Consider the following 119,697-nt stretch of genomic DNA (forward strand, 5'->3'; position numbering starts at 1 on the left):
TGAATTGAGACAGAAAAACCAACATTTTGGTTTACACTAGAAGGGTGCCTTTCCTTACTTGGACCATATCTCAGGCTCTGCACCTGGAAAATGGGGGCAGAAACACATCCTTGGGGTTGTTGGAAAGGGCTGTGGTTTACTGGAGGACTGCACCTCGATCCTTCTCATAGCTCCCACTTCACTCAGAATAAAACCCACATCCTCACCCATCTTCCTCACTGGCCAGCCACACTGCCTTTCTCATCCTCCACCTGCCAGGCTTGGTCACACCTCTGAGACTTTTCACTGGCTGTTCCCACTCCCAGCAATACTTTCCCCCTTTTCATTCAAGACTTGGCCTAGAAGTTCACCTCCTTGTCATTCCATTCTTTTTCCTCTTTGCCAGTCATAGGTTCAATCCCATTGCCTGGGGTGTGGCACATGCCTTTTTCTGTCCTCACTGATGAATCTGCATGAGCAATGGGCCAAGGTACTCTTCCACCCCATGGCCATAGAGCCAGCTTAGTTTAGAAGGGACAAAATCTCAGGGAACCCGGTGGGTGTACCATTTGTTAGCTGGAGAAACAGACTCACCCCTGGGTCCGCTGAGGAACCTGTGGCTGATCAGCAGAATCACTTGAGGGCTGAGTGCAGAGCCCCTAAGAAAGCACTTCATAAGTGCATTTCCCGCAGCCAGTACTAGAGCGTGGGGCATCAGTAAGGACGTCACAGGTAGACTGTCTGGGTTTGGGTTTAATTTCTGTTACCAGTCATGCCTGCTCAGGTGAAACTGAGCTGGCTGTTGGGGAGGGCAATTAGCACCCACCACCAGAGGCAGGGATGCTTCAACAACAAAAACAAGAACCAGAAAGAAAAAGAAAAAAAAAAAAAAAAAGGCAGCACCCAGGAAAACACTGGTAACAGACTACCCAAGTGATCAAGTGATCACAGGTCTCAGATAGTATGAAAAACCTGAAACAGTGTCAACCTCTATAAACAAATTTTCACAAGCAACTGTTCATTTCAGGGCCTGGCTGGGGGGCTCCATCTGTACTTAAAACCTGAATCTGTAACGCTGTGTCCTGCAGCAAAGACTAAGGGGAGCCAAGCCTGAAATCACTCTGGAAAAACCACGCAGGGTGGAAACTGGAAGGGGCTAAGAGCCAGCCCAAAGGGAAAACCCATTGGCGTCTCAGCCACTCCCCAGGCCACAAAGCTCCTGGTTTTGGTGGAGATGGAGGCTCAGAGGTGAGAGCACAGTGACCAGTTGGGGAGGACTCCCCCCACATGGTTAGTGAAGTCCGAAGGAAACCCAAGAAGCAGATTTCTTACCCTTTGCTTCCACCTTAACAAAGGGTCGGTCACTGCTGCACTTACCCAGTTTCTAACCTGCCCCATACATGGACTGAACAAAGCAGGAAAACCAGAGCCGAGGGACAAAAGAAAAATATAGCCAACACATCATTTCTTTATTGTGCTTCAGATCTAAAACTTCCTTGTGACATCATGTATAGCCATTTATTCCAGCCTCTGTTTATGGAACTTCTATTCCCGTTTGGTGGTCAACTTTTTGTTTTTACATTATCATCAAAGATTTAGTCAAAGTAAATAGAAGTGACCCACCTCCCCAAATCTACCTCCCTGCACTAGTGTAACTGTTTATTATACTTTGCTAAAGATTATAAAACTTTAGCTGTCATTTAAAAAATATCTATTTTTCATTATTTCAGAGAGGAAGGGAGAGGGAGAGATAGAAACATCAATAATGAGAGAGAATAATAGATAAGCTATCTCTTGCACACACCCCACTGGGGATTGAGCCTGCAACCCAATCATGTGCCCTTGACTAGAATTGAACCCAGGACCCTTCAGTCCGCAGGCTGATGCTCTATCCACTGAGCCAAACCAGCTAGGGCATAGCTGTCATTTTAGTAAAAGCTCGGTTGGAGATCTTTAGGCAAATGTCATGTGCAGCATATAACCTGGCATAGGACAGACACACACACACACACACACACACACAAAACCCTATGGTGCAACAGCAAAGACCATTCCCATTACTTACAACCCTGCGATGAGAATGCTTATATTACTTATACAGAAAACTCCTCCCTTGTCTCTGCCCATAGGAGAGAGGTGTGGGACACAGAGCAGGGCAGGGCTGTACTCAATAGCCTTTCATTTTCTCTGCACCTTTTGCTTCAAGATCTTGGGAGGAGAGTGAATCAGAGGCCCCTGGAGAAGGGCCATTCTCTGCCTTGTCAAAGGTGTGGTCCTGACTTCACAGTTGGGACAATGAGGACCAGAGTCCCCATGACATGGTCAGAATGGCCAAAGCCATGAGCAGCTCCAAGGGGGCATGCATGTCTGTGAACATACGCATATGCACTTGGCCATTTCAAACCTGCTTCTCCACCAAAATGGGGAATAAGCTTTGTGAACCCCACACCCCAGTCCACAGAATGACTGACATTTCTAAGTTTCTAGTTGCTGTCAGAGGTCTGTGTCCCAGATAACTAGGGACCATTAAAATTGTCATTTGAGCCTAGGGGCTCCTACATTCTCACTGCTTCTGGAAACCAGGTCTTCTCAGCCCCAACACTTCTGGGGGAAACCAGGACCCCAGCCCCGTGGCAGATTTTTCAGGGGGTGAACTTTGCTGCTGAGAGAACACACTGTTAACATCCTTTCCTAGTATATTCAAACCCCACACCCAGAGAGGTATTTAACAATGCTTGTCTGAAACATCTTAAAGTCCATCACATAAATACCCATTTAGGGCTTACCACAGATGTTACAATGCAAAGTGGGAAACTGAAGAAAAAGGGGGGAGGGTGTGGAATTTTAAAATGGTAGAAATGAACGAAAGACTAAAGCAAGCATGTCAAAGGCCGCAAGTTTGACATGCTTGGACTAAAGCCTCTCACGTTCTTGCCCTTTTAAAAAAAACTTTTAAAGCAGTTCCCTGTCCTTTATTACCATCCTGTAGATGGCCCCAAAAAATTTTAAAACATATTTTTATTGATTTCTTTTTAAAAAAACATTTTTATTGATTTCAGGGAGGGAGAAAGAAACATCAGTGATGAGAATCACCAATCGGCTGCCTCCTGTACATCCCCAACTGGGGATCAAGCCCGCATCCCGGGCATGTGCCCCTGACCGCAATAGAACCTGGGACCCCCTTCAGTCCGCAGGCTGACGTTCCATCCACTGAGCCAAATTGGCTAGGGCTATTGATTTCAGAGAGGAAGGGAGAGGGAGAGATAGAAACATCAATGATGAGAGAATAATTGATAGGCTGCTACCTGCACCCCGCCCCCCATTAGAGATGAGCCCACAACCTGGGCATGTGCACTGACCAGGAATTGAACTGTGATCTCCTGATTCATAGGTTTGACACTCAACCACTGAGCCACACCAGCTGGGCTTGCCCCCTTTTTAAAAAGTTACATTTCCATCATAGTAAGTTGTCCTTGATGGGAATGTGCCTGGGGATGCTGGGCTGGATGGAGAAGGCAAAGCCAGGGCCTGGCTGCCCTGTCCTCCGCCTGAGGTGGTCTGGCCCAGCAAGGTGAGTTAAGAGGTGGTTCCTGAGTGCGGCTGAGCCAAGTTCTGATGGGGCTGGGGATCAACATATGCCTCAAGTCACAGACCCAGTCAACCTGGATGGGAAGGTGGTGGACACTTTAGCTGGCATTTTAATAAAATGACAGTGCATGAATGACTTGGCCCAGACACCTGATTCAGTTACTGCATAGAACTGAGGTCTGTTTGCTGGGAGTGGCCAGCCCAGTCTCCTTGTTGGACGATTTGGAGTTTGGCCCATGTAACTGAACAGAGAGGGCTAACAGCTCAGGGTAGCATATAAGACGGGTATTTATTTACCAGGCGCGCGCGCACACACACACACACGCAAGAAATAGAAATGCTTGCACACTCTTTGAGTTTTTGGTGTATAAGCACATCCTTTCCCCACATTCCTGAATGTTAATTTCCCTTTCTCCCCCAATCCCTGCATCTTGTTATGAAAGCCACATTTCCCTGCCCTCCCCTCCCCTCCTTCAGCCCATGTACTCAAAACAAAAATCAATGAGAAATTTAGCGTTCTATAGAAAAAACTAGAACATTTTGCAAAACTAGGTCTTCGACCACATGTTAAAAATGTTTTCTAAACACTGATATTCACACATGAGAGGGGGTTAAATGAGCCTTTATTAGAATGTTGAAGCAATGTGTTCAAAGGCAGCCCTATAAAATAAGGATTTTAAGTTAAGTCCCTAACTGCATGGACAGGAAAACCAGGGCAGGAGCTGAAGTGGGGAGCGACGTACCCCGTCTCCACATCAACACATGCATGTGCACACACATGGGACACCCTCACATGTGCTTGGAGCTGGTGCTGTGTGCAGCTCACACATGACATCTGCCTTTCCTCATGGAACTGATTTTTAAGGAGCGGGGAAAACTGAAATGAAACATGTCTAAGAGCAGACCTGATCCTTTGTAAGACATTTCTGTAGACTCCAAAGAAGGTTAAAAAAAAAAGTCTGGAGGCGAACACTGGCAGCACGGCCTCCTTTACGGGAAGGTTCTAAACTAGACCCAAACGGAAACCCTAAAGTCTGTGAGGGGCAGGGGCATCTCCCCACCTGACACACCTGATGGGAGCACAAGCCAGGGCAGCTTGGGATGTTGTCTATCAAAATAAGTAGGAAAAGAAAAGGAAAAATTTAATAAAATAAACCACAACAACAACAAAAAAAACACAACAGCCCGCCCCTCCAACTTCCTGCTCAGGCTCTGTATGTTGCTGCCATTTCTCTACTCCCTTCTCCAAGGGCAGCAGTGTGGCTTTCAGGATCCCAGGCACTCTGGCTGGGTCTGGGTTGCAGTTTGTTCTTCTGCTAAGTGTGGGAGGTTTGGGGTCTCCAGAACGAGCAGCAGTACAGGCCTTCTGCTGGAGCAAACGAGGGCTGGTCAGTCAGCGGCCCATCCTCTGGGGCATGGGGGCCATGCTCGGCAGGAACCCCTGGGTCTGCATGGTTTACTTTAAACTCCATCATCATGAGGTGATTAAAAAAACTTGTCAACCTAGAGATTGCCGTGAAGGAAGGCAGTCAAAGATTGGGAGGCTAAGGTGGGGAAAAAGCAAAAACAAAACAACGGTCCACTCAACTTCAGAAGCCCCGAGCTCCGGTCTTGCCCGAGTGTGTCACAGTGTCCAGGCTGCCCATGTGCCCTGAGGGGGCTGAAGAGGAGGGCGGGAGCAGAAACAGCCCCCGAGGTCCAATTTTCTGCTGGTGTTGGGCAAACTAAAGGCAAAGAAAGGAGGAAAGCCCATGGGAAAGGTCCCCCAGTAATAATAATCCTCATCCACCTGTGAAGCGGCCCTCCAGCCACAAGACTTTGCAGCCAAGAATGAAGGGAGCTCTTGCTTCCGCAGTGTGGCAGACACTCGCTTGCTCGCTCTCTTGGGGAGCAGGATGTCTTCCCCAGCGAGCAGAGGGTGGCAGGCCAGGTGGGAAGGAAGAGGGAGCCTGTTCTCCACAAGGCCGGCTCACACTATTTCCACGTGGCCGACTGGGGGATGGAGCGTGGCGGGATCATGTCCAGGAGGTACTCCCGCTGGCGGTCCACAGCCGAGGAGGTCTTGTGCACTGTCAAGCTGGGGCTGACAAACGCAAGCGCCCCACCTGCAACAGAACAGAGCAACAGGCTGAGATGGTCCCAGTCAGGGGCAGGCTCCCAGGAGGACACCTGAGTGGGCCAACCGAGCCTGGGCAGTCAAAATCCCACCTCAGAACTGAAGAGAATTTAAGAAATAACTTGCCCCAGCTAGTCTGGCTCAGTGGATAGAGTGTTGGCCTGCGGACCAAAGGGTTCCGGGTTTGATTCTGGTCAGAGGTCGTGAAGAAGGCAACCAATTGATTTGTTTCTTTCACATCAATGTTTCTCTCTGTCTCTCCCTCTCTCCCTCAAAAAAAAAAAAAATCAATGGAAAAATATCCTCAGTGAGGATTAACAAAAAAAAAGAAACAAAAAAAAGAAAAAGAAAAAACTCAATCTCCTTTACAATGTCCCCAGCCTCTGCCACAGTAACAGATATTCCACAGGCTATTTGAGAGCTCTGTTAACTGAGGTGGTTACCACAGTGCTATTTAGAACTGAAAAATAACAAATGACTGAATGAGGCATCTGGGAAATTAGTATGACGGAATACCATGCAGCCATCAAGAAGGATAGGGTAACATTCTCTAAACCATTCAGAGGTGCACGTAATGGCAAACAAAGCATAATCCCTTTGTAGGACACTCACGTGTAGGACACGTGAATGAAGAGGCAACTGAGGAAGGCCTCTAAGTGCTGCATTTGTTCTCCTGGAGTAGAAAATACCAGCCATTGCCATCATCTTCCTTTTTCATATTCTCTAAATATTCCCAAAGTATCATTTTTACAATTGGAAAATGAAGAAATGATACACATACACACCAGCACACAGGTTTTTGGCTGGCCTGGCCTAAGGACTGCCCTGGATCCCCAGCTACAGCAGCAGGGCTCTCCCAAGAGTATTTTTGGTGGAGGTTAAGAGACTTTGTGGAACAAGGAAGGATTCTGAAGTCAAATGCACTAGAGTCCTTTCTGCATATTCAAGGCAGCACCACCAACTAGATCCCACCCAGTCTCTCTCAAACCACCATCTAGAAACCCAGGGTAACCTGGAGCTCTGGCAGAACTCTCCTGGGAAATGTGGCTTCTAAGCCTTGACACTTTTATCTCTCATCTGACTGTTGAACAGAGCAACTATTTATTCCTTCATATTCCCTTTCAAACATCACCCTTCAGTGCACACACGGGTTCACATGATTGCTATCACAGTGTATACATCAGTGATGGCGAACCTATGACACGCGTATCAGAGGTGACACGCGAACTCATTTTTTGGTTGATTTTTCTTTGTTAAATGGCATTTAAATATATAAAATAAATATCAAAAATATCTTTGTTTTACTATGATTTCAAATATCAAAAAATTTCTATATGTGACACGGCACCAGAGTTAAGTTAGGGTTTTTCAAAATGCTGACACGCCGAGCTCAAAAGGTTCGCCATCACTGGTATACATGCATACACTCATACTTGACTTTTCCCATTTCATATAATTCCAAATTTCCCACAAAAAGAATTTCTAACTAGCCTGTGAGTTCTTAGCTGTATGTATCTTATACATGCTGAGTAAAAGTATCTTTGCCTAGTATTTACAAATGCTCTTTGCTTTCCAGGAGGTCCAAATTCTTCTACGGTCAGATGAATGTCTTTCTTCTTCTAAACTTCTTTCCTATGAGAGACTCTGGCCAGCTGCATGTACAGTGGGCTCCTGTGTTTCCATTGCACAAACAGCCCTACTTTCCCAGGTCTAACTAGGGTTCCTCTATGATGGTGTTTCTTCTTCCTACAGGGGTGTGGCATGTGCTCACTCCCACAAATGAGCGCTCTCACACATCTCCTTCACTCAGCCTTTTGTGTCTACTGTTCACTTACCCGTTTTGCTGTGTGTTTTTAATATTTTTTTTATAAATATTTTTTTATTGACTTCAGAGAGGGAGAGGGGGAGGAGAGAGAGAAACATCAATTACGAGAGAGAATCATTGATTGGATGCCTCCTACACGCTCCCTACTGGGGATTGAGCCGGCAACCTGGGCATGTACCCTGATCTGGAACAGAATCATGACCTGCTAGTTCATAAGTCGACTCTCAACCACTGAACCATACCCAGCCTTGACTTTAATGTTTTTATTATTGATTTTAAAGAGAGGAAGGGAGAGAGAGAAACATCAATGTGAAAGGGTAACATTGATCGGCTACCTCCTGCACATCCACTGGGGGTCAAGCCCGCAACCCAGGCACATGCTGTCACTGGACATTGAACTGGCCACCCTCTCTGTGTATGGGACAATGCTCAACCAACTGAGCCACACCGACTGGCCTCACTTTTTCATTTTTTTTTTTTTAACATATCAAGATTTTATTGTCATATAATAAAACAAAATATGAAGCTTAGAACTGGATCACTTGACCCTTTCTCTTCTTATCTCCTCCCAGTTCAAAATGCTTGCATCTCTTAATAGCCAGCATTCTCTTAGATCTGCAGTTAGGCTCAACGCATCCAAGCCTCAGCACAATCTTCTTTGTAGTTTTAGCCTTTTTTTGGAAAATCGGCTTATTCTGCCCACCATAGCCACTCTGCTTCCTGTCATAACGCTGCTTTCCCTGCACACACAGAGAATCCTTGCCCTTCTTGTACTATGTTACTCTGTGGGGTTGATGCTGACCACACTTCTTACAGAAAGTTCGGCAGGTTTTAGGAACGTTCGCCATGTCTGCGAGCGCTATCAGCAGGGAAAGTCACTTTTTCATTTTTGATCAACAGAAATATTTAACATTCATCTTAATGCTAGCAAATAAATAAGACATTTTAAAAATAGGATGACCCAGGATGGCAGGACTGAGGGAGATTAAAAAATATCTGCCTGAGCGCCTCCTCATCCCCTGGTTGTTCTTAAAATGTTGTCTCCTCAGGAGTTTGGGCGACTGGCTGAACATGCAAGGTGCCTCCCACCTCAGTTAAACTCCCAGCCCTCACCCCAGAGTCCCCCTCCTCGCCCCTACATTCTTGTTCTATTTTGTACTTTGCCCCACCTGATCTGTCCAAGCCAGACTGAAGGTGGGAAGAGTGGCCCACAGATCAGGAAATAAGACACTATCTGGGTGAGCAAAAAATAGTACAGCAGAAAAGGCACAAGTTAACAGTAAAAACAGGTGTTCCCTTTGCCAGAGGCCAGGAGCCAAGGGGGTAGATAAGCATCCGCGCTGCCAGAGTCTACTGGATGGTGGGGCTGACGCCTGAACTGGGCCTGTCCTACATTTTGAGTGAAGGGCTAAGAGTGTGGGTACAGAGTGTGGAGACATCGAGGGCTACTTAGTATCTACTCAGGGCTGCCACTTGTTGAGGTCATCCTATTTAGTGAACAAGAGATTCAGCCAAAGAATTGGGAGGCAGCTGTTCTCAGGGAGCAGGTCTGGGGTTCAGGGCCCTTTGTGCCATTTCCCTTCACCATGTGCAAGTCTTTGCTAAAATAAGAAAGCGATGGACCCAACCACAGCAAGGTCCCTACTTTGAGCTCCTTGGGGGCTTGCCCACCTACCTGTACTCAGGGGTGCCTTCTTCCAGTTGGAGGTGGCATTGCCCTTGCCAGAACTAACGGCTCTCTCGGAATGTTTGCCGGTCCTGCTGACAAGAGCTGTGGCTGAGGCTGCATTCTGCAGTTTGGGCGACTGGCTGAACGTGTGCAGGACGCCTCGGGGTGTTGTGGCTGAGCCCCGGGACAGCTGGCTGGAGGCCTGCAGTGGAAAGAGGGTGCAATGGCTCATGTGGGAAAGGAAAAGGTAGAGGGTGAGGTGGTCAGTGCAGCCTTTCCTTGCTGTGGCCGACCTCTTCCCACCCACACGGGGTCCCTAAAGTCCAAAATCAGGAGACCAGGTAAGTTACACCAAGGGGACAGGGGAAGGAAAGAGGGAGAGAGAGAAACAGAGAGACAGACGCAGGCAGCTGACGTGGTCACGGTCTGGGGCGTGAGGGCTGGTTGGTGGCGCAATGCAGGGGGCTCCCAGCACTGCAGTTCTGACCTGTAGCACAGCCCCGTTACTCCAGTCGCGGGCCTCTCCTGAGCGGAACGCCAACTTACGCCGGGGCTTTATGACCTACACAAATGGGGGTTGAAATCAAGATCAGCACCATCCACAGGCCGGCCCCGGGTGACCTAGAGTGACCAAAGGGCAGCAGCTGTGGCCACATGAGGCCTAGTGCCCATATGACAGGCCATTTCCCGAGGACAGTGTGGCCTCCCACTATTATAGGGACCTTGAGAAGATGTGGTCATTAGTGAATTACAAATGACTTCCAAGGATACAAAAAACTGCCAACACAAAGCTTTGGATCTATACGGGGTAGAAAGCAGAGCATTAAAAAAAGCAGCCAAGAAAACTTCTTTCTCTCCTTAATTTAGCTAGAACATTTCTTCAGAACGCCTCTTTTGTATCTGAATGTGGCTTTCAGAAAAGTCCTTATAGACAAGAAGTACTTGTCGACGGCACAATGAATGTGAAAGCTACAAAATCTAAAAAAAACTGCAAATTAGTATTTTCACCACCAAACACCACCATTAAACACAATTTAGATGCAGTTGACAATCAGGCAGATGCTTGCCGAGTGTGGACAGAACACCAGGACATTTTGCGTGCTAGCGACAACTTCCCTGCCAGGGAACAGCATCTCTCCTGGAGGATGAGGCCCCAGTCAAGTTCCCAGACCTCCAGGTCACAACTCTGGCTCCTAGACAAGAACTCACCTGCTTCAGAGTGGGATGTGGGGCGGTGGTGGGCTCAGCTTTGGCCTGCACAGGAGCTGCACCCTGCTGCAGAAGACGCTGCTCGATCTCCTGCTCCTGCTGCAGTGCCTTCACAAAGGCAGCCTTCAGCCTGCTTGTGTGCTCCACCTTGAGCGCCTTCTTCTGGTTGGATGCCATGCAGTTCTCACACATGATGGCACCGCCCTTCTCCTCCCGCCAGCGGCATGTGAAGTCCGTCTTGCACTGTGCACACATGTAGGGCTCCCGGGACAGTACAACGGCAGCTGACACCCTGCCTGCTGTAGGACAGACGGGTGGGCTCACATCAAAGGAACAAGATGCCAGCCAGAACCCCAACTACCCAGCATGCAGGATAGAAGAGGGCAGCATCCCAAGCCAGGTGGCTCAATGGCTATCAGAAAACCAAAGCCTCAGTAGATGCCGACTGTGTACAGATACTGGGCCAGCCTCAGGGAAGCCTTTCAGGCTGAAGCTTTGGAAATGCTGTAGGTCAGGCATTCTTGGTACCAACTCTCAAAAACATTATGTGGTGCCATCAGCTTGTCTTCTCCCAATGGCCTTGCCCAGTCACAGCGTAGGACAGGGAGGCATCTCATCCTGACATGGCCTTCTGCCTGTCGTTCCTATACTAGACTAGCCTTGCAGCAGCAGGTTTTTAAAAAATCCTCACCCAAGGGTATTTTTTCCATTGATTTCTAAAGAGAGTGAAAGGGAGGGATGGAGAGAGGAGGGGAGGGGAGGGAAGAGGGGAGAGGAGAGGAGAAGGTGGGGGGGGAGGGGGGGAGAGAGAGAGAGAGAGAGAGAGAGAGAGAGAGGAAGGAAGGATTGGTTGTCTCTCACACCAGCCAACTGGGGCCCAGGGAAACCAACTCAGCTATGTGGCCTTGACCAGGAATTGAACCAGCAACACTTCGCTGCGTGAGCCGACCGAAGCTCTATCACTGAGCCACACCAGCCAGGGCTCGCAGCAGCTTTTGCTAATATTACCATTATTCATTATTCATTATAAAGAAGACATCAAAGGGAGCCAGACATATATCCAGGCCATGTCAGAGCCTGCACCCCTCTCTGTGGTCCCTCAAGGTAACCTGACAGGTGGAGCCAGCCTGTCAGCCTCTCCTCTGTTCCCCTGGACAAGTTATGACTATGCCTTCTCCTCATTATAAGCATCTGAAAAGATCACACAGAGAAGGGTTCATTTCAGGCTGGCTGCCCAATTCATGTCACTATTAGCTCCATCTCAGGCCACAAGTGCCCCCAGTACAATGGCTGGTGGAGACCCCTTAAGGGTTAACATGGCCTCCATTTTCAATATTGTTTTTGCTCACTATTCTGTTTATGCTCTTTTATTCCTAAAATCTCCTACCACACAGGTGCATTTTCCAAATTGTTTACAAGGAGGGTGATTTAGTGAATCTGGCTTAAGTGTAGGTACCCTCTCCCATCTTGAGTGCTCTGAAAACTCAAAGCTCCGGAAAGTTTCACCTCTGTGTTGACTTCCTGTTTGGAAGCAAAGCCTGTCATGTCAGTCTTCGGCAGGCATTCCTCCTCACTGCCCACACCAACATCACAGTGCGCTGCTTGGCACCCTGACCACCCTTAGCACCCTTGAGCTTCACCAGGGCCTGGCTCTCAGGAGGCCCTAACAGGAAAGGTGCCTGCAATGTGTTTATGAAGCTGTTGAACCTCTGCCCTGGCCGGGTGGAGCATTGTCCAGTATACTAAAAGGTTGCAAGTTTTATTCCTGGTCAGGGCACAAACCTAGGTTCCAGGCTCGATCCCCAGTTGGGGAGCACATGGGAGTCAACCAATTGATGTTTCTCTCTCTCTTTCTCCCTTCCTCTCTCGCTAAAATCTAAACATGTCCTTGGTGAGGATTTTAAAAAAAAAAAGCTATTAAACCTCACAAACTGATGATGCAATGTTACTCATAGCATCCAAAATACCCAATCTTTAAGACAGCTCTGGGTATACCACAGGTGCATAGACAGGTGCTGTACGTTGAAAAAAACCTATGTTATAGAAACTTCAGTGGGAAGAGATGAAAACAACCCTAGCTCAGGGCCCACTCACCTTGCGTCTCCAGCAGGTTCTGTACCACCTCCTCCAGGCCAACCAGGTAGATAAATTCATTATTGGCAGCGCTGGGCAGGAAGTTCATCTCTGGGGCAGGGGGCTTGGGTGGGGGGATTTCAAGCAGCGTCTTCTCCAGCTGTTTGCGCAGTGCGAGCTTGGCGGCCGCCTGCCGGCTGGCTGGAGAATCACCAGATGTGACCACAGAAGTCACGCTGGTGGGGGTGGAGTTGCCCTGAGCAGAGGTGACTGTCGTTCCTTTCAGTGAGGCTGGGGATGGCTTTTGGGAAACAACAACCTGGTCAGAGTGCTAGGGGCAACCTGCACCGAGGCAGGCCCTATCACTGCACCCACAGCCCAGGTCAGCACCATTAGTTGCACTAATTCCGAGCTGCTTGATACCTGTGAGCAGCAGACAGAGTAGCATTAAACCATTCACCCTATGAGATGACCAATCTTGTACACCCACTTTTGAGGCTTACCTGATATCAAATAAACCACACACATTAAAAAAACCTGTAATTTGCTGTATTTTGCCAGGAGGATATCCATAAAGCAACCCGTCACTATAACCAAGAGAGTGGGCACCCCCTTTGCAATGTCCACACAGCACCAACCCAGGACAGCATGGCCACTGTCCCAGCTCTATGGCCTGACCCTCCTCTCAGCACAGGTCTGGGCAGCCTCCTTCCTCACAGGGGTGCAATGGTGGCTCAAGTGGCATCTGTGGCATTTCCCCTGAGGGCATCTTTGTGTGGGCTTATCTGGAGATACTAATGTCTTTATCAGGGTTGCAGTAGAGAGTAGTTCCTGCACCAATCCCTCGCCCTGAGGTCACACCACACCACCCCACTGTGCCTCAACCCTTGCTATTCCTGCACTACTTTATCGTCTTTGTCTAAACCCCAGTGACCAATGCTCCATCGTCTCCTTGCTCCAGTTCACTCACCCCCAACACTGTCAAGTGTTCTCCCCAAAACGTGGAACTGATCACGATAGTGCCCTTAGTTAGCTTCATAAGGTAGAGGACCCTTTTGGAAAGCTCAAAGAAAGCTGCATACACCACCCCCAGGAAAATGCACAACCTGATAACTTGCCTGTAATACATCACAGGTTTTAGGAAGCACAGATGGTTTCCCAGGATCTTTACCCCCACAGAAGGTCTCAGAATCAAAGAGACTCCTCAATACAGAGGACGCCAACACAGCATCTTGACCTAGCCCATGCCCCACTGACCAACCAGCCAGTTCTCCCCAACCCCTCCTTGGGTTCCCCACCCCACTGGGAACAGAACCTCTTGGCACCACTGATGCTGGCCTGCTTTCTTCCATTCTCCCTGCACACTGAGCTGAGAACAGGGTCTGGCACCTGGGAGGGATCCGGATCAAGGTTTATGGGATAAACTGCTTGTATAGGTCAAGCTTTTGTTTTGCCAGGACATCCCTATGTGGTAGCAGGAATGCACTTGATCCTGACCTAGAGAAGGCAGGCAAGAATATATTAGGCCAATGGAGGCAGAGAAGGTGACGTGCCCATCAGCAAAAGCTCCTGCATACCCAATAATTTTATCTGTCAATGAGGCTTTGCTTCTAGCCTATCGGCCCCCCCATCCCATCTTCCTGGCTCTGTTGGGTGGGGACAAACCCACCCCATCTCAGAGGCTTTGTCCAGAGTTGAAGGGACTTGTGAATAAGAATAGGTACACTGGTGCCATGAGGACATTTGCAGACACATGCTCCTCATGTGCTTGTGCCTACAGGGGGAAAGGGTAGGAAAGGCTCTAGTGCCCCCAGCCATCTCCAGGCCCACCAAACACCTTAGCTGGCCCTTTCTATCCCCCAAACTTGCCTTTCCCAAGACCTCAGACTCCTGTCTCAGCTCAGGTCTGCACCCCTCATCCTCTCAGCAACTCTCCACCTCTGTCATGTGGCAGATCAGAATATCTGCCTGTGACCTTCATGCCTGACAGGCCCAGAAGAGCTCAAGTACAAACCACAAGGGGTGTCCGAAGCCTCACTTGGCTCTGAGGTCACACTGCACCACCCCACTGTGCCTCAGGACTGTGGGCCCTTTTGGGGGCAGCTGCACGGCACACTCCCTATGTCAGCACAGCATGGCCCTCACCTGTGGGATATTGACGAGCAGACTGGTGTTGGGGACATTGGCAACACGGATAAGGCCTTGCTGGATGATCCTCTGTCCCTGGATTTGCACATTGGGCACAGACGCCCGGGGGGCCAGGAGGAGTGGAGGCGGCCCCGTGCTGGAATGTTGTCTGATGTTGTGAATTTGCTGTGGGGTGGGGTGGGAACAAGACAATGAGGAACAATGGAGGGAGGTAGAGGGAAAGGCTGGGCTCCATAGCCCCAGCCTGAGAACTGGAAACGGTTATTTATGTGAGGTAAACCATTGCTTGGAGCTGCCTGGCCATATTCCTGTCCCCTGCTCACCTGAGCCCCCCTGACAAGCGGGGGCATGACGACCTGCGAGCTTGCCTGCGGCCCCAGCTTTGAGGACATCTGCTGCCCACCACGGACCAGGGGTGGAGGGATGACACTACCAGGCATTCGAGTCGAAGAGGTCTGTCAAAAGATACCAATCCCCATATCTTAACATGTGTGTTTTTTTTTTTTAAAACAAACAGGTTTATTACTATTTTTGTAAAAGCACATACCTATTAACCAAAAAAGGAGGTAATAGAAAACACATAAAAGCAACAAGGAACATAGACTCCAACAAGAGACTTGTAAATGTGGGCTCAGTCAAGACACAGGCCCCACCAGAGCAAGAGTCCAGCCAACCAGGACAGCCACCTGCCACCTGCTGGTGAGAGCTGGGGGTTCAGGCTTGTTTGAGGGGAGCTGGGCCCCTGTCCAGACCTCAGTCCTATGGCTGGGAGGGAGAATCCTTTGAGCAGAGGAGGCCAGGAGCCTTGCTGGGTCAAGGCCACCCTGCCATTGGGAGACTCCGAATGAAGGGAGCCCAATATGTTTAGGTAGGATCTTAGTTCTCTCTCCAACCTCAAAAGGGGTGGTCATGGGAGGGGCCTCCCATCTGCTGGTGTGATTTGTTTATGATGTCAATGGTGGCTTAGTTTGGGAATTTAAGCATGATTTATTTTGGGGCTGCCAGCAGGAAAACCTCACCCAGTCTAGTCAGAAGGAACAGGCAGCCTTTTACAGGGTTCCTCAAGAGCCTAATGAGGAAGGAACTGACCTGAAGTGATGGCTTCCCGGAAGGAATGTTCTGGGTGCCCCGCACGAGCGGGGGAGGGGTGGTCACGGTGCTCCCAGTGGAGCCTGTGGGCTGCAAGAAAGCAGGATACTCGGTAGATGAGACAGCCATCAATCCTGCCCACCCCATAATCCTGATGGAGGAGGACTGATTTTCTTCCTCTTCCAAAGGGACAGGAAGCACCCAGAAGCACAGGCCCCACTGTCACTAAGTTTGCAAAGGTTATGCTTCCAGCCTGGTAAGTGACCCCTGCCTATCTGCGACAGGAATTGACATATACAAAAATGGGTGCTTTTCCAGCACCACTCCACCCCCTGGGACTCCTGCTATCACTCTGTGGCTCTGCCTGTCAGGGGGCAGGAAAGGCAGGCAATGAGAAAGGACCCAGGTCCTGGACAGGTTAATACCAACCTTAGGATTCTTTTAACATTTTTTAAAATACGTTATTTATTTATTTCAGAGTAAGGGAGGGAGAGGGAGAGTTGGAAACATCAATGAGGAGAGAGAATCATCGATCAGCAGCCTCCTGCATTCCCGTTGCTGGGGATAGAGCCTGCAACCCGGGCGAGAGCCCTGACCTCCTGGTTCATGGGTCGATACTCAACGACTGACCCATACCAGCTGGGCCCAACCTTGGGATTCTTAAGTAACATTCCACTAGGGAAGGGACAGTGACAGACTTGGGTCACTTTACCTTATCTTCAACAACTGACAAGGAAACAATAGACAGGTTCTGTCCACCAGGAGATTAACTGACGTCAGTCAGGCCACATCCACTTGCTGACGGAGTGGGGTGGGAACTCAAATAAGCCCCCAAATCAGACCAATGCGTGTCTTTCTTTTGTGCCTCTCGCTTAGGAAATATGAGTTTTACACATTCTGTCAGCCATGTAATCACTTTACTGGTTTAGTAGTAATGGTTAATTTTTTTAAAAAAAATATTTTTATTGATTTCAGGGAGGAAGAGAGAGACAGTAACAACAATGATGAGAGGGAATCATTGACTGGCTACCTCCTGCATGCCCTCTACTGGGGACCGAGCCCGCAACCTGGCAATGTGCCCTGGACCAGAATCGAACCTGGAATCCTTGAGTCCACAGGCCAATGCTCTATCCACTGAGCCAAACCAGCTAGAGTGAGATGACTGTTATGGTTATGATAAGGGCAGCTGCATAACCAATCATAAACCTTCCCAGAAATCCAACAAAACATGAACTTGCCCCACATGGTGAGCTCATAGCAGAACCACAAAGAACCTCCGGCACTGGGACAGCAGCCTCTCCAGGCCAGCACAGACACTGGCAGGGCAGGAGGCCTTTCTAAAAACAAACTCAGGACAGAGCTCTGAACCTTGAAGTGTGCTTCCAGCAGCTTCATACATCTATTATCTGTTTTCTATTCCTTTGATGCTTTTACAGGAAGTGAGTTTTATGTATTCAGATCTGAAACATTCTAGACCAGTGGTTCTCAACCTTCCTAACGCCGCAACCCTTTAATACAGTTCCTCATGTTGTGGTGACCCCCAACCATAAAATTATTTTCGTTGCTACTTCATAACTGTAATTTTGCTACTGTTATGAATCGTAATGTAAATATCTGATATGCAGGATGTATTTTCATTGTTACAAATTGAACATAATTAAAGCATAGTGATTTAATCACAAAAACAATATGTAATTATATATGTGTTTTCTGATGGTCTTAGGTGACCCCTGTGAAAGGGTCATTCAACCCCCAAAGGGGTCACAACCCACAGGTTGAGAACCGCTGTTCTAGACCAAGCAGGACTCTAATATCCTCTCACTGACATCCTTTTAGCTAAATACAAAATGGGACCTTTTGTATTTAGTTAAAGTTTCTATTCAGACCCCTGAGGAAACCCGTCCCCCATGACCAGCCTTTCTGACCCCAGCTCTGAATGGCTTCCACTGGTCCTTGAGGAAGATACAGACGTGCACAAACCTTCTGGGTGGTGGTTTCCTTTTGTATTTGACTCTGCCGCAACTTTTTCAATAAAACGAGCTTTGCTTCTTCTAACCGTAACTCTTCTTTCAGCTGCTTAATCATCCTTTCTCGTTCTTCAGGACTGCTTTTCTGTAAGCACAAGAGAACAGGGTTGAGAGGGAGGCCCAGCACCCAGAAGCACAGGCCCCACTGTCACCAGCTATATTCAGGGATGCTGTTCAGTGGAGTAGTCCCTAGCAGGGGGACAAGACTCACCATAAGGTCCTCAGTGCTGGTCTCCTGCAAAGCCTCTTTCGGAAGCCCATTCACCCTCGGGCTCATGGGCTGCTCATTGTCGGAGAGCACAATCACATCAGGCGAAGGGGCTCTCTTTTCGGACTTCATGTCACTGTGGAGCAGGGACAGCGGGTTGTTACCAGAGCACACTGACTGTGCTGGACTTTGTTCCCCAGAACCCCACGTGAACACCCTCCAGATGCCCAGATTAAAACAGACAAAGCAAGGAGATGGCAAGCACATTGCCCCACTGGTGGCAACATCTCTCCTTGTGTCCTCCCTGATAGTCTCTCTGCCACCCATCTAGGCTGCCTTCTCTCATTGTACTCACCATGCAGTACCCAAACCCACATGTTTATGGCTGGACCCCTCCCAGTTCCAGTTGGGACTGTTCTTGGTGCCTGCCTTTGTGTCCCCAGGGATGAGGACATCTATATGTCTGAGGGTGACACAGACATTTTGGAAAACACCACCCACCACCACTCCTTTCTCTACCATGTGGCTAGGTGTTGAATTAAAAACGTCAGTGGTGAACCACTGAGCAGCTCCGGCCAGGGCTAGCATGTTGGCCCGCACACCGAAAGGTCACAGGTTCAGTTCCTAGTCAAGGGCACATATCTGGGTTGTGGGCATGCTCCCCACCTCTGGTTGGGACACATGCGGGAGCAACCAGTTGATGTATCTCTCACATCACATCCATGTTTCTCTCCCCCACTCCCTCCTTTCCACTCTCTCTGAAAAGCAATGGAAAAAAATATCCTCAGGTTAACAAAAAAGAAAACAAGCAAACAAACATAAATGTCAGTGGTTAGAGCCTCGGCCAGTGCACTGAAGAGTCATGGGTTCGATTCCTGGTCAAGGACACATACCTGGGTTGCAGGTTCAAACCCCAGACCCGGTCAGAGGGTGTGCAGGAGGCAACCATTCAATGTGTCTCTCACATCAATGTCCCCCCCCCCCCGCCCCCGCCTTTCTCCCTTCCCCTCTCTCTAAAGATATCAATGGGAAAAATATCCTTGGGTGAGGATTAATATAAAACAAACAAACAAACAAACACATGGCCCTGGATACTGGCTGAGGTCCTTCCTGGACCACAAGTGGCCCCTTCAACCTCCCAGTGGCAACGTGGCTACATGTTTTGAAATAGACTAGAATACAGAACACATTTTATCTTGCAAATCTGGGTGCTCCTCCCCTACCTAATCTGCTCACAAACTGGTTTCCAGCAACCTCTATCCACCATGCTCTAACAGTGGGTGAACTGGTCTGGTGCCAAGGCTACCCACCCCTGCCATTACTCTCGCCCTCTTACGCAAACCCTGTCCATACCCAAGTCTCCTAAGACATACATGCACATCTGAGCCTCTGCTATGGTGTCACTGACCTTATACACAGGATCAAAGGGTCCCAGAGATGGCACTTTGCCCCCAACTAAGCAGCTCCATTTGCTGAGGGCACAATGTAAACATTCCCTTCAGATCTGGCTTCAAGTCTTGTTGAAAGAATCAAATCTTTCCCTCAGCAGCAAAATCAACCAAGCACCAAACTCGTCCGCTAGGTGGCACTGTTGCCCAGAGAACAAACTTGATAAAGTTAACTGAGTAACAGCTGGAAGTTGTCCCACTCCTTCCACTACACCCCAGCAAAGCAGGGGCAGAGTTATAGAGAACTGCTGCTTAATAGCCCATTAAACCACCTTTGCTGTCCCTGGTGTGAGCTGCACATTCACAGAGGACTCGACGCTGAGGATTCACTGACTCTCCTGGATCCTGGACCCTAGGTGGCTGCAGGCAGGCGGGGCAGCAGCCCAGGCAGAACCACATCTAGAGTTACAGACTGCAGGCACTTTCTAAGGAAGTGTGTGCTGAGATGAGGGTGATCTACAGGGATTTATCTCTTTTTATCATCTCAGTGAGGGTGTGCACTTCTTCGGAGGGTGAAATGTAAAAAAAAAAAAAGAAAGAAAGAAATTGGCCTGAGGGAAGAGGGCAGGGTGAGGGAACCAGACCATCTGGAAGCTGCAGCTCCGAGATGGCCACTCTGACCACAGCACTCCTAGGTCCCATCTTAGACTGACATTAATCAATAACTCATCCAAGAGATGACATCACCTCCCATCAAAGATCACTTAGCATCCCAGCAGGAAGTGAACTTCCTGTATGCTAATCAGGCCACCAAAAAGTCACGTGACAAAGGCATTTCCCTCCTTGGTCATGTGACCCTTTAACTGTGCCGTCCTTGTGAAAACCATGGCAACAGCCAGTTCTAACCAGTTTGTGACAAGCAGCCTTCATTTTGAGAAGTGAGGTAGGGTTCAGGTGTTTTTCAGAAAATGGAGGCACCCAGTTCACCCTGGAGCTGCCAGGCTGGCGGGCAATTCCTGTGTGGTGTCCACCCCCAGAGACTATGGTATGTTACAGAGACTGGGTCACTTCCAAACAGAGGGCCACCAGCCCCTCTAGTTTCCAACATGAAAAACCTTCCTAAGCTCCATCTTTAAAACAAGGGTGCTTCACGCCTCTCAGTTCCTTCCCAAAGAGTTCTTTTAATTCAGAGAAAAGAATGCCTCTTTGATACAGAATCAAGTTTAACATGGACATTCTTTTTTTTTTTTTTAATTGTTTTAAATTATAGAACCATTTAGACCAGGGGAACAAAAGCAGAGTCTAGCTAGCCCAACATGCTAGAGCAGTGGTTCTCAACCTTCCTAATGCCGTGACCCTTTAATACAGTTCCTCATGTTGTGGTGACCCCCAATTTCATTGTTATAAATTGAACATAATTAAAGCATAGTCATTAATCACAAAAACAATATGTAATTATATATGTGTTTTCCGATGGTCTTAGGCGACCCCTGTGAAAGGGTCGTTCGACCCCCAAAGGGGTCGCGACCCACAGGTTGAGAACCGCTGTGCTAGAGGGACAGTGGCATGGCCAGGTATACTGCTTCAGTCCAAGGCAGTCACCTGGGCACCGAGTTTATTTGGAAGCTACAAGACTTCAGGGCAAATCCAATAAGCCCATCCTGCCCATCTTGGGAACCCCTTTGTAAAATATTGTGATCAAGAGATTTTATATGACCTATGAAAAATCACTGGACGCAGGCCAGGCTGTAATCAGAGAAAATGGTCTCACTACCGCATCCTCCTTGGGCAGTCTCTGGCAAAACACATAACCCCCTCAAGTTTTCTGGAGGTAAGAACGGGATTGTAAACTTAACTTATAACAGGATCCTGCGTCCACAACGCCAGGCTACTGTCGCAGGTGTTCACCAGCCAGAGGTCAGTGTGAGGTTAGTATTTAGTGTACTCTGCCCCTCCACCTCCACCCCCACCCTACTTGTGCCAGGGGAAGCAGTCTCATAGAGGGAATGCAGAAACAGTCCTCACAAACTCTGACCTTTGTTCTCTGAATGAAGCTGCCTGATGTTGGGGAAAGAGTGCTTCATCTACACTCGTGCATTTATCCATTCAGTCACTCAACTCTTTTTTGCTGAACGCTCACCTAAGAAGTAGGTGTAGTGCCAAGCAGTGAGGATAAACCCCTGGATAAAAAGGTGGTTCTGTCCTTAGGATCTACCAAGAGGGACAGGACCACTACGCACCTCAGCTCAGGAGCAGCTAGCTGGGCAGCTTCTCCAGGGCTTATAGAAATGTAGCATCTTGCTGCCCTACAGCTTGCTCAATCTAAGCCTGCATTTTAACAAAACCCCTGAGATCCCCGCACACACTAGGGGAGCTGGGAATGACTGGGCCCAATAAGGCCTCAGGACAACAAATTCCTCCTTAGGGCCAGCGGCAACCAGCTATTCCCTGCCAGAACCTTCTTCTCTGCAACTCTCTGGCCCAGCAGCAGGGTCCAGAAGCAGGTGGCTGCTAGTTGTGGTTAAAGGTGGGGTGAGGAGTTGCTAGGTCAGCACCAGCCTTACCTGCTCCTTCTGCAAAACCCCAACCTGGGCCCCAGGGCATTCCTCCCATTGGAACCCATTCACACCTCCCAGGCCAAGCCAAATCTTATCCACCCCAACCAGTCCCACCAGTCTCTATACCATGGGATCATTCTGTCTTGGGCTCTGACCTTCACCACCATTCCTTTCACCCCCCCCCCCACCCCATGTCCTCCTTCACAAGATGCACTTCAAACCTTTTGTGCCCCCAAAGGTCCCTGGGTTGTCCCACCCCAAGCTAGGGCTACAGGTAGTCACAGAACAGTGGCCAGGGCCCTATGGCTCTACTTATAGCCTGTCTCTAGAAGGCCCGGGTACTGGATGTTCCCAGGATGACCCAACAAGCAAAAGACAAAACAAGAGTCCAGTCCTGACGTGATTCTATGGACTCAGAAGAGGGGGTGAGGCTCCCCTCCTCCCTAGAACCAGAAGAGCAGGAATCTTCTCCTAGTGCCACACTGGCTAGGAGTGGCAGAGGGACCACAGGCCCTCCTCCCAGAGCCCATGGCCATGCTCACAAAGGCCTACCATGAGTGGGCACTGTGCACCAAGCTTGCACATTGGGGAAGGGGGCGAGTGTTGCTGTCATTCTCCCATAAACCACCCGTGGTCTCACTTGATCCTGCCTCTTGCAAGTGGAGGAGCCTAGGGCAAGATACTTCCCTCCCCTCTGTGCCTCCTACAAGGACAGGAACAGGGGTTTCAGCTCAGCTGCCCCTCAGAGTTGCTCAGATAACTTAGGAAGCTGTCAGGAAATCGGAGTCCAGACCTTTCCTGAAGCATTAAGAGGCTGCTCACTGTGAATGCAAGCTTGGCACACAATAGGCTACTGAGGTGACTAGCATTTAAATATTCTCAAACCTGCGAGGGCAGGAATTGTGTCTGTTCTGTGAGCAACTGTCCCAGCAGCTACAGTATGGTCTGACATAGTGGGTTTTCAGGTAACAGGATTGGCACACGCCCATTTCCTCCTCTTCCCTGGCACCTGGTTCCAGGATGGGGTCTGTAAGTCCACAAGAAACTCAGCAATACCTGTAGAGTGACTAATGATCTTGCACATGTGGGTGACTATGTCCACAGGCACAATCGATGCTGTGTTGCTAAAGGATGTGTAAATTCACTTAAAAGGATTTCTGAATTCTGGGTTATGTGTCTGTTCAGGACACAGGCCCTGGAAGTCCAACCTCTAGCCTGTGAGTCCAGGATTCTGGTGGATGTTAAGAGGAAGCCCCAATTACTCGTGGTTGACAAAACCCTGTAGAGAACCAGCACTCCACCCTGATGAAGTCATCAGCCCAGCCTTGAAAGCCCTGTAAAGGCGCTCATTCCAGCTGACCCTTGACTGTGCTCACACTCCATCTAGTCCTGTTCCCATGACCTGGGCTGGTTTTGTGACTTGCTCTCTCTGCAGGAACGTGGAGGAAGCAACACTGCAAGCTTCTGAGGCAAGGCCACAGGAACCTTGCAGCTCCTACTTGGGCCCCTAGAGTGAGCCCACGAAGGCCCAGGTACTGCAGTTCCCGAGACCACCCTGGTGTAGGATGCCAAGCTAGCTTCATGGAAAGAGGGTCTCTGAGGGTCAGAGACAGCCATGGAGATGAGCCTAGCCATCCCATGTGAGTGACAAAGCCACCAGTCATCCAGCTCAGCTAACGTGAACTGCAAGAACAAGAGCCCAAGAAGCAGTGCCCTGCTGGGACCAGACAACCAGGAGACCCAACAGACCATTACAAACCAATACATCATTACTTTAAACCACTAAGATAATGGGGTCAACAGGGAGTTAGCCCACACCACGTTAACTCCTTGTCCTCCCTCAGACTGTCCCCAACAGAGGCCATCTATCCTAGACATTACCCTGGGATAGAGTAGGGAGAGACAAGGGGGGTTCCTAGTAGCCACCCCTGCTGACTCTCAAAGCCCCCCAAAGGGACCAGTGCAGTTCTCCACACATGTATCTCCTGTGGCAGATACAGAACTTGGAATAAGATAGACATGGAGTTCCAGGAAGACCGAGCAAGAGATCAGAGCTGCCCAGCAAAGAGGGTGAGGAGAAAGTCCCACAGAAAAGGAGGGGCCATCCTCAAGCCTATGAGCCACCACCTTCAGATACAACCTGGAGTGATATGAGTCACAGCCAAAAGCAATTCCATGCTTAATCCAATGAGCACCCCTCCACCCCCACAATTCCAGAAACAGTTCTAGAAAAGACCTACGAGAAAATAAGAGGTATCACCAGTTCCTGGGTAGTCCTACCATCTGGCACCATCTTACTGGCAGGCCCCTGAGAACTGGGTGTCTTGACAGACACACATTTCTGGGGCCTTTCATGGCCACCTGGACATGGAGGCTGCTCACTGGAACCCCACCCTCCTTTTCCAAGGGATACCATTCACTCAGAAACATTTGATGTGACTAAACAGGAAGCTCTGCTGCCCAGACACAGATTGTGCCCCACAGTCCACGTCCTGCCTGCCCCATAGGGGGAGGGGTGCCTGGTCCCCTCCCCAAACCCTTACAGCCCTTGGAGCCCACCAGCCTACTTCTCACCCCTCTGCTTGAATCCCTTCTTGGCATCCACTGCTACTTCTCCCAGCACTGTAACTTGAAACCCTGTTGGCTGGGATGTCAAGAGAAAAGCCTGCTTTGTGGGGGCCTGGAAGTCAGAACACATTTTGCTTCTTGGCCACAAAGGCCATGGAGGTGAGCAGCTGCAATGGGATTTTTGAAACCTAGCCATCATTCTTCCTGGAGACTTCAGGTCTGACTATCACTCTGGGATGCCATTACAGTGCACCTGCCCTGCCACAGCTACAGCTGAACATTATCAGGAGAAGAGGAGGGAGCATGTGTGGCCAGGCTCTGGCCTGTGCGCCCAATCCCCCCTTTAAGATCTCCAGTACAGAGATGGGCAATCCCAGGGCACATGGCAAGAGCAGAGGAGCACTATGCCATCAGCAAGGTCAGGAGACATCCAGCCTATCTTTCGGGGGCTCCTTTTAGGAACAAAGGAACCCCTGAAAGTTACAAATCCTGGCCAGGAAGGCCAAGAGCACCTCACTGTGACTGGAAGCAGTGATAGGGGCCAGTTTCCGGGTGTGAAGAGTCGCCGAGAGATGTACAGACAAGCCAAAGAGAGGACCCCCTGAGCCAACAGCTGGCAGTGGCCCCATGGAAAGACCCCAACACCAAACAGTAACAAGGTAGCCTGCAGGGCCAGGTCCCACCCAAGGAGTCACTTCAGCACGATCCTGACCGGTCCAGCCAGGATTCAACACCACCAGGGAGATTAAATCCAGTGCAGCACACTCTGTTCAAAAATTCAGGAAGAGACACTTATTGGAAATGACCAGTCATAGAACTGAAAAGCTGATATATGTAAGGTTTGGAAAAATCGCCCAGGACATATACTGATTCTTTATAATGGCCAGCCCTGTGCCAACCATCAAGATGCACTCGTCCATGTAATCCTCGCAGCTGTTCGACTGTTACACCCATCCACAAGTGAATAGTAGTCTGAATGGAATGATTTTCCCAGGTCACATGCCTGTGGCCTGCAGAGAGTACTAGTATAAGGTGGGAGAGGATGGGTCCCATGTGACTTTCAACTCTGACGTCTCTACCTTGAGTTACCAAACACAATTTTTATACTAGATTAAAGGGAGAAGTGTTTTTATTCATACTTGAAGGATCCTAGACAGCCAGCAGCATCTGCATATAAAGTCCCTGAAGTAGCATAGAAATGACTGTGAGGACATAGACGGGGTCTCAAACTTGACTGAGAAACAACTCTCATTACACATGGATGACCATCTGCCTGATGAAACTAGGTAGGATTTTGGCACTTGGGAATCCAGGCTCCCAAAGGGCCAGGACCTTGGAAGAGTAAAAGAAAAACAAACATCAAACCCAGACTGTTGGCCACAGCATCAATGCTAGTGTCCACTCTTTCCTCTGTTCCCTAACCACATGTTAGGCCAATCTTCCACCAAGGAGGACATAAAGAGAACCCAGGAGCACTCTCCAGCTCAGAGGGACTCCAGACATCAGATGAACCCAAACCCACATTTTGGGATGCCGGCTTCCTCACCAACATATAGCAAGAGAAGGGTCACCTATGTGCAGGTGAAAACCACACATGAGCAACAAGCACGGCTTCCTAGTTTGTACTAACCACAAACTTTTGTGATAAATGGAAAGCACACACTTTGCCTCCCTTTAAATACCTAATTCAAACTGCTGAATCCTTGCCCACCTTCCACAGGCAAATCCTTTCAGGCTCACCTGTTCCCCAACCCTCACATGCTTAGACCTGCTCCAGCTACTCTGAGCCCAGCAGCCAAGGGACTCCACACAGGTCAGCCACCCAGGTCATACAGGAGGACCGGGGGGGGGGGGGGGGGGGGCAGGTGTACCTCTCTGGCTGTGGGAACCTGGCCCCAAACCTCAATGAATCTTGGTTTCTTCATCTTCAGAATGAATGCTGCTGACTTCAAGGGGGTGTCATGAAATGTAAAAGATACAAAAAAAAAAAAGCATCTAGTCAAAAGACAGTGACCCTGCCTTTCTTCCAGATCCTTGCAGAATGCAATGTGCACAGGTGAGGCAACCCCATCACTTTCTCTGCTCTGAACTGACTCATCTGATCACCCGCCCTGCAACTCGAGGTCCCTAGGGCCAAGGTCTCAGGCTGAGGGTTTCTCTTCCTTCCACTGTCTGACCCCAGCAGGCCATCAACCATTGTGCTGCTGGAGACATAAGCACAGACCCTGCTGGGCATCCTGACTCTGCCCACGCTGGACAGCCAGAAACGATTTGCCTGTGCTCCTCTGCATAACACTGGGCTACTAGCAGTTCCCCAAATTGGTCCTTGGGACCCCTCCAGGGGCTCTGCCAGGTTGTAACACGGAGACAACATCTGCTTTTTTCGCCAAGGTGGGACAGCAGTGCCAAACTATGCCAGGAGTCAGTGTTGTCACGCTATGGGCAATGCCCTTATAAAGAACCACTGATTGGCTGCCTTCTGCATGCCTCCCCACTGGGGATCAAGTCCAAAGCATGGACATGTGCCCTGACAGGGAACAGAACCGTGACCTCCTGGTTCACAGATCAATGTTCAACCACCCCAGCCCTCGAGTTAGAGTCTTTTTAATATTCTGTGACAAGATAGAATTTTGAAAAACTAGTGTTTGCCTCTATGAGCCCAACAGCTTCCCAACATATCAGAGATGAACTAATCTGATTCTACAATACTGAAAATTAAATGTGTCAGTAGAGTTGACCCTTGAACAACTCAGGGGTTAGGAGCACTGCCCCCTGAACAATAAAAAATCCACATGTAACTTTTGACTTCCTAAAACTTTAACTACTAATAAATAACCTACTGTTGACTGGATGTCATACAGATAACATACCGACAGTCAATACAGATGTCAAACAGATAGTCAATTAACACATATTTTGTATGCCATATGTATCATATACTATATTCTTACAATAAAGTAAGCTAGAGTAAAAATCAAGATGATCATATAAAAAGACATTTACAGTACTATATGTTAATGAAAAACATCTATGTATAAGTGGACTCACACAGTGCAAACCCATGTTGTTCAAGGGTCAACTGTATCTGAAAGATCTCAACAAGCAAGTAAACCAGTATTTTCTAATGTTCAATGATACCACAAAAATCAAACAATAAAAAAATCATTCAGGAGGAGAAGAGACATATTTCCCAGGCAGAAGAATATCAAGTAATCTATGCAGATGCTACAACCTTGAAGAGGGGGAATGGTCACTATGGGCTGTAAATAGTGACTTCCTTCCAAAGTGGGTAGCACACAAAAAGGCAAGAGAGAAGCTTTACATGGGAGACATCTGACAGACACCACCTCCACCAGGGGATCAAGGTCAACATCAGTGAAAAGTCACATTCGCTTAGCTGGCATGGCTCAGTGGTTGAGCGTCAACCTATGAACCTGGAGATCACAGTTCAATTCCCAGTCAGGGCACATGCCCAGGTTTCAGGCTTGATCCCTAGTTGGGGGCATGCAGGAGGCAGCTAATCAATGATTCTCTCTCATCATTGATGTTTCTATCTCTCTCTCCCTCTCCAAAATCAATTTTTTAAAAAAAGTCATATTGATGGTATGTGCCCCAGACACAATGTACAGAGAAGGGTGCCTCACCTCTGGTCTTCCTCACCCTCCACATACCCATCACCCCAGTCCAAACATAAGAAAACACAAATCCCTATTGAGGGCATCCTACAAAATACCTCAATGGTACTCAAAACTGTCCAGGTCATCAAATCAGGAAAGGCTGAGCCCGACTGGCGTGCATTGACCTATGAACCAGGAAGTCACAGTTCAATTCCAAGTCAGGGCACATGCCCTGTTGTGATCCCCAGTGGGGCCATGCAGGAGGCAGCCTATGGATGATTCTGTCTCATCATTGATATTTCTATCTCCTCTCTGAAATCAATAAAAAAATATGTATTTAAAAGGGGTGGGGGGGGGAGTCTGAGAAACTATCTCAGCCCAGAGGAGCCTAAGGAAACTAAATGTAACAAGGATCCTGGGACAGAAAAGGTAAAAAAAAAAGGAAATCTGAATAGATTATAGACTTTAGTTAATAGCAACATGTGGGTGTTCAGTTCCACAGTAACCTATTAACAATGGGGAGACTGGGATAGGGTGAGCAGAATCTTTGCAACCTTTCTGTAAATCTAAAATGATCCTAAAATTAGGATGTACTTTTTTTAAAAAAAAGATTATTCTGTTCAAAATGCAAAAAAGACTGGTGGCCGAAACCGGTTTGGCTCAGTAGATAGAGCGTCGGCCTGCGGACTGAAGGGTCCCAGGTTCAATTCTGGTCGGGGGCATGTACCTGGGTTGCGGGCATATCCCCAGTGGGAGATGTGCAGGAGGCAGCTGATCAATGTTTCTAACTCTCTCTCTCCCTTTCTCTCTGTAAAAAAAAAATCAATAAAATATTAAAAAAAAAAAAAAAAAAAAGACTGGTGGACTTTAATGTAACCAAGTACAGGAAGTTCACTAAAAAGGTTTAAGAGTCTATAGTGCAACTAACTGTTAGGGCAGTGATTCTCAACCTTTCTAATGCCGCAACTCTTTAATACAGTTCCTCATGTTGTGGTGACCCCCAACCATAAAATTATTTTCGTTGCTACTTAACTGTAATTTTGCTACTGTTATGAATCCTAATGTAAATATCTGATATGCAGGATGTATTTTCATTGTTACAAATTGAACATAATTAAAGCATAGTGATTAATCACAAAAACAATATATAATTATATATGTGTTTTCTGATGGTCTTAGGCAACCCCTGTGAAAGGGTCTTTTGACCCCCAAAGGGGCCGCGACCCACAGGTTGAGAACCGCTCTGTTAGGGAGCGGCCACTTTGTTTTAGCGTTCCATTAAAGGAAGAAATACACAATTATCTAAAAAGACTAACCAAACACCTCAGTGCCCCAAATGTTCTGTGTGAAGCTGGGTTTTTTTCACAGGCTTTAACCCTAACAACATATCACAAGAAATTGGTTGCTGAAGAGATATGAGAATCCAGCTGTCTACTTACTAAGCAAAGTAATTAAACTTGCAGAATAGTTATTTCTCATAAAAAAATGTTATTTATGCTGCCATGTAATAATGGGTCATCTTTATTAAATGAATAACATTGTCATCTTTATTAGATGAATTAATATTGTCAACACTTTCTTTTAAAAAAAATATTTTTATTGATTTCAAAGAGGAAGGAAGAGAGAGAGAGAGAGAGAGAGAGAGAGAGAGAGAGAGAGAGAGAGAGAGAGACACCAATGATGAAGAGTCATCAAGGCCCCTCCTGGGGGTTGAGCCCACAACCCGGGCATGTGCCCTTGACCGCAATCAAACCCAGGACTGCTCAGTCCACAGGCTGACGCTCTATCCACTAAGCCAAACCAGCTAGGGCATCAACAGATATTTTCAACACCAATGTTCTCTGGGTACTAGAGATGGTAAAGGGGCTGTGCCAGTGCTTGTGGCAAAGGGTTTCCCATCCCTGTGGCAGATGCCAGTCTGAGCAAAGGCTCCTGAGTGAGGGCCTCCTGACACATGGACTTTTTCTTGAAGTTATATTTTGGAGAGAGAGAGATACTAAAAATTTAATAGGACTCACCCCACAGATACACTGTAATTTCCCTATAAAATCTTCTCAATTATAAAGCAACAAAACTTGGTAACCCTGTTCTTGTGGCCTTTAAAGCAGCGACTGTATAGGCCCTGCCGTTACTCAATGCACAGATACTGGCATTTCCCAGGGCAGCTCCGCTCTGACACTGTGCGCCTGCAGATTGGGAGACCAAGCACAAACTCCCATTGCTAGTACACTACCCTGCACCTGATGCCCCACTCTCCACAGACTGCTACTTTCCAGGCAAAGGTATTTTCTCTCTTTCCCAACAGGTCCACCTCCATCCTCAAGTCCAGGTGTTCCTCAGCTCTACCCAGGCCCAGAACACCACCTCTTCCCCCTCCAGAGGGCACTCCAGGGCCTGACCTTCCCAGCCAGACAGCCACCCTGCTCCCACCACCCTGGGCCTTCTCAGGCCCCAACTCTGACCAAACCCAAAGGCTCCAGGGACCTGAAACCCTAAGTACCCCAATTTCTGGCTGTAAGCTCCCCAGACAGTGCCACCAAGACTGCTCTGTTCCACAATGACCATAGGCACTGCCAAGTGTTCCTGAAGGAAGAAAATGCGGTATGCCTGAACTGGTCCTTCTCCTCAGAGTACCATTGTGTTGACGTTTTTTTCCCCAAGAGCTGTCAAGGCTCTGCTTTGAGGAACCCTACAAGCTACCAGGTCTCACTAAGACCTGAAGCTTTGCAATGTGGTTATATCACAACTATTTTTAAGATTAAATACTAAAAATAAGCAGTATTATGGCTTGGGACCCAAGGAAGAGGAAATGCAGCAAGGGCTGGGTTTTTTTCTCTCCTTGATATATTTTTATTGATTTCAGAGAGAGGAAGGGAGAGGGAAAGACAGAAACGTTCATAAGATCAGCTGCCTCCTGCATGCCCTCTACTGGGGATTGTGCCCTGAGAATCTAACCGTGATCTCCTGGTCCATAGGTCAACCACTGAGTCACACTGGCCAAGCAGCAAGGGCTGGTTTATATCTCCCGCCTCTCCACCCCTCGCACACTCCTCACTCATCCTGCCCCTTGTGGGCCCCTGCATGGTGCCAGCATTGAGACTGCCTTGGCCAAAGGGAACTCAACAAGTTCAAAGGCAGCTGATGCCTGGCTGTGCATGTCACCCACCTTACTCCCACAGTTGTCTGTGGCCATCCACCTATACTCCCCTCTCTCACTCTTGGACACCCATGAGTCCCATGGCTCCTTCCCATTAGCACTGCGACAAACCTTACTGAATGACACTGGGAGCTTCTAAGGCTCAGGAATGACCAACCTTGTCCGGCTGGCGTGGCTCAGTGGTTGAGTGACCTATGAACCAGGAGGTCATGGTTGATTCCCAGTCAGGGCAAATGCCCAGTGGGTGGCATACAGGAGGCAGCCAATTGATGATTATCTCTTACCATTGATATTTCTTTCTCCCTTCCTCTCTGAAATCAATAAAATAAAAATAAAATAAATAAATAAATAAAATAATAAAATATCAGCCTCGACTCAGGGATGGTGGGTTCTAAGGATGGGGTAAACTGTCCTGGGCCACATGGGGGTGAGTGGAATCAAGCTGAAAGACACCCTCATTCTCTTTCCACCACCTGCTGGTACCACCCTCAGGCTCACAAATTACAATTCATGTGTTAATCTTCTCACGGGAAAAATCTTGGCAATCTCTTGCAAACAAGCCAGCTCTCCTTTTCCTTCAGGGCACTGAGAAAATGCTCCTCTCCTAGTGTGTCCCCTGTTTGTCCCACCTGGGGTCACACACACCTTTGGGAGGTCCCAGGAATAACTCCTGTTCCCACCTGCTCTACACAGCCCTCCCCTTCATTTTGTTCCTTTACCAGATTAGGTGGCTGTGAAGGACACAGTGGGATCCCTCGGTCCCAGTGCTCTGGCCAGTGCACTTGCCACCCCCGCATCACAGGATGCAAGATAAAAAGCCGTGCATATTAAGAGCAGTTTTAGCCAGCCCAGTAGAGGACTGGCTGGTCAGAGACGTTCCCTCACATATCTCTGCAAGTAGAACGTTTAAATGACCCAACTAACAGGGTGAGGAGCCTGTCAACATGTGACAAAACACGAGCAGGAATATGTGCTATGAGGAGGTATCAGAAACTGCATTGCAGAATTACACCGAAGAATTTCAAAATAATTTGCAAATCTGCTTAATTCACACATGTGTGAAGAGAAGCATTCCTGGCTGCTGAAGGATAAGCACTTAAGAGTGTTTACCTTGATGACCATGAACAAGGGCTACCACACAGGACATCTCCAGAAGGCTTACACTGTTCAGTGAGAAACCATCCCCTCCATGGCCAGAGGAGGGTGCCATAAAGGCAACAGAAAAGTGACAATCCATGGTGCTCCTTACCTACCAGGCCGGCTCACACTATGCCCAGAGTGACACTATGTCACTCTGATATCCCAAAATAATCTAATAACTTTTAGAAGTACAGGTGAACCCCTCAAATGTCAATTATTTCAAACCTGGAATAAGGTATGGTCAGAGAGAGAACTGGGATGAGGAGCCCGAAGGGAAGGGGTGAGGCAGAGAATGAGAAGATGGAAAGGCCACAAAAGTTTGGAGGTGGCAGTTGATGCAGAGAAGAGAGCATGGAATCAGGAACTGATTTCCAAAGAAACATACCTCTCAGTTCTCATGTTCTGAACACAATAAAAAACACAAGCAGGCTCTAACCGGTTTGGCTCAGTGAATAGAGCGTCGGCCTGCGGACTCAAGGGTCCCAGGTTTGATTCTGGTCAAGGGCATGTACCCTGGTTGCAGGCACATACCCAGTAGGTAGTGTGCAGGAGGCAGCTGATCAATGTTTCTCTCTCATCAATGTTTCTAACTCTCTATCCCTCTCCCTTCCTCTATGTAAAAAAGCAATAAAATATATTTTTTAGCCAAAACCAGTTTAGCTCGGTGGATAGAGCGTCGGCCTGCGGACTGAAGGGTCCCAGGTTCGATTCCGGTCAAGGGCATGTACCTTGGTTGCGGGCACATCCCCAGTAGGAGGTGTGCAGGAGGCAGCTGATCGATGTTTCTCTCTCATCGATGTTTCTAACTCTCTATCTCTCTCCCTTCCTCTCTGTAAAAAATCAATAAAAATATAAAAAAATATATACATATATTTTTTTTAAATTAAAAATAAATAATAAAAAATAAAAAACACAGGCAGGCTAAGATTTCCAGTTGGAGCTGATGGAGTAACTCTCTGAGACCTGGGCTCTCCTGGAAGTTGCCCAGAAGCAGAGAGAGAATCAGTAGTGAAAGGGAGAAGCCAAACCACAACAGGTGCTGGGAAGGGAGCTGAGCTTCACAGGGTCTCCCAGAGTGCTGGAGCCCCAACTCAGAGAAGTGATGGTCAGAAGGAACGAACAGGTTTCTGGATGCAGGACTTCCAAAGCTCTCACATAAGACAGGGAGGTCAATCCCTGTGAGGAAGACTGCAGATGAACCAGGGTAAGGGCCACACCTACTTGGCTATGTGAAAACCAGGACCCTTTCCCAAGCCATCACGCCCACAGCTGTGTCACATTCGCCCAACTCACTCAAGGATACACATTCCAGTAGACAGCTGGCCAGCAGGCCAGGCACAGCTGCAGTGCCACATGGTCCTGAGAACACAGTGGGTAGGGGCTCAGGTTTGTACATGGCCAGCGAGCACTCCTACCCATCACCAGACAGGCAGCAAGTGCAGCAACAATCAGCCTTCTGTTATCAAGGGCAAAAGACTGATAGTCATACAAGTAGGCCAGGACCCGGACCCATATCGCTCTGGAAACCCATTGGCTAAAATTGTAAAGACTTCCGTGGCCTGTTTTACTCAGTGATTAGAGTGTCAACCCTTGGACGGTCTCAGGTTTGATTCCCGGTCAAGAGCACATACCTCAGTTGCAGGCTTGGTTGCATGCTGTAGGCAACCAATTGATGTCTCCCCCCACCACTCTACTCTCTCTAAAAATCAATTAAAAAATATCATCAGGTATGGATTTAAAAAGACTGAAGATACCATCATCCTGTACACCAAAAAGGTGGCAAGGTTCAATTCCTGGTCAGGATGCATGAGGGAGGCAACCAATTGATGTTTCTCTAAAAATATAAAAATAAAATAAAAATAAAAAAGACTGAAGACACCAAGTGAAAATGAAGTGGCCAGTCCCCCACACCTACCAGAGTAAAATGGCATAGACATTTTGGGGGAAATGGTAGTTTCTTTAGAACAACACAGACCAAGAGAAATGAGGATCAATGTCCATGTAAAGACTTCTACAGGAATGATCATGGCAGCTGTGCTTACCCAGCCCTGGCAGTCTATGGACAGGTGAGTGGATAACTCTGACATCCACGCAGGAGTTGCTCAGCAAAATGCTGATACACACCATGAATGAATCTCAAAGCACACAGAGAGAAGCCAGAATCCACCAAACACATACTGCATGACGCCATTTGTAGGAAGTCTGAGAAGAACAGAGGTTATGTCTAGCGTGGGAGAGTGCATCCAGTCAGGGAGGCCAGGAAATGCATGGAGGGCTTGAGGGAATTTCATAGGGTGAGGACAAGGTTCTATACCAGCCGTGGGCAAACTACGGCCCGTGGGCCGGATCCAGCCCATTTGAAATGAATAAAACTAAAAAAAAAAAAAAAAAAAAAAAGACCGTACCCTTTTATGTAATGATGTTTACTTTGAATTTATATTAGTTCACACAAACACTCCATCCATGCTTTTGTTCCGGCCCTCCGGTCCAGTTTAAGAACCCATTGTGGCCCTTGAGTCAAAAAGGTTGCCCACCCCTGTTCTATACTCTGCTAAGGCTTTGGACTACACAGGTGGATGCATGCATGCAAACTGTACCAGGAGAGGCTCACATGGTGTGCAACTGTTACCTCTTGCCAGGGCAGGCAGCCCCAGTGTTTACTTTATCCTTCGCCCCCCAAGAGGCCACTTATAAAGAATGTCACCCAAACAACAAACCCTACCTATGACCCATGCATTTAGTCATCTTGGGTGATGTAAACCTTTTCCTTCAGACCCCATTTCTACACAGAACAGAACAGGCTATCACACACACTCACATTACAGACAAATGGCTGCACTACCGTGTTACTTTCAGATTCATTTTTGCGTTGGAAGAAGACCTGGGTGTTAACGTGTGCGTGGATGATGTGCCTGCCTACACACCACCACTGTGGGCCATCAAGCCCTGTCTTAATTACAAATGACCAGTCAATGAGACTCCTGGGCACAAAAGAGGTGACTGGTCTCTACACAGATGTGTCACCCCCCACTACTCCCTTGGTAAATGCCAAGGTCTCAAAAGAAAGATGAGACAGTGATTCTGTTATCAAGGATACCAGCTTCAACAAAAGTGCCCTGCTTTGCAGACCCAGAAAACAGACAGTACTTTTGTACATGCTACATCTGTTATAACTTTTAAATGCCTGACCAGGGAGGTAGAAAGCCAGAAAAACTAAAAGGCAATAATAACACCTCTAAGGACTCTGGATGCTACTGCCAGCTTCCAGTAGGCTCTCGGTGGGTACAGTAGCCCCTCCTACCACATAAGGGGCAAGCCCTTGGTCCAAGTGAAGTCCCATCCCTGGGCTAAAGAGATGCATGACTCAATGGGGGAAGGGGAAAGAAGAGGGAGATACAAGGCTGCCTCAAGGCAGTATAGGCAGTCACCAAGACACCTGTGACACATCCAAGGTCCACGTAGCAGGCTATTGAGGAGAAACGGGGCTCTTGGTGTGCCCCTGCCCTGTCTGTGTTTTCTTCCAAGTAAAATGAGAGTAGAGATGATCTGCTTAGGTACCCAATGACTTTGACCCTCCTCCCCCATGAGCCATACCCTCAAATAGTCCCTAAGGCCTCTGCATGTTGTTTCATAATATGGTACCCCAGAAAGTAGCATGATGAGTTCATTTCTGTCCCCAGGACATGGTTTGGCTCAGTGGACAGAACGTCTGCCTGTGGACTGAAGGGTCTAGGGTTCAATCCCCAGTAGGGGACATGTAGGAGGCAGCTGACCAATGATTCTCTCTCATCACTGATATTTCTCTCTCTCTCTCTCTCTCTCTCTCCCCCCCCCCTTCCTCTCTGAATCAATAAAATATACATACATATAAAGAAAAGAAAAAGGCACACACAAAAATACATTTTCAGTGAAACATGGAGGTGACTATTCATGGAACCCCCACCCCACATAGGCTCAGGGTGACAAGGGACGTAGTCCTTACGTTTCAGGTGCAAAACATCTAAAGAAGTAGTTCATGTTTTTTGTTCTTGTTGTTTTTAATACATTTTTTATTGATTTCAGAGAGGAAGGGAGAGGGAAAGAGAGATAGAAACTGATGTTTCTATAATGAGAGAGAATCGTTAACTGGCTGCCTCCTACACCCCCTGCCCCCGCTTTGGGGATCAAGCCCGCAAGTCAGGCATATGCCCTGACTGAATCGAACTGCAACTGTGGATGCTCAACCACTGAGCCACGCCAGCCAGGCAAGGTTCATGTTTTACTGAGTTTGAATGTTTCTTGACCCAAGGGAAAGGGGGGGTGACGGAGTTGTTCTCACTTGTGTGTGTCCCAGATTATTTCTGAAGATCAACAATTTGTGACAGAAAGACTCTCCTCTAGAAGGAGTAGATTCTACTTATCACAAAAACAAAACAAAGAACCCAATGCTATCCCAGCTTCAGCCTTATCTAATAGTCCTGACTTTAGGTGGGGGGAGGGTAGCCTATGCCCAACCTTTGGGTTGGTCTCGGCAAGACCAACAGGCTCACGACTTCCACCTCTGTGATTTTTGTTTTCCATCACCCCGAAAAGTACCCTTGTGACCATGAGCTGTTAATCATTGCTACCACCCACCCCTGCCATACCCCATGGAGCCACTAATTTCTCTCCTCTCTAGACTGTTTGCTTTTTTTGGACACTCCCCGTAGATTCAATTCTACAATATGTAGAGTCTGGGTTGGGAGTCTCTCCCTTGGCATGACAAGCCTGACATTCATCCATGTTGTAGCATGTATTGATAATTTGTGCTGTTCATTTCTGAATAGTCATCTACTATGCAAACTTAGCATATCTTGTTCACCCAAGAATATGTGGACTGCTTCCATGTTTTAGCTATTACAAATCATGCTGCTTTGGACATCCAAGTACCTGCCTTTGTGTAGACATATGTTTTCATTTCTCCTGGGTACATTCCTTGGACAGATTGCTGAATCATGTGGTAAGTTCATGTCTAACTTTGTAAGAAATTATCAAACTATTTGTCATTTTACATTCCCACCATGTATCAGGGTTCCTTACTCTACACCCTCACCAACATTTGCTATTATCTATCATTTTTTGGGGGGTGGGGGTGGGGGGAGAGAAGATATCAATCTGTTGCCTCCCATATGTGCCCCAACAGGAATAGAACCTGCAACCTAGATATGTGTCCTGACTAGGAATTGAACCCACAACTTTTTGGTGTATGGGACGATGCTCCAACCAAATGAGCCACCCAGCCAGGGCTTATCTGTCTTTTTTTTTATTACAGCCATCCTTGAGACTTATTTTATGGCCTAGCACATGGTCTACCCTGAGAATGTTCCATGTTCTTGTGAGAAGAGGTATTCTGCAGTCACTAAGTGGAGTGTTCTATAGATGCCCTTTAGCCAAATGGGCCAACAGTGCTCAAGTCTTTTAGAGCCATGCTGATTTTGTTTAGTTATTCTACCAGTTATTGAGAGTGGAGTATTGAAATCTTTATAACTGATGAACTGTCTATTTCTACTAACAATACTATCAGCTTATGCCTCAGGTATTTTGGGGTTCTACTGTTATGTGCATATACATTTATGACTATTATTGTATCTTCCTGATATACTGTTATAAAATGCCCCCGTTGGCTTAAAGTCTATTTTATCTAATAAAATCTGGTCACTCTAGCTTTCTTATATTTACTTATGGTATATATTTCCCCATCTTTTACCTAAGGATCTAAGTGTTTCTTGTAGACAACATATAATTAAGCTGGATTGCTTTTTGTTCTACTCTGACAATTTGTGCCTTTTGATTCAGGTGTTTAGACCATTCCCACTTAATGCAATTATTGATTGGATTTACATTTGTTAGTGTGCACTTCCTTGGATTCTGGATCCTAGAACCAATCCCCCCTGGATACTAAGGGACAACTAAGTTTTGAGGGAGTCAAAAGTTATACACGAGTTTTTGACTGCACAAGGGATTGATGCCCCAGACACCCCTCCCTGCAACTGTTCAAGGGTCAAGTGTGTGTGTGTGTGTGTGTGCGTGTGTGTGCGTGCGCGCGCGCGCGTGTGTGTGTGTGTGTGTTCCCAAGGGGATGTCCAAAGCCAGATCCCCTCAACGAGGATCCAAAGACTGCCTGCATCTAACACAAAAACTGTGGCCACTCACTCCAGAATGAATTACAGTTTTAGAATGGCTCTGGGCTGAACTTGATCTTATGATTCTGTCAAAAGCCCCAACTGCATTTCTCTAAGAATTAGATAAAACATTCTGTGTGGGAAGTCGGGGAAATACTGCTCCACATGTGACATCTTGTTTTCAGCGAAGCTTAGGACTGAAGGACAGTTGTTGCCAACACTTTTTCCCTCACCACATGCCGTACACCAGGGCTGATTCTGGGTACATATCTGTCACCCATCAACCTGCAAGGCAGAGACCATTTTACAAATAAAAAAGCACAGGAGAAGATCACCTGCTCAAGGTCAGTCAGGGAGTGTGATCTGACCCCCACTCTTCTTGCTGGCCTCCAAAGCCGGGCTCTTTCCACACTCACAGGTTCACAATGCCCTGGGGTGTCTCTCGTCCTGAAGGAGGACCCTGCCCTGTGTGCCTGGGTTAATCTTTGTCCCCTGCTCCTTTGCATCCGCTATGTGTTATAAAGATACCACAGCCGCCGAAACCGGTTTGGCTCAGTGGATGGAGTGTCGGCCTGCGGACTGGGGGGTCCCAGGTTCAATTACGGTCAAGGGCATGTACCTGGGTTGCGGGCATATCCCCAGTAGGAGATGTGCAGGAGGCAGCTGATCGATGTTTCTAACTCTCTATCTCTCTCCCTTCCTCTCTGTAAAAAATCAATAAAATATATTAAAAAAAAAAAAGATACCACAGCCATCAACTTCAGAAAACGTCACCTCATCTAAACGCCCTTCGGTTGGAAGCCAATGGATAGTGGGGAAAATCTGGGACCAAGAGGCCCAGAGACCAACTGCAGCCCAGGCTTTGGAACAAAAAGACCTGAGTTTGAGTTCCAGCTCATTCCAACTTAACCTCTCCCTCACAACTGACTGGCCTGCCCTGCAGGGGAGCATAGTAATTACAGGAAAAAAATGTACACCAGGAGCTCAGGAATGCAAGGGACCCAACAGATCTCCACAAACAAGCTCCTCCTTATCCTCACAATCTGAGACATTGCTGAGAACCAAGTCAGAGACAGGGAAAGGAGTAACAATTTTATTTCTGAAACTTTAAGAGAGGCCACCGCTTTAGAATAGGAGCTGCAGAAAGCAGAACCAGACAGAAAAGGCCTTTCTGGGTAGCAGAAACACAAAGCACACACTATCCCTCCAGCCTATGATGCTTTCCCAATAAGAGGAGATTGGATTTTCCCACTTATCTATCTCAAGGAGATAAGAATTTTCAATGAGAAGTGCCAGGCCAGACAATCTCCTTAGGATGCCAACAGTCTGGATTCCAAAATGGATTTAACACAAAGACCACAGGCTGAGGCCCCTCTGGAGTATAAGTTGACACTCACTAGAAGGCAAAGAGCCCCAAGCTTCCCCAGCTCTCTACCTCCCTACCCTCCACCGCTACTTGAGCAAAGAGATGTGAAGGGGAGTTTTCAAGGGAAGCAGCCAGGGAGACAAAGGATAGATCACAGAGGGACTGCAGAGCTGGCTGGGACGCCATGGCCACACCCACATGTCCAAGGTGAAACATCATGAGACGTGGGTGTGAACATTCTGGAGAGAACTCCTCTCACCAGAGCTCTCTGGAGAGGGGGTGACAGCGGGAGCAGAGCTAGGCCTAAATTTCTCTTTACAGGGAGAAAAGGTTTCTGAGGGAACATAGAGTGGTACATTGAGTCGTATTTCTTCAAAGCTTTTTCCTTAAGAGCCTTACAAAAGTGGAGGATCAGGAAAGTAACTCTTGAAGTAATCAGTACTGACTAAGGAGAAACCAACAGATCACATCACAGACCACCTCTCCTCAGTGTGTTCCCTCCTCCAAGAGGAGCAATGAGAGGTACCCTGGGCTGGGCTCCTGACTCTGCCAGCAGCCAAATGATCCAGGCAGAGCATAGCATCCCTGGCTTCCTAAGCCTCAGATCTGAAAAGCAGGAAGGCATGACCAAATGAAAAACTCAAGTTTTCCTACAAACCAAAAGTACCAAGTTGAACAAATAGCAGGGGAACAGACAGGGGATACTACTCCCCCTCCTGAGACCCATACCCCATGCTACTGATGTCCAGGTCTCTCCGCCAGGATGGCACAATGATGCCAGGGCTGGGTCTCACAGCCATCTACATGATAACCCACCAAAACCTGCTTTCTGCAGGCTGAGGAACTGCTAGAGCCTTGAGCCCACATCCTCACATCTGGGCCTGATCTGATTCCCGTCCCCTTTCCTCCTACTCACCTGTGTGAGGTGCGCATGTCCACAGGCCCATCACCTGCCTGCTCTTCGCCTCTGCCCATGGCCGTCGCCTCAGCCCCACTCAGCAATCCTGGGGCTGGGCCTCCTGGCTCAGGTGTCACCCTCATGTCTCCATCAGTGTTTAAATCTGAAGCCAACAATCCTCTCTCCATTTTTATTTTCTTGTTCTCCACATCCTCCTCTGTTGGATCCTCTTCAAGCGCTCGTTTCTGACTCCGTGTCCGGCATGCTTCTTCGGTCATTCTGAACTTTGGGTAAGGAGAAAATAAGACATTTAAACTTGGCACAATGGAGTTGCTACCTTCTTAGTAACTTTTCAGTGTCAGCTTGGAGTATTTTTCTGGCCATGTGACAGTGACAGAAGTAGGTACACAAACGCAGGACCCACAAAGTGGTCCCGGGACATTTCTTCACTGCCCTGGGGAAGGCTGGGAAAGGAGTGGTGGGGCATCTGGGGAGCTGAGACCTCAGGGACCTGGACAGAAATAATGGAAGGAGGCTGTTTATCAGAAAGAAGGAGAATTCTTGGTGCTTCAGACTCAAAGCAAATAGAAGAAAACTGAACTCCCTAGAGGTGTCTGGAATCCAGGAAAGGGACCATGCTGTGCCAAGAGCAAGGTACTACCCAGGTCCAGGCCTGCCTGCAAAAAATTGGGCTGACTCTTGACCCTTCTCCCCTTCAGTGAGGGTGGCCCTCACCTCAGGGGGATAAAGAATGGGGGTAACTTTTAATCCTATGACTGCTGGTGAGGTAAACTTTAGAGTGAATTCTGGCCCATCACCATGCCAGCGCCTGTACCTGAAACACACATATCTTGATACAAAGAAAGAGAAGAAGAATAAAACAGCTGAGTCAGTTTCTGATCCCATGACATCACTGGGCTCCACATGACCCTTCCCAGGATTCAGTCTGAGAGACAAAGCACTTTCTAGAAAACTAGTCTGAACCGGTTCCAGACAACAAGCTGAAGTGCTGTTAACCCTCACACAGACAGGAGGGAGGACAGGCAGTGATGTCTGCAGGGAGGCTGCAGGCACTCCATAGCTAAGTCTAGGACACGGGCACCCGCTCTTACAGGGGCCACTCTGAGCCCAGTCTCGATGTTCCAAACAGGGCAGGGCACCAGAAACAAGACTGTGAGAGTTCATCAGGGGTCAGAAAGGAATTTAGCTGCTAGGCTAAAGCAGAATTCCCAAAGTGCTTGTTCTCCTCAGGACAGTCAGAAGCCATGTCCACCAATACCTGGCCAGGGGGAGGAGTACACCTGTGAACCCCTCAGAGCCCCAATTCACACCTGTGGTATGCCTACATGCAAGGCCTCCCAGCGCCTCAGTTTCCTCACCAGTGAACACCCTGGGAGGCCTGTTCTGGATAGGGCTGGGTAGACCCAGTCCTGAAGCCCACCTTCTGGGAGGCTGGGGACAGCACAAAGCAACAAAGGGGCCAAATCATCATATATGGGACATGTTCCAGAGCTGACTCAGTTACAACATCCTTAAAGGAGGCCCGACCCCAACGGGTTCTACTGTGGACTTAGAGTGGAAGGAAGGAAAGGACAGCTGCTTCTTGCTCCTCCCAAAGGAGGCAGAGCAGCCCCTCTGCACATGTATTAGACCACCATGGCACTGACATCTGCTTTTACAGTCATTCCAAAGGGTTGAACAGAGCACGTCTCCCCATCGCCATGTCACCCCCAGGGTGCTCCCCACTCCATCTAGATGGAGGGCAGAGCTACTAGTTATAGCTCAGCATCCATCTGCCCCCAACCCCCCCTTGTCATCCCAGCCTGCTCCTGTAGCAACTGCTCAGCTTCAGCCGCCCCTATACAGCCCCCAACCCTCTGCTCTTGCCCAGATCTCCCCATTCCCTCATCCACCTCCCTGTAATCTCTTCACTGTCCCACAGGGAAGTGAGGAATGTTCCCATTTGCCTTAGTCCAAAGTGCTAGGTTTCTTTTTCCAACATGCCTTGACCCCAAACCCCATCAGCCTGTTCACAGAGTCTGTCCATCCTGTCTCTCTACAAGTCACTGTCTTGAGTATCTTTCATTGTGGGAAGGGTGAATCATTTTTCCTTTGGGCACAGCCTGAAACAGAAGTTCCTCAAACATCTGAAAATTGGGACAAGAGGAGCAATTCTGAGGCCACCTTGGCTGGCAGGTATGTGTGCCCCCAGGAATGGGAGAAGCCTATCTGGATAGAAGATGAGGGGAATACCAGGATCTCAGGCAAGGAGGGACCTCAATGGAGTCTGAGGAAATTCTGCCCGAGGAAGAAGTTCCCATTCTGGCCTGGTGCCCAACTGGGGATGAGGGGTATCCCAGGTAGACAAGGAGAATATATTCCTACTGCATATCGCTGTGTCCCCTAATCCTGCTCTCAGAGCACCCATGCTTCCCCATTCTACCTCTGCTCCAGCCCAGAGGGGCTCCCGATAGCATAAGTCCCAAGATCTTAATCTATGAAGCTCATATAAACCCCAGAACCTGTGTGAAATCGTTCCTCCAATCTGCCCACAGGTAAGGGGGCAGGCAACAACAAGATCGCTGTGTGCCAGGTGACCAGACTGGTGTGGTGGTGCCAAGTAGCCTCACTTCATCATCACTGGTGTAAAACAAACAGATCATGAGGTGCCAGAGCAGAGCCTCACACCCACAGGGCCACTCCTGCCAGCCCCAGTAGGGCCCAGGAACCCATCAGCTTATGCTGTATCAGGGCAACTCATTCTGCAGCCCAGGGGCTGAAATGCTGCCAACACAGGCCAAGAACCAGGGGCCTGGCCTGTGCCTCTGGCAGGCCACTCTGGAGGGACATGCTGAAACCCTCCCCCACCACAGGAAGGACAACCACAGCTGGAGGGAGCAGGGCCTGCAGTGGGGGATGATGCCTCCTACACAGCCAGGAAGTTGCCGTAGGGCCCGATGGGGTTTGCTATGGCCAATCCCTGGCCCCTGGCCTGACTCCTGGGCAGGGCAGGGCAGGTGCTGGTAAGTAGCTGCTGCTCCTCTCAAGGGGAAAAGACAGTGCCCCAGCACGTCAGGGCTGGCGGCCATAGCCCTGCAGGCGCAGACCCAGGGATGGTGACAAAGTTTCAGGAAAAAACCCTCCTTGTGGAATGAAGCGTGACTGCAGATTTCTGCAAAAAGCAGTGAGGAGGTACATTAGAATACTTTCTAAAGAGGAGGTGAAGAGGCTGTATTGCCCAGCTGGCAAATTCTAATCAGCTTCAGAATTCCTGGAGGGTGAGGAAAGGAAAATAAAGGAGCAGCAAGGACCGCAGAAGTTTCACCACAGGCCCATTCATTCAGGAAATGCGGGGCCCACAAAGAACACCCGCCTTGGTGGGATTCTGTGCTGGCTGCTGCCAGAAGGGCAGATCCAGACAGCAGCATGCCCAATATGCAGATGAGGCCGCCAGGGCTCAAGGCTGCCTGAGGCATAGACTGCTTGCTACATAGGGAACGGCTGGAAACTAGGTGGCCTCAACTCCTCCTCTCCTCACACTCCAGACACAACCCTACTCTGGTAAGTCCTGTCCTGGGCCAGCGGGAGGTGGCAGGACACAGCCCAGGTCTGCTGGGCAGGTTTCAGCCACACTAGAGGCTACAAAGGCATAGCACAAACTGAACCCAGGATGATGGGGCCACTAAGTACGGGGCAGAATGCTGACATAGGGATTTGGGTCAAATGCAAATTTCAACAGCCTCTACCAAAAGCTGCTTTATTTTAGTAAAATCCCACCATCCAACTGGTCTGAGAACCTCAGGAGGAAAATCTGTTTTAAAACAACTCCAAAGGGTGGCAGAAACCAGAATTTTTAAACAGGACGTGGGAGACCAACAGAAAATAAATGGCATAGGTCGGGCACACAGGCCAGTAAAAAAACAAAGTAAATAGACATAAGCCATAGAGCTGTAACTCTGAAGCATTATCATTAATACTATCTGGACTATTTATACTACTGTTACTAACATACCAGCAAGATTACTAGAGTCACACTCTTGTTTCACACACCAGGAAAGCAAGGCTTAGTAATATGTGCTTGAGAGAAGTGACAGAGCTAATGAGCTATAAAGTGGACTTGGGGTGATTTTTCCAGAGCCCAGAGAAGGGAGTTTGCATGAGGAGCTGGGGGAAAGAGGGTGCTGAGTGTGGACTGATCTCAGGGGGAGCACAGGGAGATATAATTTGTTCGAAAGGATCATCTGGCTGATTTGGGGACAGACTGGGGGCTTCTGTATCTTGTGGCCCAGGACAGGGCGAGGACGGAGTGGTAGGGAAATGACCAAATGCTGGACTGTACTTTAGAGCAGAGGTTGCCAATGGGTGGTCCGCGAGGTCCGAAAAGTTGGCAACTGCTGCTTTAGAGGATAAGAACATCACAACATGCCAACAGCTGCACATGAGGCAAGAGAGGGTTGCTCTGTTTTGTTGGGTTTTGCCTGAGAAACTGGAAAGAAGAAATTGGTTTTCTCAAATAGGGAAGGAGCAGTTCTGGGAAAAGAAGTTAGGAGTGGAGGTACTTTGGACATGCTGAGCATGAGCTGTCTACCAGACCCACACAAGCTGAGGAGCATCTGCTGACAGGTGAAGGCCTGCACATGGGGCAATTACTGTCCTCAGGGTAGTGTAGGGCACCCTTCCTGTCAGGAAGGGCCTGTGAAGCAATGGACAGTAGGTTTGGATGATGGGATCCAGACGCTAACTTTACCAGCCACTGGCCAAGCTCTACAGTCTCGACACACAGCACAGGTGGGTTTCTGCACCCTAGTGGTCTTGGGATTGGGGCTGTGCCACCTCTCTCTGCATGTCCTCCCTCATCTCCTGCTTAGACACAAGACCCCACTCACCCCTCCAAGTCAACAGCCTGAGGAAGTTTCCAAAGCTGAGTCTTGGTCTGCACACCCTCCACAGGCTCCCCAAGTTCTTGAGAGTCGAACACAGGCACTGGGGAGGGGTCAGGGGAGAATAGCTAAACTGCACTTTGGTCTTCCCTTCCAGAACAGGCCTTACTCTGCTCCAGGTCTGAACCACTTCCTGACACACCTATCTCTGAGTGACATAGCAGAGATGCAGTGGTTGTGTTCTGGAAGGAACTCACACCAAAAAGTCAGCTCTCGAGTTTTAAACTATGTCAAGGCCTGATAAAGCTGAGTGCAGGAATGTAATTTAACTTGGGAATTACAAAGATATCGGCAGCTAGTCTGCTCCACTGGCTACAGCAGAGAAGAGGCAGAATCTCAGGGAGCAACTTGGTGGTGGTGGGTGGGTGGGTGGGGTGGGGGGGCGGGGGCGGAGCTTGTCACTCTGAGCCTTGGTTTCCCCATCCGTACCTCACAGGCATGCTATGTGAAGACACAGTGACTTTAGAAATAACTTGAATGAGAAAATCAAGTTGCACAATAGTACAGTACCATTCACACGGTTTAAAAGTACTTATAATCTGCAGAAAAAAAATATTGAAAATTTATTAAAATTGAAACTGAAAGAAATGAGGCTAAATCCACAGCACTCATTTCTTAAGAGTGAATTAAGAAACTTTCATTTTCTGTATTAAATCATAGTCTCTTAACAGTGTCTATGTATCAGTCTTGTATTAAAAGAAAACAAAGATAAAAAGGAAAGCTAGATCAAATAACACTGTCACCTTCGAGGATGAGAATTGAAAGGACACAAGTGTCAGTGGGTGGAGCAAGGGGAGAAGAGAAGGAAGGCCCTGCAGGGAGGGAGGTGCTGTCCTCCATGGCCCTTGGCCAGGAGGGCGCCTATGATACAGGGAAGACACTTGGCTGGCTCCTGCATTGGGCGGAACCAAGAACACAAGAGGAACACAGAACCTCAGTGGACTGAAAGGGGACGCTGCTGCTATTGACACTTGTTATTGGCAAATGTCTACACAGCTTGAAAGTCCACCTTCTCTGTCATTTATTACAATGACTCCCAAACTCAAAGCAGTAAACCCAATCCTCTCAGCTTATCCACACAGCACACCTTCTACCTGGGCCACCAGCTGTCCCAAGGGGCCACCAGGACACACTGCCATTGTAGGCTCACTCTGACAGAGACCATGTTCCATACGGTTCCTCACCAGGACTGTCTATGGAAACAACCTCCACACAACTCAATGGCTTCATCTATCCTCATGCTAAACTCTTCCATGGCAGAAACTTCTTTTTGCCATTAATCTTCATATTCAGTGTGGAGCAAACAGTATGTGTTTAGTATGTTATTTTAGTTAAACTACATTTCTGTAAATTAGTCTCATAAAGTATATGATTCCTGGGTTGCCCTATGGGGCAAAACAAAGCAAACAAATTGTGCGCTTTCATTAAGAACACCTGCATTCTTTTTTTTTTTTTAATATATTTTGTTGATTTTTTACAGAGAGGAAGGGAAGGGATAGAGAGTTAGAAACAGCGATGAGAGAGAAACATCAATCAGCTGCCTCCTGCACACCCCCTACTGGGGATGTGCCCGCAACCAAGGTACATGCCCTTGACCAGAATCGAACCTGGGACCTTTCAGTCCGCAGGCCAACGCTCTATCCACTGAGCCAAACCGGTAACGGCTAAAACACCTGCATTCTGACTGTAAGGCAAGTATACTGAGATGGAGACCCACAGACTAAGGCTGAGGTAGGAACAGGAATCTGGGGAGATGGTCCAGATAGGGGAACAGCATGGGCCAAGCTGTTGAACAGAGAGGGTGACTCTTACTGAGGCAGCCATAACAAGTCCTATGCTAAAGGCTTGCTCAAAAGGAGAACTAAATCTTACTACTCACTGAATGAAGATGGGATCTTAACCCTTAGTGGTCTGAAAACTTAAGATACTCCATAAATACGGCATTTTCTTTCCTTCACATCACCAGGAAGGTCACAGGCCCAGATACCTGGCTAGGAGCTTCCTGAGCCTTCAAAAACACAGACTGAGAAAATGTTGGGGAGACTCTCCCTGGGGGAGGAGCACACTCACACTCTCTGAAGGTGACAGCTGTTACTTACCCAGAGCCTCTGAGTGTTAACAATGGGATGCACAGGCCACCCCACAAGGTGGGGAAATCCAACTCTAGAAGGGCTAAGGATCTGGGCCTGGAACCCAGTTCTGCACTCCTATTTCTACCTGGCATTCTCACAAGCTGCCCACTGTGACCAGTCCACTATATGGTGTAAAGGCCTTTTGTTAATTATGTTTCAATAGTTTGATTTCATCTGGAGTGACAATCACATGGAGGGACTAAAATAATGCACATGCCAGTGAGGAGGATGAACAGCCATCCTGAAATGCCTGCAAGGGCAGCCATGCCTGAGAGAATTAAGATTTGCCCTCCATGGGAAGGTCTGAGCCCTCCATGCCCATAATCAGATGTTATTACCACCCACCAGGGTAACAGGCAGCAGGATGACAGCATCAATGTTCCTGGTCCCTACTCCTAGAAAAGTACTGGCCACACAGCAGATGCACAACAAACATCTGATGAACAAATGAATGTTTTACAGAGAGAGCTCGGAAAGCAGGGTGCCTGGACCAGACACTTTACATGATCCTCACAACCTTCTGCAAGGTGCTATGATCAGTCACCGTTTTACAGTGGGAAAACTGAGGCAGGTGGAGGTCACACAGCAAATGGGTGGGACAGTGCTGGGTACTAAAGGCCATGCTCCTCCAGGCAGTGTCCATAGAAACATCCCACTGACCACCAGTCAGACTCAATGTTTCCAAAGGACACTGGGACCTCCTTGCAAGGGGAGTGGGCTTCACCTCTCACCATAAATATTATAGAGTGTCATAAGTGAGACCATACCTTTTGCTGTTTGCTTTCAAAGTACAATAAGTTCTGCTGGAGCACAATAGATGCATTTTAAACCGTAACATGTTGCAAAATAATGAAAAAGAAACATAGGCCTTATGGGAACAATGGGGTTAGGTACACAGCAATCCAAATCACCATCAGTCACATAGAAAAAGACAAGAACCTGATTTTTAAATGGCAGCATGTTAAAACAGCCAAGAAATACACAAATGCTACCTGAAGCCCTCCCCTGGGGAAGACCTGAGTGTGCTATGGCAGCAGTGGGGTGGGGTTGGGGGCTGCAGTTTCTGAGTTACTGTGACAAGCTGGCAGGAGGCTATCTGACTCCAGACAGAAGAAGAGTGTGACCGAGCAGGGTTGGTGCATCTGAGGTGTATGCATTTTGATTCTGTGTACCAGCAGATACTCTTTTGACTGGGAACAATATTCTGGATTCATCTGGTACAGGAGTCAGCAACCTTTTTCTTAAAGGGACACAGTAAATATTTTCAGTTCTTTGGGCCATTCCATCTCTGTCCCGATTATTCAGTTCTGACAGTATGTCCTCAAATGGGCATAGCTGTGTCCCACACAAACTTTATCAAAACAGGCCACCAGCTAATTTAGCATTTCTCCTAGACAAAATCACACATAACCAAATACAACATGTGTGCTATGTTTCAATGGTGCCATAATATATCAATAGTGTTAAATAAATCTGCTTTTCCAAAACAAGCATTATAGCAGAACTACAGAGAAAAATATGTTTCAAAACAAGGACTTGAAGATGTAAATTCAATCTGAGCCCATGACTCATGGTTAACCCTTTTGACAAATCAGAAGAAATTTGGTTTCAAAAAGTACCTAGTGTACACTGCTCACTGGAGGGTCAGCCTGTCTCACTACCGGTCAATTTTATACCATCCTAAAAGCCCTACACACTCTCAAGATAAATAGGTCCCTTGCAGAAGGAAATTACAAGCTATAAACTCAATTACTACAGCACGAAACTTTAACCCAGTTAAAGAAAGAAGCAGTTCCTCACCACACGTGCCAGAGCTCTAAGGAGAAGCACAGGGACTGAGAAGAGAACCTGATGGGTGAAGTGCCCAGTGGGGGAGGGCAGGAGAAACCTCACTGAGAGAAATTAAAGCAGGTATGGAAAGTGTGAATCAAGCATACTGGGCCGAGTCACTAAAGATCCTGCAAAGCCCCACTTCTCCTGGTAACTTGAGGGCTGGGGAGAAAGGGGTCATTTGTGCTAGGGAAACACTGAGAAGGGTGCTTTACCTGGTGTGAAAGGGATAACCATATAGGAGGATGCAGGTCCACACCAAATTGCCCTAACTACCCCATTCCAGGGCAGCAAGGCAGCACCATCATAGCCCTGCACCCCTTTGTCCTATCCCACAGATTGACAGAGATCTCTAAACAATCACAATTTGCACCCAGTGCATTCTGCCTGTGGCTGAAGCTCCACAGCCCTTGAGGACCTGCCTGGGGCTCAGCCTCAGCCTGGTCAGCACCTCGGTCCTACAATTCTGCTAACCTTTACGTTAACAATAGATCTGACTGGTGAGCACATCACTTCACCCCCAACCTAGTGATGTCCTGTCGGTCTTACTGAGGATCCTTGAACCTGGGGACTTGATACAGATTTGCTGCCTGTTAAAAGAAGCCAATGCAATCCACTAAGTGGACAGCCACTTTACAAAAATGAGAATGTGACAAAGAAATTCTCTTGTCCTGATGAAGGGCCTCAGCTGCTCTTCCAAAAAGGCTTCTCATGAGGTGGGCAATATCATGGTCAGCCTCCAACACCCATGGACCTAAGGCTCCAGGTTCTGAGGAGGCGAAGGCCAGTGAGCAGAGAGGAAAAGGTACAAGAAACATGGCACACAAACTTGGAAGCAACCGATCCCACTCAGTGGATACCTACTGACATAGGACAAACACAGGAAATTGGGTCATTGACAGACACCTCCCTGTTCCCCAAAGGTACAGCATACCAGGCTAGGTCAGTGGTCGGCAAACTGCGGCTCGCGAGCCACATGAGGCTCTTTGGCCCCTTGAGTGTGGCTCTTCCACAAAATACCACGTGCAGGCACGCATGTACAGTGAGATTGAAACTTCGTGGCCCGTGCGCAGAAGTCGGTATTTTGTGGAAGAGCCACACTCAAGCGGCCAAAGAGCCGCATGTGGCTCGCGAGCCGCAGTTTGCCAACCACTGGGCTAGGTGAAGACTAAGCAATCATGCACAACACACACAAATAGACACACTTGTGTACCCACTCATGCATGCTACAGATACATGCACCCACACACGCATGCACAGCATTCACACATTCAGTTTTCATCCCCTTCTCTCACTTCTGAATCTTGCCCAATTAGCTCAGAAAAGGACTTTTTAATTTTTAAAAAATTTATTGATTTTAGAGAGAGGGAGAAGGAGGGGGAAGAGAGAGAGAGAGAGAGAAAGAAACATCAATTTGTTGTTCCACTTATTTATGCATTCATTGGTTGTTTTTTACTAACTGGAGTTCGACCAGCAACCTTGGCACATCAACAACCTTGGCGCATCAGGACACTAACCAACTGACCTGGCCACAGCATAAAGGTCTTTCTTGTCTGTTCAATTCTGAACAAAGAATAGCAGTTCTTATGGGTGACTAGTGTCCAATTAGCTCCAGATCCATCTGTCTCAATAAGGAGGAAAACTAAAGTATGAACATGAGATTAGACCAGAGGCCAGGATCACCAACTTCTAAAGCACAAGGAGCCCAGAGCCCTGCAGGGTCTGGCATGGATCCCTGTGCACCTCCATCACTTTAACCCACAAATAATTTTGCACCTGGCTGGAGCAGCAGAGGTTTTGAAATCACTCGCACTGCAACCACACTCATTTCTACGACTCTTCATTCACACACAAGGTAATTGAAGCTTCCAGAGAAGGCAAAAAAGTTTTGCTGTTGTTTATCCGAGTGATGGGTGAACCCAGAAGGGAACTTCTGCAGCACAAGATGCCTGTTATTTAGGGTCTGGGACACCCCATTTCCAAGTTCACGGCCCACCTGGCCCAGCAAGATAAGAACACCAGTGGGCTTCTGACAAATACTGATCCTTTGCCCAATGGTGACCTCCAAGGAGCCAGTGACCTTAGGGCATCTCCTCTGTGGACAGCTAGAGGAGCAGCTCACCCTGCCTTCATGGGAGCAGAGACCCAGTAAGGGCTGTGAGATATGTGTGCCAATCACCACTTTATTACAACACGAGAAAATGAGTCCACCTTCTGGTTTAGAGGAGGAAGGGAAGAATAGAATCTGAATTTGTAGAGAGAAAAGAGGGAAGAAATGGTAGCAGAAAAGGTCAAGTGGCAGAAATATACTGGCACATGAAAACCCATCTCCAAGAAAATGAAACAAAATAAAAGGATCCTTGAACAAAAGTTTTAACAACTGTTTTTTAAATGGAATGAGGATGCTTGGAAGGATAAAACACCCCTGTTATAGAGAAGCCACTAGCCACTTGTATTCATTGTGAGAGGCTAACAGTGATGACCATTCTCCCATGGGCTTTCCTGGGCTCCGGGTGCCCTTAAGAATTAAGAAGTCCAGGGACTGGGGAGGGAGTGGGGTCCTGACTGGCCATAAGCCTGTGAGTGAGGAGAACTGGAACCTTTCACTGGGTCCTGAAGGACAGAGGAGGAGAGCACTGAGAGCTGTGAGATGACACAGAGCACACTCCAAAAAGACTCGTGTATGCACACAACTTAAATGAAGTGCCTCCAGTCACTCTATCAAATAAGTCCTTCTGAAAACTGGTGTGCTACTCAGGGCACCTCTCTGCCCCCAGCCCCACAGGTGCTCTCTACTTAATCTTTCCAGGAAGCGAGACCACTTTCAAGTGTGGTACTCAGCTCAGAAGCAGGAGTCAAAAAGGAAGGTTAAATAAATTCAGGAGCAGCTCAGCCTCCTCCCTCCAAGATGCACTTCTAACATCCCAGGTGTGCCCAAACATTGCACACCATCTGAAATGCCGATGAGCCATCTATAATAATAAAAGCGTAATATGCTAATTAGACTGGATGAAGCCCGGGTCCCAGAGGGAAGCCTACTTTTGAACAAATTTTGTGCATCGGGCCTCTAGTCCTATATAATAAAATCCTAATACGCAAATTGACCAAACAGGGGAACGACCGGTTGCTATGAAGTGCACTGACCACCAGGGGGAAGACACTCAATGCAGGAGTTGCTCCCAGGTGGTCAGTACGCTCACACAGGTGGAGCGCTGCTCAGCCAGAAGCCCTGAGCCAGGCTCACAGCTGGTGAACACAGCGGCGGTGGCAGCAGCACTAAGGACCCCTTGGCAGACATGCCCCAAAGGGTCCCAGACTGCAAGAGGGCACAGGTCAGGATGAGGGACCCTCCCTCCACCCCAGGGCACGAATGTCATGCACTGAGCCTCTAGTCAAATATAAGCCCATCACCACGGGGTTGGGGGTTGAGGGAAGTCATACCCAAGGTATAGTCAGACCAAGAAATCCACTTTATCCTGGTCACCTTCAGTCCTAGGTTCAAGAAACACCCAGCAATGCAGGTCATTAAAACTGAAGGAAGGTAAAAAAACAAAACAAAACAACAATAAAAAAACACAACACTCGCCCTGACTGGTTTGGCTCAGTGGATAGAGCGTCAGCCTGCGGACTCAAGGGTCCCAGGTTCGATTCTGGTCAAGGGCATGTACCTTGGTTGCGGGCACATCCCCAGTAGGGGGGGTGCAGGAGGCAGCTGATCGATGTTTCTCTCTCATCGATGTTTCTAACTCTCTATCCCTCTCCCTTCCTCTCTGTAAAAAATCAATAAAATATATTAAAACAACAACAACAACAACAAAAACACAACACTCCGGCATTCACATTTACAAATGAACACACTTTATAATCTGATTTTTTTAAGGTGGAAGACTTGTAAATAATGCCCTGAATTAATGCTTTTAAAAAATCCATTTAACAAAATTAACCTGGAGAGCAATTTAACATATTCAAGTAGTGACCATCAACATTTTCAGAGGAGACTGTTTTGAGGGGGAGATAACATGGAACAACACTGACTGATCAATGGAGGCAGCTGATCAATGATTCTCTCTCATCATCATTGATGTTTCTCTCTCTTCCTTCCTCCCTGAAATCAATAAAAATATACTTTTTTAAAAAGAGAAAGAGGAAAAACCTCTTCAGATTCTTCAATGCAAATCCCATACAGACTGCACAGTGGAGAAAACACCAGGAGCATCTCACCCCAACAGTGTGTGGGAACAAAACCAGTTCCAAGACAAGTAATCTCCAGGAAACCTGAAGTCACTACACCTTGGTGAGGCTCATGCCATAGTAACCACCAGTCCTGTGATGGTGTACCTGGCTGCCCAAATTCACCCTGGGACAGCCCAACCTCCCTCCCTGGAGTCATGGGGGGAAAAACTGGAGAAAGAGTAGCTCTTCCTGGGATAGGGGGTACAGGGGTATGCTTTTATCTTCTTCTCAGGGAACAATGACTACACAAGCCACACGGATCCCACTCAGCTCTATCTGCAGTGTAGCCCAATACATTGACTTCTGAGTGCCCTTCCCAGTGACATGAAACAAAAGCCTGTCTTCATCTCCAAGTTGTGGTATTCAGTAAAAGAAAGCACACTTATACTGATCACATCTTAAGAGGGGGAGAGACTGCTAACAAGTGTCTTTAAAATTGTCACTAGCTCTCCCCAGGCTCACACTGGAGATAAGGACTTAGCTATAGTGTTTGTCATCTCAGAGGTGCTCAGTTAAGCACCCAATGCCACCCACTTGGGGCCACTTCCAGGTGGCCATCTGAGCTTCCGACCCCAGCTGGGCTGTGGCCAAATCCTTACTCTGTATCCCCAGAGGGAGAAACAGATGCTGCTGGAGGAGCAGACAACACAGAAAAAAATGTGTCACCTGTAAAGGGGAACCTGAGTAATATTAAATGTCCATAGGGAAATGGTGACCAGGAATTATCCTCCTGCAGAACGTCACTGTGAGAGCTAGCTGGCGGAATTTCCCACCCATGGGAAAAGACCAGCACTCTGTCCCCTCCCAGCTGCTTCCTGGGCTATGAGCCTTGCAGCCCACCAAGGGTTACACCTGCCATTTCCACAACATTGCAATGTGCCATCGGTGTCACATCACAAAATGGGAGGCTCTAACCCTTTCAGGGCAGACTCCTTCAGGGCCCAGTGGAGATGCAGCCCTAGCCACCAGCTCCATTGAGGCCTGTGGCTGGACATGGCAGAGAGGTTTTGCACAGAAAATTCCAAGAAGAGCCATAAAGGCCTTCTCCATTCCAAGGAGGAGACATGAGTGTAAGGTGAGGGAACAGGTACACATCTATTGTCATTTTCATCAGGAAGCCCAGCAATGTTGTAACTCAACTGCCCAGAGGCCTTGCCTGGGCTTCCTTTGTCAAGTTCCCCCTCCACACATGTCCTTTTTTGGTGTCAGGGCTCTCAGCTGCCCCAGGAGAATTGGAGCCAGCAGAGAAAGCTACTTTTAGGACTAAAGCAAGTTTTTGGTCTCAATGAAGCCCATGGGCCTAAGAAACAGTTCTCACAGCACTTTCTGCATTGTAAGAGCTGGAACAGAAAGCCCCCCTCTTCTCTCTAAGTGGAAATCTTCCCATCAGGCAGGGGTTGTGCTGGTTTTGGACACCTATACCAACATCCAGGAAATTGCCAAGCTCAGCTAGAGGGTATATCACATTAGTGGCCCTTTTGTAAAACATGCTACTAAAAGTAAAAGGTCCCAACTCAGCATCAAGATCCTATTGGCCTCTCTCCCACCATACCATTCCCCCTCAATCCCCAAACCCATTCTCTCAGCTCTGGCCACAGTTACATCCTGGCTGCTCCTCTGACAGCCAAGTTCACTCCAATCCCAGGGCCTTTGCACACTTCCTGTTTCCTCTACCTGGAAGGCTCCTCCCACAAGTCTCTGTACAAACTTTCTTTCTCAGGTCTCAGCTGAGATAACAAAATGAGATGAATCTCCCCTCCACACATGCCCCTTGATGGGTCTCTACCCCTTTTCCCACTACTTGACATTTTATTTACTCATCTGTTTCTGTGTCCCCCGTCCCCAACAAGAACAGAGAACACCTCTTTGTTCAGTGCTACCATCTCAGGGCCCACAAGAGAATGGTGCTCAATACATATTTGTTAAAAAGAAAAGGGGGGGGTTCGAGGGGGGGGGGGAGGCAGATGAGAAAAGGTACTTCCAGAACTCCCAGCTATGGCCCTCCCATTCCTAGTTAAATAAGCCAAAATGTCTTCATACCCATAGAAAAAATGATAAAAAACAAAACCCTACTTCACACCACATATTATAATTAACCCAAAATGGACTAAGACTTGAATATGAAATGTTAAACCTAGTATAAAACTCTTAGAAGAAAATACTAAAGTGTAAATCATGACCTTGAATTTGGCAACAGATTCTTAAATATGATATCAAAAGCACAATATCAACAAAAGAAAAAAGTTAAATTGGATTTCATCAAAATTCAAATACTTGGTGCAACAAGAAAGTGAAAAAACTCTCAGAATAAGAGGAAATATGTACAAATCATGTATCTGATAAGAGTTTAGTGCAGCGGTTCTCAACCTGTGGGTGACGACCCCTTCGGGGTCGAACGACCCTTTCACAGGAGTCACCTAAGACTATCGGAAAACACATATATAATTACATATTGTTTTTGTGATTAATCACTATGCTTTAATTATGTGCAATTTGTAACAATGAAATTGGGGTCACCACAACATGAGGAACTGTATTAAAGGGTCGCGGCATTAGGAAGGTTGAGAACCACTGGTCTAGTGCCAGGGACCATGGCCTGGTGGCTCAGCTGGTTGGAGCACTGCCCACGTACACCAAAAGGTTTCAGGTTTGATCCTTGGTCAGGGCACATAGGAGAGGCAACCAACCGATGTTTCTCTCTCACATCGATGTCTGTCTCTCTCAAAAATCAATAAAAACATATCCTCAGGTGAGGATTTAAAAAAATCAAGAATAGTCTAGTATCAGAAATATATAAAAAACTCTTAAAACTCAACAATAAAGAGAACCCAATTCAAAAATGGGCAAAGAACGTATATAGATTTTTCTCCAATAATACACAAATGGCTAATAAGCACATAGGTAAGATGTTCAACATCACTAATCATCAGGGAAATGCAAATCAAACCACAATGAGATACCACCTCACACCTACTAGGAAGGCTATGATAAGAAAAAATAATTGTTAATCCTCATTCAAGCATATTTTTCCATTGATTTTAGATAGAGTGGAAGGGAAGGGGGGAATAGAGGGAGGGAGGAAGGAAGGGAAGGGGAGACTCAGTTACATGCACGTGACTGGGAATCGAACCCTAAACCCTTCAGTGCATGGGGCAACGCTCCAAACACTAAGCACACTGACCAGCACAAGAAAAAATTTAACTGGAAAATAAGTATTGGTGAGGACATAGATAAATTGGAACCCTTATACATTGCTGGAGGGAATATAAAATGGTGTAATGAGCACTAGCCACTTGGCTCAGTGGATAGAGCGTCGGCCCAAGGAGTGAAGCATCCTGAGATCAATTCCAGTCAAGGGCCCATACCTTGGTTGCAGGCTCGATCCCCGGCCTTGTTTGGGGCATGCAGAAGGCAACCAATCAATGTCTCTCTCTCACACTGATGTTTCTGTCTCTCCCCGTCCCTTCTACTCTAAAAAAGCAATGGGAAAATATCCTATTAACAACAAAAAAATGGTGTAATGATATGGAAAAGTCTGGCAGTTCCTCTAAAAGTTAAATACAGAATTACCATATGACCCAGAAATTCCAGCTAGGTATATAGTCAAGGGATGTGAAAACAGGTATTCAAACAAAAACTTGTACATGAATGTTAAAAGCAGCACTATTCACAGTAGTCAATAAGTAAAAATGACCCTTCTGTCCATCAACAAAAAAATACATAAACAAAATGTGATCCAGCCACACAATGGAATATTATTTAGCCATAGAAAGGAATGAAGTTCTTTTTCATGTCACAACATGAATGATGAAAACATACTAAATGAGAAAAGCCAGACACAAAAGGCCACAAAGTATATGTGAAATGCCCAGGCAAATCCAGAGAGACAGAAAGTAGATTAGAGGATGCTAGGGCTCTGGGAAGTACAGAGGTGGGGAGGGAGGGGTAAGTGAAAAGTGACTAATAGGATATAGGTTTCTTTTGGGGGTGATGAAAATGTTCTGGAATTATAGGTGATGGTTGCACAATGTTGTGAATGTATTAAGATGCCAATAAATTCACACTTTAAAATGTTTGAGTGAATTTTATGTTATGTGAATTTTACCTTCATATTTTTAAAAAGGCAGGATTAAAAAAAAAAAAAACACACAGCCCGGCTAGTGTGGCTCAGTGGTTGAGCATCGACCTATGAACCAAGAGGTCTCAGTTTGATTCCCGGTGAGGGCACATGCCCGGATTGTGGACTCGATCCCCAGTGTGAGGTATGCAGAAAGCAGACGATCAATGTTTCTTTCTCTCTCCCTCTCCTTTCCTCTCTAAAGGCAATTAAAAAATTTATTTGTTTATTTATTTATTTATTTATTGTTGCTAATGTTCACCCTAGGATATTTTTCCATTGATTTTTAGGGAGAGTGAAAGAGAGAGAGAGAGGGAAAGACAGAGAGAAACACATCAACTGATTGCCTCCTGCAAGAGCCCAGGCCAGGGAGGAGCCTGCAATCAAGGTACAGGCCCTTGACCAGAATCAAACCCAGGACCCTTTGGTCTACAGGCTCTATCCACTGAGCCAAACTGGCTAGGTCAAAAATACATTTTTAAAAAAAAGAGAGAGAACCATCTCCAAGAAAAGGAGCCGATGCCTTGGAGTGTGAACATGTGGGGCACACAATATACTGACAGAGAGCCAATGTGGAGAGAGGATCACAGGCAGAGCTCTATTCAAATAAAGCCCATGACAGGCTTCACGGTGAGTGTGCCACCCATTTCAACCTCACAGGTATTTCACCGACTCGTTCTTCCAAACATGGGCTTACTTTCTACCAGGGACCAGGGCTAATTGGGTCCCATGGTCACCCTCGGGGATTTCCAACAAAAAGCCTCCCACCGAGAGTAGCACAGGCCCAGGAAGCCTTAGGAGAACACACACAAAGCTGGGTACAGGCAGTGGACACAGAGCAGGAGGACGATGCAGGGTGAGGTCCCTCCCACGATGGGAGGTACAGTGATCTCTGGATGGCACAGGCTCAATCTTGTAAAGCATTCTTTTTTCATAAGACAAAGTCAAGTTGAAAACCAGCTAACCACTACTTTATCCATTCTACTGGCTACAGTTGCTATGGATGGCCAACAATGCAGAAGTGAGACTGGTCGCTAATCAAGACTATATTAACTTAGGTCTGAAAACAACAGTATATGGCAGCGGTTCTCAACCTGTGGGTTGCGACCCCTTTGGGGGTCGAACGACCCTTTCACGGGGGTCGCTTAAGACCATCGGAAAACACATATATAATTACATTTTTTTTTGTGATTAACCACTATGCTTTAATTATGTTCAATTTGATACAATGAAATTGGGGGTCACCACAACATGAGGAACTGTATTAAAGGGTCGTGGCATTAGGAAGGTTGAGAACCACTGGTATATGGGCTATCACAGAATCAAAGTACTAAAGTGAGAAAGCACAGATGATAATAAGAAGCGCTCCAAGGCGAGGGGAGGGGGGGAGCAGGAGAAAGGCTTATGGAACAGAAGGTACCACCAGGCACAAAATGATGCCTGGTTCACCTTCACATGCCTCAGTTTCCTTAACTGTGAAATTGGAACAGCTCCTGCCTACTTTATCACTAATGTTCTCCAAGGGCTCCACAAACAGGAGCTGTGACTGTTATTACAGAAAATATGAACGCTATATTGGGAAGTTATCCCACCTGACAGGCCACTGGCTACAGCCCCTCACAGCAATTCCAGAATCTCTGCTGAAGGTTTTCTACTTGAATTTAAACTAACCACAAGTGGCCATCATCCGCACTTTGTAAATGGCTGTTTTCCCTGCTCTGGGTGATGTGCGTCATAATGCTCCCTGAGGGAATACCTGGGTCAAGCCTGTTTTGTAAACTTTGATTATAGAAAATTGCAAACATACCACAGAAGTAAAGAGAGCAGCATAATTAACTGCACGCATCCAACACCTATGGTCTTTAGGTGGCCAACCTTGGTCTCCCACACCCCACTAGCTTCTGTGAAGCAAATCCTACCCAACGTGCATTTACAAATGACAGGTCAGTATTTATCACCATCCCACAATCACGATCTTCAACAATTTAACAAGCATTTCTTCATCTGTCACAGTCACACTGCTTGAAATCTATAGGCTCCCCACCACACTCTCTTCCTTTCAATCATACATTGAAGAAATTAGGTCATTTATCCTGTTTCCCACAGATAGGTTTTGCTGGTGGTATCCCTGTGGTATAAAACACACCCACTATCTCAAAAACCAGGTTTTGAGGCCTAACTAAGCAAGTATGCCCTCCTTGGGGGATGGCCAGTGAGGATGCTCGCTGTTGGGACCCACCATTTCATTAGGTGTCTGAAAACTTATAATTCATAATTCTATCAATTAGCCAGAATATATCAATAGCTGTGTTGTCCATCAGCCAGATGAGGTCATTTAATTAGATTTAAATTAAATTAAAAGGTGACTTCCTCAAACTATTCCAGGTATGGATTCAGAGCATTCCAGAAAGTTCTGTGGGGCAGCACTGAGCTGTGAGGGAAAGTTGCCCTCACCCACTATTTCACATATAAGAGGTAGATATGCTTGCTTCTTTTCCTCTACCAATTTTCAAAATGAGCCGATTCCCTACTGGCAAGTGTCTTCCTTTCCTTTGCCTGCCAACATAAACATAGATTTTTTTTTTTACCCCTTTGGTGCAGCAATTCAGGGACTCCTTGTTTTCCCTCCTGCTCACCTGCCCACCCTTGACCATGGGAGGCCCTGTGGGTCCTTCTGGCACAACCCCAGTACTGTCTGATGCAACAGGGATATTCCAATGCAGATTCAGAATTAAACCATTTTAACCTAAATGCTTTGATTTTATATTTACACTTTTATTTCATGCTGAAATTTTTGGTTCTTAAAGACATTAATGACTTATTTTCTTCTATAACATATAATACTAAGACTATTGGTATTGTTAACCTGAAACCAAATATATGATTTCTAAAAACAGTTAAAGATTTTTAAAATTTTTCATTTTGTCTTTATGCTGTACCTCACTAAAATATTTACAAACTATTGTATTTAAAAGTCATGTAAATACATGCATCTAGATTCATTTATTTCATTTTCCATTGGTTTTTAAGGACTGCCACATGCCCTTTGACATACTTTTATAACTAGGGCCCCAGTGCACGAATTCATGCACCTTGAAAGGAACTGTGGGCCACGAGGCTGCAGAAGGCCCAGGGGCAGGTCTCGGCCCATCCTCCGCGCCCCTGCCTGGCCCCTCCCACCATGGCCCTGGTCCCATCTGCTGGCAGCTCCTCTCTGCTGCTGCCGCCCCCACAGCTAACAGTGCTGGCCCTGCTCGAACCTGCTGAAAGCGTGGAGCAATTGAGGCCGGTGCCAGCAGCAGGTGCAAGTGGCAGTTGCTGCCCTGATCACCCCTCAGGAGCAGAGGGAGGTAGAGAAGTCCTCAGGGGTGATCAGGGCCAGCAGCCGCCGCTGATGGTAACGAGTGATTGGGACTGGCACTGGGCACCAGCAATGGGTGCAAGCGGTGGCTCCAGCGCCAGCAGCAGGTGCGAGCACAGGGTAGTAACCACCAGAGGCTCGCCCCCATGACAGCGACCGGTGCCCACCTTGGTCCGGCACCCCCGCTCACCTGCCTCCACCATCCCACCTCAGCCAACACCCACCATGTTCCACACATGCCCTCTGGTTGTCAGTGCACATCATAGCGACCAGTTGTTCCGCCATTTGGTCTATTTGCATATTAGCCTTTTATTATATAGGATTATGTAAAAGACACACCCAGCGCTACACAGAAAAAAACCCAGGTAAGTCTCCAGTAACCCTGTCCCCTCTTATTCCTCCTCAGAAGTGACCATGTGGTTCACTTATACTATATAATAAAAGCCTAATATGCTAAGTGTCCCGTCATCCAGTTGTCCGTTCAACCAATCAAAGTGTAATATGCTAATGATATGCTAAGGCCACTCAACTGCTCCCTATGGCGTGCACTGACCACCAGTGGGCAGATGCTCCAACTGGTAGGTTAGCTTGCTGCTAGGGTCCGGCTGACTGGGACGGAGCGAGGCGGGCCAGACACACCCTAGAGCCCTTCCTCATTCCTCCCCGGCCCCAATCGTGCACCAGTGGGGTCCCTCGGCCTGGCCTGCACCCTCTCGCAATTCAGGACCCCTTGGGGGATGTCGGAGAGCCGATTTCAGCCCAATCCTGCAGGCCAGGCCAAGGGACCCCACTGGTGCACGAATTCGTGCACCAAGCCTCTAGTACAGTGGTTCTCAGCCTTCCTAATGCCGCGACCCTTTAATACAGTTCCTCATGTTGTGGTGACCCGCAACCATAAAATTATTTTTGTTGCTACTTCATAACTGCAATTTTGCTACTGTTATGAATCATAATGTAAATATCTGATATGCAGGATGTATTTTCATTGTTACAAACTGAACATAATTAAAGCATAGTGATTAATCACAAAAACAGTATGTAATTATATATGTGTTTTCCAATGGTCTTAGGCGACCCCTCTGAAAGGGTCGTTTGACAGGTTGAGAACCGCTGCTCTAGTAGGTTATACTTCCATTTTTTTAAAATTAAATATAAGCAAATACATATACATCCATACCGCCCCCCCCCCCCCCGCCTTCCTTTGGATAAAAGTGAACACACTACATCTCTTTATCCTTTACCTTGTTCTTTTTTCCAGTTGTCACTTCACTCTTAATATTCCATCACCATGACATGTAGATCTCATCCTTCCTTCACCGAGGGGTTAGGGTCCACCCTATCAGTCCCCAGCCTCAACTGACAAACACCTAAATCATTTCCAGTTTTGTTATTTCAGAATGTTTTAATGAATAACCCTATCACAATCCTTTTTTTAAAAATATATTTTTATTGATTTCAGAGAGAAAGGGAGAGGGGAGAGAGATAGAAACATCAATGATCTGAGAAAGAACAAAGTAGGTGGGATCTCAATACCAGATATCAAGCTGTATTACAAAGCCACTGCTCTCAAAACTGCCTGGTACTGGCACAAGAACAGACATATAGATCAATGGAATAGAATAGAGAGCCCAGAAATCAGCCCCAACCAATACGCTCAATTAATATTTGACAAAGGAGGCAAAGAACATACAATGGAGTCAAGATAGTCTCTTCAATAAATGGTGTTGGGAAAATTGGACAGATACATGCAAGAAAATGAAACTGGACCACCAACTTACACCATACACAAAAATAAACTCAAAATGGATAAAGGACTTAAATATACGACGGGAAACCATACAGATACTAGAAGAATCCAAAGGCAACAAAATCTCAGACATATGTCAAAGCAATTTCTTCACCGATACAGCTCCTAGGGCATTGGAAACTAAAGAGAAAATAAACAAATGGGACTACATCAAAATAAAAAGCTTCTGCACAGCAAAAGAAACCATCAACAAAACAACAAGAAAACCCACTGCGTGGGAAAACATATTTGCCAATGTCATATCTGATAAGGGCCTAATCTCCAAAATTTATAGGGAACTCACACAACTTAACAAAAGGAAGATAAACAATCCAATCAAAAAATGGGCAAAGGATCTAAATAGACACCTTTCAAAAGAGGACATTCAGAAAGCCAAGAGACATATGAAAACATGCTCAAAGTCACTAATCATCCGAGAGATGCAAACCAAAACAACAATGAGGTACCATCTCACACCTGTCAGACTGGCTATCATCAACAAATCAACAAACAACAAGTGCTGGAGGGGATGTGGAGAAAAAGGAACACTTGTGCACTGCGGGTGGGAATGCAGACTGGTGCAGCCACTATGGAAGACAGTATGGAGTTTCCTCAAAAAACTACAAATGGAACTCCCATTTGACCCTGTGATCCCACTTCTAGGAATATATCCCAGGAAACCAGAAACACCAATCAGAAAGGATATATGCACCCCTATGTTCATAGCAGCACAATTCGCCATAGCTAAGATCTGGAAACAGCCTAAGTGCCCATCTGTAGATGAATGGATTAGAAAACTGTGGTACATCTACATGATGGAATACTATGCTGCTGTAAAAAAGAAGGAACTCTTACCATTTGCAACAGCATGGATGGAACTGGAGAGCATTATGCTAAGTGAAATAAGCCAGTCAATGAAGGAAAAATACCACATGATCTCACTCATTTCTGGATAATAAAGACCATTATAAACTTATGAACAAAAATAGATACAGAGGCAGAGCTGTCTCGAACAGACTGTCAAACTACAGCAGGAAGGCCGGGGAGGGTGGGAGGGCAGGAGGGGGGTGGGTAAGAGATCAACCAAAGGACTTGTATGCATGCATATAAGCATAACCAATGGACATAAGACACTGGGGGGTAGGGGAGGCCAGGGGATTGTCAAGGGCGGGGGGGAAAAAAGGAGACATATGTAATACTCTTTGTAATACTTCAAGCAATAATAAAAAAAAAAAATTAAAAAAAAAATTTTTTTAAAAAAAGAAGCATCAATGATGAGAGAATCACTGATTGGCTGCCTCCTGCATGCCCCAGCATTGGGGATCAAGCCCACAACCCAGACATGTGCCCTGAACGGGAATCGAACCATGACCTCCTAGTTCATAGATGGATGCTCAACTACTGAGCCATGCCAGCTGGGCCACAATCCTTCTTTTTAACAGTGTATCGTTGGGATAAATTTATAGAGGTAGAATTGCTGGAGCAAAGGGTAAGCAATTCCCACTCAGAGGAGTTATAAACCCCCCTCCAAGAAATGTATGGTGGAGTCTGATTCCCACCAACAGAACGGAGTCCACCTCTGTGGGAAAAGGTCAGAAATGTTGTTTTGATGAAGCTCCAACAACCATTGTTAGTATCAGAGAAACTAAGTATTTTCCATACCTTGGTTGGTTAAGGGCCATCTGCATTACTCTTTCTGTGAACTGTCTGTTTTTCTATAAGTCACACCCATTTTTGATTCCTGAACACCCAGCACAAATTGCATACACAAATGTTCTTTATTTTTTTTAATCCTCACCCAAGGATATTTTTCTATTGATTTTTAAAGAGAGTGGAAGAGAAAGGGAAAGACAGAGAAATATCAATGTGAGAGAAACTCATCGATTGGTTGCCTTCTGCACTCACCCCGATTGGTTGCCTTCTGCACTCACCCCTACCAGGGCCTGGGCCGGGAAGGAACCTGCAACAGAGGTACATGCCCTTGACTGGATTCAAACCCAGGACCCTTCAGTCTGCAGGCCGATGCTCTATCCACTAAGCCAAATCGGCCAGTCACAAATTACCAAAAGGTGCAAACAGCCCAAATTTATCCCAGATGAACATAGGTAAACAAAATGTGATCCATCTCTGCAATGAAATATCACACAGCCATAAAAATGGATGAGGTGAGATTCATGCTACAAAGTGGATGAATCTCAAAAACATTACACAGAGTAAGAGAAATCAAACACACAAAGTCATATGTTATGATTTTGTTGATATGAAATCTACAGCACAGGCAAATCCATAGACACAGCAAGTAGATTAGTGGTTGCCAGGTTAGTGGCTGGGAGAGGGGAATGGAGAGTGACTGCTAATGTGGACGGGGTTTCTTTCAGTGGTCTGGAATCAGAGAGAGGTAATGGTTGCACCACTCCTGAATATACACCCCAAAAATTAAAAATCACTGAAATATATACTATAATTGGTGAGTTGTATGGTATGAACATTATATTTCAATTTAAAAAATTCTTTTTAAACACCAGTAAAATTTGGTTTTGTTAGAATACTCTGGGCCTTGGCTAGGTAGCTCAGTTGGTTAGAGCATTGTCCCAATACACCAAGGTTGTAGGTTCCATTCCCAGTCAGGGCACATAAAAGAATCAACCAATGAATGCATAAATAAATGGAACAACAAATCAATGTTTCTCTCTCTCTCCACCGCCATTCCTTCCTCTCTTTCTCTAAAAGCAATTTTAAATTAAAAAAAAGAATATTCTGTAAATGTTTTCCTAACACAAGTACTTGACCATGCCCATGTTTTCTTGCTATGGGTAGATAAGAGCTGAAACCTAACAAAACTGACCCCTATACCCTCATCAAATACCACACTCAGCCCAGCAGGCAATCTGAGCAGCTGTGATGCAGGTTTGGACATGTACTCCTTGATAAGTCACCTGCCAGCTGCCAGGAGGAAGCAGCTGACTGACCCAGGAGGTCTCCACACTGCCTCCAAGTCCTATGATAACTCTGGATTCTACATTCTTCTCCAGATAGGCAGCCTTAGGTCAAAACGCTGCTGGCCAGGCCCTGATAGCAACAGACAAAATCCCACCTGGATGGCGGGATCTGCCTGCTGGGTCTTGAGAGTCCTTGACACAGCCTGCACTTGACAGCTCTAAGCAGTGGAGGCATGGCTCAGTTTCCCCACAGACATGAAGCAAGATAAGGGCAACCAGCTCCAAGCACCAGTACAAGGCCCTGCACTGCTGACAATGGTTAAGGGAAAATTCTACCAGTTTTGGTCAGCATTGGGAAATCACAGAAATGGCCAGAGGGCCAAGGACACCTGGCCAGGATTATCCGTGGCCTCTGATCCTCACAGAGGATCGGCTCATCCTATTTAGGCCAGGGCTTTTCAAATGAGTGATCCCTGAGACATGAGAGGAGAGCAAGTGGAGGCCAGCAGGGTCTGGGTAGCCCCGTGGAGATAGTCTTATCACACACTCCTGTAGGGAGGACTTGACTCCTTCCATTTCCTCTAAGAGGTGGCCATCAGCTTCTGAGGCAGCACTCAGTTTCAAATGTTCAAAGACCTGAATGAGTCAGAGCCTTCATTACACAGATACCAGAACCCAAGCACTCACCTGGCTTCTGGGCATGGGACTCTGGTCCTACCAGCTGGCCATGGCAGCAGCTATGTAAAAGGCAACTTGCATCAACGTGCTTACCAACCTAAAGTGAAGGACAGAGAAAGAAACCTGAGTTTTTAAGGAAAGTTTCTAGAACATTCTGGCAGTTTTAAATGCCTCCAACCCCTGTGATTACATAGTGAAATTTTAGATTTCAACCATAGGTCTGTCTCAGCCATCTTCCACAGGGGGGCAGCTGAGGAAATTAATTTCTATCAGTCTCTAACCTATAAACACTAGCATGGCAGATGCTGTCTTCAACAATATGATAGAGATGAGACTGTACACAGCCAAACACCAATGTGCCAAACACCCAGAAAACGGCTCAAGGTTTGACTATAACAGTAATGACATTAACAGTAATACCCTGCATTTAATAGGTGTTTAACAATGAGTTCCAGGTACTGTGTCAAAAATCTCAGTATTTCTATGAATCCCCAGGACAACTTTAGGGGCAGATTACAGAATCATACCCATTTACAGAAAAAGAATCTGATGTGCCCAATACTCAGGAATTTGGTCACCTAGGTCTCCCTCTCCAGGTGCGTATTCCCTGGCACAGACCTCAGAGAAACTACCCACTGTTCCAGCAGTGCAAGATTTGCTCTCAAGAAGTTGAGAGTGCAATATGTCTGGGGCCAAGCACACTTCACCTCCCAAATGAAGGTGGCTTCACCTTTGAGGGACAACTCACAGTTTTACCCCAGGAATCATCTCCAGAGATAATACTGCCGAGGGAAGAAGGTGCTGCCTGTTTTACAGACAGGAAAACTAAGTTTAAAAAATATTCGGGAGCTTTCCTGAGATCACAGAGACAGCAGACATTCAGGGCTTCAGGCGCATAGGCTAAAACACAGTGAACCAACCAAATCCTGGACTCCTGGGCAGTGCTGTCAGTTTTACCTTGCTGAGTGTTATCATTCTTTGTGCCCAAAGAATGCTTGCTCTGATATGAAACCTTTATTTTTAAACTGAGATCACAGCAATTCACAGCTCATGGATGGCGAGAAACACTCCCACAGGAGAACTTGTAAAATAAGCAAGTATCAGTGATATTTGGGCACCAAGGAGCACACAGCGTTCTCCTCAGCGAGGTCTAGGGCAGGAAACACAGTGGATACAGATAATCCTAGTTCTCTGATACCACCCAAGCAGTGGCTCCTCTCTGCTATGGAGGGTGAAGCCTCAGAAATAGGGGCCATGGGCTTTCCAGGCACCTGCTCTCTTCAGGATCAAGGTCAATACACAAAAGTCAACAGTACTGCCTGGCCAGTGTTGCTTAGTGGTTGAGAATCAACCTATGAACCAGGAGGTCATGGTTCAATTCTGTCAGGCAAGTGCCCGGGTTGCAGGCTCAATCCCCAGTTGATCAAAGATTCTCTCTCATTATTGATGTTTCTATCTCTCCCTCCCTCTCCCTTCCTCTTTGAAATCAATAAAAATTAAAAGTTAACAGTATTTCTACATAATGGCAACGAATAAATGCAAAGCATTTTTAAAAATCCATTTACAACAGCATAAATGTGAAATAGTTAAGGATAAATTCGATTTTTTAAAATGTGCAAGACCTACAAACTGAAAACTATAACAATACATCCTTAAGAAAAATAAAAGAAAAACTAAATAAATAGGTCTTGTCCATGGGTCAGAGGTATCAACTCTCCCTCCCAAATTGGACCACAGATTCAACGCTGTCCCAATAAAAAATTCCCATCAGGCTTTTTTGTAGAAAAAACAAGCTGATTCTAAAATTTATATGAAAATGCCAAGGACCTGGAATAGTGAAAACAACACTGAAAAAGAGGAACAAATTTGGAGGGCTTACCCTACCATAAAGCTACAATAAACAAGTCTGTAATATGGACATAAAGACAAACATGTAGATGGGTGACCAGAATATACCCATGCACATGTGGATAACTGCTTTTCAACAAAGATCCAAGTATTCTATTCTATGAGACCATAAGACACTGAACAACATTTCCTGGAGGGTTAACTGGCAAGAAGGTAGGTCATCTTTTTTCTTTTTTTAATTGATTTTTTTAGGGGGGGGGCAGGGCAGAGAGAGAGAAACATTAATGTGAGAGTGAAACATAAATCGGCTGTCTCTTGTACACCCCCCCCATCAGGGATTGAGCCTGCAACCTGGCATGTGTCCTGACCAGGAATTGAACCAGCAACCTTTTGGTGCATGGGGCAGTGTTCAACCTACTGAGCCACACTGGCCAAGGTGAGGAAAGTTATCTTAACAATCTGTTATTACAACACACACATTGCATCATGGGTAGAGTGCAATATGCAAGAAGTTTTAAGGTCACCATGCTCCACCATGGCTTTCCCCATCTTAGCTCATGGCACATCCACAGTCTACTAGCTGCTCAGATTAAAATGTGGAATTGCCATCTTAATCTGACTATCCCACTATCCAGTACATCTGGAAATCCTGTTGATTCTGTCATCAAACATACCTGGGGTCCAACCAGTTCTCACACCTCCACTGGCCACACCATCCTTTCTGCTATAATGGAGGCCAGCAAACTAGACCCCATGCTTTCAATCCTCAGCTTGAAACCCTTTGAAGGTCCTGCATTCACTTAGAATGAAGCTTGAGTCCAGACAGTATGGCTCAGTGGTTGAGCATCAACCCACACACCAAGAGGTCACAGGCTCGATTCCCATTCCCAGTACATGCTAGGGTTCGAGCTCAATCCCCAGTAGGGAGGCGTGTAGGAGGCAGCCAACGGATGTTCTCTCTCACTCATGTTTCTATCTTTCTCTCCCTTCCTCACTCTCTAAAAATCAATTTTAAAAAGTGGTGGTTTTTTTTAATAATAAAAGAATGAAGCTCGAGTCTCTCCTATATTTTGAGGCCTACCCACTGGCCGGTTGTTTATCCTGCTCCATCCTTGCTGGCTCCCTGGCCATGACTCCAATACACCAGGCACCCTCCCACCTGGAGGTCTTTTTATGTTTTAAATAAAATCCCAGACACTTTATCATTTTAACAATTAATTCTTCAGTTTGCAACCTAAATTAAAAAGGACCTCTGAAAATATAACTACCATGGCCCAGCTGGTGTGGCTCAGTGGTTGAGCATCGATCTATGAACCAGGAGGTCACGGTTCAATTCCCAGTCAGGGCAGATGCCCAGATTGCAGGTTCCATCTCCAGTGAGGGGCCTGCAAGAGGCAGCCGATCAATTATTCTTTCTCATTATTGATGTTTCTCTCTCTCTCCCTCTCCCTTCCCTTCTGAAATATATATATGAAATGCCATATAAAAATCCCTAAATGTCAACAAATGCCTAGTCCATATTCACGAAACTTCTCAGAAATGCCTGTATACAGCCTGTTCTAACAATAGTTGCCAGAGCATTTGTATTAGCTGTTCCCTCTGTTTTGATCACATCCCCCTCCCAATGGCTGACCCCAAGTTGATACTCAAATGTCTCCCTCTCAGAAGCCCACCTGCTGCTCTCCCACAGCCCTGGCCTCTCTGCAAGCTCCACACAGGCAGCTATTGTGTTTATAGACTTTCTCACCCGACAAAAACATAAATGCCGCCGAAACCGGTTTGGCTCAGTGGATAGAGCGTTGGCCTGCGGACTGAAAGGTCCCAGGTTCGATTCCGGTCAAGGGCATGTACCTTGGTTGCGGGCATATCCCCAGTAGGAGATGTGCAGGAGGCAGCTGATCGATGTTTCTCTCTCATCGATGTTTCTAACTCTCTATCTCTCTCCCTTCCTCTCTGTAAAAAATCAATAAAAAATATATTAAAAAAAAACAAACATAAATGCCACAAGGAAGGGGATGTCTGCTATCTGTTTTATTCCAAGCACCTAAGACAGTGTCAGAAACACATACCAGGTGCCCGATATATATTTATGGAATGAATGAACAGGGATGGTTTAACATTGAAGAAGGAACCAATCTGAGGAGCAGAAGCTCTCAGATACAATTAGTGTGAAAGTTGAAAAGGAGCTGAAACCAAGCAGAGACCACTTAGCACCATGAGATTTGGGAGCATTTCTCTAAAACAAAATATAATCGCTTTTCGCTGATACAACATTTAAACTGTTTTGCCATCTACCCACACTAGATGGGTTTAGAGAGCTTTCAGTTTTTATTTCCAACCCATACATTTAAAACAGTATCAAGTAACCCTTAAGTACATAATTACCAACTCATAAGAGGCTCTTCTGTTCCCCTGATAAATCATTATGGTTTGGCTTTGACCCTGCACCTGGGTACTCCACTTACACACACACACACCAACTCTGAGACACAACCCCAACACAATGATTTCCCAGTTTGAGAGAGATCACACTTGGTGAGAGGGCAGCCATGGTGATTTACATGAAATCAAGTCACTGCTTTGGGCAAGAGAAGTCCTTCATAACCCTTTCATCCTCTGGAGCTCAGGCAAGTAAAGTCAGCTCCCTTTTGACTTGAGGGGAGGAGCCCCAGCCAGACACTGACTGCTGCTGGCTAGGGAGCTCCAGTTCCAAGGAGACGCTCAGGTTGCAGCACCCATGGCCAGCCCAGTGCAGGGACTGGTCTCTGGGGCCATGGGCACCTGACTAGGAAGCCTGGGCTCTCCAAGGCAGCCACAGAGGGCCCATCATCCCTGCCAGAGGCCCAGCCCTTATGAAAACTGCACACTTCTGGTATCCTGCACTAACCAAACACTTGTGCTATCCTAAAATTCTTTAACTATCTACAACCAAGTATTTACCACCACCCGGGCTCAAATCCAGTCTTGGGAACATGACATTAGGCAAAAAAACTCCGAGGTGAAACCCAATAATATATTCCACCTTCTCCCATTTATAGGTCCACAAAGTCCACTTTTTCCATGCAATCCAAGTGCTCCTGAAAGACAAGGGTTACATAGACTCTCTCTGTCAACAGTCTTAGCAACAAATGCACTGCCAAACTATTAGGAAGGGAACTCCCTGGCCGGCCCTATCAGAAAGGAAGAAACTGAAGCAGAGCAATTGTGCAGCATGTCAAGATTCACTTGAGCCAACAATTCAGTTTTCTCATCTGGGATCAGCAAACTACTGTCTGGGCCTGATGTGGTAAACGGGTTTCCTGAGACACAACCATGCCCACCCAAATGTGCACTACCTACAGCTGCTTCTCCTACAACAGTGGTTCTCAACCTGTGGGTCGCGACCCCTTTGGCGGTCGAACGACCCTTTCAGAGGGGTCGCCTAAGACCATCCTGCATATCAGATATTTACATTACGATTTATAGCAGTAGCAACATTACAGTTATGAAGTAGCAACGAAAATAATTTTATGGTTGGGTCACAACATGAGGAACTGTATTTAAAGGGCCAGAAGGTTGAGAACCACTGTCCTACAAAGTAGAGCTGAATAGGAGCAACAGAGACAGCACAACCCCAAAAGCCAAAAATATTGACTTCCTGCAGTCCTGACAGGCTGTGCCAAGTATTAAAGGAACAGAGGTGACCCAGCCACAGTGGCATGCCTGAAACAAAAAGGACAGAGGCATAAGAAGGAAGTGCGCTGGCTCCATGTTGGCCCCAGAGGACAAAGCAGTACCTACTCTCCCCCTGGGATGGAGACTTATTAACCTGCAGAGCAGAAGAGAGCATGACTTGGCACACTAAATGCGAAGAACCAGTCCCATGAGGGCCACGGAGCCAACAGCAAGGCCACACAAGCCCATCCTTGGCAACAGAGTTGGCCTGTCTTCACTGTCAAGCTAAGGTGTCCACTGAGGTAACAGCCAGTATGTGCTTTCCAGGGCCCTGGTTTGCCCCTGCCTGTCCTCCCTCAGCCACAGTAACCACAATCTCACTGAGAGAGAGATGGTCCATTCCCTGCACTGCGCCAATGAGGCCATTCCTAAAGTCCCTTAAAAACCCCAATGCTGCCGAAACCAGTTTGGCTCAGTGGATAGAGCGTCGGCCTGCGGACTGAAGGGTCCCAGGTTCGGTTCCGGTCAAGGGCATGTGCCTAGGTTGCGGGCACATCCCCAGTGGGAGGTGTGCAGGAGGCAGCTGATCGATGTTTCTAGCTCTCTATCTCTCTCCCTTCCTCTCTGTAAAAAAAAAACAAACAAACAAAAAAACCCCAATGCTAGCAACATCTCACCATGGATGTTAAGGCTCGGCGTGCTTTAGGCCCAGATGACCCTATGGAAGTCATCTGGCACACACATTTGTATGTATACACATCCACACACAGACATACCCCATGCTCCTTGTCTCAATTCTTCACACCCACATCTGCCTGCCTCTACCACCAGACCTTTGCACATGTTGTTCCCACCACTGGGAAGGCCCTCCCACTCATCCCTCAGACACAAGCACCTGTTATTCAGGCCCACCCTGCCTGACCAGTTCTTACCCCATCAACCCTTCCATCCCAAAGGACTAAAGCCCCATCGCTTGGCACAGCTGAAATTTGACATCTGGCATCAAGCATCCCCAAATGCTCCTCACGAGAATAGGTTCTCACTCATCTCCTTATCCAATGCCCAACAAGACACACAGGAGAAAATAGGGAAATGGAATCATCCCTGAGTTATAAATACCCAATCACTGTTTCCACCATGGACTTGAGTAAACACGTAACAATATAAACTCTATTCAGGAACAAGCAACATGAAGACAGGCAAGAACACAGCCCAGGAGGTCACAGTTTGATTTCCTGTCAGGGCACATGCCTGGATTGTGGGGTATGCAGGAGGCAGCCGATCAATGATTCTCTCTCATCATTGATGTTTCTATCGCTCTAACCCTCTCCCTAACTCTCTGAAATCGAACATATATGTATGTATACACACACACACACACACACACACACACAGACAAACATACAAAATAGAAATAGACTGAGATACAGAGAACAAACTGATGGTTGCCAGACAGGAAGTAGGGGAGTGAGGGGCTAGGTGAAAAAGGGGAAGGGAGTAAGAAATACAATTGGCAGTTACAAAATAGTCATGGGGATATAGAGTACAGCATAGGGAATACGGTAAACCTCAATTTTTCGGACCTCTATTTAACAGACTCCAGACTTAATGAACAAAATTTCCAGTCCATATGTCATATGTGAAAATAAACACCCTGTTAATTTTAAAATGCTTTTAACCAAGATTTGCTTATAATTAAATTAACAGGTTATTTTGTTGTTGTTTTTAAACTCACTGTTATTTTTAACAAATTTTAGCGGATGGGCCATATGTTAGAAAAAACTGTAGTAATTTCACTCACATAAATATTACATATCTACAACTGTAGTCTACATATTTAAATCCAAGAATCACTACTCACAAACAATGTGCAGCAAATGATTAGCACATAATCACACCACATCTCACACGGTAATTGCTTCTGCTGTCCAGTGGCCTGACTTTCTGCAGCAGTTTTTTTGTTTGTTTGTTTTTAACCTATCTCCATTGATCTCAGAGAGGAAGGGAGAGGGAGAGAGAGAAAAACATGACGAGAGAATCACTGATCGGCTGCCTCCCGCACGCATCCCCCTAGGGACCAAGCCCACAACCCGGGCACACGCCCCAGGCCAGAACTGAACCCAGGACCCTCAGCCCACAGGCTGATGCTCCATCCACTGAGCCAAACTGGCCAGGGCTGCAGCAGTTTTAATGCCTGCCAGTCCAAATTCCAAGTAACATTAAGCCACGCCCCAGCCGTGTGCATTTGTTTACTCATGGTAACTGGTGAATGCATGCATTTACTAGAGCTATTTCAGTATAAATTTAAAATTACTGTAATACGTATAGAAAACTTTTCTGTGAAATTAAACTTTTCATACATAATTTTAATTACACAGATGTGATTACATAAGTAAAAATAGGTAAACTTAACTAATTTGTCAATTTTTTAACATAAGAATTCAGAAAATCTACTTTATTATATAACGAACTTTCAGCTTTAATGGACACTCACCCTTGCTCGAATTAGTCCATTATATTAAGATTGACTATATAGTCAATAATATTGTAATAGCTATATGGTGCCGGGTAAATACAGACTTATCAGGGGAATCACTTCTTATATTAATGTCTAACCACTACACAGTACACTTAAAACTAATCTATATACAGTGGGGTCTTGACTTACGAGTGTCCTGACTAACGAGTTTTTCGAGATACGAGCTGTCTCTCGGCGATTTTTTGCTTTGAGGTGCGAGCTAAAATTCGGGTTATGAGCCAGCTTCAGATACCCACTGCTAGTTGGCACAGCGAACGTCACAGTGAACGCCACAACATCAGCCCAGCATCACGTGTCTCACTCGTTCACTTTAAGATTTGACATACAAAGGACTTGTATGCATGCATATAGGCATAACCAATGGACATAAGACATTGGGGGGTAGGGGAGGTCAGGGGATTGTCAAGGGCGGGGGGAAAAAAAGGACACATATGTAATACCCTTTGTAATACTTTAAGCAATAAAAAAAAAAAAAAAAGATTTGACATACGAGTAATTTGAGTTACGAGCTCCATCACAGAACGAATTAAACTCCTAAGTCAAGGCCCCACTGTATATAAAAACCATGCTACCACAACAATGGATGACGCACACTGCAGTGGCCACCTCCTGCACCCGCCCCCCAACCAGCCCAACCTGATTGGCCTCCAACCCAGGTGGGTGGCCAGAACCCACCTGTGAACAAATTTGTGCACCAGGCCTCTAGTACAAAATAATAATGGATGTCACCTAACCAGTGTGGCTCAGCTGTTGAGTGTTGACCCAAGGAGTCACTGGTTCAATTCTCAGTCAGGGCACATGTCCAGGGTTGTGGGCTTGATCCCCAGTAGGGGGCGTACAAGAGGAAACTGATTGATGATATTTCTCTCTGTTTCTATCTATTCCTCTCCCTTCCTCCCTCTCTCTCTCTAAAACAAAAAAAATCAATAAAAACAATAATAATAGTGAACGTCAACTGTAATTGAGAAATAAAATAAATTTCAGATAGACCCATATTTAAAGTGTCCAGGAATCCAGAAATCAAATGTCAACATCTAAACTAATCTGAGGCTTTGGGAAGTGTTGGAAGTGTTTAGTACTGAGGATGTGTGGTGTGTTACAATATTAAAGGACATCCTAAAGAAAATGTCCCAAAAACACAAGAGGAAATGACTTCTCTCTTAATAACAAGGACCTAGGAACCGGCGTTTTCCACTCAGTGTAAATGCTGTATTAAGGAAATTCTCTGACAAACAGCCACAGGAAAACAAGGAATACCTTTGATCTCTGAGCTGAGCACTAGAGCAGAGACGACCTCAGATGTTCCCGGACTCTGCTCTCCAAAGTCCTCTGAAGACACCAGGAATCCTGTGTGACCCCACCAAGCTAGAAGTACAACCAGGCCCCCACCCCTCTAGGGACCAAAGAATACTCACGGAATCTCTATGTTCCAACAATCCCAAGATGATGTTACAATGAACCTTCTAGAACCACACATATCCTTTTTTCTTAAAACCCACAATATGTGGCACAAGGTAGGCCATCAAAACATGAATGCCTTAGTTCCTTTCTCCCTAAGCTATCTCTTGGAGGATAAAATGATGCTCTCATAGGAGATGTAGGATATCTCTGAATTCAAAAAGGTTCAATGTTTTTATTGTGTTAAAGCATACTTAACATACTCATAGAAACAGGCAACAGTATGGTGGTGCCCGGAGGCAAATAGGGGTAGAGGAGTAGTAAAGGGTAAAGTCAGTCAAATATATGGTGACAGAAAGAGATTTTACTTTGTTTGGGTGGTAAACACACAATGCAATATTCATTGTCAACTGTAATTGAAAAATAAAATATTCAGATCATGTTTCATAGAAATCTACACTTGAAACCTATATATTTTGTTGACCAATGCCACAAAATTTATCATCTTAACCCTGTGTGGCTCAGTTAGTTGAGCATCGTCCCATGCACCAAAGGGTCGTCAGTTCAATTCCCGGTCAGGGCACATATCCAGGTTGCGGGTTTGATCCCCGGTTGGGGTGCATGCAGGAGGCAACCAATTGACATTTCTCTCTCACAGCGATATTTCTCTCTCTCTCACCCCCTCTCTAAAATCAATTTTAAAATATTTTTTATAAAAGGAATTAAAATTTTTGTTTTACCATCTTAGCCATTTTAAGTGCATAGTTTAGTGATGTTAAGTTCATTCACAATGTTGTGCAACCATCCCCACCATTCAACTCCAGAACTTTATCATCTTGCAAAACTGCAACTGTCCCCATTAACACTAACTCCCCAACCCCCAGCCCCAGCCTCTGGCACTCTACATTCCACTTTCTGCCTCTATGAATTTGACTACCTTAGAACTGCATATAAGTGGGATCACATAGTATCTGTCCCTTTGTGTTTAGCTTATTTCATTTAGTACAATATGTCTTCAAGGTAGAACCACACACATTTTAATCCTTTGGGGCCAAAGTATGTACAGAACAAAGCCCATGGAAAAAGCCCTGGTATACCCACAGCCAAAATGGTTCTAGAATCCTGCTTCCCAGACTAGCCATGTCCCTAACATCCTCCACTATCAACCAGTGCTTCCCACCACTCCCCAAATAAATTGCACAAGACAGTGACACTAAAAAGACTCAGAATGGTGAGATAGACCAACGCCAAATGTTATGCCTTGAATGCACTGCAAGTGCGCCTGTCTCACCCCAGCTCTTATATCCCACAGCACTCTGTGTCCCTCACACAGCCATAAACCAGGGATTTAAAAAGTACTCATCAGGTGGACAGTAAAGATGACAAACTTGTCTTGTGCACAAACTTTTCCTAAAAGTGGAAGCCAGAGACATCACAGTTCAACCCAAACCTATTCCCTGGAGCACCTGGGCTAGACATGGGACCCTATACAGGTCCACCTGGGAATTGAGCCCTGAGCTTACAACATGTAAACTCTAAACAAGAGGGAGCTAGACAACTAGCTCAAATGGCCCACCTACCAATCCATATCACTGAAAAGGAAAACACTGCGTTAACAGCTAGATGCATTAACAGCTAGATCCCCTGTGCAATCTCATACCTCTGGCAGGTGCTCCCCACACACTTTTCATAATATTTCTCTTTGAAAGGTAACACCAAGCCCACCTATCTTGTGAGGCAGAACCGTGAGGCAGAACCAAGCCCAAGGATGCTGCACCAAAAACAGTAACACCAAGGGACCCCACACAAGGTATCCACTCACAAAGGAAGAGCATTTCATTGCTCATCGTTTCAAACAGGAAAGCCCACAGCACCCCAATTACTTCTGATCAACTGCTCCTGAAGAAAATAAGAGAGCAAAAATGGCCCTAGCGGGTTTGGCTCAGTGGATAAAGCGTCGGCCTGCAGACTGAAGGGTCCCAGGTTCAATTCCCGCTCAGGGCACATGTCGGGGTTGTAGGCTCGATCCCCAGTGGGGGGAGTGCAGGAGGCAGCCGATGCATGATTCTCTCTCATCATGGATGTTTCTATCTCTCTCTTTCTCCCTCTCCCTCCCTCTCTTTCTAAATATCAATAAAAAAAAAATATTTAAGAGAGCAAAAATGGTAGTCTGGGGTTCCCTGCCTAGTTTGATTTGGGCAAGCAAGCGGTCTCCTTTGCAAATATACATGTCCCTGAATGACCTGTGACTGCTAAACATGCCAAGAGCCCTCCTGACACAACTAACAAGGGAACGGAGGAGGCTGGGGAGGGAGTAGCCGAGTCTCCAGGACTAGTCGAAACAGAAAAGTTTGGGAGGATCACAGAAAGCCCCACCTGCGGAAAACGCCTCCATTGTAGCCTGTGGCCAACAGGAGGTTCCAACGGCATCCAGACTCCCTCCCAAGAGACACCATCCAGGGGACCTCCATGTTGTATGGCATCTCATAGCTTCATAGCTGGCTATGCTTATTTTCATGTCAAGAAATAAGTCTTGCCCTAACCGGTTTGGCTCAGTGAATAGAACGTTGGCCTTCGGACTGAAGAGTCCTAGGTTTGATTCTGGTCAAGGGCATGTACCTTGGTTGCAGGCACATCCCCAGTAGGGGGTGTGCAGGAGGCAGCTGATCGATGTTTCTCTCTCATCGATGTTTCTCTCTATTCCTCTTCCTTCCTCTCTGTAAAAAAAAATCAATAAAAATATATTATTAAAAAAAAAAAGAAAGAAAGAAATGTCTTCCAGCCATTCTATTCTTGTGGCAAGTTTTCTTGAGTTTGTTTTTAAAAAAGCAACACCTTATCACACAGGTAACCTCCTGGAAAGGCAAGAATCCTTCTTTTACCAATGGACAGGGTGTCCTATGCTGCCTCTATGGCCTTGGCCAAAAGTGCCATTTGCTGCCTCAACCAGATTCATGCAGCCACAGGGCTATGTGTGCCATGAGAGCAGAAGCAAAGCTATACCACCTGAACATCTCCATGCAGTAAAAACAGCACCCATGAAGCAGGTCACTTTCTCATTTGATGACAGTAAGGGACCAAACCTGATCTGCATATTCTTGAGGGGGTAAAGACCAAGGAATCCCCAAGGTCTTCTGAGGAGCAGCATGGAGACCATTGCTAAGCCATCTTCAAACAGGCAGTCCTGGTGCAAAAACAGCTAGATCCAGCACGCAATCTTGTACCTCCGGTAGGTGCTCCCCATATTCTTTTCAGAATATTTTTCTTCGGAAAGGAAAAGAGAAAACTGTTTGATGTTCAAGAGCACCCAGAGAGAGCAGCATTCTGGGACAGTCCCATTGTATACAAATGAAGACCTCCAGCTTAAGCTAGAGAGAAAAAACACTTCATGGTTCTGGAATACAAACAAAATCTACCCAGAGTAGTTCACAGAATTTATCCCAGCAATATCAACATAAGATTATTGTGATCAGTTAGCAATAGCAGACAGGAAGGCAAAAATCTCTCTGAATAAAGGTAAACAGGGAGTACCTCCAGGTCTCACCTCTAACCCTGGAAAGATCTGGAGCCTCTGCCTTCATCTCAAAGAAAGATCCCATCCTCCAGGCTGGTAACAGGAGACCGAGAATGAGTGACTGAGGTCTACTGAAGCTGGTAGTTTCTGGAACACTAAAGGATCTGCCAAGATCCAAATCCAGACCAGCTAGTGGGCACCCAGGTAGATAGCAGTCAGTGTCTTCTACCTACAAACTTTCCAGATGCCCCGGAGCCAAGTTTTGAACAGGAGCAAGGACTTGGTAGAATTCTAGAAATCCAGTCTGACACTGGGCCTTCAAATAATAACTTATAACCATCTGACCAACCAAGCTTCCCTAAGAAGCAGAATTCAGTTTCTTTGACCATTTAGGGGCCAGGTCAAATAGTCAACACCATCTGTTAATTTCTCAGTTGTGTCAGGAGCTGTCCACCAAACACACCACAGCACTGACCGCCCAAGGGGTCCTGAGGCCTCACCACAAGGTCCAGGCCAACAAGCTGGTTCCAAGACCCAGAGGCTTCATTACTACTGCAAACTGATGAAGCACAACAGTAATGACAAAAACCATGTGACCGACTAAAATGATGCAAAGTGTAAAGAAATCATTAACAAATGGCAACATCCATGAGTAAAATCATGGCTTGTTCTTACACACACTAAGAACTGAGAAACAATATAAACAGATATCATAACTTCCCAACAATAAAAACATCAGAGGGTACCAGAAAAGAGGTGTTCCTCGGGGAGGGTGTTCACAAAACCTCCAACTGTGCCCATCACCCCCAGCCCCCAGGGTAAAATGAGGCCCAGATGGAGGTGAAAATGGGCTACACCTGGCTTCTCTCAGCTGTTAGAGCTTTCCAGAACCCTGCATGGACACTTCGAATCATGTAACCCTCACAGGAGATGCCAGACGACCCAGGGCTGTCAGCTGGAGGGAGTTTTGCTTGATGTGTCCAAAGAGCCAGCATCTAAGAAGCACACAGGAAGGAAACTTAGCTAGGGATCAAACCCCTGGAGAACGCTGGTCTAAGAGGAGCAAGACAGCAAAAACCAAACTTCCCCAACGAAGCTTTAGGAGAGTGAAGGGCCTGCCTCCCAGGATGCGATGGCAAGATGAGAGTCTTGCAACTTGCTTGCTGCTTCTCCCTCAAGTCAGGAGTTTACCTTGCTGGTAGGAGTTTTTAGTACGAAAACTCTGATGTGTTATGAGATGCAATGCAAAGGTCGTTAGAATCTGTGCCTTAAAATAAGACGTGAAGAAATCTGCAAGGGCCATGCAGGCCTGGGCTATGACCTCAGTGGGACTTGGCCTGCATTTGAAACTTACCCCAAAACCAGGGGCCCCCACAAAAGGCAGAACTTGACCACACAAAGTCCACATCCAACACAAACTGGAATGTTGTTCATCCGCGTGCACACACCAGAGTGACTGCACAGGCCAGGCTCCTCTCCAGCAGGCAGGACCAGCACACACATGCACAAGCACGTTTACATATGCATATACAACACACACAGGGCCAGCAGATACTTTGTCTTCCGTGCAAAGGTGGACTTCTAAGCTGTCAGTTGTTGAGAACACAGACTGCATATCCCAGAGAAACACTGTCTTAAGTGGGGTCAAGTTCCCAAGCAGCCCACAAAGTCCACCTCACTCCAGTGTCTCTAAAGCACAATCCTACCAAGACAACCCAATCCCAAGACATCTCCTGGGAAGTCACCCAGGGTCCCAGGCCACCAGCCCTTCCTGCACAGAGGCTGCAAGACGGGTAGGGGCCAGGAGGGGAGAGGCCATGAGGGGGACAAAGCAGGGGCGTTCACTCACCTAAGTCTTTACTGGGCCAGCCTTGATATTGACCCTCATGCCTACTCCCAGGCCTACCCCACTGCTCTGCTCTGCCTTCAGCAGCCTCACACAGACCCAAGATCCAGCCTGAGAGACCCAGGCCCTGCAGGCCTGTCTCCAACACCCCGTGACACGACTGCCAGGGAGGGAGCTCTGCTCTCTCCATGGTCCAGGACGCCTCCTGCGTGCTCATCATAGTTTGGTGGGGCTGGAAGGGGAATTCCTGGCTCTCTGCTGAGAAAGCTACCGTTGGGCACACAAATTCAAACTGCTACAGAAAAAGAACACTGAGGACAACTTTGGGGACATGAAGAGAATCATCTTTATTTAACGCGATGAAAAAGAACTGGTTCCCAAGAAGGGTTTAACCCTGCTAACAATTACTGAATTCTTTATCTGGTGTCAGGCACCATGCCAGCACTTTACATGCCTGATTTCATTTAATCCCATAACCACAGAACAGGTACTGCCACTGTTACCCACACTTCACATGGGGCACTACCAATGCCACCCACATTTAACGAGGAACTGCCCCTGTCACTCACACTTCAGACAAGCGACTGCCACTGTTACCCACACTTCACACAAAGGACTGTCACCGATGCCCACACTTGACAGGTAAGAAAGCTGGGGCTGAGAGGTCAAGGTAATTGGACAAGGTCACAGGGTTAAGAAGTAAAATGGAGATTCAGACTCAGGTCCGCCATCTCTAAGGCCAGACTCAAATCTGAACCACTGTAACTCTAGAACAGTCTGACACTGAGACCATCCTTGGGCTGAATCCTTCCCAATGTGCTAGGGAAAACTTCCTAGAACAAAGATCAGCCCGTTCCCCCTGGCCCCCCATTCCTTTTCTGAGAGCACACTAACTTAATCCTTTACTGAATTGCTGGGAAACCTTCTAGGGCAGTGGTGGTTCTAAACCTTCCTAATGCCGCGACCCTTTCATACAGTTCCTCATGTTGTGGTGACCCCCAACCATAAAATTATTTTCGTTGCTACTTCATAACTGTAATTTTGCTACTGTTATGAATCGTAATGTAAATATCTGATATGCAGGATGTATTTTCATTGTTACAAATTAAACATAATTAAAGCATAGTTATTAATCACAAAAACAATATGTAATTATATGTGTTTTCCAATGGTCTTAGGCGACCCCTGTGAAAGGGTCATTTGACCCCCAAAGGGGTCGCAACCCACAGGTTGAGAACCGCTGTTCTAGGGCAATGGTCGCCAACCAGTGGTCCCCGAAAAGTTGGCAACCGCTGTTCTAGGGGACTGAGCCTCACTGTAAAAGCCAGCATCTAGTGGACTTCCTTTCTTCTGTCCAAACAGCACAGCCTTCACCCATGTAAGGCAGTGAACAGAGCAGACATAGACCAATGGGAAGGGGACTAGTTCCCCTGGTCATTAACAAAACAAGGGGAGTTTGAGGATGGCAGAGGACACAGGGACCAGGGGACAGCCCAGGCCCCACAGGCAGGGCTTCCAGGTGGGCATCTAGATTAGGCAGGGCAAATTCCAGCCCTCCCAGCTTGCATATGGGACACCAGGCTGCTGCCCTTACCCAACTCACCCTATTCCTTACTGCCACCCTCAAGTCCAAAATCAGGACCCCAATGACATCATGGTCATCACCAGCCAGGTGCCACTCTCCACCCCAAGTCATTTTTCTCCCAATTGCCAAATTCCCAAGGCCCCTTTCCTTCCTTTGACCACAACCCCTTCTTCCCACTCTCAAAACCAGTGTCATCACTTGGCAAGACACTCACCTATCTTCTCCCCTGGCCTCTGCCAAAAGAGCCCAAGATTTGAAAACATTTGAGCAACGTGTGAAACAAGGAAAATTTCTCAAACAAGGAAGCATCAGCTATTGGAATAATTCATGTGGATATTTCAGAAAAGCATCTTAATCACTCTTGGTCTTTCTGGAAAAGTATCCAAGATCTCAAGCTGGAAAATCCTCAGAATCTAAAAAATGTGGGTTACCAACTAGCTCCCAGGGCATTGGAATCATATCAAGCTTCTTCCTGGTCCCTTTAATTGCTACAAAGCTCTTTATCAGACTATGTTAAGGGCTGTGTCCCTCTAATTTCCATTCATTCATCATACTTCACTCCTGGGAGCAGAGCTTAGAACAAAATTTTCCTACATATAAGAGATAGTCTCTTGGATATATATATATTTTTTAGATTTTTTTACAGAGAGGAAGGGATAAGGATAGAGAGTTAGAAACATCGATGAGAGAGAAACATCGATCAGCTGCCTCCTGTACCTTCTCTACTGGGGATGTACCTACAACCAAGGTACATGCCCTTGACCGGAATCGAACCTGGGACCCTTGAATCCGCAGGCCAACGCTCTATCCACTGAGCCAAAGCGGCTAGGGCAGTCTCTTGGATATTTTATTCTCTCACCTACCTATCATTTATTACTCTCTCACCTAACGCAAAGCACTTAGTTTGGGGAGATAATACAAGGACAGGTCAAGTTCTGCATCTGGCCCCAGAGCCCACAGCTATCCAGCAGGATCACAGATATGCCCCTAACAGACATACTCTAAGAGTCCTGACAACCACTACGTGCTCCCAACCCAGAGAAGCAGAGTGGCCATGCAGGGCCACAGGCTGGGCTGCCTTACCACCACCCCCTTTTTCCATGCAGTAGTAGACACAACCTAGAACCACCCTCTCCAGAACCCAGCTCACCTCACCTTTACTCAAATTCAGTACCGTTGGCCCTAACCGGTTTGGCTCAGTGGATAGAGCGTCGGCCTGAGGACTGAAGGGTCCCAGGTTCGATACCGGTCAAGGGCATGTACCTTGGCTGCAGGCAGATCCCCAGTAGGGGGTGTGCAGGAGGCAGCTGATCAATGTTTCTCGCTCATTGATGTTTCTAACTCTCTATCCTTCTCCCTTCCTCTCTGTAAAAAATCAGTAAAATATATTTAAAAAAAAAAATTCAGTACCGTTGAAATCAAAGACCCACAATCTAGGGGCTCTGAATCACTCAGCTGCCACCTCTCAGATGTGTTCCTGCCCACCCTCCCTCTCTCTCAGGGCACCCTACATTGTCTCTCCACATGGCCTTCAATCCCCAAGGACAGGAAAGGGTCGTCTCACCCATCACTGGACCCCAGAAGCACAGAACAGCTTAAGCAGGAAGGCTACCCCAGTTATTGAATAAACAGATGACCTGGCCCCAGCCGGTATGGCTTAGTAGACAGAGCGTTGGCCTGCAGACTGAAGGGTCCCGGGTTTGATTCTGGTCAAGGGCACATGCCTGGGTTGCGGGCTCAATCCCCAGTGTAGGGCATGCAGGAGGCAGCCGCTCAGTGATTCTCTCTCATCATTGATGTTTCTATCTCTCGCTCCCTTTCCCTTCCTCTCTGAAATCAATAAAAATATATTAAAAAACACAAAAACACACAGATGACCTGTCCTCATCCCCTGGTATCCAATTAATCCCCACTCAATCTACCTACACAGTGTCTCCAGCACCTGTTCCTATTTTTATTCCTCGCCAGACAAATTCAAGACTGTATTAGCTCATGCCTGCCTTTTATCAATGCCCTTTTTTCCTGACTGGCTTCCCTGGCCCATTCAAGTTGACATTCTTCTCTCCAGAAACCTGTCAGGACTTTCCATGCTTTTAGGATGAAGTGTAAACAGCTTTCCATTTAAGATCAACAATAATCAGAACAACCTGCATTCTGCAACTTTCTTTCCCACTAGACTTTCTATAAACCTGGTGTCTGGAAGGGTGATCTGCCAACTTTACCCTTCCATGAACGGTCTAGTCCAGTGCCATGCACCTTCTCCATAAGAGCAGTAAACCCCTTAGGTCTGTGGTCGGCAAACTGCGGCTCACGAGCCACATGCAGCTCTTTGGCCCCTTGAGTGTGGCTCTTCCTAAGCCTTAGGAGTACCCTAATTAAGTTAGTAACAATGTACCTACCTATATAGTTTAAGTTTAAAAAATTTGGCTCTCAAAAGAAATTTCAATCGTTGTACTGTTGATATTTGGCTGTTGGTTTTTTTTGTTTTTTTTAAATATATTTTTCTTGATTTTTTACAGAGAGGAAGGGAGAGAGACAGAGAGTCAGAAACATCGATGAGAGAGAAACATCTATCAGCCGCCTCCTGCACATACCCCACCGGGGATGTGCCCGCAACCCAGGTACATGCCCTTGACCGGAATCGAACCTGGGACCCTTCAGTCCGCAGGCCGATGCTCTATCCACTGAGCCAAACCGGTTCTGGCGATATTTGGCTGTTGATTAATGAGTTTGCTGACCACTGCCCTAGGTCCAAGAAAATCCTGTCTTCTCAGAAAAGTGGGGGTGGGAGGAGATGATGGATGGGACAGGGAACAGACCCAGATCAGATGTCCATTTGTCTCACATTATGGCATGTAACACATATGGTATTTGCACGACACAATGGAGTAAAACAAGGCTACTCACAGGCTCAGGGACTGGGGCCACCTGGCTTCAAGGATATTTCTACACCACTCCCATCCCAGCCTACAGACTAAGAAGTTCTGAATTAGAGAATCCCACTACCAGCAACACATCTGCTCTGGTAATTTCACCATGTAGTCATGAGAAGCCAGCACTGCATTTCACTCCATGGGGTACTGACCAAAGTAGCTTATGCTCTAAATGTCAACAGTTAACTTTCTTTTTCTTTTCTTTTTTTTTGGAAAGAGAGGGAAAGGGAAAAACATTGATTTATTCCACTTATTTATGCATTCACTGGTTGATTCTTGTATGTAACCTAAGCTGGGACAGAACCTGGAACCTTGTTTGTATCAGGACCACAATCCAACCAACTGAGCTACTGGGCCAGGGCTTTAACTTTTTAAAATTACTTAAAAAAACAACAGTGGTTCACAGACTCAGCAGGCTGGTTAAACAAATCAAAGTTACCCTAATTTTTCTAAGCAATCTGTTTCCTTTTCCCTTCTGTAATTAACCAAGGCAACAAAATGAACAAGCTCCTGCCATCTCAAACTTCACAGAAGTTGAGTGCGAGTCTCTGAGCTGTTCATCCAATGCCGAGTTCCTACCTCAGGTAATGACCTGTTTACTTCTGTTGCCTTTTGTGGCAGGGTCACTTAATATTATCTCTGGAAAGTAACAGGAACCCCTTCCACACTCCCTGAGGGGGTGAGCAGGTGCATGATGGCTCCAGCAACAGGAAAGGCCTTCCATTCAATCCTGAGCTGAGATCCTGAGCCTCCTGGAAACTCTAGCCATCCCTCACCCCCAATCGTCTCTCCTCCAAACAAAACATTTTCAACCCCTCTAATCAGTCCTGTTGACAGGGTTTAAAGACCACTCCAGCAGCCAGAACAGACTCCCACAGATATAAAGGATATACAGCAAATAATCTTCCTGAAAACGCTTTTTAGCAGGGAGGTTGCACTGTTCTAGAATTAGCCAGTATCCTTTGCAGAGCAACAAAGCCCTCTCTCCTGCTTTTAAGGATTTTGAAATGGCCACCAGCATATCACCTGAAGGATGTCTATCCAAGTAACTGCCATTACTTTTTTTAATAGACAGGAAAAGTTTTATGCTCTTAAAATGGAAAGCCATCACCCAGTCAATTCCAAAAAAAAGCAGCCAAGTTCTTCCTCCCTGTGTCCCATCCCCTCCTCACACTATGCCAACCTGAGCTCAAAAAGGAAACCTGCCAATGGACCTACATAAATAAAGGGAAGAGGAACCTAAAACAAAACTAACCAATCCATGAAGAAAAGATGACAGGTCAGACCAGGGCAGCTTCAGGAGGGAACAGAGAACTATCTATGCTCCCCTCCCTTCTTCAAGTCATCAGGGGAAAGGCCACTTCTCTGGAGAACCTCAGTTTCCAGTGTGTGTATCAAGGACTCCCCCACTCATCTTGAATGAAGTCTGTGTGCTGCATGATGGGCACACAGCATAACTGCACACAGAAGCAAGCTAGTCAAGGTGAATCCTAAAGTTGTTGCTGCCCAAGGACCAAAAATAGTTACATTTCTAACGGCCTGCCTGACAAATACAAATTGGCAGTAAGGCCATAATTACATTTCAACCCAGATTCAGTACATTAATATCTTTACCCAAGAAAACTTCAAAAGCAGACCAGGCAACTCCTTACCACTGACACCCGACGCTCTCCACCTCCTCCCCAAAATTCAGCATCAAGAACTGTCACTTGGGTTAGAAAGAAGGGGGGGGAAAACACACACCTCAATAGTAACAGGAACTGTAAAGGTTTGGGGAGATAGATGACCATGACCCACAAACAAACTGTTGAGGTCAGTCAGTTCAAACAAAAGTGTTAAGGAAAACACTAATCAAACCCTAGAATCTCCCAAAGTTCCAGTGGGTATAGGTCTAGAGCAGCCGTGGGCAAACTACGGCCCGCGGGCGGAATCCGGCCCGTTTGAAATGAATAAAACTATTGAAATAAAAGACCGTACCCTTTTTTGTAATGATGTTTACTTTGAATTTATATTAGTTCACACAAACACTCCATCCATGCTTTTGTTCCGGCCCTCCGGTCCAGTTTAAGAACCCATTGTGGCCCTCGAGTCAAAAAGTTTGCCCACCCCTGGTCTAGAGCATCATCCTGATATGCCTAGATTGTGGGTTCAATCCCCACTCAGGGCACATATAAGAATCAACCAATTGCTGAAACCGGTTTGGCTCGGTGGATAGAGCGTCGGCCTGCGGACTGAAGGGTTCCGGGTTCGATTCCGGTCAAGGGCATGTGCCTGGGTTGCGGGCACATCCCCAGTGGGGGATGTGCAGGAGGCAGCTGATCGATGTTTCTCTCTCATCGATGTTTCTGACTCTCTATCTCTCTCCCTTCCTCTCTGTAGAAACTCAATAAAATATATTAAAAAAAAAAAAAGAATCAACCAATTAATGCATAACTAAATGGAACAAATCAATGTTTCTCTCTCTAATCAATTTTTTTTAGTGTTTAAAAAGAATGTGTTGAGTAGAGTTTAACACCACGGACTCAAGGTCTCATTGCACAGAACAATTAGAACTGAAGGAAATGTTGTTATGCTGAATTATATGCAAGTTTAAGACCATGAGGTTTTTCACATTACTTTGAGATAATATGACAACTTTTTATTTATTCTTTTAAAAAAAATAATTTTATTGATTTTTTACAGAGAGGAAGGGAGAGGGATAGTTAGAAACATCGATGAGAGAGAAACATCGACCAGCCGCCCCCTGCACACCCCCTACTGGGGATGTGCCCGCAACCAAGGTACATGCCCTTGACCGGAATCGAACCTGGGACCCTTCAGTCCGCAGGCCGACACTCCATCCACTGAGCCAAACCGGCTAGGGCATATGACAACTTTTTAGATAAGATCTCCTTGCAATGAGCTCCCAACACCTCCAAATTGTTAGGTTGTTAGGACTTTTTTATGAAGAAAATCTAGCTCCTCAAATCTGTTTCATTGTGCATAACTGAGCTGTGGTCATTGAGTAGTTGTCACTTGGGAAGAGAAGGATTTTGTCTCAAAGGTGAATGGAGGAGAAGGGGTTTGGATATCCCCGACTACTTATCCTCATAGTCTTCCTATGAGGTGGTAGATACAGTCCCCATCTGAAGTCAGATGGCCAGGAGGCCTGCCCAAGGCTAAAGAGTGGTAAGCTGTAGTTAGTGACAAATCTGTTCATTCCCCAAGCCAGCTAGAGAGCTGGACAGGATGTAGGCAGGAACCTCCCATTTGCTACTGCATACACCATCAGGCAACCCATTTCCCATCCCTGATGAGAATCCACTAAGGGATAAAGCCAGAGATGTAGGGGCCCCTCTTGGTTCTCAAAAGCAAGACCCCATGACAGATATGCCCGGCAAACATCTTCCCATGTCACAGATGGAGGAGCTGTCTCTGAAAGTCAGAAGTGGGGTTCAGCAAGCACAGAGCCATGAAAGGACTGCCTCCTTTCCCCTGGGGAAGCTCCACAAACCCAGCAATTCTGTATATCTCTAGGGAAGCGCTGAGGCTAGCAGGAAAAACATGCAAAGTCTGAAATCAGAAAGGCTGGAGACAAGTCCCAGCTATAAAATAACAAACAAGATGACACTGGCAATGTCACCCCTGTAGGGGACTATGCCTTCTTCCATCTTGAAGGTGGACAGGCTGTGGCTCCAAGGGGTACACAGCAGACAGTGACAGTTTGTCCCACGAGTTTGAAGATGCTCCATATGAGAGAAACAGAGTGGTCCTTAACGCTTTTGTGTTCTCTTCCTCATCTGTTCTAGTCATAACGATACACTCACTAAACTCCAATTTCTTGAGCAGGTGCACACACTAGGCACTATGCTAAGCCCTTCCATTTATTAGCTCACTCCCAACTCAGCCATTCAAGGTAGACAATACCACCCCCTTTTTTGAAATGGGAGAGGACAAGGTTCAGCAAGGTCACATCACTAGGAAGTGGCTGAGTGAAGCTCACACCCAACCTCTCTGAGGCAAAGCCAGGGCTAGCCTAGTATGCTGCAACAGGGACTTGCTGCCTGGGAAGAGGCCCAAAGCCTCACCTGGCAAACAGCAGGCAGCACTGTTCATGAGAGGTATCCCTGGCACCAGGACCCGGTTGGCCACTGTATTACAAGCAGTACTTTTTTCTTTTTCTTTTTTATCCTCACCTGAGGATATTTTTCCATTGATTTTCAGACAGAGTAGAAGAGAGGGAAAGACAGAGAAATATCACTGTGAGCAAAACACATCAATTGGTTGCCTCCTGCACCCACCCCCGACCAAGGCCCGGGTTGGGGAGGAGCCTGCAACCAAGGTACATGCCCTTGACCGGAATCAAACCCGGGACTCTTGGGTCCACAGGCCAATGTTCTATCCACTGAGCCAAACTGGCTATGGCCACAGCAGTACTTTTTAAAGTGTGCTCAAAGGCATCACCCCATTTAGGCTAAATTAAGTTTGAAGGTTGAACCAAAAGATCTGATCAGCAAAGCAGGTCAGGTGAAGAGAGCTCTGGAGAGAGCTGCAGAAGTACCAGGTGAAGGATTCTTCAACCTCAAACAAGTGGAGACTTTCTCTCCAATCCAGTGCTTCCGACCCCTCCTGAACCCCAGCTACAGTTGCACTAAGTAGCCATAAAGTTCTACAACCTCAAACATTCCCCCAAACTCCTGCCTCAACTTGCTGGGAGTCCCCTTTGGGGTACTGGCCAACCCCTGCCAGTTCCTTCTATCTCAGATGTTAGCTTTTCTGTATCTCAGATATCAAGTCTCCATCCTTTCAGATAATCCCAAGAATTGGGTATCAGGAGAACAGGAAAGCAAGGTGCCTGACAAATTCACTTGTGAAACAGGGGTACCTTTATGAGGATGGAGAAAGTGGGTGCAGGGCACTGAGAAGCTGCAAGGATCCCTTTCCCCACTTTGAAGGATTCCCAGTCACTTCCAAAGGCTACCTGCAGATACTCTATTAGATTCCTTTGTCTTTTGAAAAACTAACCTACATTTTCATCAGACAAAGAGGTTACAAATACAGTCTAGAAAGAGAGAAGGGCAATAAGCCCATGGTTTGACATTCCTCTTGACTGAAAAGTTCTGGATCGCCCAGCCAGCATGGCTCAGTGGTTGAGCGTTGACCTTTGAACCAGGAGGTCATAGTTCAATTCCTGGGCACATGCTAGGGTTGCAGCTCGATCCCCAGTGAGAGGTGTACAGGAGGCAGCTGATCAATGATTCTCTCATCATTAATGTTTCTATTTCTCTCTCCCTCTCCCTTCCTCTCTGAAATCAATAAAAATCATATCCTATATAATAAAGCCTAATATGCAAATTGTCCCCTCTGGTGGGAGTATGACCGCTCGCTATGACATACGCTGACCACCAGGGAGCGGCGCGGAACATGGTGGGCATGGGCGATGCACTGCAACCTCACCAGCTACCTGGGGGCAGGGGTGACAGGGATGAAGGTGCAGTGAGAATGCAGGGTGTCTGCCGAGCTCACTCTTACTCCCCCTGCTACCCTCCACCTGGGAGGGCAGGGCTCGCCGGGGGAAGCCCCCACGCTCAGGTGCCAGGCGTCCACAAGGAGCCCACCCCACACCTATGCAGCCTCTTCTGGGCGAGCCAGGCCACAGCCGCCAGGACCACAGAGGGTCAGGTTCCCCATTGATTTGGGTTCACACAGGAGCTGGTCGCAGGAGCTGGTCGGTGTGTGAGGCCAGCCAGGAGAGAGCACATTGCCCGCCTGGCTTCCATGCAGCGCCACTGGGCGGCCCAGAGGCCCACAGTGTCCAGCCACGCTCACCACATCTCCGCGTGAAGACTCGTGCCCTGTGACTGAGGCAGAGGGGGACATGCGGGGGCCCAAGTGCTGCCCTTCCACACCAGACGCTTGCGCTTCAATAGCTGGCCAGGCCTAGGGACCACACCCATGCACGTATTTTGTGCACTGGGCCTCTAATATACTTAAAAAAAAAAAAAAAAGAAAAAAACCCCTGAATCACATTTGTCAGAACCCACATGTATGCAGGGTTATGTCCCCATCTGGTAACTTTTGTTTCCAAGAACACTCACTATTTTCACCTCGCTGCCACCACTTCAGATCCTCTGTCTTTTTAAATTTCTAGCTTCTCAACACTCTGCCTTCCTAATTCAAGTCAGAGATGTAGCTTTGCAGTTAGCACAAATAAATTTCATTAGCCCTGGCCAGCGTGACTCAGTGGTTTGAGAACTGACCTGTGCATCAAAGTGTTGCTAGTTGGATTCCTGGTCAAAGGCATGCGCCCTGACCAGGGCCAGGTATTGAACTTGCAACCGAGGTATGTGTTGTTAGGAAGCATGTTAAGAAGCTAGAGATTCAATGTGTCTCTCTCACATTGATGTTTCTCTCTCACTTCTCTCCTCCCCTTCCTTTTTCCTCCACTCTCTCTGAAAAATCAATAGAAAAAATATCCTCAGGTAAGGATTAACAAAAAGTAAAATAAAATAAAGCCCTAGCTGGTTTGGTTCAGTAGATAGAGCATCGGCCTGTGAACTGGAGGGTCCCAGGTTCAATTCAGGTCAAGGGCACGTGCCTGGTTTGTGGGCTCAATCCCCAGTGGGAAGTGTACAGAAGGCAGCCGATCAATGATTTTCTCTCATTACTGATGTTTCTACCTCTCTCTCACCCTCTCCCTTCCTCTCTGAAATCAATAAAAATGTATTTTTAAATAAATAAATAAAATAAAGTACCATTACACCTCAAAGAATAGAAATCTAAGACCAGATGGTCTAACCTCCTAAAAAGAGTTCAGATAACTCAAGAGCATCCATTCTAACAATCAACCACATTAGCAGGCAGCATAATTCTGTAAGCCTCAAACTTACAGAATTATGCCAACTCGTTCTTCTGGTTCTGCTGCACTTCCCGACCCGACATAACAAGGAAATCCCAGAGGTGCTCTATTACCCAGGATAACTTGCCTGTTTTAAAATCTTCCTAGTTTTCTACAACGAGCATAAATTAACTCAATTACCAGGGAGAAAACCATCTATGGAAAATAGCCTTGGCCATTTCAATTGATGACACAGAAACACCTGAAGTCCAAGCAGATATTTCTTCAGAAAAGCACTCGAGTTGCCTCTTTTAAAGGTTAGCACAAAGAAAATCCTTAACTTAATTCAGTGGCAGTCATTTACATTTTTGTTTCTGTTGAGAATTAATATATTCAAGACCCTGCAAGTCATTCTAAATTTTCTCCCAAGAAAAATGCCAACTTTCATAGTGGTTTTGTTACCTTCCCACTCATGTCATTCAGGAGCATCCTTCAGTTGTCTGCTACTTAAGGCCCAATGAGGTCCTGGTTGTGAGACTCACCGTACCACATGGCTCTTCGGTCCCTCCTTATCCTCTTCAATGAGGTTTCACTAGTCTCAAGGCTGCCCATCCCATCTCCCTCACGTGCGTGCGTGCGTGTGTGTGTGTGTGTGTGTGTGTGTGTGTGTGTGTATGTGTGTCTCTCAAACTCTTTCTCTCTGCTTCAATCACACAATCTTCCTTTAGTCCCCCTGACAGAAATGCTCTCCCTTTTTCTCTTCACCTACTTATTAGCTCCTTCTTGTCCCGATTCCAGATGAAGAAAGGACCCTTCGAGTCTTGTTCACCAGATCATGGAGTCTTCTCCTTGGCCCTTGTAAGTTTCCCCACATTCATGAGATTAATTATGATTCCTCTCCCACTAATCTCACCATAAACTCCACTAAGCAAGGATTCTTAGCACAGTGCTGGAGCAGAGTACACACTCCAATATTTATTGAATAAGTCAACCCAGAAATCACTACTTGCAATGCCAGAAATTCACAAAATGATGCAAAACAAATGAGAGGAGCTACTGAAGAGTTGAAAGTTATTTTTAAAAATATATATATTTCTTTATTGATTTCAGAGAGGAAGGGAGAGGGAGAGAGAGACAGAAACATCAATGATGAAAGAGAATCATTGATCGGCTGCCTCCTGCACGCCCCCCACTGGGGATCGAGCCTGCAACCCAGGCACGTGCCATTGGCTGGAATCGAACCTGGGACCCTTCAGTCCAAAGGCTGACACTCTATCCACTGAGCCAAACCAGCTAGGGCTGAAAATTGTTTTATTACTCAAAAGATGTTCCTTATTTTTTCTTTTTAGATGTTCCTTATTTTATTCTAAAAAAAAAGAAAAATTATAAAAAATTTTTTAAAAAACTAACCCTAATCAAGAGATTTTGTTGTTGACTTTTTGGTACAAATCCTTACAGATTTCTACCAAGAGTAGTAGTATTTCTTTCCTCACTATCAAAATATAAGAATGTAGGATCTCCCAACTGATACTGCATTAATAGAGATGACTTGACATTTTAAAAAATGATGTCATCTGAGTGGAAATAATAATGCATCCAAATCAGTAATAAAGAAGCATCCATTCTCTATCCAACAACCAAGATGAGAGACAGTCCTCTATAAAAACTAGCTTCAGAATCTTGGGGGGGAAATAAAGGATGAAAGATAAAGGACTGGGAGGGAGTAAGTGCGATGAGAGTCTAGCAAATCACTCTCAAAATTCTCATTCTAAACTGCTTCCTTTAGAAAAGGGCCACCTTTCCTGAGGTGGAAGCTGAGGAAGCAAATGCAAAGAGGTGGCTCTTCCGTTTAGCTCCTTAAAGACCAGCTGGTAACTCTGAGGACAAAGCATGACTAAAATGGTGTAACAAGTCATCCCATATCTCCAAGTAGGGGTGCACTGGAGCCTGGATAAGTAAATGAACTTGCGTTTTAGAAGCTCTCAGGAAATGCTCACACACTGGATTTGCAAATAAAACATTCCTGGGTTCTGGCGCCCCACACCAAGTTCAAGCCCAGCTCTGCCTTTCCACCACTCAAGGGAGCTTGTTTCCTCATCTGTAAAGAGAGGACTACACTACCCCCTCCTCATCAGATTGTTACGGTACTGAATATGTCTGTACACTGACCTCAGCATACAGTAGGCACTCAAATCTGGGGGCTAGTGTTATCTATTAGCGCTCCCCCATAGCTTGCTGTCAGGTCTAACAAGCTACTGATCTTACCATATGAATCACACTAATACTGATCAGGTGCCAGCAAACATTATTTCACATAATCTCACTTGAAAGAAAATTTGTAACCGCTACCACAAGAAAGAAGAAAAAGAATATCAGCAAGACTGAAGCAAAAGCACAGAAGTCTGTCCATCGGTCAGGTTCTCTGTGCTGCCACAGCCAGAAGGTGTCACTGTGGGAAACAGACATACAGAAAGAGACTTAATAAGCACTGTGAACTCCAAGAAAACTTAAAGAACTAAAAGGGTGAGGAACAGAGAAAAAGGCTCAAGTGACTCACCAGGACTTTGATCTAAAGAATCCAAAGCTTTTAAGATAAGGATGAACTACACACCTAAAGACCTTGGGTCAGATACACAAAATCAAGCAATCCCTGAAAAATTACCAGGATAGAGCAGAAACATGCACTTGAGGGTTGTCATTCAGTTATCTAAGGAGGGGTTCCCATTCATTTCTGGGTCCCTGTGTGCTCACACATCAAGTTACGCTCTAGGCTAAGGCCCTGCCCATAAGCCCTTCCTTGTTGAAGTGATCAATTCCGATTCTTGGCAATAATCCCTTTAAAAGGACAGCTGCTGCTGTCTAGTCACTGATGCAGACCCATTCCAGGTGGGGAAAAAAGGACTCAATACAACCACTGCCTAGAGATGGTGAGGCAAATTTAAAGAGTAGAGCCCGGTGAAAGGCTGAAGCAGAGAGGGGGAAGGATCCTGCAACTCCCGGGGGTCAGGCAGGAAGGGCGAGAGCGGACGGGGGGAGGGTTGAGGGCCAGCCCTGCAGGCGTGGGCGCGCGGGGACTCTTATTCTGACACGGGATCCGCCGCCGTCGCCGCCACGGGGTCCAGCGCCGCGGTCGGGCCCAGCCAGCCTGGGACCCCCAAGGCCCGCCCGTCCCCCGCCTCTCGCCCCCACGTGCCTCCCGCCTGCCTCCCCAACCAACCCGCCAGTCCGAGCAGCTCAGAAGCAGCGCCTCGCGGCCGGCCTCTCCCTGGCTCCGGTGAAAAAGCAAGAGGCACAGGGGCAACACCACGATTTGCCCAGACCCCCGCCCGGCCCCCACGTGCCCGAGCTGCGACAGGGCGCGGAACTTTCCAGGGCAGCACGAGAAAGACGCTCCCGGAATACAAGTAGAACTCACTCGCCCTCACTTTTTCACGCTCACGCGGGGGTCTCTCACGACCCCCAAATCATGTCTGCTTCGCGCCGTCCCCACCACTCCAGACTCTCCTGGGCGCCCCCGGACCCGGCCCCCAACCCCCGGTCCCCAGCAAGTTTGGTTCTGAACTTACCGGGCCGCGGGCCGGCCGGGCCCTAGGGCAGCGCGCAGGTTCGCGGGACCGTGGGGCCGAGAGGCGGGGGCGCCCGCGGGGCCGGGCGGGCGAGGGACCGGGGGCGCCGGGCCACGCGCTCTCGTTCCGCCTGTGGAGCTGCCCGGGCCCGCGGCGCACGCTCCGCCGGTCCGACCGCCCGCGCCGCCGGACAGATAATGCGCCCCTCGGCCGCACACATGGAGCCCGGCGCCGGCGTCACCGCCCGGGACATGCGCACCAGGTCAGCGCGCCCGGCCCGCGGCCCCCAAAACACCGGGGAGCTCTTAAAGGCGACGCCGCCCGCCCGCGCCCGGCTGGGCGGGGCTAAGCGACCAGGGGCGGGGTCTGGGTAAAGGGCGTGGTCGGGGGCGGGGTAATGCTGGCCCCACCCCCGGAAGCACCGACCTCTGGACCGCGCTCAGGGGTTGGGTTTCCCACGCGGCCCCGGCAGACTCCCAGTGCAGGAGCGAGGGGTTGCGGCTAGTTCACCCACCGCAGAGCCAGCCGGCCGCGCCCAGGGCTGACTCACGAGGCGCTCGCGACGCGCTCACTGCTGACCTCACTCCAGCTGAGCTGCGCGACCTCCAGCAACTCTGCTGCTTCTGAAAACCGAGGTCAGAATGCCTCTCCTGCGGAGTCGTCACAAAGAAGCTACCCTCTAGGGCAGTGGTGGTTCTCAACCTTCCTAACGCCGCGACCCTTTCATACAGTTCCTCATGTTGTGGTGACCCCCAACCATAAAATTATTTTCGTTGCTACTTCATAACTGTAATTTTGCTACTGTTATGAATCGCAATGTAAATATCTGATATGCGGGATGTATTTTCATTGTTACAAACTGAACATAAAGCATAGTGATGAATCACAAAAACAATATGTAATTATATATTCAATGTTTTCCGATGGTCTTAGGTGACCCCTGTGAAAGGGTCGTTTGACCCCCAAAGGGGTCGCGACCCACAGGCTGAGAACCGCTGCTCTAGGGGCTCAACTAAAGAATCACTTTCCATCGCAGTGAAGAGAGTTGTATGAAGTAAGCTCCAGACCCATCCACTTCTGGACACTTGGGGATGGCTGTGCTCCCTCTCCAGTTACCTCTCAATATACCCCAGTGCCTTTGGGAGAAGGTTACACCCCCCCCCCCCCCAAGAAAGCAAATCTGCACCCTTCCCTCTCAGTGACATGAAGAAAACATGAGAAACACAGTTGAACCTGAAAGAGCAGGGCCTTTGGAGATATTAAACTACATAAAGCAGAACATAATTTCCCTTTTCATGTTTTTTCCCCACGTTAAAACAAACAGTTTATGATGAGACATCTAGACTCCTGAATAATGTTTTTTTTGTAATACATCCTAACATATTCATACAATTAAAACAAGTTTCACCAACTAAACCTTTACCATTTGCAATGTACTCTGACATTTTTTAAAATATATGTTTATGTCATTTTTAAAATTGATCTTTAAAAAGGAAGAGGGAGAGAGAGGGGGAGACGAAAAGAGAGAGAGAGAGAGAGAGAGATCGTTGCCTCATGTAGGCTTCCCTGACTGGGAATCTAACGGGAGACTTTCCCATGCATGGCAGGATGCTCAAACAACTGAACCACATGGATCAGGGTGTACTCTGATATTTTCTATTCTATTTCATTTTTTAAAAGAGAATCAATATAATTCCAACCCATGATTGTTCTTGACCTCAAACTTGAAAAACACTTAATGTAGAACAAGTTTTAGAAATAAAATTGTTTTTCTACTATGTGCTCTCCCCATCAAGTTCAAAACAGTCCATCTTAGCCCTAACCAGTTTGACTCAGCGGATAGAGCGTCGGCCTGCAGACTCAAGGGTCCCAGGTTCGATTCCAGTTAAGGGCATGTACCTTGGTTGCGGGCACATGCCCAGTAGGGAGTGTGCAGGAGGCAGCTGATCGATGGTTCTCTTTCATTGATGTTTCTAACTCTCTATCCCTCTCCCTTCCTCTCTGTAAAAAAATCAATAAAATATATTTTAAAAATAACAAAACAGTCCATCTTAATTTTGTGTTAAGTTCCACACGTAATTGGCAACTATTTTTTTATTGATTTTAGAGAGAGAGAAGAAAGACGAGAGAGAACATCTGTTAGTTGTTCCACTTATTTATGCATTTATTGGTTGATTCTCCCCATTCCTCCCCCCACATTGGTTGATTCTTGTATGTGCCCTGACCAGGGAATAAGCCCACAACCTTATGACCAACTGACCTACCCATCCAGGGCCATAATTGGCAACTTTTTTCTGTTGATTCCACCACCCCAACCCCAAAACCTTCCAACTGCTTAATACAATATCTGACACAACCTCCCCTGGGTGAAAAGAGAAGCATTCTTCAAATCTGAAAAAATGATACAAAATACAAAGTGTTGACCCCCAAAGGCATACCCTGGACCAATTTTGTCAGCAACTTGCTTTGCTACAAAGCAATTCAAACTCAAAAACCTAACTGTCTTATTCTCAAACAGGTGACTTGGTATAGGAATGCAGAAAGCTCCCTGATCCCATGTGCAAGGATAGGTTAAAGCAAATATCCAGAATTTTCACTGTAATTCAGCAGCTGTATATTTTGAGAAATGTTTTATGAAAATTAATCAGATTATGTATATTAAAGCAATACAAGCAAAATATTACCTTACTGCTCCTCACCTGGGTCTTGATTAATGCTAACTTAATTAACTACAAACAGCAAAGTATGGTAAGGTGGGGGACCTGAGACTTGAGATAGATGTAGGGATTCCAGAGCCTGAGCTGGCAAGCTCTGTGTGAGTCACCAAGGCGACAATCACCGTTTTAAGAGGGAGGCATCAGCTGCAACATATTAATGACACACCCCTGTGGACTGAGGTGTGCACTGGTGACAGGTGGGCTGCTCCAGAGGGCGTGTCAACTTCTCCAGCAGGGAAAGCAGGAGTGGGGGTGGGGTGACACCATTACAAGGTTTATTTTTGAGATAGGAAGAGAGAACCAGGTATATAAATGGAAAAGGCGACAGTGAATCCAGACCTGTTTGGGGTCCCTGATGTTCAAGCTGGTGAATGCTGAGGCTGTTTGTAGTAAAGCAGCAGTGGGGAATCTTTTTTCTGTCAAAGGTCATTTGGATATTTAAAACATTCAAGGGCCATACAAAATTATCAACTTAAAAATTAGCCTGCTATATTTGATCAAATATTTAATTAACTCACCCCTAATACCTTGGCAGGGCCAGACCAAATGAGTTTGCAGGCCTTATATGGCCCTCAGTCTGGATGTTCCTCACCCATGAACTAAAGGCTGCCTCTGTGTCTACCTACTACTGGACTAAACAGCAAATAGTTCAGCTGGGTAATTATGAAATGTGATGCAATCACCTTCAGATGCCATTCTAAAGCTGAAGAAACTCTAACAGACAACTATGGCTAACAGCCGTGGGCAAACTACAGCCCGCGGGCCGGATCCGGCCCGTTTGAAATGAATAAAACTATTGAAATAAAAGACCGTATCCTTTTATGTAATGATGTTTACTTTGAATTTATATTAGTTCACACAAACACTCCATCCATGCTTTTGTTCCGGCCCTCCGGTCCAGTTTAAGAACCCATTGTGGCCCTTGAGTCAAAAAGTTTGCCCACCCCTGGCGCTAGAACCATATTTTTCTTGAAGTTTTTCCTCTATCCTAAGAATAAGATAGTCAATTAATACAGATACCAGTTAATACATTTTAAAAACACTTGTTAGCTCGGCTGCTGTGGCTTAGTAATCAAATATCGACCTAAGAACTAGGACATCGGTTCAATTCCTGGTTGGGGCACATGCCCAGGTTGTTGTGGGCTCAGCTCCCTGTGGGGGCATATGGGAAGCAGCCAATCAATGATTCTCTCTCATTACTGATGTTTCTATCTCTCTCCCCCTCTTCCTCCCTCTCTGAAATCAATAAAAATATATATTTTTTCAAAACTTGCTATTGCCCGGCTGGTGTGGCTCAGTGGTTGAGCGTCAACCTATGAGTCAGGATGTCACGATTCAATTCCTGATCAGGGCACATGCCCAGGTATCGGGCTCCGTCCCCAATGTGGAGCATGTAGGAGGCAGCCAATCAATGATTCTCTCTCATCATTGATGTTTCTATCTGTCTTCCCTCTCCCTTCCTCTCTGAAATCAATACAAATTTAAAAAACAAACAAAACAAAAAAACTTAAACAAAATTTTCTTCCAAATTCACTTTAAATTTCATATCTTTCATAAGCCAGATCCTTGCTAATAATAGCTAAGCCTCCTTCTTCCACTCTAGCCACTACAAATTCTAATTATCTTTCTAATGTACTTATTAGATAAACTTCTAAACACAATCTGAGCCTATTCTTGCACAACAGAGTGACTAAAGAAAAGAAATTTGGGCCAAAATCCAAGTTCCTGTCCTCTTTTATAACAGAAATTGGTCAAAGGCTTCACATTGTGTGAAACTGACTGAAAAGGAGTAACATCACCTACTGAATGTTTAAGGTACTGTACTTTTTGTTTCTAATAAGGAAATTTCTTTAAAATGTCTGAGAGACAAAATTTAAGATGTCTTATATGATAAACACTAATAGACAAGAACTGTCTAAGAGACTACTCATCCCAATTTTAGCAGGATGAGGAGCCTAGTGGCACCAGCTCCTGAAGTTCACAGGCTGGTGGCACATAAGGACACAGAATGATTTCAATGCAGAAAAGACATTCATAGGAAAAGATTGAGGAAAAGGTTGTTCCTCTGCCTCAGGAAGGGTCCGGCAAATCTTTGTGGATATGACATTTGAGCCAGCTTTAACAGATGAGCATCCAAGGCATCCAGAACGACAGAAGCAAAGGCAAAGGCCAGAGCTGGCTACACCTGAAGTGGAGGGGCTTTGGGGCAGAAAGAGCTGAAAAGAGATAGACTCATTATATTTTAAACTTTCTAGATGCCATTCTCTCTTAAAACAGAATTACTACCTGCTTAAATTCACAAGCTAAGCAGAACTACTTGTTTTCTGAGAAGCTCTCTAAAGAATAAAGTGTATACATTCAAAAGTGTACTGAGTTTTTTTTTAAGTACCCTTATGAACAAGAGCACTAACCACTTTCCATACTTTGCATATTTAGTACTCTAAAGTCTGAAACTGTTTTCACTGAGTTTCAGGACAAGATAACCACAATCTCTAAGAAAGAATTGTTTTTAAGTTTCTTATTTCACCCCAAATTTATGCTTACATGGTGATATTACAAAGCAACTGGTTGGAAAGAAAAGGAAAAGATTCATGTTTGTGTGAATTTGATTTTCTCAGTACTTTGATGCTTCATGAAAAATACAATACTCTTGACAGATTACAGCTACTACAAAATGTTTTTATTTATTTATTTTTAAATATAATATTTATTGATTTCAGAGGGAATGGGAGAGGGAGAGACAGAAACATCAATGATAAAGAATTATCAATCGGCTGCCTCCTGCACACCCCCTACTGGGGGTCAAGCCCACAACCCGGGCATGTGTCCTGACCGAGAATCCAACCTGGTTCATAGGTTGATGCTCAACCACTGAGCCACACTGGCCAGGCAACAAATGTCATTTTTTAAGTCACAACATTCTTACACTAGATGAGGAGTTTATGGGAAACAGATCAATACCATTTGCCTCATTCGTGTCATATGTGCTGAAAAGTTCTCTGAAAGACAGCTTTCTAGATATGGGCCACTTTGTCAACATGTGTGTGCTTTGTTCTGAGTGTCATTTCTAACCACAGTTCTGAACCACTTTGTGTCTGTGCAATGTGAGGGTCAGGCTCCTTCTGCAGTTAGTCTCTGTGTGGCCCTGATGTCCCACTATTACAGAGTCCTGAGCACAAATGGCTTCCTAAAGAGTTAAATACAAACAGCTCAGACGTATCATCATGAACATAAGTGTATCTCCCACTCTGTCTTCATCTGCATGTGTCACCAGTTGGCAATGAATATCTCTTTTTTGTCTATACATAGCTTACCAAAAAATGCCTAAGTCTTTGAGGTTACTAAGTAAACCATGTTTTCTATGAATTCAAGAATTAAAAGGGAAAAACAATCAGAAAACTACCAGAAAAAGAAAGGTTATACGACAGTTTTAAGTCTAGAGATCAAGCTATTCAAACCTGCTGGGCAAAGAAAGAGTGTTAGTCACATCATCAATCTACTAATAAACATCTTTGATTTAGACATGAAGAAAAACATGTTTTAAAAACTGATATTCACATCACGCCCCCCCCCCCCCCCACTCCCTAGTTGTTAAATGGCAGATCTTCCAACGTAACATAAGAAGGAGGGAAAACATTCCTCCCAAAGGTTTTCCTAATCGGGTGGGTACTCTCCCTCCTTCCCTGGTGCCCAGCATTTCACAATAGGAAAATACAGGTGGTGGGTCTACTTAGTTTTCTCCTTCACACCTTGATAACAAACACCAGGCCCTCTTTGCATGCTGACCTAGTCAGGCCTACATTTTACCAACTCATGGTTTGGGAAGAGTAAGATCTATTTCAAATTCAGGGCAAAAGTCAACCTTTAATAGGGATACTCTGAGAAGTAAAATATAAAACTTGAAGCTCTATAAATATACATATAAGCCAAAACCTTGAAATGCCCTGTAAGTTAAAAAAAATAAATAAAACTTGTGCTATGTTAAGAATTTTAGACCATCTTAAATGATGAAAATTCCCAAAGGAAAAAAATTCAGAAGCAGCCCCCAATTCTGTTCTCTTGAAGCTCCTTAAAAGATTAAACTCTATGTAGACTGCATACCATTACAAAGTCGTCTAGATGATCTCATTTCATTAAGCCATCATTGGTTTCTGATTTTAAAATGCCTATTGAGAGCACAATTTAAATATGATCTTAATTTGAGTTTCATCTTAAATCCTACTATGGAACATTTTATAAGACTTCTACATTTTTTCAAAATATATTTTTATTGATTTCAGAGAGGAAGGGAGAGGGGAGAGAGAGAAACATCAACGATGAGAGAGAATCATCCATTAGTTGCCTCTTGCCAACCCAGGTATGTGCCCTGACTGGGGAATTGAACCATGACCTCCTGTTTCCGATGCTCAACCACTGAGCCACGTCAGACAGGCAAGACTTCCTACCTTTGAAGGTAACATTGGGCTTTATTTATTAAAGGTACCCAGTTCAGCCCGGCCAGAGTGGCTCAGTTGGTTGAGCGTTGTCCTATGCACCAGGAGGTCACCAGTTCAATTCCCCAGTTAGGGAACATGCCCTGGTTACTGGCTCGATCCCCAGCAAGGGGCATGCAAGGGAGCAGCCGATAGATGATGTTTCTCTCTCAACAATATTTCTATTTCTCTCTCTCTCTCCCTTCCTCTCTCTAAAATCAATAAATATATTTAAAGGTACCCAGATCAAACTCTGACTTTTAGAGTAGCGTAACTTCCACAGGTCAAGGGAACGCACCAGGCTATTTTTCACTTCCAGGCCCTTGCCTGTACCCATGCTATTCCTCTCCTCAGGATGTCTAGTCACCTATTTACTAACAAGTAGCTCTCTCCATCACCCCTTCCTTTGCTGACCCTCTAAAGAGCCCCCTCCTTCCCTGATACAACTGCACTTCACTAAACTTGCTAGTCAATGTGCCTGTGTTTTCCTAGCACCCTATGAGCTCCTATGTCCAGCCAAGTGTCTGACCCTTAGCAAGTTAAATGAATATTTCCATCACCCGCAAAGGTGAGGCTTTTGCTAGCACATACAGCAGCCACATGGAATATAGGTTTGAGTCGTTTGCCTAGTTACCTTGTTATGCTTCAGGAGGCACTACAAGTCCTTATGGCAAGAACTGTACACCCAGTGTAAGACTACAATGAACTGAGGGAACTCAATAAGAAAAATCAGCCAACCCAGGAACTTGTAGTTCACAGGCCTTGGTCATACACAGCAGCCTGTGACCCCAATGTGAACTGGTTTGATCTTAAGCAGTATTAACTGCCATAGATAGCTGTCCAAACTTGGGTGCCAACCTGGAGAGAAACAGTCAGCCTTGATACAATTCTGTAACAACCCATTTATAAGGCTTCTACAATAATCTGATTGCTGATTTCATGCTTACCATCCATGCCCCACAAATAAGGAGACTGAGGCTCAAACAGTTTAGGCCACTTGCAGTTAGGTCACTTTCCTGAGGTAACAGAGCCAGCAAGTGGTGAAATCTGGATACAGACCGAAGGCTTTCTAACTCTGAAGCTTCTACTGTACACAGGGCCTCCTGTGGTACTTTCACAAAGCAGTGAAGGCAAATAACAGTAAAACATTCTTCGAGAGCACACTCTTTCAGAAGTACCTATCTACTGTCTGCTTCCTTAAATTCTATACGCATCTCCAGAAATCCCTCTACAAGCAAGTTTCTGCAGGGAACGCTGTGATAATGCAACAGGAAATCATCCTGTTGGCCACCCTGCCAGAGTTCTGAGTTTGTGAGTACATTAGCTGAGCCCTAGAACTGCCAAGTGCTCCCAACTCTGATAAATCAACTTTCCAAGGAAAAAGTGGTATTTTCTATGCTCAAATTGGGGCCCAAGAACTCAGACTGGAGGGCTAGGGAACAGGAAGTGAGGAGGGAGCAAGCATCCACTTTCCAAGGACAGCAGAACCCAGAGGTGGGAGCCTAGTCACATGCACAGTTGCATTACTTGTTCACGCCCACTTCCGGCCTGGGCCTTCCTCTTCACCTCCAGAATCAGTACTTGGTGGAAGGTAAGAAGAAGAAAACAGACTAACCAAAAACACTACTTAAAATACCCTGCTCTTCTCCTGGGGAACCTGTCCCCAAATGAGTATCCACCCTCCTCCTGGCTCCCTCACTTACCTAAGAAAAGCACTTGTCACATAACTGACCTATGTGAACTAACATCAAATCTGGCCACAATATGGGAAAGTCAAAACAGCACTTCCCCAAACCCAGTGTAAGAGGGAACCCTAGGACAGAAGGAACTCCATGCACCATGAACCTACCAATATATAACAAAGCAATCTATTTGAAATCTCACTTTTCCTATGCCGTAAATAACAGCCAAGCACTTCCCTTGTCTGAATTTTTTTTAAGCTTTCAAACAAGGCAGGAAGGGCTTTTAGAGCTGTTTATCTCTGCATAATATGCACTGCCATGAAGAAATGCCACAGGATTCCAAAACACGCTGCCACCAACTTCAAGAAAAGCAAAGCTGAAAGTGCTCCTGACCAGGACGATCCCAGACTCTCTCTAGTTACTCCAAAATTACAGCCACAGTCATCCTGGATCAACCAGTGCCAACAGCCAATAATCAACTGGGAAAATGCCATAATTTCTGCCTTGTTATAGAGGGAGGAAACAGAAGCAAGGAGCCCGGTGAGGAAATTCGAAGAGTAGTGAGGTTTCACTTCTAAACACCCAAGAAACTCCACCCAAGCTTCCAACATCTATGGATATTCCCAAAGAAGCTCTATGATATTCTTTCATTCATTCATTTACTTGTCTGCTACTGGGATGTAAGCTCCTTGAGAGCCTACTGCATCTGTCCTGCTCAGGTGTCCAGCATGGCTCATGGCAGGCACACAAACATTGCAGAATTATTTGCTGGCATAAGAAATTACCAGCCAAAATATTTAACACTTTCTTTTTAAAAAAAATATTACTTTATTGATTTCAGAGAGGACAGGAGAGGGAGAGAGAGATAGGAACATTAATGATGAGAGAGAATCTTTGATTGGCTGCCTCCTGAACAGGTCCCACACTGGGGATTGAGCCCGCAACTGGGCATGTGCCCTGACCGGCAATCAAACCCTCATGACCTCCTGGTTCATAGGTCGACACTCAACTACTGAACCACACCAGACAGCCTTAACACTTTCTATATTTCAATCCAATTGAAGTTGCACTTAAAAAAAAAAAGAAAACCTACCTATGACTACATAGGAAAATCTGTGGTAAATATAGCCCTTACTTGAGAGTTCACGTACCTTGTAGGTCAGTTTGAAGGAATAAATTCGTATTAAACAAAGGCAGCCAGGCTACAGAGAGGATAGAGCCAAGCTTAATACCAAAAATAACACCATCCATTCACTTGGATGGAACGACTTGATACAGTAGTTATTTCCCAGTTCCAAGAGTCCAGCTTCTTTCTTATCATCAAGATCCCATGGGATTTAATGCCCCCTGTGCTGTCTCCAACAGGAAGGAAACCCTGACTTCCCCAGCTATTTCAGTTATATAAATCAACAGTTTATTGTCCAGAGTTAGAAGCTGGGCAATGTTGGGACACACATGCCTTTTAGAGCCGCCCACCAATGGGTAACCATATTACATTACATCTAATAAATGTACCTAGATCAATATCATTTCTAATTATCCAAGGTTTTTATTGCTGTAAGGATCTTTCAATTAAAAAAAAAAAAAGTTTAAAAAACTTCCTGTTAGATAAAAGAGACTTGGTGGTGGCGCCACCATCCACCAGAGTGAAGTCTGTGGCACACAAGAGGCACAGCATAATTTCAAAAGGGATAATGATCCCTTTTAAAGTTGTTTACCTTAGTTTGTATATGTTAATAATAATAAACTTTGCTCCTTTCAAATAGAATGTTATAACTGTCCTTTAATGAATTAAGAGAAATTTAAGATTGGTGGATATTTCTTGGACTCAATATAAAGTCACTTTATGTGTGTATGTGAGAGAGAGACACATGAAGGGAAGGAATGGGGATATTTCAAGGGGGGGAAACACCCCTTTTCCTCAAATTTGGGAGAAGCCTAATGGGGACCTAGCTCAGATTTTCACCCATTATTTCCCCCTGGGTTTTAACTCTCTGGGGTATGTGCCATCTGTACCCACACTAGGAAGTGAAAAAGGCTGGGTCCAACTCATGGCCATGATTTTAGGGCTTTCACTAACTGCTAAGAAAACAAAAACAAGCCGAAACCGGTTTGGCTCAGTGGATAGAGCATCGGCCTGCGGACTGAAAGGTCCCAGGTTCGATTCCGGTCAAGGGCATGTACCTGGGTTGCGGGCACATCCCCAGTAGGAGATGTGCAGGGGGCAGCTAATCGATGTTTCTCTCTCATCGATGTTTCTGACTCTCTATCTCTCTCCCTTCCTCTCTGTAAAAAATCAATAAAATATATATTTAAAAAAAAACACAAAAACAAAAACAAAATAAACTGTCCTGCCCACCCCAGCCCTCACCCCCACCCCCACAGCTCTCTCTATCCTGGGAGCTCAAGGTGAATTCTGATCTCCTCATGGGCACTAAGCCACACACTGGCACTCTCAATGTACTATTATTGTGTCGTGTCAAATGCTTTTATACATCTCTTTCCCAGTCTTTTGTCCCCAAATCTGATCCATTACCCTAAAAAAACAGTTCTTATTTCAAGGTTCTAATGTTTAAAAGACCACTCACCAGGTAACTGCTGCACATCACTCATTCAAGCAGTCCCAAAATATGGATATGATCCTTTAGGTTTATGGTACTCCTACTATCTTTGTCCCACAATTCCTCAAGTTCATTATAATCTATCTTGCCTATGGCCCAATTACAGTAATACATTTTCCTACTTCCCCTTAACTCATAAATTACCCCTGCCCTAGCCGGGTTGGCTCAGTGGATAGAACATCAGCCGTGGACTGAAGGGTCCCAGGTTTGATTCCGGTCCTCGGTTGGGCTGCAGGCTCCTCCCAGGCCCAGGCCCTGGTCAGGGCAAGTGCAGGAGGCAATCAATCAATGTGTTTCTCTCACATCCATATTTCTCTCTGTCTTTCCCTCTCTCTTCCACTCTCTCTACAAATCAGTGGAAAAATATCCTTGGGTGAGGATTAAAAAAAAAAGATAAGTTACCCCATTTTACAGAGGGAGAAGACAAGGCCAAGGCAAATACAAACGTCTGCCACACAGCATATCTGCCTCACATCTGCTATCTGAACACATAAAATTTCTACGAAACCCGGCTTGGGGCGGGGGTGGTGGGGGGGGGGGGGGCAATGAGTTTTGCAAGGGACATACCAAGTTTCTTTCTCTTCGGGCATATTTAGCCTGGCAGAATGTCAAGTGCTTCCTGGCCTGGGAGTGTAGGACAAACCCTAATCTCCTGAGCACAACAACCAACCTTTACTGCACACCAACCATGTGTGAAGCACTGTGCTGGCCATGCCCCGCTCATTATCTCAGATTCATTCATTCATTCATAGCATTCATACGTCTAGGAAGCACTTCCCATCTGTAAGCATCCTCACACACATTTACAGATATGTGACCCTTTAAATATTTAGTAACATACCAATTTTGTGCCATAACTTGTCCAAGGCCACACTACCAGGGAGGACAGACCCAGAATCTGATTCAGGTCCTTCTGACTTCAAACCTCCCCCTTCCCTAACACCCTATCTTGCTGGTCCTATGGGTTTCATTTAAAATAATAACCACGTCAGCACTTCTCTGCCCTGTCTCGGGACACCCTAAACCCTGAGCTTCCCACCATCTTTCCCCTGCCTTTCAGGGCAGTACCTACAGCTGACCAGGAAAAGGCAGTAAAAGAGCAACCAGCTCTGTAGCACCTTCTTGCCTGGACTTGACTACTCCAGGAGCAGAGGGCCCAGGAAACTCCAAACACTTCTCCACAGAAGAAAATAGCTCGAGTTGAAACTTGTGTCCACATGGTCCACCGACAGATTTAGAACTCAAATTATAGCCTCCGCAGGAGTCTTCACAAAGAACTCAAATTAAGCAAGACCCAGATGGAAACGAAGAGGAGAGGGAAAGCCTTAAGTCAAACTGTAAAGTGAACTGCAGTTATAGCAAAGTCAGAGTGTAGAACTCGTTGAAATGCTAAACCAAACAGGAGTTCAGCCTATATTTCAAAACTCCACTTCAGGAACGGTCTCTCCACTTTTTTAGCCTGAAACTTGTGCATGGACACAAAGTGGTTGCAAGTTACTCAGGTTTCAAACTGAGTTCATTCCCGTCCTTTGGACCATCTCTCAATGCCAGCATTCATCTACTTGGGCTCCAGAGAGTGCTGAGTTTGGCAAAGCAGATAAAATTAGCTACTGGAGTGAACTTGGAATCTAGGGTGGGCCATTAAAAAAAGTACACATGAGATTTGTAAAGCCACGTAAAAACTTCCTTTGGCCAGCCTGAAGTCATCTAAAACTTAGAGAAATTAAGTCAAAACCCCTGTCCCTTGCCTCTATTCCACCCTTCCTGGATCTAAGGTGACCCATTTCCTGCTTCTTGCCTTGCCTTTCAAATCAGAGTGGCCCACAAACTGAGGAGCCTCTAGAGATCAAGGGGTAAGTCAGAGAGCCTAGGAAGAGAAAATGCAGCAGAAAGACATAAAGGAGCATTTTTTTTTCTCCCTGCTACTCCCGATGCAGAGGGAGGAGTAAGGCATGGGACAGGAAGTGGATCAGTCCCACAACTTGACAGTGTGATAATGGACAAACAATGTTCCAGTCCTGTCCCTCCTGCCTCTATACTGGCCTGACACCATGGCTCAAAAACAGAGTAACCAAGGTGGTCATCTGGAAACATTACCTGCTCCCCCCAAATTTAGCAGGTCCTAAGGGACAAGAAAACAGTGATGTGTGTTTTTATTTGTTTTGTTTTTTGCCTCTTTGTCTCCCAATTTCCCCTTCCAGCCAAAATCTCTCTGGCCTCTGGAACCTAAGGTAAAAGTTCAGAGAAGACCACCCAATCTGGCAAGAAAGAAGACTGAAGGGAAGGCACATTTCTCCTTCCAGAATGGAGGGAAGTGGGTGCCACAAAGATAAATAAGGGGATCTTGAAGTTCCAAGAAGAAATGAGGAGACAGTTTATCCCTTAAAGAATCAGGAGGGGAAAAATAAATAAACAAACAAACAATTTTTTTAAAAAAGAGAATCATGAGGGAAACCTCAGGCAAGTGGGAGGGGAACCCTTCTGAATGCAATAGGACCCCCTCAGTGAAGTGAAAAAATTTACCATGTCTCTCATCAGAAAAGAGGAATCTTAAAAAAGTGGAGACACACTTTAGAGATGTGTGGAGCCCATAGGAATAAGACATATCATATTAGCCAGGGGGGAACCTCTGAAGAAGCCAGTGACCCCCTCCAAACATTATAAGATGCATAGATTAGTAGAGAACCCAAAAGAAATGGCAAATAATTTTGAAAAGTTAGTTTTTTGTTTTTGTTTTTCAGAAAACTAAGCATCCAGTCAGATGTATGGGCATTTCAGAGTAATGGAGGACCTCTCAGGAAAATGGAGGCACTCATCAAAAAGCAGAGTATCCTGCCCTGGCCAGTGTGGCTCAGTTGGTTAGAGCAACATCAGGATATACCAAGGTTGTGGGTTCAATCTCCTGTGAGGGCACATACAAGAAGCAACCAATGAATGCATAAATAAATGGAACAAAAAATCGATGTTCTTCTCTCTCTCTCTCTCTCTCTCTCTCTCTCTCTCTCCTTTCCTCTCTCTAAAATTAATACAATAAAAAAATAAGGAAAAAAAGCAGGGTTCCCATCAAAAGTGGGGATAGCTCAGAAAAGTAGAAAACACCTTCAAGAAGGATTCTGACAGACACAGGAACAACTCAGATTAGTTCAGGGATGTTTGATAGAAGAAGGAGGTCACCCAAACAAGTGGGGACAGAAAAAAGCAACTCAGGAAAGTAGAGGGAAAGGGGACCTACAAAAAGTGGGAGACACCATAGAAAAGTGGGACAACAGCCTAGGGGCCTGGCTCAGTGGCCGACCTATGAACCAGGAGGTCATGGGTTCAATTCCTGGTAAGGGCACATGCCCAGTTACTGACTCGATCACCAGTGTGGGACTTGCAGAAGGCGGCCGATCAATGATTCTCTCTCATCATTGATGTTTCTATCTCTCTCTCCCTCTCCCTTTCTCTGAAATCAATACAAATATATTAAAAGAAAAGTGGGACAACAGCTCAAAGAAGCTGAGATCTCCTCAGAAAATCAGTGTGTGTGGGAGGGGTGGGGAGGGGTGGGGAGGGGTGGGGGGGGTGGGGGGGTGGGGGGGTGGGGGGGGGGAGGATCCATTGAAAGCCAGGTGGTCGTGTCTCCTGGGGGGAGCGGGATCCCTCAGGGAAGCAGAGGATCCCTAGGAAGACAGGGAGTCCCAGAGAGGTGGGGTGCTGCCCTCAGAGAGGCGAGGCCCCTCAGAAAAGTGGAGAGTCCATGAGAGAAGGGGGCTCCCCTCAGAAAAAGGAGTCTGTTGGGTCCCTCACAGAGGTGAGGTCCCTCAGAGAAGGAGAATCCCTTGGAGAGGCGGGGGTTCCCCACAGAAGTGGGGGATTCCTTCACAGAAGCGAGTCCCCGCAGACAAGAAGGTCCGCACACTGGAGGCGGTCCCCTCGCAGAAGCGGAAGCCCCAGAGAAGCCCGGGGCACCGGAAGCCGGGGACCCGCCACCAGCGGCGCTGGCCCCTCACTCACCGAAGTTGCTCGGCGCCCCCACAGAAGGCTGCTAGGTCCCGGGCGGCCTCGGGCTGCGGAGTCGGGTCCAGTCCGCTCGGGTCCCGCAGCGGCAGCTCCCTCAGGTGGGTCCGCGGTGGCGGCAGCGACAGGACGACGGACGGCGGACCGACCGACTGCGCGGGCGACGCGAGGCGCGCTCGGGCGGCGGGGGTGCGCGTGCGCGCGCCGGGGCGCTGACCCCGGGCGGGAGGAGCCGCCGCGCCGCGCTCAGAGCCGCGGCTCGGTCTCGCCGCTCTGTCTCACACTGAAATTGCCCGCTTCGCAGCCCGGCTTCCCCGGTTGCTAGGCAGATTTCGCCTCGCACACTTCCGGGTTGAGACGCGTCCTGCCGAGTGGCGGCGCCGCAGGCCAATGAGGTCCGGGCGGGGCTCCAGGGGTCCGCGCCCCACAGAGGGCGTGTTCAGCCTTACGACGGACAGCGACCGGTGGCCAATGAGCGCGCGGGCCGGCTCGCTCTCGGGATTGCGCCGGCGGCCTGGGCGGGTTCAAGGAGGTGGCACAGAGTAACTGACAGGTGGCCTGCCAATGGTAAAGTAGAGCGGGCCTCAGGACCAGTCAGAGCCCTGTTAGGGCGGGGCTTGGGTTTGGGGGCGGGCACCGGGAAGGGCAGGGCTTGGGAGACGCGTCAATCCGTAGCCGGCTCGCTCGGACCCTGGAAGGCGGTTCGACTGGGCTGCGGGGCGGCCAACAACTGACAGGGCAGGGGGTTCCCTGCAGTGCTCAGCAGGGGCGCCCCACCCACAATGCACTGGAGGCAGCCTGGGCCGGCCGGGCAGGCGAGGAACCGGTGGTGGGCGGGGTCGCGTAAGGCGCGCTCTGAGGAGACTGGGCGAGCTGCGGCCCCGCCTTGCTCTCGAGGATGGATTCATTGCCCCGGTGCTCTTTTCTGACCAGACTTGTGGGTCCGACCCGCTTCCGAGGAGAATCTTTGAGGATTCTTGCCCCTGGCCCCTGTTCTGAGGAGAATCTTCGGAATTCTTTGCCTGGCCCCAGTTCTGAGGAGAAGCTTCAAAAATCTTGCCCGTGGCTCCTCTCCTGAACAGAAACTTGCAAGTTCTTGCCCTGCCAGTTTTTCTCAGGAGAATTGCCAGGAGAGGGCTGATTTTGTAGATTCGAAACCCCAGCTCTCTTTTCTAAGAAAACTTGAGGAGCCTCGGGCTCCTGCTCCCTTTACTAAAAAGAATTTGGGAGAATTCAGGTCCCTAAATTCACTGCCTTTCCCAAGTAGTACATACCCTGCCTCTTCTGGGCATTATTGGGGGCCACTGGTCCTCTTCCTCCGTTGTCTGAAGAGCAATGGGGGCTTTCTGCCTCTGGCCTTCCTATCCGAAGATAACGGTAAGTTTCTACCTTGTGGGAACCTCCCCCAAACAGGAGAAATTTGGAACCTCAAGCACCCCTCCTCTAAACAGCAGAATTACAGATCGATGCCTACTCACTACTTTTACTAAAGAAATGCCATAAAGTTGTGCTCCCTGAGCTTTTTCTAAACAGTGTCTTTCAGGAAAGGTTCCATTTTTCCTAACTATTGTGACCATTTGAATCCTCTTCCCTAGAAAGTTGTGGGGACTTACAGTTCCTTTTTTGGAAAAACTACCCACTTAGCCTTCTTTCCCTTTTTTTGAGGCGAGTTTTTCTGTGCAGCTGTCTACTCTTTCCCAAGGGTCAAATCTGTGGCCCTTCCTGATTCTGTCCCCTGTCTCCCAGTTTCCTCTACTGGGTGGGGCTCTTCCAAGAAGCAGTTTTGCTTTCCACCAATCCCCAGACAAAACCAATCAGTTGCTCAGTGCCACGCCTACCGGGTGTTAGAGGCCTTCACCTATGCCTTCTCCCATTTGGTCTGAACGCCTTGCCTGATTCCCCCTCACCCCCCAAGAATCCAGCTTCGCCCTTAGTAGGGGACCAACTGTCCATTGAATTGAAGGGGTGAAGAAGTCGGCAATGAAAAAGACCCACAATAGAAAATTTTTTTCAAAAAAAAAGACCCACAACACTGTGAGGATTTAATATGGCAAACTTTTATCATTCCCCCTTTTTGCACAGAAGTGTGCAAGATACTGAGATACCTGAATTATAGGACAGAACTTGTGAGCCAAGATGAACACAACAAAGGAAAATAGGCCTGTTCGGCAAGGCAGAATGTTACACTAAAGAGATACCAAGAAAATGTAGGAATGGAGAGGAGGAAATGATTGAGTGAGATAATGAATGTGAAAGTGCTTTGTAAACCATGAAGCAGTGTATTCGTGTGGAAAGGATTATTGTTATTGTTACAAGTGGGCTGACATTCCTATAAAGAAAGTAAAGAATAAAATCTGAGAGATACAGGGATGGGAGGTTGGCAGGGAGCCCTGTGAGGCCTGCCTCCCTGAGTGAGTTGAGCCGAGACCCAGTGGCAAGACTGACAAGAGTCCTTGGCTAGGGAAGGGCGTTACTGGAAACATGAAGGCAGCATGTTTCCAAAGCACCTTATTTGCACCTGTGGGGTAGCATCACATTCTGCAAGTGTCTGAGACAGTCTGTGTGGACAATAAACACTTGACCTTTGATGGCTGACAGAGCTGGGGTCAAACCCACATCTGCCACTCTCTAGCTAGGCCAGTAACTTTCCTCAACCATATCAGAGGTAAGAATACCCGTCTCCAAAGGTTACAATAAGGATGGTGAGCTCAAAGTGCATTGCACCGTGCCTGGTGCACAGAAGGCCTCAGGAGCTTCTCCTTTCATTCCAGTCACTAACCAGGATGCTTTCTGAGAACATGAATCTAGCCTTATTCATTTAAGTAATACCTCAGTGCTTGTATAGTTACTGAATTGAACTGGGATCAAAGAGCAGCTCATTGTCCAACCCCTTCATTTTATACATGAGAAACTGAGAAGTCCAGAGGGCAAGGTGACTGGTTCCTATCCAACTGCTGAAACTTTATGGGCTGGATCCTAAGCTTGCATTATCTTTTTTTTTTTTAATATATTTTTATTGATTTTTTACAGAGAGGAAGAGAGAGAGATAGTTAGAAACATCGATGAGAGAGAAACATCGATCAGCTGCCTCCTGCACATCTCCCACTGGGGATGTGCCCGCAACCCAGGTACATGCCCTTGACCGGAATCGAACCCGGGACCTTTCGGTCCACAGGCCGACGCTCTATCCACTGAGCCAAACCAGTTTCGGCAGCTTGCATTATCTTAATCTCACTTTGAACCTATGTGCAGGAAAGGGGCAAAGGGGGACCTGTGCCCTTGAGTCCTTGTGCAAAGCAGAGTCTTGTTGAGAACCTAACTCTCCCTGTGTCTTATCTCTCAGGCAAGCTGTGGGAAGGTTCTGGAAATAGGCCTAATAGAGTCTCCAAACTCAAGGGAAAAGGACAAGTGGGGGCCCTGACCCAGGTCAGGACCATCTAAATTAACTTTGTCAAAGGGAAATTGCAAATAAATTGAGGTTATTTCAGGGTTATCCTGTGTAATTTCCAGACTGATCCCTGGAAATGTCAGGACCTATAACTAACTACATCTTACCTTTTTATTTTATTTTTTAAAAATATATTTTATTGATTTTTTACAGAGAGGGAAGGGAGAGGGAGAAGGAGAGGGAGAGGGACTTAGAAACATCAATGAGAGAGAAACATCGATCAGCTGCCTCCTGCACACTCCCTACTGGGGATGTCCCCCCAAACAAGGTACATGCCCTTGACCAGAATTGAACCTGGGACCCTTGAGTCCACAGGCCTACGCTCTATCCACTGAGCCAAACCAGTTAGGGCCTTACCTTTTTATTTTAGGAATGCACAGAATTTCTTTGATTCTCTAGAGAAGGGTATGACCTAGAGGCAGAGATGTTGGATTAAGGTATGTCCATGAAGTCTGGAATCCTAAGCATAAGCAAGTGTCTCATTTGGCTGGAAAATTTTATCCTCAAAGAATCCAAGGCAGGCCCTGGCTGGTTTTTCTCAGTGGATAGAGCATCAGCCTGTGGACTTAAGGGTCCTGGGTTCGATTCCCATTAAGGGCACATGCCTAGGTTGAGGCCTTGATCCCCAGTGGGGGATGTGCAGGAGGCAGCCGATCGATGTTTCTCTCTCATTATTGATGTTTCTCTCTCCCTCTTCCTCTCTGGGAATCAATAAAAAAAATAAAAATAAAGAAAAAGAATACAAGGCAGGCCGGTTGGCATAGCTCAGTGGTTGAGCATTGACCTATAAACCAGGAGGTCATGGTTCGATTCCAAGTCAGGGCACATACCTGGGTTAAAGGCTCAGTCCCCAGTGAGGGGCATGCAGGAGGCAGCTGATTAATGATTCTCTCTCATCATTTATGTTTCTATCTCTCTCTCCCTCTCCCTTCTTCTCTGAAATCAATAAAAATATATTAAAAAATAAAAAAGCCGAAACCGGTTTGGCTCAGTGGATAGAGCATCGGCCTGCAGACTGAAAGGTCCCAGGTTCAATTCCGGTCAAGGGCATGTACCTGGGTTGCGGGCACATCTCCCAGTGGGAGATGTGCAGGAGGCAGCTGATCGATGTTTCTCGCTCATCGATGTTTCTAACTCTCTATCTCTCTCCCTTCCTCTCTGTAAAAAATCAATAAAATATATTAAAAATAAAAATAAAAAGAATCCAAGGCAAATGAGCATTTGTCAGGGCAAGTGAAAAGCCCCACCAAAATGGATGACATGAGCACAGCTTCTGACATAAAAAAACATGACCCACACCAAGGATGGGCTTTCCTTTCCACAGTGGTAGCAGTGATTGCATCTCTCTGCACAAGGTGTGTCCCTTCATGGGTCTGAGAAATCATGTGGACAAACTGGCTAAGTGACATTCACAATCAAATAGGAAAACGGGCGCTGAGCCAGGTGACTGACTACACAGGCAGCAAGGAAGGCAGGGCCTCAATGGTAGAAAAATGAGGGCATGATGGGTGCCAACCTGCAGAGACCTCCTGTTGGTGTAGTCTTGGACAAGGAAGAGTGCCCACTGACAATGAAAAATGAAAGCTAGTTAATAACAGGGAAGGGTACTAAGCACAAAGTTAAAGCCCTCTGGTGTCACTCAGTGACAGTGGCAGTTCAAGTGCACATAGCAAAGTGCCCCCTCCATCATTGCCTCCTAAGATTCTTGGACTAGCCCGAGCCTGTTTGCTCTGGTTAGAGTGTTGGCCTGCAGACTGAAGGGCCATGGGTTCAATTCCAGTCAAGGGCACATACCTTGGTTGCAGATTCAATCCCTGGCCCAGGTCAGGGGCGCGTGTAGGAGGCAGCCAGTCCGTGTGTCTCTCTCACATTGCTGTTTCTCTCTCTCTGTCTCTCCCCTTCCCTCCCACTCTCTCTAAGAAAAATCAATGGAAAAAAAATATCCTTGGGTGAGGATTAACAAAAACAATAAAGATTCTCGGGCTACATAATTCATTTGGGTTGAAATGGCCTTGGTTCTCTCAGGAAAAGGGTAGTAAAAAGTCAGAGTCTGTTTCTATGTTGAGGCCTCCAGGCTCCCTACCTTTGCCTGCCACCCAGACTGGGCCAGGCTTGTCCTTGCTGCTGCTCGGCCTCTAACACATCTGTTCACCAAAGCTCTGGTCCTCTTTATGCTAATTTTCTCCTGGATTGCTACTGAAGCATAGACAAGAGAGGCAGGAGAGAGAGACTTGCCCCCCGACATATAGAAAGTATAGAATACTGTTTGGTCAGCACAGATTCTCCCTTCTTCCTCCCCGGTGGGTGGGCATTGGGCTGGCACTGGGTGGCGGCAGGGTGAGCACTGAGAGGGTAGGCCTGGAGTGAAAGAAAATACCTCGTGCCTCCATTTTATTTATTCTTTTGGACAAGTAACCTTTAGAGAGTTCATTCATTTCTATAGTTGGTATCTGAAGGTTCCCCATCCCCTCACCCACAGGCAGCTGCTGTCACTAGTCTCTCTCTCTTGCATGTCTCTCCAAGGTGGTTCTGTTCCACACACAGAGGCCCACTTTGATTTTGTGCATACCTAGGGGCACAGTACGCATGCTCTGATTTTTTATTTTCATTTTATTTTGTTTTTATTGATTTCAGAGAGGAAGGGAAAGGGAGAGAGAGATAGAAACATCAATGATGGGACAGAATCATTGATTGGCTGCCTCCTGCACCCCCTCTACCGCAGATGGAGCCCGCACTCAGGGCATGTGTCCTTGCCCGGAATCAAACCTTCAGTCTGCAGGCCAATGCTCTATCCACTGAGCCAAATTGGCTAGGGCTGCTCTGATATTTTAAATGGAAAGCAAGTGTTCTGATAGGGGAATCCTTACTACGGATGGGGGCAACACCCTCAATCAATGGCTCAGGACTGTCCTTTGGGATTTGGTTCCAGTCTACACCAGTGATGGCGAACCTATGACACATTTTTTTGGTTGATTTTTTCTTTGTTAAATGGCATTTAAATATATAAAATAAATACCAAAAATATAAATCTTTGTTTTACTATGCTTGCAAATATCAAAAAATTTCTATATGTGACACGGCACCAGAGTTAAGTTAGGGTTTTTCAAAATGCTGACACGCCGAGCTCAAAAGGTTCGCCATCACTGCTCTAGACTATTCCTGAGAACTGAGCATCTGCAGCCCCACGTTGTGGTCCCCCCTTCCTTGGGGCCTAAAAAGGAGAAAGGTCCTAGGATCCTTGGGTCAGGGGTATTTCCACATGTCAAGGGTTATGAAAGGCCATCACCTTTTGCCCACATCTAGAGACTAACTGGCCCTACCCAGTTTGGCCCAGTGGATAGAACATGGGCCTACAGACGGAAGGGTCTTGAGTTCGATTCTGGTCAAGGGCAAATACCTTGGTTGCAAGCTTCTCCTCAGCCCAGGCCCTGGTCAGGATGTGTGCAGGAGGCAGCCGATTGATGTGTTCCTCTCACATCGAGATACTTCTCTCTTTCCCTCTCTCTTCCACTCTCTAGAAATCAATGGAAAAATATCCTTGGGTGAGGACTAAAGAAAAAAAAAATTAGAGACTAACTCATCTTCTTATTAGTGCAGGAGTCACTAGGACCCTCTTGTCTGGAAACCTTTCCTTTGCTCCAGGTGAGAGCTAGGAGGTTGCAGCTTAGTTGCAGGTTGGGTGCAAAGGCCCAGGTTCCCCTTTTGGAACTGTCACCAATGGCTATTCAGAGGCCTGTGTTACATCTTGGATGCTGTGGTAAACAAGTCAAGGGGCCCTAACCGGTTTGGCTCAGTGGATAGAGCGTCGGCCTGCGGACTCAAGGGTCCCAGGTTCAATTCCGGTCAAGGGCATATACCTTGGCTGCGGGCACATCCCCAGTAGGGGGTGTGCAGGAGGCAGCTGATCAATGTTTCTTGCTCATCGATGTTTCTAACTCTCTATCCCTCTCCCTTCCTCTCTGTAAAAAGTCAATAAAATATTGAAAAAAAAAAAAAAAAAAAACAAGTCAAGGGGGGCCGGCTGGTGTGGCTCAGCGGTTGAGCATCGACCTATGAACAAGAAGGTCTTAGTTCGATTCTCGGTCAGGGCACATGGGCCCAGGTTGCAGGCTCAATCCCCAGAAGGGGGTGTGCTGGAGGCAACCAATCGATAATGTTTCTCATTGATGTTTCTATCTTTCTCTCTATATTTTTTAAAAAGTCAAGGTTGGAGGATAGGCTGCTGGGAGAGTGAACAAGGGGATTTCAACTAATGATGAAGAAGAGTAGTCTCAGGGCA

At 46.7% G+C, this 119,697-nt stretch overlaps 1 protein-coding gene and 1 pseudogene across 2 annotated transcripts; both read right to left on the reverse strand.

Moving 5' to 3' along the window:
• Positions 1–4,173: 4,173 nt before the first annotated feature.
• On the reverse strand, positions 4,174–112,297 carry GATAD2A (GATA zinc finger domain containing 2A). The gene is made up of 13 exons (XM_081091536.1): positions 111,968–112,297; positions 66,789–66,876; positions 40,782–41,047; positions 17,935–18,067; positions 17,677–17,808; positions 15,697–15,786; positions 14,931–15,062; positions 14,605–14,772; positions 12,481–12,760; positions 10,387–10,685; positions 9,665–9,739; positions 9,184–9,379; positions 4,174–5,672 (listed from the first exon to the last, which is right to left on the reverse strand). The coding sequence occupies exons 2-13, from the start codon at positions 66,801–66,803 to the stop codon at positions 5,542–5,544; spliced, it is 1,917 nt and encodes a 638-aa protein (XP_080947662.1). The 5' UTR covers positions 66,804–66,876; positions 111,968–112,297; the 3' UTR covers positions 4,174–5,541.
• On the reverse strand, positions 8,036–8,356 carry LOC308519529 (large ribosomal subunit protein eL42-like; annotated as a pseudogene). Its single transcript has one exon. The product of its transcript is annotated as a large ribosomal subunit protein eL42-like (transcript).
• Positions 112,298–119,697: the final 7,400 nt, after the last annotated feature.

This window comes from Myotis nattereri (assembly GCF_964212035.1).
Source record: "Myotis nattereri genome assembly, chromosome: 5".
NCBI lineage: Eukaryota > Metazoa > Chordata > Mammalia > Chiroptera > Vespertilionidae > Myotis > Myotis nattereri.

Bases quoted from the DNA above. Each gene is read 5' to 3' on its own strand.
- GATAD2A (XM_081091536.1), bottom strand. The intron at 18,068-40,781 runs GTGAGTAGGAGG...CCTGCTCCACAG, and splicing joins GACATGCGCACCTCACACAG to TGACATGAAGTCCGAAAAGA. The intron at 14,773-14,930 runs GTGAGCAGGGGA...CCCACCCCACAG, and splicing joins CGCTTGTCAGGGGGGCTCAG to CAAATTCACAACATCAGACA.